General features: G+C 42.0%; 1 protein-coding gene and 1 long non-coding RNA gene across 2 annotated transcripts; one reads left to right on the top strand and one right to left on the bottom strand.

The window, feature by feature from the left end:
• The first annotated feature begins 13,778 nt into the window (after positions 1-13,778).
• On the top strand, positions 13,779-66,502 carry LOC124102621 (uncharacterized). Its single transcript, XR_009228171.1, has 7 exons — positions 13,779-14,226; positions 14,649-14,763; positions 21,646-21,731; positions 44,798-44,859; positions 60,746-60,927; positions 61,054-61,163; positions 65,077-66,502. It is a non-coding gene; the product is annotated as an uncharacterized LOC124102621 (long non-coding RNA).
• Positions 66,503-68,182: 1,680 nt separating this feature from the next.
• On the bottom strand, positions 68,183-111,481 carry Tmem154 (transmembrane protein 154). Its single transcript, XM_046458976.2, has 7 exons — positions 111,255-111,481; positions 92,269-92,523; positions 92,140-92,178; positions 86,300-86,327; positions 85,044-85,129; positions 82,991-83,048; positions 68,183-71,460 (listed from the first exon to the last, which is right to left on the bottom strand). Exons 1-7 carry the CDS (start codon positions 111,310-111,312, stop codon positions 71,445-71,447), a joined length of 540 nt encoding a protein of 179 aa, XP_046314932.1. The 5' UTR covers positions 111,313-111,481; the 3' UTR covers positions 68,183-71,444.
• Positions 111,482-112,114: the final 633 nt, after the last annotated feature.

Below are 112,114 nucleotides of genomic sequence, written 5' to 3'. Positions count from 1 at the left end.
TTCCAGTTGCTCCACATCCTCGCCAATGCTTGCTATGGATGCCTTTTTAACAGTATCCATTCTGTCAGATGCATAGTGATATCTCATTATAGTTTTAATTTGAATTTGAATTTTATGAAGTTGAATGAATTGACTTTCTTTCTTGTTATAATCCATGTTTTCTGGAGGGGTATTTGATAAACCTTAGCCAAATCCAGTGTCTAAGATATTCTCCTCTAAAAATTTTATACTTTCAGAGCTGGAGATGTTGCTCCATGGTAGAGCACTTGCTTAGCAGATGCAAGTCACTGGGTTTGATCGTGCGCACGTGTGTGTGTGTACACACACACACACACACACACATACACACTTTTGGCTTTTATGCATAGACCTATGATCAAATTTTAATTAATTTTTTATGATATGAGGTGAAGATCCAGATTAATTTTTACATTTAAGATGTATGCTTGTTCTAAATCAGATGCAAAGTAATAAGATTGTCTATAAAGAGAATTTCAATGGGGGGTAAAAAGCAAATAGGAAAAAGACTTGGTGATTGATTATAACCCAGACTTTCCAAGACAGTCCCAATTTTAATTTCCTGTCCTATTTTCCTTCCATTTTATACTATAAAAGCTCAAACATATAAAGAGTTAAAAATAACTTTCATAAACATCCATATACCTTCCCTCATATAGATTCAACTATTGTTAAAGTGTTTCCACATTGCTTTATTTACTTATTTGAACTATACCTATACCATTTGAAAATAAATTACAGAAACCATAATACTTTATCCCTAAATGCTTCAAACTATGATGTTAGAATATTTCTCCGCCATTCACATCTGCATACTAGATTTAGAAGAAGCCTATATCTTAAACACTAAAAACAATACCTTTTAAGTTTGTTTTTTTTTTTTTATATTAGAGATTGAACCGGTGGTGCTGAGATATATAGCCACATCACCAGCCCCTTTCATTTTCCATTTTGAGACACAGTCTCACTAAGTGACCAATACTGGCCTCAAATTTGCAGTCCTCCTGCCTCAGCCTCTCCAGTTGCTGGAATTCAACCATGCCCAGAACCTTTTAAGTTTTATACTACTTTCTAAGAAAGTACTTGAAAAGAACTTAAGAAAGCATTATAAAATGCACTTTAATTTAAAAACGAAAAGGAAAAAATTAAAAGATTTTCAGTGATCCCCACCTCCTTGCCTCCTGAATTAACCACAAAGGGAGATCACAAAAGGGTCTAAATCTCTTCTCAGTGCTTCTCCAGGTCCACCTTGTGCACAACCCATTTCTAGGTTGATGAGCCTTCACTGTTTGCAGACTTCAATCCTGCACTGCCAATGCCCTTCCAGAGCTGTGCTCTCTGCTTGAGGTGTTGAGATGCCTCCTTTGCACATGGGCTCCCTTCAACTATCTCAGATAGAGATTCCCATTTACTCTTTAAGGCTTCTTCTAGAAGCTTTGTTCATTACTTTCCCCCAGTTAGATGCATGGTCCCCCCTCCTCTTTACCCAACAGAACCTTGGCCTGAGGTTTATACTATTCCTGTTTTTTCTAGGACCGGGACCAGAGGAAGATGCAAACTTTAAGGGGGTATCTTGGTGTGGTGACAGTAAGCTTGTACCTGTAGTCTGAGCTACTCTGGCGGTTGAAGCAGAAAGATTGCTTAAGCCCAGGAGTTCAGGATAGCATGGGCAACATAGTGAGACCCTGTCACAAAAGAAAGTGGGAGTCTGGGCAGTACCTGACCCTCACCCATTAAATGTTGTTATGTCTCTAGTTGCTTTTCATCTAGATATTTCCTCACCTTCTAAAAATGTATCTTGCAGAATGTACCTTTTGAATAACTCCATTTTATAATTTTTTATAACATTTATTTGAATCAATGTTTTTTTAAAATCAAAATTAATGAAAACACATTGATGATCAAAATATCAAAATTTTAAATAAAGACAGAATTTTTCCCCCTTCTTTTTTCCTGAGACTAGGCTCCAATGTGGCTCCAGGAACTGCCTGAATGCAAGAACTCACTCATCCTATGTTCCTGCAGCACCTTGACTAGGCAAGTCTGTTCATTTGACCACAATTTTCTGCTCCTTCTACATATTACTTCTCTCACTAAAAGCTGCAAGGAAAACAGCAGCTGTGATTAATAAGACATCTAAGGATAGAAGACTTTGGAGGAAAAAAAAGTATTTAACAGGTTGTATTTAAAGAGAATAAGAATTGTCTTCAAGACAAAGAATTTCAGCTGCATCCTACATGTAAAAACAGACCACAAAGCGGGGGACTAGTATCTTAAATATTTCTCATGCTAAAACTGTGCTTTTTATATAAAAAATAATCATCCTGAATAATTGAAATCATCATGCCCCTTTTTATCCTTGGTGTAGAATTCTTTTGTCATAAACAGACGCATATTCTTGATACAAAATTTAATATATACAGTCCCTTTTCCACATTTTCTTATCTTTCAGTTATAGATTTCTTTCTGGTAGCTTGGATGAAAAGAATTGTCTGTTTGTGGGCGTTCACATTCTTTGTGATTTAATAACCATTTTGACAGTCCTCTTTTGTAGGCCTAAGACTTTAAAATATAATCTATGAAAGTATTCAGCAATGCGTAGGGACCTCAGTATTTCCATTGTGTTCGTGTATTAATCAGAGAATTAATTATTCATTTTATTTCTTCGGGCATCATGATATCATCATATGTAGTCTATGTTCTAAGCCAGTTTTGTTCTTATGACTGTAAATACATGTGTAGTACAGAAGGCCTCAGTTCTTTAAGGGGAAAAAAACAACCAAACCTGGAATAGCTTACATTTACATGTTTTAGTAGTATTGTTTCTAACTGTAAATATATTTATGTACTGCTTTATTTGTATAATTAAATGAAATATATTCTATTTTTTAATATTATTAAGTCTTATCAGAAGATAAACACAAGTAGAGTTCAGATGGTTTAAGAACTCCCTGTATAAAAGCTTAAATTCTTGCTCTTTATATGGGTAAATTATGCCCCACATTCACTGGAAACTTAAAATTGCCATTAACAATGTGGTGGAGAATCATCTCTTTAGCTCTATCTTAAGAGTGAACAATAATGGACAAGAAAAAGAAAGCATAAAACAAGAAACATTTTTAGATGAAATAAGAAGTCTTTAGAGCCTACAAACGACTACATTTCTGGCTGTGTGAATCCTGTGAAATCAGGTGCATGTGAGATACGTCATGCTTCTCTTAGGGGAAGAAGCCATCCAGCATCTTGAAGGATGTCTTTTATATTTATTTGCATTAACATTATTGGTGTTTCATAAATTGCCTTCTGAAAATTTAACTATAATTTTAGGTGTTTATTGTTGAAGATAGGCAAAAATGAATTGGTGTGTTAGTTATTTAGTAGGAAGCAAGATCTAGATATGCTCTTGGCTCAAAAAAAATTTAAAAAGTATAACAGAGACCACATTTGGGTCAGTTGCCTTCCTCATTTGTGTGTGTGTGTGTGTGCAGGTGCATGTGTGCTGGGGATGGAACCCAGGGCCTTGGGCATGGTACACATACATCCATAGCCAGTTGCCTTTCTCTTTCTTCTTTAAGTCTTATAGTCAAGAATTAGAACAGGATGTGCATTGTACACCAGGAGGCCTCATTCCTGTCACACTGAGAGAACAGGTTAGTCTAGAAAGTGACAACTCAGTGGTGGATACCATTGGCCTCCTCACAGTTGATTTTGTAAGGAGGTGATTTCCTCAGGGAAAAGGAAGACCTTCGACTTAAGAGGTACAGTGTTTGTTGTCTTAGGAAATCCATTGTTGCTGGATACTGAATATTGAAGCTTAGATCTTGGGGCTGGGGTTGTGGCTCAGTGATAGAGTACTTGCCTAGCCTGTGTGAGGCGGGTTCAATCCTCAGCACCACATTAAAGAAATAAATAAAGATATTGTGTCCATCTACAACTTAAAAAAATGTAAAGATTCACCTTTAAAAAATTAGCAGTCTTGCTTGTATTATCTACCCAGCACCTATCACTATGTGCTATGCCTGCTACATAGTAGTGTTTAATATGTATTGTTGATGAATTTTATAAGTCTATAGTTACAAAAATACTTGTAGAAAAATCATGTCATTAAGTGAAAGAAGCCAATTTAAAAAGAGTATATACGAGCCTAACTACATGACATCCTGGAAAGACAAAACTACAGACAGGAAAAGATCAATGGTTGCCATGCATTCAGCGGGAGAGAGGGAGGGTTCCTGCAGGATTTTTAAGGTAGTGAAATTATTCTGTACGATACTGTAGTAGTGGATATGTGTCATAATATGTTGTCAAAATCCATGGAAAGTACAACACTAAGATTGAACCCTATCATAACTATGATGATTTATTAGTAATAATGGATCAATATTTATTCATCAGTGAAACCCATGTACCCTGTATTGCACTAAACTGGGAGGGGAAGGGGCATATATATGGGAACTCTCTGTACTTTCTGATCATCCTTCTGTAAACCTAAACTGTTCTAAAAACATTAAAAAAAAAAAAGGTCTTTATTATGATTCTGCCTTCCATTTCAGGATAATATAAAAGGACCTATTAGAAACTAGGTGAATAAATGAATGTGATATCCAAGGAAATATTTTTTTCGCATCAGTTTTATTTTTGGATTGAGGATGTAGCTCAACGGTGCAGTGCCTTCTTGGCAAATGGGGTTCAATCCCCAGCACCACACCATCAAATAAACAAACAAATAAAAGCTATTAAGTGCCAACTAAAGGCCTAGTAGGCAACGTATAGTAAAGAAAGACATTCTAGAATGTCAAGCAGGAGGTACTTTATCTTTTGACCACAAAAGTCTTTAGGAAAGAAAATACCAGCCAAAGAAGAAAAAAGAATTCAGAGAGTATGACAATTAAGTAGGGATTTAAATAACATTGATTGGGACAAAAACAAAGGTCCATTCTTAGCTAAATGTGTGAAGACTGGGAAAGCATCTCAATAAAAATGCAGGTGAAATAGTCCATGTTTAATATAAATGGATATGAGAATTACCAACTCTTGAAGCAGTCAGAAAGCTATGCACGTCTGATTTTGTCATACAAGACATGCTAACAGCCCCTGGAGTTGTACAGAGGACAGCACCCTGGGTCCCCTCCAAATCTCTCTCTCTCTCTCTCTCACACACACACACACACCACACACGCAAACGCACACACTGTACTCTTTCTAAGGGCCTCTAGTTAAAGACAGTTGAAATGCAGCCATGGTAGGAAACTGGTAGGAAAGAAGGAGATGTCTCATCTGGTGCTTAAAGTAAAACAAAGCTAAACACAGGTTTACACAACCAGGACATCTTTTTCATCACCCAAAAGGCGGAGAGGTAGTTCTGCCCTTTCCTGCTTCCACACCTACTCCTCTGGCTGACCTTTTGTGACTTCCTTTAGTCTTCTAATCTGGTGTATATTTTAAGCTGTTTTTGTCTCTTCATCAATTGTAATGCATCAGGTGGTAAGGAAAGATGACAAAACAAAAGTAATATGATTTTCCTTAAATCCCACCTCACACAAGAAGAGTCAAAACTTGATTTAAGGGATTGGGAGCTATTCCTACTGGAGATTGATACACACACACACACACACACACACATGCATGCACACGCACACTCGCCCACCCACACACATACACACACGCTTTACAAGGTTCCAAGCATTGGGTAAAGCTTCTTAAAAAGTTGGTCTACAACAGAAGAGGTAATGTGCCGGGTGCAGTAGTGCACACCTATAATAGGAACAGCTCAGGAAGATGAGGCAGGTGGAGTTCAAAGCCAACCTCGGCAACTTCAGGAGACCCTGCCTCAAAATAAAAAACAAAAAGGCTGAAGATGTGGTTCAGTGGGTAAGTGCCCTGGGTTCAATCCCTGAAATGGGCGGTGGGGAGGAGATAATATGGAGGTTATGCTGTAGGGTCCAAAGGCTCAATTCTACTACTTACCAGCCAGTAAAGTCACACAGTGTGTTATTTACTTTTTCTAATAACAATATAAAGGTTGTGATTATCTGTCCTTCACAGCAGACAGGTATAGTGAATATTAGATGAAAGCAAAAGTAATGTAAAGTATCATCATTATCATCATGGTTGTTCCTTACCTCCCAGGAAAAGCACAGGCTGTCCAAGAGGTATCCAGGAAAGTGCCTAGATATTTTCAGGGTATAATCCAAGCTTCACTGTGACCTTGAAAAACTGGAAATATGTAGGTCTCTCTTCAATTTCAGCAGCCTGTCATTGCCAGGTCGTAACATATGGACATGCTAGTTACATACCACACAACTCCAGGGGTCACTGTTCTTGGAACTTGGGACCTACAGCCAAAAACTGAGGATTAGGAGGTAAAGATTTCACTTTTTATAATAATAAATAAATGGTTAAGTGAATCAGAGAGTTAACTAACAACTGTGTGGCACATAGTCCTCATATTTTCAAATAGATTTCATAAACATCTCATAAACAAAAGAAATTCCATTCCAAAGTTTTGGCTTGATCTTTTTTTTTCCAAGTGATAAAACATAGATGCAGATACTGATACTAAAAGTGAACAACAAAAAGTATAGGAATTTCAGTGACCCCACTGCCAAAAAAAAAAAATATTTACTTTGTAATATGACAATCATATTTTGCTACAAAGACAGTATTAAAAGTATATTAAGTTCTACCTTCATTTCTGAGATGAGCCACAACAGAAATGTCTCCTAAAATACAAATTCTAAATATTAGCTCTAAGAGAACAGAAAGTTTTTTCCTCATGCAAATAATTATAAAAAGAGAAACGGTGAACTGGAAATAGGAGAACATGATAGCAGAGGCTGATCTACTTGATAGCAAGGACCTCTGATCCTAGCACTTGAATATTTTCCAGAAGCTTCCTCGCATGAAGTGTATACAGTTCTAATCCTCAGTTTAAAAGAATTTTTCAAAACCTGGAGGTTATCCCAATCTTCCTCTGGAAGAAGGAACAAATGAAAATAAACATAGACGTTCCAAAGAAAAATAAGGTAGGGAGCTAGCTCGATCAGATACTAAAACATATTCTAAAGCAATACTAATTGAAACATGTGGCACTGGTATGTGAATCAAGTTGTCAGACTTTTCAATAGAACATAATACCCTGTGAGTGGATTCTAGTATGTATACAATACATGAGAAAAGTCATAGCCCAGAGGCTGGGTTGTAGAGCCAGATAGATTCTTAACATGCATAAAGCCCTGGGTTCCATCCCCAGCACTAAAAATAAATAACTAAATAAGTCATATCACAGATCAATTTGGAAGGAAAGGTCATTCCATAAATTATAGTAGAATGAATAGCCAGAAACTGTGGAGGGGGGATCAACTCATATTGTCACTTCACAGTATAAATTAAAAAATTAGAATATGAAGAAGAAGAAGAGGAGGAGGAGGAGGAGGAGGAGGAGGAGGAGGAGAAAGAAGAAGAAAAGACAAAAATCCAGATTTACTTTAGCTAAATGAAAACAGCATTAAATATTTTCAGAGCTTCTGGAAAAGTATGAATTTCTAAGGTTAGGAACAAGAGAAGAAATAAAAACTTAACAACATAGGAACAATGTAATTTTGAAAATTAAAAAAGCAAAGAGTAAACTAGGAAACAGTCACTTAAGAGAAGGGACTAATAACCCTTCAAAGTTCAAATAAATAGAAAAACATAGTAAGACCTCAGAGAGGCAAGAGCAAAGGTCCACACGGCATGCACACCAGAGCTACTACAATTAGTTTTAACCAAAAATTGTTTCCTGCAGTTGTGGTTTTAAAAAGCAAAAAATAAAACAAAGATACATAATCTTTACATATTAAAATGGCAAAATTAAGAAGCTATGATGAGATATGAAAAGTTGTGCTCAATTTGTGTACACTGAATTGAAATGCATCCTGCCATGTATAACTAATTAGAAATAATTTTTTAAAACTTCCTTTTTTATGATGATAACAAAGAGAGCACAGAGAAATGGATACACTTATGCACTTCTAGTGGCATTTCACATGTAAACAGCCTTTTAGAAATCAATAAATTTAACAAAATATATAAAGAAGAAAAACAGACATCTCATACCCTTTTACCCAAGTGGTCACTTTTCTGGAGATGAAGAGAATAAGGATATGGGAAAAGTCATTTGCACCAGGGAAGTCATAGAAAATAATTTATGAGTATAAAAGATTGGAAAGAACCAAATTATATAGCAACTGGGAATTGGTTCAGTAAAGCATAAAACTCACTAAATGGTCATTTGGAACAACAACAACAAAACCCAAACAAACAAACATAAAAACTTTGAATCATGGAAACATGATTATAGAATATCATATACCCCCCAAACCCTAAGCTAAATCAACCCCTAAAAAAGGACATAAATTGAATGTAGTATAAAATATACACACATATATACACATATGTATACACACATATGTGTACATACATATACATATATCGTTGTTGTTTTGTTATGTTTTATGAGTAGTACTGGAGATTGAATCCAGGGGCCATCTACCACTGAGTTATATCCCAAGACCTTTTTATTTTGAGACATCATCTTGCTAAATTGCCTAGGCAGGCCTTGAACTTGCAATCCTCCTACCTAGGCCTCCCAAGTAGCTGGATTACAGGTGTACACCAGCACACCCAGGCTAAATATTAAGTTCTACCTTCAATCTGTTATTTTAAGTGGTTTTCCTCCTCTGCACAGCATGCTTATATCTTGTTTTGGTAATAGTATCCCTTCCCTTTGAAGATTTTTTTCCCAATTTTGTGTGACCCTGATGATGGGACTTTAGGTCATGATAGCCCACAATCATCCCTACCAACAGGTGAGTAGGTGGCCCAGGTTGGACTTGGGTCACTGTAATATCACCCTGTGGATGTTAAATGGTCAAAGGAAGGATACATTTTCTATGTCTAACCCAGAGTTCTTTCCCAGAATTTTTGGAGATGGTCCTACTAAAAGCCCCACACACTTCTTGTTTACAAGAGCATTTCGAACACATGGTAAAGAATACTTAAATAGATTTCAGTGGCGATTAACTCCTTAGAATGTATGTCTATTACATGCAGAAATAATTTCTGTCCTATGTTTTTGGTGACCAGGGTACTCTTAAAAATCTAAGTCAGACAATAGCTTCACGTTGCCTTGAGATCAAGAGGTGATTCCCACTCTCTTTCCCTCCCCTACCCCGCCCTGGTTGGCTACTTCTCTGTTTCTCAAACAAAGCTCATTTCCATCCTGGGTCCTTGTACTTGTTGTCTGATGTGTGACAAATGCTCTAGCCCAGAGCGTCACCAGGGCTGCTGCTTCACATCTCAGATGAGCCCCCTATGAGACCTTCCCTGATATTCACTCTACATTACCCTGTTTTATAGACTTCCCATTATTTGTGTCTATCATAAATTATTTTACCTGCTGTTTCTTATCTGCTGTCTGTTGTAGAATGAGAGAAAAACTGAAAATAAAAACTTGTGTGTGCACTGAAATTACAACCAGGAAACCAAAAGCATCTGAGAAAAGATGAAAAGAAAAATGCATAGGTTTATAACACTGGGGAGATGAAGATTCATTATGTCTGAATTTCCTATGCCTTTTCTTGGTTTTCCAAGTTTTCTATAATATGTTTATACTGTTTGATTAATTAAGATACAGACTGGGAAAAAAAAAGTCATATGCTCTTCAGAATCCATTAAGCTTTCTGGCATCTTTGTGAATAATTTCCGTTAGCCTGATTTTCAGAAACTACAACTGCCACCCTCAGAAAATCTAAAAAGAAAAGGAGAATGAGGAAAGAAAGAAAAAGGGAAAAATGGAATACTTAATATCATGGGCCATTCTAGTGTCCTAGGATGAAGGAGGCAACGTGCATTGGGTCATTTGTTAAACCTGCCAAAGCATAAAACATAACCAAGGTGAGCTTCTATACATAAACATAAGTTCACATCAAGACACATCCAATATCTGATACAATAATAAAAGTTAGGATTATTTGGCTCAATGCCATCGCTGAGCACATTATGAAAACTGTCTGATTTAATCATTGCCTCCTGGTAGTAAAAAGGTCTACGGTCCAGAAATTCTACAAATTTCATTATTAAGTGGTATTTATGATTTTTTTAAAATTTGACTTTCTATGCTGTGGTTTGGATGTTTGTGTCCCTCCAAAATTCCTGTTGAAATTTAATTACCAAGGCAATGAGATTGAAGGGTGAGACCTTCAGGAGATGATTTGACCATGAGGGCTGCATCTTTCTGGATGGACTCAGTGCTTTATGAATATAGTTTTTATGCCTCCTGATGAAGAAGTAACAGGCACCATCTTGGAAGCAGAGAGCCCTCACGAGACACTGAATCTGACGTCTTGATCTTAGACTCCTTGTCCTCCAGAACTATGAGAAAACCCTTTCTGTTATATATAAATCATCCAGTTTATGGCATTTTGTTATAGCAGCAACAATGGACCAAGATGTTCCATGAAAATTTCCCAAAGCCTAAGGTGATCACGTCTTCAATTCCACAGTGACCTTCTTCCTGGAAATCACATTTCTTTTCCTTTCGAGTTGTCTCCTGACCCCATCATATACACAGAGCTTGGTACATCTGCCCTTTCAGAGGTCTCACAATCATCCTTGCTGGTTTGAGTTTCATCTCTTTTTCAATTCAACCTTCTAGTCTCTGCTTGATGGATAACTTTTTCCACAGTTACTGAGTGCCTGTGAGTACTAGATCCTCTGCAGAAACAAAGCAGTCTTTCCTCTTGGAACTTAGAGTGTACTAGGAGAAACAAGCAAAAACAAGTAAGCAAAATAAATACAATTTTGCCAAGTTTCAGAAGGAAACAAATAGGATTTCCTGTTAGAATGGTCAGAGAAGATCCCTTTGAAAAGTTAAGTAGAGATCTGAAGCAGGAAGAGGGCCAGTTTGGAACAGGACAACTTATATGGCTGGGGCATCATAAGCAGGAGGCTAAAATGGCATGAAATAAGATAAATGTGGTTGCAAGATGCCAGGTGGAATATGGCCTTACAGGTCCTGGCAAGGGGTCTGGCTTTTATTTAAGGTGTAATTTAAGTCAGAGTTTCTGGCACATGCCTGTAATCCCAGCCATGGGACGCTGAGGTAGGAAGATTGCAAATTTGAGGGCAGCTTGGCCATTTAACCAGACCATCACACAAATTTTAAATTTTTTTAAAACCTGGGGCTGTAGCTCAGAGGAACTGTGTCCCTAGGTTCAGTCTACAGTATTCACAGTATTCACTCCAAAGTATAATTTGAAACCATTGAAAAGTTTTCACCTGAAAATTGATATGTTTGATTTACTTTTATTTATGCTTTACTCTCTCCCTTTACTTACCAATTTTCAAAGGAATGAGTGGATTTCTTAGGATCCTTTATATGTAAATTTTATGATCAGTTTGTTGATATCCACAAAATAACTAGGTGGGATTTTGATTAGAATTACGATGAAACTATAGATCAATTTAGGAAAAATTGACAGCTTGACAGTGAGTCTTCCTATCTATGAATATGGACTCTCCACTTACGAATAATATCTTTGATTTCTTCTTTTCTTCTCCTTCTTCTTTTTTGAGAAGGGATCTTGCTCTGATGTCCAGGCTAGTCTCTGACTTGTGAGTTTAAGGGATCCTCTGACCTCAACCTCCTGAGTAGATGGAACTACAGACCCTTTCCACCAGACCTAAGTTATATCTTTGATTTCTTTCATTAGAGTTTTATAGTTTTCTTCATATAGATCTTGAATATGTCTGTCAAATATATGCCCGAGGGTTTTTGTCTGCGTGTTTTCATTTCTTGGTGCTAATATAGATGGCACTGCGTTTAAAGTTCAAGTTGATTGCTAACCAAACTTTGTACATTAACCTTGTATCCTGAAACCTTGCTACCATCACTAATGAGGTTTTTTAAACATATGATTCTTTGGCATTAATACCCTTCAAAGAATAATGCCTTTCAAAGCTTTTTATTTTAAAGGACACCATTATTAATGAATGGATTTAAACACTTTGATCGGTTTCAATCTTATGCAATTTTTAAATAACACTTCAATGACCCTTTCTTGGGCCAATAGGAGTCTCTGTAAGTTGCCTCCTGAGTCTTTTCGATATAACCTCAGTAATAATAAACTCCTTCACTGTTATCTGATATGACAAGATGTTCCAGGCTAATCATAATCACTTTATTCTCCAAGAAGCTCAGATTCCTTTTATTTAGAAGTCACAATTCTGGGCATTATTTTAAAACCATTCTTGTTGTTCTACAGAGAATGGAGTAAAAGAAAGCTGAGGAAAACCGGAGGAACTGGTTCAGAGACATGTAGCAGTCCAGGTGAGAGAAAGTGGCATCTGGACCTAGTTATTGACAAAGATCTGATGAGCTGATTTGAAATAGATTCTCAGAATGCAGTCAAAGAACTTGCTGTTGGATTACACATGGAGAATGGAAGGACATTGAAAGAAGGATTCAGGGACAATGTCTATATTTTGTGGGAGGACTGGTAGGGAATATCATTATCAGAATAATGAACATTCTGGAAAAGATTTAAAGTGGCATATTAAATCCCTGCTTCAAAACCCCAGGGGCCTAAATTTCATTTCAAAGATACTGATGGGGAGCAGGGGATGTAGTTCAGTGGTAGAGAAGATGTTTTGCATGAAGGAAGTCCCCCAAAAGTATAAACAATGTTTCCAAAAACTTCATAAACTTATAACTATGTATTCTGTATACTCCTCCAGTCATTGTTGACTATATCTACAATTTAACAGTTGCAAGCAATATGTTCAAATAGCTTGATGTTCTGTATTTTTTCCATGTAAACAATTTGAAACTTTGCCTTTAAAATATTCAATCATTGCCAGGAGCAGTGGCATAAATCTGTAATCCCAGTGTCTCCAGAGGCTGAAGCAGGAGAGTCACAAGGCCAAAGCCAGCCTCAGCAACTTAGCTAGGTTCTAAGCAATTTATGGAGTTGCCACTCAGGGGTAGAGCGCTTGCTTAGCATGTGTGAGGCACTGGGTTCAATTCTGAGCATGGCATATAAATAAATGAATAAAATAAAGCTCCATCAACATCTAAAAATTTTTTTTAAAAAAGGCAGAGGGAGGAGTGCTGGGGATGTAGCTCAGTGGTTGAGTGCTCCTGGGTTCAAACCCTGGTACAAAAAAAAAAAAAGAATAAATAAAAATAAACATATAAATAAATCATGCTGACATGTGATGATTTATCTAATCATTTTATTATTGGGGGTATTTGAGTTTTTCCCAATTTTTGATTGTTGTTTCTTAGTTAAGACTCAGTTGTAAGCAATGAAAAGTGTGATTGATTCTTTTTTTTTTTATTATTTTTTTTTAGTTGTAGTTGGACACAATACCTTCATTTTTATTTGGTTTTATTTTTATGTGGTGCTGAGGATCCAACCCAGTGCCTCGCACGTGCTAGGCGAGTGCTCTGCCGCTGAGCCACAACCCCAGCCCCCAAAAGTGTGATTAATTCTAAAGATAAAGGGGTATTCCATGGAGTCAAAGGGCAGAAAAGCAGGTGAGAGTCTAGAAAGAACCAGAAAACTGTCAGCCCGTTCATTTTCTGTGTTTCTTTTGGTGAGTCTCCTTCATTCTTTTTCTCTTACCCTCCTTACCTCTCCCTGTAGGGAAAGGGGGCTTCACAGTTTCCATACTCCAGCTTTTGTCAGATGCAGTTATTCCTGGTTACAAGTTGAGACCGGGGAGGTGGGACTGTCCCACACAGGTGTGGCTGCCAGGGCCCCGCCCCAGTGGATGGGAGGGGGGAGGGGTCTGGAGGAGAGGGGCTGGCTCCTGGGCCCGGCTGACCCCTGCAACCGGTTATTACAATTTGGATAATGCTGCTGTGAGCCAGTGTGTAGAGGTGACCTTTTAAAATTTGTTCTTATAGTAGGTTCTTCAAGGTAGACTTAATGGGTCTCAGAGTTGGACCAGTTTCATGATTTATTCCTCTGACAGTGTGTTGATTGTTGTTTCTTAGTTAAGACTCAGTTGTAAGCAATGAAAAGTGTGATTGACAGTGGCTAGGACCTGCTGAGGACACAAGAGGACACAGGGCGTTGGGAGACACCGGTCTGGCAACTCCCAAGGAGCTCTTCCTTATCGCCACGATATGCTTTTTTTACATCATCGCCTCCTCTACCCTCAGTAAGTGCTAGAATGAATATGCTCTCTTTAATATTTTTTGGATCTTCCCTAATATTTATTGAACAGAGAAAATGAGAGAACTAGCCAACCCAGCACTCATCACGTAGTATTTATCACGTTCTTAACGGAGGTTATGCAATTGCAAATTAATTTCTTGCCACAAATAAATACCCTACAGCCTCATCTTTCTTAGGGATCCCATTTTCCAACCCTTCTAAATGTTTTTACTGGCCTCTGCCACCCTCTCTAATTTCCCTCCTTAGATTGAGGTTCTAAATACTTCCTTTCCCTAATACAATACTAAGAAATACCCATTAGCATGAACTCTCCTCTAACTAAAAGATTTCTTTCAAGGATATTGATTACCTAAATACTTTTTTTCCCTTCTTCTTCACAGAATTACACTGTTCTTTCTCATTCAGATCCAGAATTTGAATCTACCTTTGAATTCCTTAATTCATGCCTTTGGGAACTGCACAGGAGTCAGTGCAAGATGGCAGAGGGTGGAGGAAGGACTAAATTTCCCCGTTGATACAGGTTAGTGGCACGGGAATAAGACCACACAAAAGGAAGAGGGAGAGGAAGGTATTAGCCAATAGAAAACTTGGAAATATCCACTTAGAAGAAATGACAGAGTGTAGCCTCTGAGCAGGCAAACTGGCTTCTGAAACTCAAGGTCCTGAATGGGCAAAGTAAGCATGAGGTCCAAGAGGGCCCAAGGAACAGAGAGAAACAGCCCAGCCCAAGGGACAGAAGGAGAAGCAGAGAGGTTTGATCCCATATTGAGAGAAGTATTTGGTTCCAAGCATTGGAGGAAGTGTTTGGCATGTGTTTTCAATACATTCTATTGCCAAAAAATTTCCCTTTTCTTCACTCCATTGCAGTGTCTTCATGTTGCTTTAATTAAAATTGTGTAATTCACAAAGGCACTGTCAGAACACGACTCTTGGTTGTAAGTCAGAGATCTCATCCTTCTGTCTAGTTTTTAAATACAAGCTCTGAGGGCTGGCATGGCCTGGTAGGTGTGTACTCATCCACAGCAAAATTGCATTCTGCAGGTGCCATGGCTGGGGCTGCAGCGCAGGCAGGGACAGTGTTGCCTGGAGGGTCCCACAGTTCCTAAAACTGTTCTTCCAGACATAAAGGAGGACAGAAGTTCTTTCCTGATATCATTCATTGTTTTACACACTCCAATCTAGTGTTAAGGATACAGAAGAAATGGTAGTTGCTTTCTGAGTTTGCAAGAGGAAATGCGAAAAGCAAATGAGTAGTTGGAGAATTGTCCTGACATTTACAGAATGAACGGGCGTTGATGTGTAATAGAGGGACTTGCAACTGTTAGAGGAATGTTCTTCCAATGCCTTGGAGGGAGGGTTGGGCATTTGTTTTACAGAATTTAAAGAATAGCAAAAGCTACTCTAGCAGTTCTGGGAGAATCACCGTGGACAAACATTATAGAAGGCAGGGAGAGGGCAGGTGTATAAGAATCAATGAAAAAAAAATGTGGCATATATACACAATGGAATATTACTCAGCAATAAAAGAGAATAAAATCATGGCATTTGCAGGTAAATGGATGGAGTTAGGGAAGATAATGCTAAGTGAAGTTAGCCAATCCCAAAAAAACAAATGCCAAATGTTTTCTTTGATATAAGGAGGCTGATTCATACTGGAATAGGGAGTAGGAGCTTGGGAGGAATAGACAAACTCTAGATAGGGCAGAGGGGTGGGAAGGGAAGGGAGGGGGCATGGGGTTAGAAATGATGGTGGAATGTGATAATCATTATTATCCAAAGCACAGGTATGAAGACACAAATTGGTGTGAATATACTGTGTATACAACCAGAGATATGAAAAACTGTGCTCTATATGTGAAACAAGAATTGTAATGTATTCCACTGTCATATATAAATTAAAAATAAGTAAATAATTTTTTAAAAAAGAATCAATGAGTAGCTGGGCCCAGAGACACACACTTGGAATCCCAGTGGCTGGGAGGCTGAGGCAGGAGGACCATGAGTTCAAAGCCAGCCTCAGCAATTTAGCGATGCCCTAAGCAACTCAGTGAGATTCTGTCTCAAAATAAAAAATAAAAATGGACTGGGTATATAGCTTAGTTGTTAAGCACCCCTGGGTTCAATCCCTGGTGTGTGCGTGTGTGTGTGTGTGTGTGTGTGTATACACAAAACAACCAAAAAACAGAATCAGAATCAATGAACAGCTGTCTTTCACGGAGCATTTAATTCAAAACAAGATAACCACCCATTGTGCTGTAAAACAGATATCTTTAACAAGATTCCCTTCCCTACCTCCTCCTTACCTATGCATTTTCAGACTGTTAGAAAGTAGGATTAAGAAACAAGGCAAAAACTCAGAATATGGTTTGATCCCATTTGTCAGTACCAAAGAAAGTACTGGCATGTGTTTTCAATACATTCTAATTACCCCAAAATGCCCTTTTCCTTCAACCTATCATGCTTTCCTTTGTGTTGCTTATTTAAAAGTTGTAAAATTCAAAAAGATTGGGGCTTGCTCCAATGTATATGGCCAAATTCCTCGTGTGGTTGGAGAACTGTATGTGCTCTGGTCTTTGTTAGTAACTACCCCGTGCCAAATACTTAATTCTTAGTAAATATGAAGTGGTGTATGTGCTTTTGTGTTCTTGGCTACAAATTATATGACCGGACATATTCTAAAATTTTGCACTTTTGGGCTAATGAGCTTTTTGTAATAATGAATTAAAACAGATTTATATTTGAATGCTTTCTTTGAAATACATGGAAAGGGATTCTAGGATTTTCTAAGCACTAAGGAAATGTGGTTCCACAATGAAATTGTGTCCAATGACAAACTGAAGAATGTTTTAACCATAAACTCCACAAGTGGAAAGAGAATTTTTTTCACTAGGCAAGTCTCAAAGGAGATATTTATTATTAACAATTTTAACAAAAATTATTCCAGGTAATGCAAGATAAACTGAATCCATCAAAATGAACACATTGAATGATAATGATAATTTAACTAGATGGGCTATAATTTTTCAAAACAGTGAACTTCAACTCATATTTAGTAGGGTTTCGTTTTGTTTTGTTTTACTATGTTACTGACCTAGTTTTAGACATGGAATTAACAAACCCCAGGTCCCTAGGAGAGTAAGAAGAAAAGTTACTTGCTTATATTCTGCAATTTATTACACTAATTTATGGTCCTTCAAGCCTGGGCAGGGGATGGGCCGTTCTTGTTTTATTGAAGAAACTTTTTGTCCTTTGTTGGGGTTGTTTCCAGCTATTTAACAATTGACTCTAATAGAATCTTATGAATAAAACTAATGAAAACATGAAGAAATGAACTCTAGAGACCAAACATACAGTAGCTTATTGTTCAGTCCCCAGAGAATAGAAATACCTTCTCTAACAAGGTACAATGGTGCAAACAGGAACTAACACTCGGGTTTCAATGCACAAGGCATTCGGGGTCAGGAAGAGGCCAGTGTTGCTGACCTTAATCAGGTCAGTATGATCACGCTCCTAAAACACCTAAGCCACAAGGTAAATGCCTTTCAACTCTTGGATGAGCTCATGTGATTATTCAAGTTGTTTCATGAGATAAACAAATTGCCAAAGCTAGTTCTTTGTCCTTAGACCCATCTCAATATATTTTTGGAAGGGACTACATGCAAGTAGTTTTCTCTTTCACTAAGGCCAATTCTTATTTGGCCTACTCTCTTGAATCTTGGGGCATATACTGGAAACTTGGAAACCTGAAAATGAAAAGTTGGTATACTTAAAATACCTAGTTTTTTTTTTCTTTTTATTTCTCTCACTTTCCCTCTCTCTTTTGTTACTATTTTTAAAAAATTTTTAGTGGTTGATGGATCTTTATTTTATTTATTTATATGTGGTGCTGAGAATTAAACCCAGTGCCTCCCACTTGCCAGGCAAGTGCTCTACCACTGAGCCACACCCCCAGCTCCTCATTACTATTTTTTTTTTTTTTTTTTTTTTGCTCTTAGGGTTAGACCTAGGGTCTATGCATGCTAAGCACACATTGTATCACTGAACTATATCCTCAGCCCACATAGATGGCTTTAAATTACAAAACTCTTTAATATATCAAGTCTTTTGTTATTGCTTTTTTTTAATATTTATTTTTTTTAGTTTTAGGTGGGCACAATATCTTTATTTTACATTTATGTGGTGCTGAGGATCAAACCCAGTGCCTCATGCATGGTAGGCAAGCACAATCCCAGCCCCCATCAAGTCTTTTACTAGAGTTTCAATCATAGAGAGACTCAGGGCAAATGACTTGAATTTCCTGGGTTTTAGTGTCCTCACAAAACAATATGAGGGTACATTGGAAGGCATGGAGCACACCTATAATCCCAGCAGTTCAGGAGGCTGAGACAGGAGGATGGTGAGTTCAAAGCCAGCCTCAGCAATGGCGAGGTGCTAAGCAACTAAATAAGACCCTTTCTCAAAAAAAAAAAAAAAAAATGGGGGGCGGGGGTGGTTAGGGATGTGGCTCAGTGATTGAGTTCCTCTGAGTTTAATCCTCAATACAAAAAAAAATTAAAAATGAGGGTACATGTAATTAGAGTTTATCTAAGTGTGTCACCCAGGCCATTGGTAGTATATGAAATGACTTTTGGTGGTTCATGGGTAGTTGTGCATGCTAAGCACACATTGTATCACTGACTGTAGCCCCAGCCCACATAGATGGCTTTAAATTACAAAACTCTTTAATACATCAAGTCTTTTGTTATTGTTTTTTTTTAATATCTATTTTTTAGTTTTAGGTGGACACAATATCTTTATTTTACATGTATGTGATGATTAAGTTCTATATTTACTGAGTCTATTAAACCTGTGATGTTTCTGAATACTACAGACTATCACTGCTTAGAAAATTGGGTATTTAGTTGTTGTTTTTTTTTTTAAATCAAATCCGCTTTTTTTTTCTTAATCAAGTAAATGACAGAAGCATGTAACAAAACAGTGATGTTATTGTTTTAATGAATAACACTTAGGAAATATCAGACGAAGGCTAGAGATGCAGCTCAGGGGTAGAGCACTTGCCTAACAGGCCAAAGTCCTAGGTTCAATCCACAGCACTGGAAAAAAGGAAAAGAAAGAAAACATTAGACTGATAATCCCTAAGGAATGTTCTAGCTCTAAATCTAAAATGTTTATAATATTTTAAGCCTTTCTTCCAAACTTCGCTCACATTAACCTCAGTAGAGAAGCCAAAATTAAATAAAGCAGATGAGGGCTAAACAGCAGAAGAGGAAAGGAGGAAAAGGAAAATGCTTGCATACGTCCTAGACTCCATAATCACTCAGGAATTAAAGCAGGGTTTGAAGTATGTCTTTTGATTTTGACACAGAATTTTCACACACTTGTCTAAGCAACTAAAAAGATTTTAAAAACCTCATTTTGAATTATAAATTCTGTATGTTCCAAAATATTTGTATTATGACTAACACCGGTGGGATTTTTTTGGAGGGGGGGTACTAGGGATTGACCTCTGGAGCACTTGGCCACTGAGCCACATCCCCAGCCCTATTTTGTGCTTTATTTAGAGACAGGGTCTCACTGAGTTGCTTAGCGCCTCGCTTTTGCTGAGGCTGGCTTCAAACTGGTGATGCTCCTGCCTCAGCCTCCCAAGCCCCTGGGATTACAGGCGTGCACCACTGCGCCCGGCAACGCTGGTGTTTTAAAAAGTTGCAAATTCTGTTCTGGTTGTCCTGTAGCTGCTTGTTGGAATGGTGACACAAAAGTGACAACAGTATACGTATTAATTTATTAACTGGGTGTCCAGCAATGGCTTTGCACTTTATAAATTTTATACTATATAATCCTCACAACAATCCAACAAATGATATATCATTTCCTCTATTTCCAGGTTAAGAAACGGCAATCCTTGGAGGGTCCTAACTTATTCTCTAACCCAAGGGCTCACAGTAGTCAATGATGAGCAATTTTTTGAAATATTTGTTTTAGTTGTTGATGGACTTTATTTTATTCATTTATTTATATGCGGTGCTGAGAATCGAACCCAGTGCTCACACCTGTGAAGCAAGCGCTCTACCAAGAGCCACAACCTCAGCCCCAGTGATGAGCATTTAAAAAAAAATGGCTACCCAGTTGAGTCTAATTTATAAGCACTGGCATTTTCTTTCTTTATTCCTTCCCTTTCTTTCTTTCTTTTTTATTTTTGTTCCTGGGGATTGAACTCAGGGGCACTCAACCACTGAGCCACATCCCCAGCCCTATTTTGTGCTTTATTAGAAACAGGGTGTCACTGAGTTGCCTAGCACCTCACCATTGCTGAGGCTGGCTTGGAACTCGCGATCCTCCTGTCTCAGCCTTCTGAGCCACTGGGATGACAGGTGAGCGCCACCTCACCCAGCTATACTTGCATTTTCCGTAACACAAGTTTTATGTAAGAGTTTTAAAGAAACATCCCCCCACCCTGCCCCCATCTCTATAGGAAAAGAAGAGGCCACTGGGCTTGACCAAAAAAACTTTTGGAAGAACTTTAATTCTTAAAGGGTAGGTCAGAGACTTAGGCTGAAATAGTGGGTCCAGGGTGGGTCAATTCAAAGAAATAAGCAGTTATTCTAGAATTCTGTATCCGTCTTCACAGTGGATGCCGCATCCGAGCGTCCCTGGATTGAGAATCTGTCTGCCTCTGCAGATAACCACTCCTGCCAGGGTGAGAGCCGGCACCATTCAGGACTGCAGTAGCTCTTCCTTCCCACAGCTTCTCTCTCTGCTTCCCCAGGAAGAGTCTCTTCTCACTGCCCTCTCCACCAACTGTTGCCTTCAAAGGAAAGTGACCACACCATTTATCAATGTGCAAAGCACTTCTTGACTTTTCCTCCCTGTGTTAGTCAGTTTTCTGTCACCACGACAAAATACCTGAGACAATCAACTCAAAAATAGAGAAAATTTTATTTTTATTCAAAGTTTTGGAGTTTTTAACCCATGGTTGCTTGGTGATGTTGCTTTGGGCCTGAAGTGGGAGAGTACATCATGGAGGGAGCATGTAGGAAGGCCATTCACCTCGTGCATCCATTAAGTAGTGAAAGGGCACACCCCGGTAACCTAACTCCGTCATCTAGTCCCACCACCTAAATGTCCCCCACCTCCCCATAGTGCCACAGGCTGGTGACCAGGCCTTTAACACATGAGCTTTGGGGAACATCTCAGATCTGAACTCCAGCACTCCTCTTTAATCATCAAGGAGTCTTCTTTGGAATCCCAAAAAGACCAGTTATCCATTTCCCTTTCCTCGAGAATTCTACCATCCAGAAACAAGGTGGAAAGATCTGAAGCTAGAAATTACATCTGCAAATATAATGATTAACCCTCTGAGAAAAGTTTTAGATAAATTGGCTTTTTTTTTTTTTCCAATCAGAGTAAAAGAAGTATTTATCAAGTGAGAATGTAAAACTGAAGACATTTATGGTGTTTGGAAAGCAGTCCCAGTCTGAGGATGCTAAGGTGAGAAGGAAGCTACCTCTACACATATGTTATTTATGACTTTGTAGCTTTATCTGTGCTGGTCAGCTTTCTGTTACTGTGACAAAATACCTGAGATGAAAAGTTAAAAGGAGGAAAGGTTTGTTTTGCTTCCTGGTTTCAGTCCATGGTCAGCTGGTTCTTGCTTTTGGGCCTGTGGTAAGGCAGAATATCATGGTGGAGAGCAGGTGGTGGAACAGAGCTGCTCATTTCATGGTGGTCAGGATGCAAAGAGATATTCAAAGGAAGGGGCTGATATTCCTTCCAGGGCTATGCCCCCAACGACTTAATTTCCCCCTACTAGGCCCCACCTCTTAAAGATTCTACCACCTCCCCACAGTGCCTTGGATGGGGAATAGGCCTTTAACACATGAACTTTTGGGGGACATTCCAGACTGATCCCGGAGCTTCACCTTAGGCAGGTGTTCTGCATTTTGGCCCCGTCCTTGCACAGCCTGCTGGGGAGCAGGTCTTAGATTTAGAAGGACCATACTGAGAGAAAAGTAGGGTATTGGATGTCCCTGGGGGAATTCCTTCCACTGAACTGATCTGGGTGTCACAGGGCCACTTAGTGCCTCTACCCAAATGCAGACCACCTCACCCTTTCTCCAAACTTACATATTCTACTTGAACCTTTTCTATTTCATTAAAAAAAATGCTGCAAGTACTCACACAATTTGTTTTGTGACCCACAAATGGGTCATGACCTACAGTTTGGAAATTACAGCCTTGTGGTGAGGATGCAGGACAAAGCCTTCTGGATACATTCTTTGTCTACAAATGACAACTTGTGGCTCCCTTGGAAAATTGCTTTCTGGGTGCCCTGACCTAGTCCTCTAGTCCCTCCTTTTGTCATGACTCTGACCTAGACTTCCCTGGCTAAGGACAGCTGCCTTTGTCCTTTGATGTTGTCATTAGGCCTCCAGCCCCAAACTCCACCCCAGGCTTCCCGTGCAGGGATTCCAGCCCTTGAAATGAGTGCGTGCCCTCACGGGAAGTGTAGCTTCAGAGCCTCATCAGATTGCTGTTTTAAGGATTCCAAGTTTCAATCCAACTTTGAAAATTCAGGATGTCTTTGGTACAGTTTATCTTAATGCCACACACAAGTGACTCCAAGTACTAACGTCAGAACGATCCATTACAAGATGGGTTGAGATTGAGAAATGACAAAATTACATTTTTGTAATCTTTTTTGACATCTGTTTTATTCTCTAAGATAAAGAAAAAGTCAGAGTTTTTATTCCAGGTTGTATTATTTATCTGTGGCTATTTGATTAGTCATGATCTCCTCTGCTGGTTCTAAGTTCAAGGAGATCAACACTGTTTATCTCAATCCCAGTACGCAGGACAATACTTGGTACATACTAGGTTTCAATAAATATTTGCTGAATGACTAAGTGAGTGTTCTTTTAAAAAAAGACTTTCTGTAAGATTTATTTTTTTCCCACCAAACTTTGAACTTTCTTTCATGTTTTATAAGCTAGAACACTGAATGCGAATTTGACACTGAATCTCATGACCCTACAGGTTTGGATTATCTCTAGGGTCCCAGTTGGGGTATTAACTCCCAAAACACATCAGCATCTACTTCAAGTGTGGCACTCTCATAATAATATCTGCCATCAATTGACACTGCATAATAACTCCAGGAGGTGAGAACTCTTATTATCTTTCATTTTATGGGAGAGGAAATTCAGGATTGGAAAGACTTGATCTAGGTCTTGCTAGACTATGTCACCTTTACTTTATACTAGTAGCTCTTTCATGAACATCTTGTCTAAATCAAAAATATGTTTCTTCTCTACATCCTTCTGAGAATCTTTTGTTCAAAAGCAGCATTGAGAAATGGTGTGGAAAAGGAGAATGAGTTTTTAAATCGACTTATTTTAAAAGGAAATGCGGATGTCATAATGGACAGGTTCCTTAAAGATGTTTATGCCCATTTTGAACATGACATTTAAAACTATGTCTTGTTTTAATGCAAGTAAATGACCATCCTTTCAAATAACATCACTCCTGGCTGATGTTAGATTATATTCTTTCAAACATAAGTGGATGTCACGGTAACTAAGAAGTAGCTGGTTCCAAAATAAAACAAATAATGAGAAAGGATAAGAAATAATAATTTCACTATAGAAAAAAAAATTTTAAAAAGGATTTGCCCTAAACAGCTTTTTAAAGTTGAAAAGAGGGAGATTTTGCTCATCTGCAATTCTAAGAATAGTTTTTATCTTGGAGCATGGAAAGGGATCTTGAAATTCGTTTGAATCTGAAAGCCCTGTGCCTCTTGTCAATATCCTCTCATTGAGTGGGGAGACTGTGCCTGAGGTGTTAGAGGGGCTCAGAGGAGGTGGTCTGAGTTTTCTAAATTCTGCAAGAGCCATGGCAATGTTTATTATTTTCTCTCAGAGTGATTTTCATTTCAAAAGGACATACAGCAGAGCAGTACAGACCCTGTAATTCAAATTAGAAATCAAAATAGGGCTGGGCTGGGCATGGTGGCACATGCCTGTAATCCCAGCAACTGGGGAGCCTGAGGCAGGAGAATCACAAGTTCAGAGCCAGCCTCAGCAATTTAGCGAGGCTCTGAGCAACTCAGTGAGACTCTGTTTCTAAATAAAATACATATTTTAATATATATATTAAAACAGCAGTGGCTCAGTGGTAGATGACATAGCACGCATGAGGCACTAGATTCAATCCTCAGCACCACATAAAAATAAAATAAAGATATTGTGCCCACCTATAAAATAAAAATAAAATATTTTTAAAAAGGGGAGAACTGGTGGTGTGGCACAGTGTTTAAGTACCCTGGTTTCAATCCCTGATACAAAAAAAAAAAAAAAAGACACATCTCGATATTGTTCTTTCTCTCCCAATTAATTATTGTAGTAAGCTCATTTAAGATTGCCCAGCAATGAACAGTGGTCACCTAAAGCATTTAATAAGTGCTTATTAAGTAGAAACTGATCTTAAGAGAGCCCTTCCTCCACGAGCACCGGGCTAAGGCTGCTCTTGCCAACACCAAGAGGCCAGTGTGGGTCCACTGTCGCCTGTCCACTTTCCATTTACGCCTTCTCTTCCTTCATCCAGGCCACCTCTGGTCTCTAGAAGGATTTGGTGGGCAGGATAGGGGGTGGGCAGAGGCATCGATACAGATGCTCTTCAACTGGCAATGAGGCCATGTTCCTGTAAACCTATCGTTAACTTGGAAAAGGTTTATGTAAAAACTGCCCATAATAACCTAGCCTCTCTGAGCCCCCAAGCATCGCTGTTCAGCGACAGTGTGCTGTGGAACATGGGTCGCTTCCCCTGGCAATCACGTAGCTTTAGCTCTCTGCCTCTGCCCAGCACCTGCACAGAGCATCAAAAAAGATCAAATTCAAAATTTCAAATATGATTTCTACTGAATGGGCACATGACTGTCCCACCATTCTAAAGTTGAAAATCATAAATAAGGGACTGTCTGTAATTCAATATCAAAGACTTAGCTGATAATATTAAGGTCACTCGCTGTCCCCTTAATGTCTTTCCCCAGCTAGTTCAGATGGGGCTTAGGCAGCTGCCTGGAGAAGCAAACCCACAGAATCAAGTTTCCTGTAAAGTCCAACAGGAAAATTAGTAGATAATGCTGTGGCCCTTGGATGGCCAACTCTGACACTTCTGTGAGGAAGCTGTTAGGGAGCAAGGTAAGGAACAGATTTTAGAGTTACTAGGAATGCTTATTTTACAACAGTAAGGAACAGTGGGAAAAGAATTATACAAGAGCCAGGTGTGGGGGTCCAAGCCTGTAATCCCAGCAGTTTGGGAAGCTGAGGCAGGAGGATTGCAAGTTCAAGGCCAGCTTCAGTAACTTAGGGAGGCCCAAAGCAACTTAGCAAGACCTGTTTCCAAATAAAAAATGTTAAAAAAGGGCTGGGGATGCAGTTCAGTAGTTAAGCACCCCTGGGTTCAATCCTCTGTACCCCACTACAAAAAAAAAAAAAAAGAATTACACAAGATAATGAGGGACCTGTTATTGTTCTTCCCTTGCTGATTCATCAGGTGACCTGAGGATGTTTATGGCCCATCTGCTCTGGGGATTTCTCATCTGCAAAAAAAAATGTACACCTGTTGAGCAGAAACTACAGAAACTTGAGTTCCTTTCTTTCCCTATCACGTGAAATAAAGTTTTTCCTTTCATTCATGTGTTAGTTTTCTATCACTATGACAAACTATCTGACAACTTATAAGACTGACCTTGGCTCATGGTTTCAGAGGTTTTGGTCCATGGGTGATTGGCTCTGCTGCTTTTGGTCCTGTAGTGAGGAAGAACAACATAGCAAGGAACATACCTTATAGCAGCTAGGTAGTAAAGAGAGGAAGAACAACATAGCAAGTTACCTACCTTATAGCAGCTAGGTAGTAAAGAGAGAAAGAAGATACTGGGGTCCCAGTAAACCTCAGTAACTTAATTTCCTTCAAATAGGCCCCATCTCTAAAGGTTCTACAATCTCTCAATAGGCAAGCAAGCATGGTCATTTTAAGCATGAGGACGTTTAAGATCCAAAGCATAACAATTCATTTTAGAAAAAAATAATAGTGCCATAATAAAAAATCACGATTTTTAAAAACCCATGCAAATATAAATCTAAAAAAAAAAAAACTCCTTCATTTTGCTTGCTACCTCCCACATGCACGGTTCAAATATAATTGCACTTATAGTGTACATAGATTTTGTGCAGAAATATTTAACAGTAAATAAATCCACCCACTAGTACAAAAACCTGTTCTTTGATCTGTTTACTGAAATTTACTATATATGTTGCCAAATCCTTTATCTTACAAGTTCTGCATGACTTATTTTCTTTCTTCCAGAAATAAAGGATCTTACAGGATATTAGACATTTTGCTTAACTTTGGGACTTTGAGACTTGTGCTTTCAGTGAGATTCATTTATTTATTTATTTTGTGGTGTTGGGGTTGAGCCCAGTCAGTGCCTTTTTCAAGTGCTCTACCACCAAACGACAGCCAAAGCGTCTCTCATGTTTTATTTTGAGACAGGGTCATACTGAATTGCTCAGGCTTGCCTCATGAGTAACTGGGATTAAAGGCACATACCACCATGCCTGGCAGTCAGGGGGATTTTACTTGTAAACTAAACTTTATACACAGTTGGACTAAACAGAACTTTTATTTTTATTTTTTTCTCACTACTGGGGATTGAACCCAGAGGTGCTTAATCACAAGCCACATCCTCAGCCCATTTAAAAATGTTTTATTTAGAAAGAGGGTCTCATTGAGTGGCTTATGGCCTCACTGCTGAGGCTGGCTTTGAACTCAAGATCCTCCTGCCTCAGCCTCTCAAACCGCTGGGATTACAGGCATGCCCCACTGTGCCTGGCCAAACAGAACTTTAAAACCAAGCTTCCATGTGGCTTTCCCTTCTAGCACTGCATTCAAGCTTCTCCTCTGGAAAGGAGGGAGCATCTCCACCTCCCGGGTACTGGTCAGCTGGCTCCTCCTGGCCCCTATTCTCCCAGTTCCCTTCCTGTTCTCAGCTGTTTCCTCTCTGGCTTGTTTGCTGGCCTCTCCTGCGCAGCACAGTTCTGACGTGCTGGACTTCTCCAGTGCTCTCATCTCTTCTTTCACATTATCCTCTGCCTACGGCCCTTCACCTGTTTTCGCGGGTTTGAATCCTTCTCCAGACCTCTCCTTGGAGCTCATAGACCAGCTACTCGCCTACTTGTCAAATGGCCTCCCTGGCAATTTCCCCTGTTCAGAAGTGAAGGTGCTGGTGGGAATTATCACAGAAGAGTCATTAGAGCAAGAACATCCTTAAAAATTCAGAGGAGTGCTCCTCTGCTGCTGTTTATGGGAAAAGAAAATGTCAATCGTGATGTTAGCCAAGGCTGCTCTTGGTCAATTAGCAGTAGCAGTAAAGAAGTCATTTGATGTGATCCAGTAAGTGACAAAAGGGTTTCATCATCATGCAACTGGTTCAGATTAGATGTTCAAACATCTGGGATTCTCAGGGTTTGGGATCATTCCTGGTTTATGAAGAGCACATTCAAAAACCACATCTAGCTTGAGGGCTGGGGGGGGGGGTAGCTCAGTGGTAGAGCACTCACCCAGCACATGCTAGGCCCTGGGCAGATACCAGCCTCCACCTCCAAAAAAAAAAAAAAAAAAAAAGATGAAAAGATGATATGGTTTGAATTCCTTCCATTTTTCCATTTTGTTAATTTGCTAGTCAGTTTTAAAATCATATAGTACAAATTAGTTATTAAATGTTTTAAATGTTTTGAAAGAAGAAGAGTGTTCAGCAAGTGACATTATAATATTCCTTTATTTTCTGTAAAAAAAAAAAAGTGTGCAACTTACCATGATGGCAGAGATAGAGGGGAGTATTTATTGTTTGAATTATCATTCATACATAGTGTTTGTATGTGTCTTTGCCCACAGCATTTAATTAGCATGTGTCAATCGGTCAAGGAAGAAATGGCTCAAATGTATAACCAGGGCAAAGGGGAGCTTGCCAGATCAGCAAGTCCTCCCAGAGCCTCTTGGATTTTCTTTCAAATGAAATAACTCTCTTAGGGCTGGGGGATGTGGCTCAAGCGGTAGCGCGCTCGCCTGGCATGCGTGCGGCCCGGGTTCGATCCTCAGCACCACATACAAAGATGTTGTGTCCGCCGAAAACTAAGAAATAAATATTAAAAAATTCTCTGTCTCTCTCTCTTAAAAAAAAAAAAAAACTCTCATAGCAGAAGTAGAGTGTGTGTGTGTGTGTGTGTGTGTGTGTGTGTACGTGCAAGCCCACACACTAGAGAGCAGCTTTGGGTTTGGTAAATTGAAATGTTACCCACCCACGAGAGCACAAATGCCCAAAGTAAGACTTGAAGCTGAATAAGTCCTCCATAGAAAAGGACTGAACAGGCCGGTTATGTGGCCTGTACTCCCAGCAGCTTGGGAGGCTGAGGCAGGAGGATCAGAGTTCAAAGCCAGCCTCGGCAGCGAAGCCCTAAGCAACTCATCAATACCCCATTTCTAAGTAAAATATTTTAAAAGTGCTGGGAATGTGGCTGGGTGGTTCAGTACCCCTGGGTTCAATCCCCACCCCTGTACCAAAAAAAAAAAAAAGGGTAGAGCGCATTGACCATGTATGAAGCTCTGGATTCAATTCAATTCCAATTCAATTCCAAATTTAACCTTTATTTTGGTTGCTGTTGTTTTTTATGTGGTGCTGAGGATCGAACACAGGGCCTCACCAATGCTAGGCAAGTGCTCTATCTCCAAGCCACAACCCCAGCCCGACACTGCAGATATTAAAAAAAAAAAAAAATTGAATAAATAGCAAAACCAGAGTGATGATATCAACCATGACTTTTTTGGAAGGATGGGAGGTGTTTTGTTTTTGTTTTGCAGGAGTACAAAAAACAGACATCATAAACCTCCCCTTGCCCTGTCTGAGAGCTTGCCAGGATCACTGGGCACAGAGCAGAGAATCAACTGAGAGAAAATTTCCTGGGTCACAGGTAGCGGCTGCAGGCACGGGCACCGTGGGTGTGGACAGAGGACCTGCTGGCCTCCTGAACCCACTCATACGGATCTGGCCCATGACAGAAAGGCAGTGGATGGAGCTTCTGTTCTTCAAGAGAGCACTTTGGGCAACTGCAGATGGAGAAAGAAAATTAATGAAAAGCCTTCATGCAAGGAAATAACCATTTTGATGACAGCAAGCACGGATGCAGAACAGCACGAGGCCTAGTGGGGGATTCTTAATGGAAACATCAAGGGAAAGCAAAGAAAATCCTGGGAGGCCCACACGAGCCCAGCGACCTCCGTGAAATTCAGTTAAGAATCACATTAAACCCTCAGCGAGGGGGATCAAAGGTTAATACCAGAGCTCCTCGTTTATTTTATAGGCGTAGCACATATAAATTTTGATTAAGTTAACTGTTTGGTTCACTAGTTTGTTAGTTGCCAACCCAACTCAGTCAGTCTCTACTAACTTGGGGGAAGGGGCTCTTTATAAGGAGCTAAAATTGCCTGGCACGGTGGCACACACCTGTAATCCCAGGGGACTGCATGGGAGGACTTGCCTCTTCATTCCAAAGGAGTGAGAACTGAGCCCAGAGTTAAGGGAACTAGATTTGAATTCATGATAACTGCTAGCAGCAGCTGGCTGAGTAACCCTGCTCAAGGGTCCTGTCCGTTCCCATCGCTTCCTAGCCTAGTTCTGCTGACAGTCGGCTCATTCTCACGCCTTCCCTGGCTTGGTTCCACCTGCTCCCACTCTCTCCAGCTCATCCACTCTTACCCTCTGCCTGGAGCAGCTCTATGAGGCTAGACCCATAAACTCACTAGAACTGGGACCTCTTTCCATGGAAGCCATTGTCAGCTTCAAACGATCTGAGACCTTGCTCTTCTTCTGTGTCCGATCCCACCTCCCGTATCTATGAAGTCCGCGATTCTTTCAAGGCTGAGAACAAATCCTGAGTCCACCAAGAAGCATCATCAGAGCCTCTTAGAACATTTCCTCTGCCCTGAGAGTCTTCTGTGCATAAGTCTCTCTTCCCTGCTCCTCCTGGGTGGTAGGTTCCTCAAAGGAGGGATCAAATCTGTCACAACCCCTAGCATTTTGCTTGTTGAATCTGTTGAGTCGCTTGAACAAAATTATTCTCACCAGGTTTCGATTAAACACATATTGCTGGGATAAGTGCCAAAGAATTTCTGTTTAGGTTGTTTAATATATAAATAACACATTCTAAGTATTTTTAAAGTCCCTCTTGAAATGTAATTCACATGCTATACAATTCACCATTGAAAGTCTACAATTCAGTGCTTTTAGTATATTCACAGGGTTGCACAACCGTCGCCATAACCATATTTAGAATAGTTTTGTCTTTTCAAGAGAAACCCTGTGCCTATTAACAATTGTCTACATTTCCACTTACCACCACCCCAAACCCAGCAGCCTCTGGCAACCACTAATTTACTTTCTGTCTTTACAAATTTGACTATTCTGGACACTTCATAGAAATGGAATCACATAATATATGGTCTTTTGTGATCTAGGTTTTATGTGGTTGAAACATCCTGAGATTTTTCTTTTTAAAAGTTTAGCTCCTTTAAATAAATCTCTGGCAAAATCCACTCTTGAAGGGAGAAGTCATCAATCAGGCAGAAGGAACATTGAGTGACCTTTTTAAGGGGATTTGTATTTTAAAGAGAATAACACAACCACCACACAAATAAATAACTCGCATTTAAGAGGAAGAAGCTTGGGGAGAATATAAAACGCATCATGGGAACAGCTGTCCCCTCTACAGGCTGACTCTTGCCTCTGAACTCTTGATTTTGCTACATGCACTGCTTGGAAGAATTATTGAGTTCTTGGAAAAGGCCAAAATTAACCGTGTACCGTGTCATTCATAGAATGAGGGAGAGTTTTTCAATAACTGTTAAAACAGTTTCTGAGAATTCTTCAAGTAACAAGTAGAAACCTTGATTACATTTCAAAGGTGAGCATGATTTTGTGTGTAGTAGTGGAAACTGAACCCAACAACACTCGACCACTGAGCTATATCCCCAGCTCTCTTCCTTTTTTATTTTGAGACTAAGTTGCCCAGGCTGGCCTTGAACTTGTCATCTTCCTGCCTCACCTCCTAAGTCACTAGGATTAGAAGTGCAAGTTACTGCCCTTGCCTAAGATGAACATTGTTTGATACTTAAACTGTCCTCCAGTTGGGGTGGATCTTGCTCTTGCTGGTGGCCTGCTGACAGTCGAAAAGAAGTTGCCATTGTTGGCACAAGCCCAGACCTGTTGGGGCTATTTCACTGAGATGTGGGCCTGGTTGGCACCGATTATGTGAGTTCCCAGGTCATTTACAGTGTTTTCTGAAAGTGTACCTGTTTCTGGACTCAGGTCTGGCAACTTACCACTTAAAAGCCAGTATACTTGGGAGAGAAGAATTGGAGGAGGGAGATCAGTTTTATTCAAGGGCCAGCAACCTGAGAAGATGAAGGGGCTATTGTTCTCGAAGCTTCATCTTCAGAAAGTCAGCCATGCAGCAGGCTCTTACAAGGAGGGAAGGAGGAGCAGGAAACAGTGGGTAAGAAGGCTCCATGCGGAGGGGGTCTTTTTCACCCAGAGCCTGTGTTTCCTTTTCTTCTTCTCTGGCTGAATCATCAAAATAGAACCAGTTCTGATAGTTTTGTTTTATTTTTATTTTATTTATTTATTTTTTGTACCAGGGATTGAACCCAGGGGCACTTAACTTCTGAGCCACATCCCCAGCCCTTTTTATTTTTTATTTTGAGACAGGGTCTCCCTAAATTGCTCAAGCCTTGCTAAATTGCTGAAGCTGGCTTTGAACTTTTAATCCTCCTGCCTCAGCCTCCCAAGCCGCTGGGATCACAGGAGTGCACCACCACGCCCGGTACTATAATTCTTTAAACAGACATATTTCTTAGTATAAATTAAACCCCGTTATGATTTACATGCTTTGTGTTAGTTGATGCACAGAAATAAAGAATAAGGAGGGGCATTGCATAATCTGAAGGTTACCAGATTACAGGGGTCCACAGTTAACATCTCAGTCATTTAGGTGCAGGCTTCTCTTTAGAATTTAGAATACGAGGGCTGGGGATGTGGCTCAAGCGGTAGCGCGCTTGCCTGGCATGCGTGCGGCCTGGGTTCGATCCTCGGCACCACATACAAACAAAGATGTTGTGTCTGCCGAAAACTAAAAAATAAATATTAAAAAAATTCTCTCTCTCACTCTCTCTTTAAAAAAAAAAAAAGAATTTAGACTCTGAGGAGTCACTCCCCAAAAGAGAGGCCACTGTTATTACCCTAGCTTTGACATTGATATTCTACATACCCATTTCTCCTGAGGACACCAAAGATGACATCATGTGAAAAGACACAGATATTATTTAGGTTCAAAAAAATGGATTGGATTAAAAAGTGACTGAGAAGACATACTCATATTTAAAAGTTTCAGGAATGCTCTACCCTTAGAGTCTCGTTTTTATATATACATAAGCGTGATGTACAATTTTTAAAAATCTGTGTCTGGGTCTGAAGGAGCATTTTCAAACTGATTATAGAGAAAAAAGCTTGTGTTCTAGTTTAATTAGCAGGTATCTCTTTCGTTCTTTGTGATACATAAAATAATGATATCTTTTACAATCGTAAGTCCTGCCTCCTAAACTCATCATATTCCCTGTGTGTTATCTCATTCTATATCCCTTGCAAGAAAAGGTGGAGAAATGGAGCTGAATTCTCAGAGATGCACACCAGGAGGGCTAGAAAAAAAAAAAAAACTAGCCTTGCTCAAGGAATTTGAGGGGTTATTTCTTATACATAGAACAACAAAAAGTTATGACAGAGACAAGTCAGCTGGAATACACAAGATTCTAGTGGGATTCAGCTTTGGGAGCTCTGGCAAGCAGCCTGGAGACAGCTCTATACGCTCCTGGAATCCTCCAGAGGACTGCAGAGCTCCATAAACTCTATGCTGACATCATCCCTGTCTGGGCGAAGACCTGCAGCCACCCAAGAATGGTCTTTCAGAATCCCTGATGAATTCATCACCATAAACCAGGTGGGAGAGGGGAACAGGCTCCTATCTCCTTTGCCCGGGAGTCCCTCCTCCCAGTCACCAATTAACTTTACAGTTACATCTGCCTTGCCTGCCAAGCTCTCCCATAAAGGAATTTATCACCTTCTGTTCTGCTTTTCTTCCCAAATGTGAATCAGAAACTCACAGTTTAAAAAGGCACTTTCAGCAAATCCATTTATGCTTCCAAGCACCTTTATACAGAACCAGGGACTCTTCTGCGTCTCTTTTGCTGGTTTTATTGATGATGCTCAACCCCACAGCTCACTGCTAACTTGCATCAATAGTAGTAAGAAACCCTTGTTTATGTGCTGATGACACTCTAAGCATTTCGTATCTTTTAATTTGCCTAATCCCTGTGACAACCTTTGACATGGGTATCGTTACTCCTTACTTGTGTTACAGATGAGGGAATCGAGGCACCAAATTAAGAAATGGGCCCAAAGTCACATAGCTCAGGGCAGGAGAGATGACAGTCCACCCTTGGAACCTCTACCGTGCTTGACCCTGAGGGAGAAAAATGATCAGAGCTTCCCTTTGCCCTTTTCTAAGTAAAGAATGTGCAAGTTAGCTAGTCCTGTGCTTTTCACACCTTTAAAATCCGTCTTACTTAGGACTGGGTGTATATAAAGTATCTAATCGGAGAAGCCTTGTTTGAAATGGGAACAAGGGCCTGTGGGCATTGACCCTAATTGGCCTTTCTCCTGACCCCTGAGGTAGCCTGGGGGCTTTTCCTGGAGTCCTAGGGGGCTTTTGGAAATCACAGCTGGAAAACCTGTACCTAAATGCCTCTTGTTATGGACGAGTTACCCAGGATCTCAGAAAGGCAGCTGGGTTCCCAAGACTGTGCGCCTGTCTGGGGGAGGATTCTGAATAGAGCCAGGCACTCTACCAGCTCCTGGCTCCCTGGCCTTGCCCCAGCACGCTGCCTCCGCATGTCAGTTAGCGCCTGCAACACTGAGCTTAATGAGGACAAACAAATGTGCTCATCGCATTGAGTTCAAGTGTGAATGATGTGATCATTCTGCCGCGGGCTGCAATCCTTCCTCTGGGAAGATCTGGGGCAGACGCTGCAGAGGGTTCTACAGGCTTCCAGGTGACAGTGGAAGGCTTTCGGGGGAAGCCCTCAGAATCTGAGCCACAGGGCAAGCTGTGCATGAATTAATCTCACTGAGCCTCATCTTCAAGAAAATGTCTTATCCACCTGTTATTATTATCTCCCGGGATATTATTTGAAAACCTGTCCTTCTAACCCAGGCTGGTAAGATAGGGGATCAAAAATCGAAAATCCAAACCACCTGAGAAATATTGAAGGGTTGGTAATCTCTCTCTCTCTCTCTCTCTCTCTCTCTCTCTCTCTCTCTCTCTCTCTTTCTGGGAATATAAATCCCTGACTTCTTCTGTATGGATCACTTTGTATTTGGAGAGTGCTCACAAAGCGTCATTGTTTTTTGAAAGCATTGCCGCTTGAAAACCAATCTGTGTCCCCTCCTTCGCAGTGGGCGCTATTAAGACCTTTTTTAAGGGCTCAAAACAGACGGATGGAATAAGTGGTTATAAAGTATAGTAACATACAATTACTGCTCTGTATTTTTAAGTTCATAAAGAAATTATTCTTCGATTGCAACACTTTCCTTTGTGTGAACTGAAATTTTACTACCTGACATGGTACCTTAACAATTTTTTTCTTAACTTTGGTCACATGCATTTAAAAAAAAAAAAAAATGGAGGCAGTCTTGCCTCTCTCTCTGGTCTTATCTGATGGTGTTTTGATAACTTTGATGGAGTGATACTTCTATGTAGGACTGAAGAAAAATGAAAGAATTAAGTTTTGGCCCAATACTGATTTGAAAAAAAATTCACCTTCCTCTGAATAGATGCATTATGTTTAGAGTCAAATGCAACCACAGTTTGGCCTCTCTGGGCATCTTCAGATATGTCTTGCCTTTGTCTTTTGTACACTTGACCAAGTTATTCAGGCTCACACTTAATTCCTCTCTAGAAACAATGCCATGCCAGTCATTAAGAAATATGAATTCTCTCTCACTCTGGCTGGAAATCAGAAAGCTCTCAGTCACAACTTGGAAAATCCTGGGGAAAATGAGCTGCTTATATATGAAAACACTATTAACAAAGGAGGAAAATCCTTCTGCTCTATGTTGAGGTGGTTATCTTCTTGGATCTCACCCAAATCATTTTTTTCCCCCTCAGTGCCAGGAATTGAACGCAGGGTCTCATACATGCATCCTAGGCAAGCACTCTTCCCCTAAGCTAGATTCGCAGCCCTCATCCAAATCATAGTGTCTGTAGTTTGGAGCAGAACTCTTTTTTATTTAAATTCTACTGTGTTAGTCATCTTTCTGTCACTGTGATGAGATACCTGAGATAATCAACTTAAAAGAGGAAAGGTTCATTTTGGCTTCTGGTTCCAGAGGTTTCAGTCCACAGTGCTCAGACCTGTGGTAGCATCACATCATGATAGGGACTGTATAGTGGAGGAGACCTCTTTTACCTCATGGTACCAGAGGCCCAAATATATACCCTTCGAGAGCATGTCTCTGGTCACCTAACTTCCTCCCAATAGGCCCCACCTCTTAAAAGTTCTATCAACTCCTCACAGCACCAAGCAAATAGCAAAGGATAGGGACCAAGCCTTTACACATGGTCTTTGGTGGAGACCAAACTATAGCAGTGACCAAGTATAAAACAAGAAAAATACGCCACCCTTTAGAAGGTATTCTATAGTATTCTAACAATAAATGTGGTTAGAATTGCCCAGTTTCTTCTGGTAATTTTTCTAATGCAATTACTCTGCAGTGAGGCATTCTCAATACACAGATGTCCTGTTCCCACCCAAGACCTGTGAGGTTAGAAGCTTCAGGGATGTGGCCCAAGCAGCATCTTGAAAAGAATTCCAGGGTTTTTTGTTTGTTTGTTTGTTTGTTTGCTGTACTTAGCCTAATCAGCTGAGAATGCCTCTTCTCAATGGTTCATTCTTTTACGCTATAATTTAAAAGAAACCTAAAAGCACTCTTGTATCTTTTAGTCATGATATGTTGACTTTTCTGATGCCAACATTAATTTCCCCAGTTAAAACATCACAACTGGAGAACACAGTCTGAAGGGTGAAGTGGACAACAAAGGATTCTTCAAGGAAAAGAGAATGAAGTTTGGGGACTTCAAGAATTCTGTTTGAAGGATTTACAGTCAGTGTGACTTAAAATCTCTTCCTATCTGTAAATTGTGTGAAATGACTGGTGTCAAGCCAGCAGGAGACAAGTGCCTCTGTGCCACCAGATACTGGCTTGGCCATTGTCACTAACAGGCAGTCTTATAGAGGTCCGGCACCTAGCAGACCTAGCCGGGCCTGTGGCCTGTGCAGGCAGTCTCTTTCCTGGAGAGGACCCCTGAAACCTTGGGGAAAACTGGACTAAATACCTGTGGTGGGGTGGGAAGGACAGCTTCCAAGCCAGGGCTCAGTTCCTTCTAGAAACACATTCCCCCACACACCTGGCATTGCTGATGAGAAAGGCCACTGCCCCAGAGGGTGAGGCGTGCAGGATGAGAGGTGGTTAAAAACGAGGCAGAAAAGAGAATCAAGATTATACCAAAGTCAGGCTACCATCTTGTACTTTTATATGTCTATGAAACCATTTTACACAAAGAGCATTCTCCCTTGGGTAAAACGACACCCTTGCAAAATGGCACAACATGAAATGAGGAGGAATCACAATAGGTTAAATGTGCTCTGAGCTATGGCTCTCTATGTGCAGACGCCCGTCGTGAGTAGCTTGTAAAATCAGCCACTGTGACCGTTCATGCATAGGCTCTGCTGATTTTACAAATACTTAGTAATGCAGCCGCCTCTCCAAGGGCAGGCTCCAGCCTGACGTTTGCACAGCCAGCAGAAATAATTTCTTGTGGGAGATAGAATTTCGTCGTTTAGCAATATTCCATCAAAGGAAGCTGCACCCTCAGCCACACACGCCGTCTACTTCTGGGGAGGTGCTTTGCTTCCCTTCAAATTAATAGGCAGCCAGCAGGTAAATCAATGCCTTTGTGCAGAATGGAGAGCAGACTCTGTAGATCTCTACACGGGGGCTATTTATCACCGGAGGTAGCCATGAAGTTTTTAAAAATAACATTTGTTGGTTTTTCTTGATCATCGAAGGAAATCATGTTCAATAAAGAAATGTTGAAAACTCAGAAGGAAAAAAATCTTATTCTAATCATTCAAAGATAACAGCTCTATTAATTTGTGTGCTTTTTGCCCTTCTTTTGCACAAATGATATTATACTATATATTCAGTTCGTCGTACTCTGCTTTCTGAATATCGTATTGTATATGCTGGACATTTTGTTACTTCTTTTTTGTGAATAGAAATGATGTTCCAATGAATATCCTTGTACGCGAGTTTTAGACTACATCTCTGATTATTATCCTAAGGCAGATTCCTGGAAGTGAGATTTCTAGATGTAAAGATGTAAATAAATGAACATCATGGCACTTAAAAAAAAAGACTTTCTGGGTTAATTGGGAAACACACTGCTGTGGTTTTTGGTTGTGTGCTGCTGTTTCTTGGTAAGGAAAAAACACTTGCCATCAGCTTTTCTTTTAACAGCACTTTTTTTTTTTTTTTTTTTTTGTACCAGACATTGAAGCCAAGGGCACTTATCCACTGAGCCACATGCCCAGCTTTTTTTGTATTTTATTTAGAGACAGGGTCTCACTGATTTGCTCACGATCTCTCTCTCGCTAAGTTGCTGAGGCTGGCTTTGAACCTGCAATCCTCCTGCCTCAGCCTCCTGAGTCACTGGGATTATAGGAATGCGTCATTATGCCTGGCTATATACCAGCATTTTTGACAGGAAGATTGTAGGTTCAAGGCTTCCTCTAGAGAGCAGATGATGGAATATAAGACTCACACCATCCAGGTTCCTTGCCTCTTTCAGATCTCTTCTTGTCTTCTCCACCGTGATGGTTAATCTTGGTGGGCAACATGGCGAGATTTTGAGATGCCTGGAAAATTGATAAAGCACACTTCCAGGTGAGTCTGTGAGGGTGCTTCCAGAGACAATTGGAGTGTGGGTCAACCAACGGGGTGGGGAAGACCTGCCCTAACTGTAGGCAGCGCTACCCAATAGGCTGGAGGCCCAGATGGAGCCAAACAGTGGAAGTGGGAGGATAGTAGGTGGACATACTGGTCTCTTCTTGAGCAGCTGTGTTTTTGTTGGTGCTGTTACCTTCAGACACCAGACTCCAGATTCTTTGGCCTTTGAATGAAGATTTGCACCGGCAATTATTCAGGAAGCTTCCAGGCCCTCAGCCTTGGACTCGAGCTGCATCATTGGTCCCTCCTGTTCTGAGGCATCCAGCTACTTAGGTTGAGCAACTACTGGCTTCTCAGCTCTCTATCCTGCAGATGGCCATTGTGGGACTATTCAGCCTCTGTGTGAACCGGATCTAATAAATCCCCTTTTATGTAAATATCAAGAGAGCTATATCTTCATTTTTATATATCTTATTAGCTATCTATCTGTCTATCTGATCTATGTATCTTCTATTTGTTCTGCTCCTCTGGAGAACCTTGACTAATCAGTCCACCCTGAATTGTTGCATCCTGGATGGCTGACCTTCAGAACTACATATGGAAACTCTCTTGCTTTCTAATTGGGTCATTCAATTAGAGACTCTGGTTGAGGAATAGACGTGAGGATGAAGGAACTGGGGTTGTAATCCTTCAGATTACTCCCTGAAGAATATGCTATAGGTTGGCTTCTTCCTTTGTCCCCCTTATCTGCATTTGTGTGTGGGGGGGGTGGTGGTAAAATATACACACCATCTACCATCTTAACCACTTTCAGGTGCATACTACAGTGATAAGTACAGTAACAATGTCATGAACAACCATCACTCCTATCACTTTCCAAAACTTTTGTCATCCCAGACAGAAGTCTGTATCCAATAAACCATCAAGGCCCATTATCCCTCCCTCCGTCTCCTAGCAACCTTTATTCTACTTTCCCTGTCTCTGAATTTGCCCATTCTGTGTGCCTCACAGGAAGAGAATCATACGGTAGTTCTTTTGTGCCTGTGGTATTTCACTTAGCGTAATGTTTTCAGGGTTCGTCCATGTTGTAGCATGTAGCAGAATTTCATTCATTTTAAGGCTGAATAATATTCTCTTGTGCACTACATTTTGTTAATCCCCTCATGTGCTGATGGACATGAGTGATGCATTGGTACCTAATGGCTATCTCCTTTTCTAAGGTCCTACGTCTCTGGTCAATTTTTCCATACAGCTACCCCCATTCCTTCCAGTGACCACTCCTTTTCCTGGACCCTACAGGCCTCAGTGGTAGTGGGTCTCGATTCTTGCTAACTTAGGGTACTGCACTCTCCCCTGTGGGTTTCCCTACACTCTACCCATGACTTTGTAACTTTTTTCTTTATTAATTTCTTCAGATTGCCCAATCTGACTTTCACCAAAAATTTTCTGTCAACTCTTCCACTGTAAACCCGAAACAACTAAAGGCCTCTCAATGGTCAATGCACCTGACAAGTAGATATGGACAAACATCTGGAACTTCAAAACAATACAGATGCCGAGGCCTCCATTCCACTTTAATTGACTCCAACTATTGAGTGCTAGGGACTGGAAAAATGTCCATTTGATCCAAAGTCTAACATGATTCCCTGGTATTAAGAGTTTCTTTTTCAACCCTGAACCAAGGTGTGATTCTATAGGTCTACTTTAAGAGTTTAGGCCAATATTTTGGAGCTGCAATTGAAGTGAAAGCATTTGAAAACTAATCACAGTTCATTCACATGTGCTTTCTAAATTCATATTGTTTTAAATTAAGGTTCTGAGAAATCGCCAAGCTTTTAGGAAGAACAGAGAATGATCATCACACCCAGAGACTGCCATCTAAACTGCTGACATCTTGCCCATTTTTCTCCAGGCACCGTTGTATGGTGCACTAATCTTCTTTAATGTTTAAGATTCTACTGCGGCAGTAAAAGGCTGAGGCTGAGAAGCTACCAGCATGCGACATTCAGACTTCTGAAAGTTGCTTAGCAAACACAACTTCTGGTGGTGTATTTCCTGAGGGATACAAATACAGCTGTCCTTAAGTATATTGTCAAAAGCCACGTTAGACATGCTATGATTGCATTTTCCAATCCCTAGCAAACAATAGCTGCAAATTTGAATGGTATTTAGAGATGAGTGGAAAGCTGAAAGGCAAGGTAAGAAAACAGGCTTTGTCGACCTGAATATTTTGCCAGAGGCAACTCTGAATTCAGAGGATTACATAAGTTGTTACAATATCCTTTGCTTATAACTCCATTTGTATTATCAACCCTGGGCGGGGAAGGTTTGGGGCAATTCTTTTCATTTCTCTGATCTTCAATTTTTTTCATCTTCAGAAAAAGAGAGAAAGAGACAGCCAGACAATTTTTTTTTTGCTATACTAAAAAAGCATCTCTGATCTCATCAAATTTACAATTCCTTGTTTCATGAGATCTATATTGCAAAAGAGAAAATGAGGTGCAGAGGGGTTTAAATGACAACTCCAAGTTCACACCGCTCCATTATGACAGAATTAAGCTTCAAATCCAGGCCTCCTGGTTCTTAGCTTAGTAAAAAGTCCAAAATGAAGACAGACGGAAGGTTAAGAGGAATTTAATTAGCAATAAAACAAAACAGCAGCAAGAGAGAGCTGGTAAGCAAGTAAGAATCTAAATACTAGACCTCGTCCATCACGGCAAGAGCATGGTCACCACATTCAATGCAACCAGCCAGCTGAGATTTCTTTTATATAAATTCCTTAATTTTATTAAAATCATTGGTAATATTATAGGTATAAACAGGTTCGAGGTTGCAGAAAATTGTGATCAAGTAATTGTTTTGTAAAATAACATCCATGAGGAAAACAGATCCACCTATACTGTTTCCCAAAATGGATTCCTTCATAGGGTCATGGTCTCATCAGCTTGGAAAACACTAGATGCTCTCTTCCCAAAGAGTCTGATGCATATTGACAGGATCCTAACAGGACAAGGCTCTGCAGTACCCTGCAGTTGAAGCACACACACACCAAACCAGGTGGTTTTATTTACTTGGAATCTCAAACTGATTTGTCCACAGAACTTTTTTCTTTTTCTTTTTTTTTCTTTTTGTGGATCACCCATAACCGTTCTACACATACTGACATTCTTTAGATTACAAATCAGAAAATAGAGAAAAAAGTAACTCCCCACTTGGAAATCCATTATATATGATACTTAAAAACTGCTGTTTGTTGGAGGTTCAGATTTACCTGGGTATGCTGGTTTTTGTTGTTGTTTTGCTAAATCGACTAACTTACTAACAGGACCAATGCCAAGTGAACCTCAATATTTCTGGAAATGGCATTAAAGCAGCAGGACCTGTCGTATCTCAGCAGTGGTGGCAACTTCCATGGCTGGTGCTGGTCCTCCAGGATCCAGAATCTGGTCATGAATTCCTAGGTGATAATCCCCTCTCCAAGAACTGGGTCCCTCTTTCTTGTAGGAGCTGGGAGTCAGTTGTGAATTCAAATCCTGTCTCCAACCTTTTCCAGATCAAGATAGTTATTCTCTCCACAGCTCTGTTGTGGTTTCAGAGGTCTCAGTCCACAGACTTGAGGTGAGGCTGAACATCATGGCAGGAGAGTGTGGCTGAGGGATGCAGCTCACATGGTGATCAGGAAGCAACACCAAGATTTTCCTAAAAATTACAAAAAAAAATGTGAGAACTCTCCAACTCAATATGAGCTAGACAGGGATTAAGGAGATAGAAAAATGACCAAAAGGCCCCTGTATGGTTCAGTGTTCCATACTGTTCCATCAACCGCCAGCAATAAGCCGTGGGGCTGTGTACAGCCCAGATTGCTTAAGGCCAGTTGTCAATTAGTCACAGGCCAAAAATTGTACCTTCTTGGAAGTTGATGAGTTTTTCCCCAACTTATCAATAAACCTCTTTTGTCCCCTCATCTATGAGATAAATTGGATCACTAAGTTTCCTTCCTGGAAACTCAAAAACTCAGTAGCCTTCATTTTTAAAATTTTATTTTTATTAGTGCATTTCAATTATACAGACTATGAGTTTCAATGCGCCTTCATCTTCTACGCATCTTCCTTGAATCTGCAGGAAGATGCCATATAATGACTAAACTACCTTCATAACAGCCTAACCTACGAGCTGTAGGCAAATTGAACTTTTAGTGTTTAATACTTCAATGTAATAACATTTGAGAATCTCTTATTTGCCTTTTGAAGAGCTTGACCCTAAAACACTATCATTGTCACAGTAGTAAGTTGCCATTTTAAACCAGCATGGGTAAGAAGATTAATTTATTTTCAGTACATACCACACAACTTGTGTTTACTAAACACTCAGAAGTAGGTTTCTACTCAGGGAAGAAACAAAACAAAACAAAACAAAATAGCCCTCTCCCGCTCATCAGATAGTGGTTTAAGAAAGCAAACTGCAGGTTTTCCCCAAAGCAAAGATCCTGCTTCCACTTCTGCTGGGCGTGCAGCCTTTGGCCAGGACTGATAGGTCACTGAGTTTGAAAACATTTTTGGACACACACACTGTTCCGCTTTGGAACCGGCAGAAACTGGAGGTTAGTGCCTCCAAAAGCCCTAATGTTTGGGACAGCTTGGACCAGACCAAATACAGCCAGTGGGCTGAGGACTGCTTCCTGGAAGCCAGGTGTTTGCTCTCCCTGTCGCTGTCACCGTCAGGCTCACTCTCTAAGTGTTTTGCGCTAATTGGAAAACACCTCGAGTCCACTGAGGCCAAAATGCCTTCACATGGCAACGAATCCATGAAACAGGATCCCACATTCCTTTGTAAATTCAGTTCCTTTTTTTTTTTCTTTTCACCTTTTCCAGGGACTGTTATTCTAACCATAGCAGTGAATAAAGGACTAAGAGGTACAGGTGAGCTTCTGTTGATCTTGGGGTGTAGATCAGTGGTAGAGTGCTTGCCTGGTGTGGACAAGGACTTGGGTTCCATCACTGGCATGTTTAAAAAAAAGCAAATTTTGACAAGTTATGTGGGGATGAAGCACCGATTCTCAGCACCACAGACTCTTGTTTGCTCCTGGACCTGCAGATCTTGGGGTGATGCCAGGTATTATCATGTGGGGCTTTGGGTGTGAGCCTGGGGTAAGACCAACTCCCTGTGGGTGAAAGGATGAATTTCCCCAGCATTCTGTGAGAGAAGAGGTTGGTCTTCAGGAGCAGCCAGAAGTGGGAGCTCAGCACAGGCAAACTCTTCTTCTCAGGCCTCCCCAGCCCTCAAACTAGAATTAAGACAATTTTTGTGCCCCTTTCCTCCAGGGGAGGGAATACAATGCCTCCATTGTGGCAGCAGCCCAGGAGCAAGGTGGCAAGCACATCCCAAGAGCCAGAGGATGCTGCAGCCTGTTGTTCCTCCCTGAGTTTTGTCCAGGCTTGCTTTCACAGCCTCAGCCCAGGTGTGATGGTACCCTGAGAAATTCAAGGTAGAGTCGTGTGGCCCCACCTGGTTCAGATGAATGATGGGGAGCTTCAACCTCAAGTGGGAGAGCTCCAAAGGGATGGTGGACATTGGGAAGCGCAGGACAGGACTCTGGCTGCCAGCCCTGGTGCCTGTCCCTCTGTTGTCCCCCTGGGAGGCAGTTTGCAGAGATGCATGGGATTCTCACGTCAGACTTGATGGGGTTATGCCTCCATCTTTTCTCCTATTGATTATTTTTTGGGTCAGGTACACAGCCTCTCTAGGCCTCGATTTGATTGTGAAAGATGGATAGAAATAGTAACAGGGTAATTGAGAGGATTCAATGAGTATTATGGTTTGGATAAGATCCATCCCCTAAAAACTCATGTATTGAAGCCCTGATCCCCAATGCAGTAATTTGGGGATGTAATTGGATCATGAGAACTTTGACCTCATTGGTAGATCAATGTACTGAATTCATATTTGATATCAGTATTGGGAGGTGTGGAAACAGTAGGAGGTGGGACCTACCTGGAGGAAGTGGGTTGGTTACTGGGGTGGGGGGGTGACAGGAAGGACATTCTTTATCCCCAGCCCCATCTTCCCTTTCTTTCTCTGCTTCCTGGCTAATGTGAGGAGCTGCTTTTCTTCATTAAGTCCTTCCACATCACGCTTTGTCTTGCCTCAGGCCCAAATTAATGGAGACAGCCAGCCATGAACTGAAACCTCTGAAAGGGTGAGCCAAAATAAATCATTCCTCCTCTAAGTTGTTTTTCTTGGGTATTTTGTCCTAGTTATGAAAATCTGGCTAACACAATGAATTTATTTGGTAACATGCAGATTCTATGAAGGTATCATCAGCTTTTATCTTAGGATCAAGGATGCTGGTAAATTCCTTTATAACAGTTTTTTTTTTTTTTTTTTTTAGGAACACTGTCACCTTCCCCACGTAGCAGCTGCATTAGGCCAGGCCAAAGAAGAGGAACAATGGTGTGTTAGTCAGTTTTCTACTACTGTAGCAAATAACTGAGATAAACGATTTATATGGGAAAAGGTCTATTTTGGCTCACATCTTCAGAGGTTCAGTTCATGGTTGGTTGTTGCTTGGGGTCTGGGGGGCACAGGGTATGACGACGGCAGGCACAGGTGGCCAAGGAGGGCTGTTCATCTCATGGCATCTGGGAATGAGAGAGACAGGAAGGGACTGAGGTTCCAATATCCCCCCAAGACTCTCAATGCCTTAGCTTTTTCTACTAAGCCCCACTTTCTAAGTGTTCCACCACCTCCCAAGAGTGCCACAGGCTGGGGCCAAGCCTTTGACACACGGACCTTTGAGGGACAGTTAAGATCCAAACTCTAGCAGATGGGAAGATCACAGAAAAGGAAGATGCAGCCACCACATAGCAATGGATATGAAATGGATAAAAAGGACACCCTCAACTGCCACCACCAGGGGAAATGTCATGACGTTCTTGTTTTGCCCAGTGGGAAAAAGAGTGGGGGTGGGCTTTCAGCTGGACCACAGTCTTCCCACTAATAGAGGAAAGACTGTGCCACAAAAGAAACCCAGAGGGTCAAGCACAAAGCCCCGAGGTTAGCAGGTCAAGCCTGTGGGCGCTGAGAATCGATCCCTACATTAACAACAATTAATAAGTAGCAGGAAATGTTGCGCAGGATATAGGAGGGACACACCTCGTTTTAGTAATATAAAGAATTTTAAGATCCATGAGGCATCCCAGCAAAGGCTGGCTTGGGGAAAGTACCCAGAGGGTGGGTGTAGCGGGTTGAATTATGGCTCTCCAAATATGTCCTGGACCTGCCTGAGGTACCTGTGGAGGTGACCTTACTTGGAAAAATGATATAATTCAGTTAATGGTGCAGACATAAGATTGTTCTGAATTGACCAACTGGGTGAGTTCTAAATCCAAAGACGAGTGTTCTTATAAGAAGAAAAGACACAGAGAGAAGGCCACGTGACGAAATTGGACCGACTGCTGTTATGTATCCACAAGCCAAAAAATGCCAAAGATTGCCAGCGCCCATTAGAAGTTAACAGAAGCACGGAATAGATTTTCTCCCTCAGGACTTCCAGAAGGAACCAATTCTGTGTACACATTGATTTAGGGCTTCCAGCCTCCAGAACTAGGAAAGAATCCATTTCTTCTGTTTTGTGCACCTCCAGGAATCTAATACCAGAGGAAACCACAGACCTTATATGTCATAAGAAGAGCCCAGCTGACAGCAAAACAGATGGCCCTTATGACTGAGGGTTTTGAGCAGTTCATTTGTGAGTCGTCACACCACATGTCCTTTAGAATCTGTGCTGAAGGTCACTGGTCACTGCTGTGAATATAGAAAGTTCCCAATCCATACGGAGAGTCGGTCTATTTGAATCCATTCCTATGATACCATCAAGGTGTCCTGAGTTAAAGAACCTTCTGGATACTGTTGCATGTAGCTGTATGGATGGCTGGATATACTATTAGGGTTTAGATCTGGAATGTTCCCCCCAAAAGCTAATTTGTTGCAAGCACTATCCCCAGTGCAGCATGATCAGAGATGGGGCTTTTAGGAAATGATCAGGGCTCTAACCTCATTAGTGGGTTAATCTATTTGGTGGATTAATAATTTGAATGGACTACCAGTGGTAAAGGTAGGCAGGTGGGGTGTAGATGGAGGGTATGTGTCACTTCAGACCATATCTTGTCCCTGGCTCCTCTCTGGCTCTCGCCTTCTCTCTCTCTCTCTCAATTTCCCAGGAGCCATGAGCTGAGCGGCTTTCCCCTGCGTTCCCTTCCCTCACGACGTTCTGTCTAACCTCAGGCCCAAAGCCATGGAGTTGGTCAACCATGGACTGAACCTATGAAATCATAAGCCCAAAATAAACTCTTCCTCCTCTAAATGATTCTTATCCCACATTTTAGTCACGGTGACAAAAAACGAACATGCGTCTCTTACTGACCCTGTGGGCACTGTGGGCAGGCCAGGCAAGGGGCCCACAGGACAGGCTGCTGCCTAGTGAGTGGATTGTTCCTGGCTGACTCCCTCCTACTTCCGGAAGCCCCTATTAATGGAAAGTTCCTGTATAAATGGGTCTCCAGGCATGACTTGCAGATTCTGTGTTGTGAAAAGGGAGTGCCTTGCCCTTGGGGCCATATTGTCCTTCATCATCCTGCTCTAAGCAAACACCCATCCCTCCTACCTAGCTACCTCACACCTGAGGAACTGCTTACCTCCACATTTGGAGAAGGCTGGGAAGTCGGCCATTATTAGGAGAGGGCCCCTGCAGTGAAGTTGGGGGGACCCCTGGATGGCAGGAATCCTGCTCTGTGCTTTGCTGTTCCCCGGGGGCTCACCAGATGCCCAGCCCTCAGTGAAGGTTCAGTGTGTACTTGTTGACCTCTGTCCTTGTCTCCACCTGCTAATTTCTGCAGGGTCCAACTCTAACTAACAAGGGGGTGGGGGTGTCCCTGCAGTGACATTAGAGCTTACACAGAACAGCTCTGGGACAAAGGCTAGAGCGAGGACTCGGGAGGCTTAAAACACTGGGTCCACATCTGCTGGAGCTGCCCTTTCCTCCCCAACCTGCTAAACCTCTGAAGGAGAATGACCCAGTCTTTGCAGGGCACAGCTGGCCACAGAGAGGAAAGGCCGAACACCCAGCCCAGGTCCTCTGTCCATTCAGATGGCCCACACTGCTCCTGCAGGCTGGCCGGAGGTCCAGGCTCCCGCTGTGAAGGATGGCCTGTGGCAACCAAGGATGACATTCCAAGCTACTTCATTTTCAAAAGGGCAAAAACAAATCAACAGCCCTTCCTTTTCATCTGGCAGGGCATTTTCTTCTCGCAGCGGCTCTTAGCAACGGCTCCATCCCTCCTGATTAGTGCTGCCATTAGAGAAATGATTCCTCAGCACAGTGAGTCATCTCAGCGCCTGACAACTGCAACCATTCCAGATGGCGAGAACATCAGTGACCATAATGGCCCTTCCTGTCAGTGCTCGCTGCAGATTGTTCTCGGAACTGCAGGGGACAGACGCGGGCTTGTAGCCTGTAGAGATTTACAAAGTAATGCCACTCACTCAGCAAGCCACACGTGGAAATCAGTCGCCCTTCTTTACAGTCACAACTGGCACGAGAAGCAGAGAAGGAAAAGATGAGTGCCACCCAGAGAATCGCCAAGTAAGAAATAAGAACCAGGTGCTCAGACTGTCCCCAGGACCCAGCTGTCAGCGGGAAAGCCCTTGGTGGGCTTCTTTCATGTTGTCACCTAGAGAGACTTGCAGGCCTCAGAGGAACAGAGAGGTGTCCAATACGTATGTCATTCAGTACAAAAAAAAAAGATAACTTCAGCTGCTCACGGAGATGCTGAAAAGGTCTGGTATCTTTGCATCTGGGATTTTCCAGGAAAGCTCTGCTAAGTTAAAGGAAAACAAAGCCAATTTGTAGGATTTGTGGAAATGACTTCAAGGAGCTGGTTAAATGAAGCCGTTTTCCCCCACCTGAGTATCTGGCTCCTTCAGAGGGCTGTACTAAGCACAGCTGAAATTTATTTTGCCAATTTTGAGGCTTACATTATAAAAAATAATCCTGGGTGAAATCTCATCATCATTATGGCAAAGTGAGGCGCTCATTTCACAATGGTTGTTTAAAGTTAATAGTAAATCAGCTGAGCAGCCACTAAAAAGATGATGTATTGGCTTAATTCCGTGTTGTTACAGAGAAACCATCTGAGTTAATACATACATGGAGATGTTGGCAGACGGCTCCTTTTGGTGATAATATTCATTTTTATGAATGGCTCATTTATTTTTTATATGTTTCTCTTTACCCCTGCCCTTATTTCTCGCCTCTGGGTCCCAGGACTCGAAGGTGGAAAGCGAAGGATAGTTTTGCATTTTAATGGAAAGAAGGAAAAGCCTGCTGCTTTGGACCTCACCAAAGAGGTGAAAAATAGAGAAGAAGGAACAACTCAGGGGCAGAAATGAGTTTCAGAGGTGCCAGTCAGCTGGTTGTTTACTGAGTCTACACCTTGTGTGTTGTCCTAGGTGCCTTTGTTTCAAATCCAGGCAGTGAATTATCTGCTCACCTCCTGCAGGAGGAAACTTTGTATGCACGGGACGTTTTATCCCTTTCATCTAATCAGCTGAAGAATAAGAGCATATTCACTTGAGGGAAAAAAAATTACATTTCAGGAAAATATGCCAGACTTTGTGTGTGTGTGTGTGTGTGTGTGTGTGTGATGGAATCCAGGGCTTTAAGTGTGCTGTGACACTCTATCTCTGTGCTACACCCCAGCGCTATAGAGCTTGTCAAAGGGTGGAGAGAAGCTGGCCACGGCTGGATTGCTCATTCCTCTTGCCATGGTATGTATGTTTGCAGTCAGGTCCCAAAGGGTGTGACTGCCACTGCTAAGCAGTCCCTGTATTTGCTCTGCCCACCGGGCCAAGGTTTCTGGCTGTCTACTGAGCAGTATGGCCGGGAGCCCACTCTTGTTCATCCCCAGTGCCCTTATTTCCCCAGGGCTATCTCCCCCTCCACACAGCCTTCCTTGAGAAGAAGATACAAATGGGATAACTGGGAAAGGGATCATGGAGATCTTTGGGGTCACAGGCCACAGCTGAGGGAGGTCTGAGGCCCTTCAAACATATGAGAGGCAGAGGAGCAAAGTGGAAGGAATTTCAGCTCCAGAGGTGAACTGCCCTGCCTGGGACCCTGGGTCTTCTGCCTGCTGGATGTGCCGCCCTCCGTGGGCTACTTAACTTCTTTACGCTTCAGTTTTGGGGAAATGAGTCCAATAAAAATACCCGCCTCGTCGTCTGATCATGAGGTTGAAATGGGTGCGTGTGGGGAAATCACCTAGAGCATTGCCTGGTGCTATGTGGTCTGAATGTTTGTTTCTCCCTAAAGTTCATGTTGAAACCTAATCACCAAGATGGTGGTATTGGAGGACAGCGGGGCCTCAGGAGGGCCCCTCCCTTAGGAATGGGATTCTGCTCATGCCAGTGGCAAACCCTGGTTTTGCCACGTGTTGCTGGTTTCGCGGGCACGCGGTGTGCCAGGGTTACGGAGTCTTGGAGGCTTGTGCTGAGATTCCAGAGGAGAGCCTGGGAGAGCAGGCAGAGGTTGGAGTCGCTGCAGGCAGCTCCTGACAGGGCCATGCGTGAAACTGAGAGTGAAGCCGACACTGGAGATGCCAGGAATGTGGAGCGCTGGCCCAGGGAAGCTGCTGGAAGCAAGTAGAGCCAGCCCAAGAGAGTAGCCGCAGACTGCAGCCAGCAGGGCTGTAGGCCTGGGGCTCCCCAGCCCTTTGGAGATCATCCCTAGCCACCGTGCGCCCCAGATGCTGCAGGATGGAGTGTTTGCTCTGCTGGGCTTCCATCTTACTCTGATCCGATTCTTCCTTACTCTTTTCCTATTCTAAGCTTTTGGAATGGGAATGTTTACCCGGGGCCATTGTCTCTTGGAAGTGTGTCACTTGTTCTATTCGTTTTCCAGAGGCTTAGAGCTGAGTTTCTCTTGAGTCTCAGAGGAGACGTTGGACTTGGACGTTTGAACAACAGCTGGGACTGTGGAGACTTTGGGGACTTCTGGAGATGGGCTGAATGCATTTTGCTTTTTGAGATGAAAATGGGCCTTTGGGGCAGGAGCAGAATGCTACAGTTTGGATCTGAAATGTCTCCCAGAGGCCCGCGTGTGAAAGGCTTGGTCCCCAACCTGCTGTGCTACTGGGAGGTGATAAAACCTTAAAGAAGGGGGGCCTAGGGGCTGGGGATGTGGTTCAGTGGAAAAGTGCTTCCCTGATATGTGTGAGGCCCTGGGAGGGATTCCTGGTACTACCAAAAAAAGAAAAAAAAGGAAAAGAGGTGGGGCCTACTGGGAGGAAGTTAGGTCACAGGTTTATAGTCTTGAAAGGGACTATCAAGACTTTGGTCCCTTCCTGTCTCTCTTTGCTTCCCAGCTAACATGAGACAAACAGGTCTCTTCTATAATGTATTCCTGCCATGATGTATTGTGCCCCTATAGGCCCAAACAATAGCCAAGTGACCATGAACTGAAACTGTGAGCCAAAATAAACCTTTCCTCCTTTTAAGTTGATTACCACAGGTATTTTGTCACAGTGCCCTTATAAAAGAGACCCCTGAGAATTAGTTGTCTCCTTCCACCATACAAGGAGAAAGAAAGAAGGTATCATTTAAGACACAAATTAAGTTTTACCTACTGATATTATTTCAATGTCCTGTACTCAAGCAGTCCCCAATTAACACTAAAAAAAAATGCATGACTGTACCCATCACCCTACACTTTGTTTGAAACTGAAAAGGGCTCCTCTTCCAGGGTTCAAAGTTAACCATGACTCCACTTATGGTGGTATCACATCGAGTCTTTGGGGATTTCCTTGGCATTGTGCAGGGGTGCTCCAAGAGCCCAGTGGGTCATAGCAGACTCCACCACTAGAAGACTCGCACTTTAAATGGATAAGACACTCACTCATAGGGAGCAGTTAGATAATACACAAGGCAGCCTCTGATCAGGTTCCTAGTATGCGGCTGAGAAGGGATTGCATAGAGCTCAAGGAGAGAGGTCATGCAAACAGTTCAACTCTGCTAATCGCCACGGTACTTGCCCTTGAACCTCTTTTCTTGAGGATAATAGGGTTCTTTCTTATTTCTTGAACTTCTCCTCCTTGTCCTCCTCATTCTTGTCCTTTTTCTAGAATGTACATGTTCTACAAGAAGATACAGAATATTGGAGCTGGATCCTCAGACTCCCGGTTGAGAATTACCTGGGGTTACTCATCAAAAGTGCTGATTCTTCAGCAGAAACCCAGGTGACTAAATCAGCCTCTGAGAAGGTGACCTGGACTTCTTAAGAAGTTGCTTTTTTTTTAAAGTCATCTTTTTTAAGAAGCTGCTCCAATACTTTCCATGTGTACTTTTAGCATGAGGATTATTGACTTGGAAAGAATTTAATCCAGTCTCCTTATTGTACAGAGGGGAAAGCTAAAGCCCCAGAGAAATGAAGCCGCTTTCCCCCAGTCACCCAGCTGGTTCGTGGCAGAAGCCTAACCCTGCAGGAGTGCTCTCACCGCAGAGGACTTCAGGCTTTCTGGATGTGAAACCTTCACACCGGCCAATACTGGGTTCCGTTTCCTGTCCAGCTGGCGGATAGTCCAGGCTACACCAATTGGGGACTTATTGCCATATTTTACAACAGGCATAAATCCCACATTTCCAAATAAAACCAGAATCCAGTTTATACCCAATGAAAATAAATTAATTTTAATGAGGACCTCACTTATAGTGTTTACAGAGTTTTGCAGGTTTCATCTGGTAATTTAAGACTGTTTTACTTTGAGTGTTGGTATTGAAGGAATGAAGTATTTTTTTAAGACAATACGGAAAAGACCATAAATATAACTATTTCCTAGCTTTAAAAATTCCACAAAAAAAGACTAATTACAACATGAAACCAGTTACAGAGGCAAAGACTAGACAATAATAGATAAATGGGAACATGCCAGACGTAGAGGAGGAAGGGGGGAGATGCAGATAGAGTACAGTTATCTGTGTTTTCCCTCAAATTTTGATGTCTTTTAAAGTGGCATCAGCATTAGTCACCAAGGTGCCCGTACTCGAAGGCCAGAGCCTATGGCTACTGTCTACTTTAGACTGTCCCTCAGTGGTAAGCTCCCTGCCATGAATGGGAGAGGAGTTTGATGCCCAGAATGTAGAAGAGTGAGATAAGGGATGTATGAGGACACGTGAAGGTGAGAGGAGGAAATGAAATCCAGGAGGAAGCCTGCGTCTAGCTATCCTTCATGGGACTGGTGTGCTTAGAAGAGGATCAAATGTCTGGAAGGAGCGTGGTGTGGTTTGGCAGGAAGGCCACGATGAGTCCAAGGAAGTGCAGTTGCTTGGAGGGTAAATGTGGAGAGCTAGAGTAATGGGTTATAAAGGGACACTAGTGCCTATCTATCCTGTTTTGTAGCTGCTACCAAGTGTGTTTGGATGTGGAATGTCTCCCAAAGGCTCATGGGTTGAAAGATTGGTCACCAGATGGTGATGCCTCTTGGAGGTAGAGGAACTTTAAGGAGGGAGGGCCTGGTTGAAAGAGGTGGGTCATTGGGAGTGGGCCTTGAAGGGTATACTGTGTCCCTGATCCCTCTTCCCTCCCTCCCCCCCCCCCAGCTGCCACAATGAGAAATGTCATGCTATGTATGTGCTGCTCTCCATAGTCTTCTGCCTCACCATAGGCCTGTCAGAATTGGGCAAAGCGACAGTGGATTGAAATCTCTGACACCATGAGCCAAAATAAACCTTTCCTCCTTTACATTGATTTTTCTCAGGCATTTTATCACAGTGATAGTACGTCAACTAACTAGACAAGCAAACAGCAAAACCATCTAAGATGGTCAGTTTCCTGTTCTAATTTCATTCATTCATGTCTCGTATGTTCCCTGATTCAATTGTTTCAGAACTATCTGTTGCTTTCTAAAAATGATAATCATATGACCTCTATTTATGGTCTGTGAACATACTCCACCACTACTCCATGACTCAGTGACTGAGGCACATAGAAGCTGTGTGTCCCTGCCCAAGGACACATAGCTGGGACTCAAACCCTGCTCCATTCCAGACTGTCCTTTGAGTCACTGGAGTGCTCCATAGAGTCAGCCCGTGTTCAGGCATGTTCAGGGGGACAGGCTACAAATCCTCCCCACAGTCTTTTCCATCACTTCATCAAGGTGATGTGAGTCTGGCTTGGGAGGTGACGTCAGCCCAGTCTCTTTGTTTCTATGAGTCAAGTCTCTGTAACAGGAAAAAGGCAAGTGATTGCTGGGATTGCTGGCTGCTCTGAAATGCCTCCTGTCCCTGGATCTGACCATTCTTCCTACCTGGGGGAATCTTTATGTACTTATTTTTTCATGGTAACATGCTGACTTTTTGTCTATTCCACAAGTTTCTTTTTCTTTTTAAAATGTGTTGTTTTTAGATATACACTAGAGTAAAGTGTCTGTTGACACATAATACATACCCGGAGTAGAGCTTACTCTAATCAGGACCCCGTTCTTGTGTTTGTGATGGACTTTCACTGGTTGTGTATTCACACATGAGCATGGGAAAGTGATGTCCAATCCATTCTCCTCTCTCTCTCCCATTCCCCTCCCCTCTCCCTTCCCTTTCTCCTTTGTCTAATCCAGTGACCTTTTATTCTTCCCTCCCAGGGGGAAGTAGAATAAACCATTGCCCATGTGATAGCCATTATTTAAAAAAAAATTTTTTTAGTTGTTGATGGACTTGATTCTTATGTGGTGCTGAGGATGGAACACAGTGCCTCATGCATGCTAGGCGAGGGCTCTACCACTGAGCCACAACCCCAGCACCTGATAGCCATTATTTTTTACCAGCAGAATCTCTGAGTTTGTTCAGGGTAGCAATGGACCCTCCTAAAGGATGCATTTTTCAGTTTTCCTTGAAGTAAGATGCACCCCTTTTCTAAGTTTTGGTCAGTGCACTATCAGGCCTTTAGGCAAGTCTATTTCACATTTCCCGTCTTCCTTCCTGCTGCCAGCAATATAGATTTGATGACTAGACCTCTGGCAGCCATCTTGGGCCAAATAAGACTTTGAGGATAGAATCTACATACTGAGAATGATAGTGTAGAGACAGGATGGTTCTCAGATCACCATGGAGCCACCCTGCCAGCCCTTGACTTTCTTTTCCATAAGACAGAAATAAATACTTTCATATTTAAGTCTATTCTTTGGGGCTTCTTTTTTTTTTTTTTTCTCTATATGCAGACAAACTAATTCTTACTGATGTACCTTCAAACTCTTTCCCTTTCTTTGGCTGTACCATTTCCCTTAAATTATGGTATTAATTATACTATGGTCTGCCTGACAAATTGATGACCTGCTGGCACTTCCAAATCAAAATGTGCAATGCTGCATTCATAAGCATCCCTGGAAAATGGTGTGTCCTGTGTTTGTTGTTGCTGTAAATGGCGACACCACTTTTCTTGTCACTAGAGATCAGAAATCTCATATTATCTTTCTATCTCTTATTCAATCAGTTCCCAAACTCTAGGGGTTCTCCATTCATCGATCTAGCATTTGGAGAGTGTATTATCTCCAGAGAGGACTGCGGCTGGAGGTTCAAGGGTAAGCCAAGTAGATATTTATCTGTTCTCATGAAGCTTACAATCAAGACAGGCGTTCATTAAGTAATCACACAAACCAACATAAAATTGCAACTGTGCCAAGCACTGCAAAGAGAGCGCTGAGAACGTATAAGGGGGGGTCAAGGAGGACTTCAACTGAGCTGTCACAGGGAGGATGAATGAGACCCAGTGTGACCAAGAGTCAGGGTGTGGGATGGCGGCTGTCATTTTAGGAAACAGCATGTGAGAAGGAAAAAGAAGGACGGGGCAGCATGTTTCCAGGAGTTAAGGAGGCTCTTGGCCGAAGCACCAGGAGCCACAAGAGATCCGGGAGGCAAAGGAAGGATCCAGATCATGTCAATGATTTTGAGTTTCATTTTAAGAGAAGTGGTGTCGCGAGCATCCACGGCTGTGTGTGTGAGCTATGCGCATCGTAGCCAAATGAGGGCTCAGGTCTGGCACTGCGCTCTGACTGGGCTGTGGGACAAAGGAGTGCTTTTCCTCTGGCTCTGCCTGTGATCCCACACAGCACCTGAGATGGGTGTGACTTGTCACGATGTCGATCAATCCGCTGACACAGGACATCACCAAGCAAGACTCCGCCCTTGAAACCTTATCCCCTGCCTTATTTGGTGAAGAACATTCTATCCAAACTCCTTCGTTGGTCCCCCTATAAAAATAAAGAGATTCCGGGTGCGCGCTCTCTTTTCCAGCAGTGGAAGCTGACCTTCAAGGTCACAGAGCAGTCCTGTCCTCCATGTGAAAATCACTTCTGTGGCCTGCGTTTTCCCCTGCTTCTTAGCCTAATGCTGCAGCCAGCTCTTCTGAACCCAGCTCACCTCGTCAGCGCGGGTTGCTGGCCAGACAGTGGGGGGGTATTCCAAGGGGGCTCAGTGGTAAAGAGAGGAGGGCGGTGGCCGATCATCTCTGCGGTGCCCTTCCTATTTCTCCTCCCCTCTTCTCTTGGTTCCCTCTGCCGTGGCCTCTGTCCCTGGTTGGTGACTTCTCTTTCTGAAACTCACTCTCCAAGTACTGAGGATCCTTCTTCCAAATCCCACTGCTGATCAATTTGTTCCCATTCCCAAAGGCTTTCAAGAACCTCCATTTCCTCCTAATTGAAATCCACCTTCCTGAGCCAGAGTTCAAGGCCCCCACAGTGTGGCCCTGGAAGCCCATGGGACCCTCACCAGACCCCAGCCACTCTCCCTCGCCTGCATGCTTCAGCCAAACTGTGCCACCTATGCCGGCCTAGGTCTTTCCTTGTGCTCTTCCTAGGACTGGAATACCATTTTCTTAATTGACCGTTTGTCCATGGAGACCCCCTCTGCAAACCAAATTGCCCTCCCCCCACTAGAGTCATTCTTCCTCCTGTGTGTCACTGAACAGTCTCTGTGCTCCCCAGCGGGGAGCCTGTCTCTTCCTGATCTCCCCGGCTGGGGCTGTAGCTCAGTGGTGGAGCACTTGCCTAGCATGCGTGATGCCCTGGGTTTGATTCTTAGCACCATATAAAAAATAAATAAAGTTATTATGCCCACGTATAAATAATAAAAATATTTTTAAAAAGAAGACTGATCACCCAAAATAGCTTCTTGACAAAAAGATCCTGGCTTCCTTTCAGCACCCAACTATTCCTCTCCTTAGAACCAGGGACTCAATCAAGGTCAACTAAAGCAAATGAATGATACTCAGATAAGTTGGTGAGTAGCACCCCTGGTCACATTGTATAATTTTTGTTTTTTGAACTGAGGATTGAATCCAGGGACGCTTAACCACTGAGCCACATCCCCAGCCCATTTTATTTTTTATTTTGAGACAGGATCTCACTAAGTTGCTCAGGGCCTGGCTAAATTGCTGAGGCTGGCCTTGAACTTGCAGTCCTCCTGCCCTCAGCCTCCTGAACCACTTACATAATTCTTTCATAGTCGATGGATGTCAGTGGTACACTGAAGGTGACCTGGGTAACATACAAGCTAATTTTGGACATAAACTACTTCAGTTCAAATCCCAGCTCTACCAGTGCCCGTGAACAAGTTACCTCATCTCTCTGTGCCTCAGTTTCTCTGTCTGCACAATGGAGATGACAAGGTGCGTGTAACTTGAGTTAGTTTACAGAAAGCACGTTGAAAAGTGCCTGTCCTAGAGTGAGTACTGACTAAAGGTCTTCGTCATCATCACAGGGTTCCTGTCACTGTGTAAGAATGCCACTGTGACTCAGTCTCTTACTGGGCGGTGCCTGGGGCTGGACTTCTGGGCAGCATGATCTCTGCACAGTGTTCAGTGGAGGAGCTTCCCATCAGCTCTAACAAATGAACTTGTGTCCTTCTTAGTCCACCAGCTTCCTGTGTGTGCTGTGTAAACCAGTGAACTGTGAACTCTGTAGGTGCAGAGACCATAATGATGACAACTGGCACTATGTAATCCTTACGCTTGGCATTTACTGTTCAGAGTATTCATAGAGATTGACTCATGAAGTTTTTTTAAAAAAATGTTACAAGGGAACTAGAGCACAGAGAGGTGAGGCAACCTGCCCAGAGGTATACAGCAACCTTTGAACTCAAATCCAGCTCCAGCCCCTATGAACATTTTTTCTTTTTCTATGCTATTTCTCCTCCTCTCCATATCTCTGACATCTGATACAGATCAGGCACTTGGTTAATGTTTGCTGAGTGATGAATCCCAGTGGCATCTTTAGGATGGCCTACTAGTACTTCCTTTGTCCAGAACTTTTTTTCCCCCCACAATGTGTTTTTTGACACAATATCTTTATTTTATTTATTCATTTATTTTTATGTGGTGCTGAGGATGGAACCCAGTGCCTCACACTCGCTAGGCAAGCGCTCTACCCACTGAGCTACAATCCCAGCCCCGTCCAGGACCTCTGATTGGCTTCCTTGCCCACTGATCCATCTCACCCTCTAATAGCAACTGGTCAACTGTTTCCAGTCTTTTCAGGAAACGCTGTGTGTGTGTGCCCCCACCCCTCCTTTAGGAAACACCCCCTGTTACACCCAGCTGTGCCCCCCAGCCAGCTCTCTTCTTACTTTCCCTTCCTTAGAAAGAGATAGTCAGAGACACCGGCGCACTTGGCTGGTGGAATTAAAAATTGATTTAAAAAATTTTAACGGGACTTTATTTTCCAAAACTTTTTTACTCTGAAAGATGTACATACATGTTAATTGTAGAGATTTGGCAACTGTAGAAGTGCACCAGGAAAAGAACTAAATGTAAAGCATATTTTTGCTCCCTATTTAAAATATTCTTTCGTGTTAAATGAACCTTACAATTAAAAAAAAATGAAAGGAAATCAAAGGATTAGACATTATGTGTTATGGGGAGAGAAAATATTTCCAATTCTCCCTTGCCTCCATCCACCTTCTCAGAGTGTTGACGACTGCCTTAACCACCTTCTCTCCTGTTCAAAATGTGGAATTGGGCCTCAGTTAAATACAGAGGCACAGAAGCTTCCCCGATTCTCCCATAGTTCCTGAAAGAAAAAGAGCCTACTACATCCAACGCAGCCTGGGTTACAAGAATGCAGGAAGAAAAAAACACACATTCCATACTATGAAGCAAATCTTCAAAGGTTTCCTATACTCCCTTTCAGAATCATTTCTTTTTCCTAAAAAAAAAAAAAAAAAGTCCTGGTCACATACATGTAAATATATTTATTTGGTTTTGCAAATAAATTTCAAAAGCATGTATGCCAGAAGAGCATTAGACCTAAAATCAGGATTTTTCTGTTTTGGTTCTTAATATTTCTGTCTGGGTTAATTAAAGTGTATGTACTCTCTTCCTTAAAAAAAAAATTACAAATGCAATAGATATATACTGTAGAACATTTGGAAAATATTAAAAATATACAGAGAACCAGGCACTGTGGCACACGCCTGTAGTCCCAGTGGCTCAGGAAGCTGAGGCAATAGGATCACAAGTTCCTGTACCAAAAAAAAAAAAAAAAACAAAGAGAAGGAAATGAAAAGCATCAGTAAATCTACCATGCAGAGTACCTGGCCCATTCTCAAATTCTCACTCTCTGGATGTGGATGAATGGGAAGGAAAGGAGAAACATTTGTAGTGATGGGGACCTCTGTGCTTGGCTGGTCCCCAATGCCAGACATCTGGTCATGACATTCTGATTCCCTTTAGAGACAATTCCCCCCACAACCAACCACCCAACCACCTAGCCTTCTAGCTACCCACTCAGCCACCCACACTTCATGAGGAAAATGTCCCTCATAGTCAGTTGAATAGTCATTTCCCAGGGCTAGGCATTGTCTTAGTGCATTTTCTGTTGCTAAAATAAACTACCTGAAACTGGGTAATTTATAAAGAAAAAGGCTTTATTCTCTTCACAGTTCTGGAGGTCAGGTAGTCCAAAAACATGGTGCCAACATCTGCTTGGCTTCTGGTGATAGCCTCATGCTACTTGCAGCATGGTAGAAATGTGAGCACATGCAAAAGAAGTGAAACATGAGTGACAGGTTTGCTTTCCAACACCTCACTCTCAGGTTAGAGTTAGATCTAGTCCCGCTTGAACAGAAACTCACTCATGTGAGAAAGGCATTAATCCATTCATGAGGGCTCCACCCCCAAGACGCACACACCTCCTAACATTGCTGCATTGAAGAATTAAGCCCCAGTATGAGTTTTGGTGGGGACAAACCATAGCAGGCATGAAACCCAGGTAGTCTAATCGATTTCCTCCCAGGGAACTTTTATCCAATGGATCCAGGGAGAAGGCAGGTCCCTTCTACTCTAGTGATAAAGATGGAAAGCTCCCTGCATCTGCTAGATGCTGCCGTAGTTACAGCCATGTAGAGAAAGTCAGTCTCACATTATGAAGAAAAAACAAAACAAACAAACAAACAAAAAAAACTGGAGAATCCCTTACTGTGTTTGAGTCTCTGGTCTGGTTGTTCCTTGTTGCAGTTGTGCTGGGTTCTGGCTGGAACCAGCCACTTTTAGCCTTTCCCAATTTGGTTACATGAACACATAAGTTTCCTTTTGATCAGTACTAGTTTGAGTTGGACATTTTCTCACTGAAACCAAAAGTTGTTTTGTTTTTTTTAAAATATCTTTATTTTATATTTATGTGGTGCTGAGGATTGAACCCAGGGCCTTGCACATGCTAGGTGAGCACTCCACCACTGAGCCACAACCCCAGCTCCACCCCCCAAAGTTTTATTTAAACCAAGCACCCAGCTTACATGGAAGGAAGAGAAAGTTAGGAAGTGTATTTTTTAGGAAATAAATTTTCTCAAAGGAAAGTGTTGGGCCTTTGGATATGGCCAAAGGTATAGGAGGCAACCCCCCTTACCTCAGGGGACCCAGTTATCTCCCATCCCTTGCAAAGCCCTGGTAGGAGTCAGGAGGGTGCCTTGCTGCTGTGGAAGCATTGGTCCCAACAAAGGGTCTGTTATCTACCTGTCTTTCTGGAACTGGGTGGCCCAACAAACATGGAGGGTGGCCTACTTTGGCAAGGAGAAGACACTAGATAAAGTGTCTTCCACCTTTCCACTCTTAGGCGGGGCTGACCACTGTTCCCAGTGCATCCAGCCACCAGCTAAGGCGACTCCAGATAGCTCAGCTCCAGGGAAACCCCCCTTTCCAGTCTGCCTCTGTCTAACTCTTGCCTTTAATTTCTGTCCCACAGCTTAACCCCTCTCCTGCCCTCTTGGCTTTAACAACGAATCTTACTTTTTCCTCTTTTGTCAGAGAACCTCCTAAGAACTCTCATCCTTCCACCCTGGCTCTCCCTGCTCCACTTAGAACATAAATCCTGACCCTTATTCATTTAGCTGCTTCTCCACAATACTCCACTCCAGCTGCCTGAAGGCAGAGGTTTGGACAGTGCCAGCAAAGACGGGGGACAGAGGTCCGTTTGGAATGGAGCCGTGGTGAGTTATTGTGATAGTCACCTTCCCAATTTGTGCAGATTGTATCTTCCCGTCACCATAAAAACATACCTGAGAAATCAACTTAGAGAAAAGACTTACTTTGTCTCACTGTTTTGGAACTTTTAGGGCCTGACCTATTGGCCCCGCTGCTTTGGGCCTGTGGCGAGGCAGTAGGTCATGGTGGGAGCACTTGGCCGAGTGGAACTGTTCATCTCACGCCCAGGAGGCAAAAGCAGGTAAGGAGAGGCCGGGGTCCCATCATTCAGATCTAGTGGACATCCTCAATGTCCCAAGACCTTCCTGCCTGGCCCCGCCTCCTAGAGGTCCTGCCACCTCCCAATAGCATCTCCCAGGGGACCAGATCTTTAATACATGGGCCCTTAGGGGCAGTCAAGAACCAAGTTATGAGGGTAAAAAGCAGTCAGTTGTCACTTATAACACTCTGGAGGTATTTCTGTGTAGGTTCCACAGAGGTAAGATGTGGGCTCCTGGTTACTACCCCACCCCACCAGCTGGCTTGGTGGCCTTCATCTTACATTCAGTGATGGCTGGGGAACATCTGAGGGACGATTTATGGTGTTTTTTAAATTTTACTCATCTTTCTTCTTCCCCAGACAAGAAACAATCCTTGTCTTGTGCTTGTATCATCACTTTAAATGGATTCTTTTCTTTTCTTTTCTCTTCTTTATACTGGGGATTGAACCCAGGGGCACTTAACCACTGAGCCACATCCCCAGCCTTTTTTTTCAATGTTATGGTTTATATATGGTGTCCCCCAAAAGCTCATGAGTGAGACAATGTAAGAAGACTTGGGAGAGACATGACTGGGCTCTAGCACTAACCTAATCAGTGAATCAACCCTTGATGGGATTAACAGTGCTGGCTGCAGGCAGGTGGGGTGTGGCTGGAGGAGTGGTTCAGTGGGGAATGGCTATCAGGTATATATTCTGTATAGGAGGAGAGTGGAGTCTCTCTCTGCTTACTGATCACCATATGAGCTGCTTCTCTCTGCCACATTCTTACGCCATGATGTTCTGCCTCACCTCAAGCCTCAAGGAACAGAGCTTACAGTCTATGGATTGAGACCCTGAAACCGTGAGCCCCTAAATAAACTTCTCCCCCTCTATAGTTGTACTGGTCGGGTCTTTTGGTCAACAGCAATGAAAGAGCTGACTAAAACAGTATACATATTTAAATTAGAGACAGGGTCTCACTGAGTTGCCTAGGGCCTCGCTAAATTGCTGAGGCTAACTTTGAATTCGTGATCCTCCTGTCTCAGCCTCCCAGGCTGCTAAGATTCTCTTTTTTAAAAATACACCTGTATTTATTTTCTCTGTGGACCCTTCATAGGGCAAAAAAAGAGGAGCCCAGACCTGAGATAGAAAGAGCTGCTTCCAGACTTTTAATGACCTTCAGGCTCCTTCCCTAACACTCCTTTACTTTCCAAAGCGGGGCCGCTGTATATCCACCTTCTCTTGCTTGTTAGTTCAATTACGATCATTCTCTGCCTCCTTCCAAATTGTATTTGAGGTGGCTAAAAATAAAACACACACACAATGAGATAAAGAATGGTATCTAGATCCCTTAGATAGAAGATGAGGAAAATGCAATTAAACCAGGACACTTGGAAGAAAGTTGTGATAGAAAATGTTTGGTTTCTGCAGTCAACAACAGTAATAACTGATTAAGTATTTAGGTAACAGTGACTCTTTGCACTTTTTTTTTTTTAGAGAGAGAGAGAATTTTTTAATATTTATTTTTAGTTTTTGATGGACACAACATTTTTGTTTGTATGTGGTGCTGAGGATCGAACCCTGGCCGCACGCATGCCAGGCGAGCGCGCTACCGCTTGAGCCACATCTCCAGCCCCGACTCTTTGCACTTTAAATGGTCCATATTTCCACTGTGATTGAGCACCCACTAATGTGAAACATTTCAAGGAACAGAGAGGAGTGAAGACCCTACCCTTTCGGTGCTCACGAAGTCCCCTGCTCCCATTTGAACCTCATGTACAAAGAGTGCTCATAAATTCCTGTGTGTTTGATCCACCTCATTCTGTGCCAAAGTTCATGGCTCATGTATTTGGTAAAACTAGTTCTACTGCTTAGCATGTATTATTGGACCAGGGAAGTATGTCCAAGCCAAAGACAGCCACACAGGCATTGGACTCAGGAACCCAGTGGACATCTCAGGTTACTTGATAAGAGATTGCCTAATATGTTTCCTTCATCTTCATGAAGATACACCAATTTTGTCAGATCATCTTTTCTAAAGTTGCCTGCAACAACTCCCTGTGGACCTTCACATTCCTCCCATTGACTGGAGGGCTGTATGCCCTCTTCCCTTTGAACCTGGGTAGGACTTGGTAACTCCCTCAAACAACAAAGTATGGCAGAGCAGTGTTATAGGACTTCTAAGTCTTCTTCCTTGTACTTGGAAGTACAAGCTCTTGGAAACGGGCTCCAATACTCTGAAGATGCCCCAGACTCCGTGGGGAGAGGATCATATGGTAGGAACCAAAGCCTCTGGCCCACAGACCTGGCTGGGCTCCTATCTGACAACCAGCACATGACGCAGCCATCTGATAGTGCAACCCCAGCCTGAGTGGAGCTGCAGGCTGAAGGAATGTGGAGGAGAATACCCCATTCCCACTCAACCCCACCCAAACCGCAGATTCATGAGCAAAATAACTGACTTTCGTGGTTTTCAGCTTCAAAGTTTTGAGGTGGTTTGTTAGACGGCAACAGATGGCTGACACGTCAATCCCGTGGCATCTTTCGTCTTGGGAAGTACAAATGCCAGTGCAAACTGGATGCTGTGGTGCACGCCTATAATCTCAGAGGTTAGGAAGGCTGAGGCAGGAGGATGGCAGGTTCAAAGCCAGCCTCAGCAATTTAGTGAGGCTGTAAGAAACTTAGGTGCTGTCTCTCTATAAAAAAAAAGCAGGGGGTGGGGCTGGGGATGTGGCTCAGTGGTTAAGTGCCCCTGAGTTCAATCCTTGGTACCAAAAAAAAAAAAAAAAAAGGTTGGGTTCATCCAGAAATGGGCCACCTGAGCTCAGGCCAAACCTCAGCTTCTCCTTGTCTCCACAAGTCCTATGTTCATCCCAGGCTCGGGAATTCTGAGAGCCAAAATGACTGCGGCTATGAAAGAGGTGCTATTTCATACTACTTTAAATGCTTGAAAATTCTAGCGCTGAACACCTGCTCCTGAGAGCATCTTGGCGTGCCTTGCTGTTGCACTCTTAAAGAGGACAACTCATATCCTCTTTTCTCTGCTCTAGAAATAGGGGATTTTATTTTATTTTTTAAATATTTATTTTTAAGATGGACACCATATCTTTATTTATTTTATTTTATGTGGTGCTGAGGATCAAACTCAGTGCCTCACATGTGCAAGGCAAGCACTCTACCGCTGAGCTATAACCCCAGCCCCGGATTTTATTTTTTTCCTCCAATCCCCAAAACCCTCCCTGTACCTAGATCCATAAACTAAGATGATTGTTTTCCCCCCCCCCCTTATTACTGTGACTCCAAATCCTGGGGTTTTTTGACCAGGGAATGAACGCAGGGGCACTTAACCACTGAGCCACATCCCCAGCCCTTTTGTGTATTTTACTTAGAGACAGGGTCTCACTGAGTTGCTTAGAGTCTCCCTAAAGTGCTGAGGCTGGCTTTGAACTCGTGATTCTCCTGCCTCAGCCTCCTGAGCTGCTGGGATTGCAGGCCTGCACCGCCACATCTGGCAAGCCCTGGCTTTTTTCATAGTGTGATCTACCATTTCTTCTGGGCTTGGGGTTCTACCCTCACTGCCATCTTGCAGCCTCTGTTACTTCTTATCTCAGGCTGTGCCTGTTCCCAGGCCTTCTTGACAAGACCAACCCTTAAACGGTTTCCTACAGCTGATTGTTGAGGAGGCAGTGCAGCCCAATGGTAAGCAGCAGGCGCCTCCCAGTTGGAGAAGCAAGGAACAAGTTCATGCGTTCTCTAAACCTACCTTATAAATATAATTAGGATTCAGATGAGATGGTCTCCGTTGGCCAGGATTGCTATCTCATCAGACACCTGCTTTGTGAAACAAGCAGAACCCCCATCGTTGGACATGATAATGCACCAACCTAGAGACCCTCTGTTCCCTGTTGCCTTGCAGATACGGTGGCCAATGACATGTGGACAGAATTGTTTCACTGGGTTGGAAGAAAATCTCCCTCGAAGCAGCTGACCTCGTTGGGAGGCTCCTCCTTGGGCTCCTCCTTCCCCTTCCTGTGAATATCATGCTGGAGTGACAACTACCACTTGGATCATGCGGTGACCCTGAGGACAGAAGCCCTATGCTAATGCAAGTGGGGGATGATTAGAAGGATCCTAGGTCCTAGACGACCACAGAACTACCTTGTGATCAGCTCACCTTAGTACTTTTTCATGTTTGAGAAATGTTACTTCAAAAAACTTTATTTTTTGTCTCTAGGATGGGAGGCTGAATTTAATTCCTAATTGAGACATATGATAAATGCTAGTCAAGGGCTGGGGCCGTGGCTCAGTGGTAGAGTGCTCGCCTAGCATGCGTGAGCACTTGGATCCTCAGCACCACATAAAAATAAAATTTAAAAAAAGATATTGTGCCCACCTATAACTAAAAAATAAATAAAAATAAAAAATAAATGCTAGTCAAGATGATTGTTCTCTCTTGGCATCTTTTCTCTTGGGGACTGTCTGCTCTTGGGGTCCAGCCATCTCCAGGCTGATGTGTCCCACCAGTTAGTTCTGGTTAAAATAAGAAGGAAACACGCTGCGCGGTAGATTCTAGGGGTATGTTGAAGCCATAACTGATAAGGCTTTTCTTTAGTTGGGGACTATAGAAGGAATCTTCTTGCCCAATATTTGTCAGTAGGCTGGCTGGTCTCTGTGACCTGAGAGAATGTGTCCTACTCAAGGACATCTCCACCTTAACTACATGCCATGAATCTGCCACTCAGCCTTGCTCTGTTATGATGCTGAGTTGTAGAAGATGAAGTTAGAATGAAAAGCACAAAGAAAAGTTAGTGGTTAGGAAAAAGAGAAGCTTTCATCTCTAAGATTTGGTTGTTATTTTTATTTAATTTTATTTTTTGATATTGGAGATTGAACCCAGGGGTGCTTAACCACTGAGTCACATCCTCAGCCCTTTGTAATATTTTATTTAGGGATAGGGTCTCGCTGAGTTGCTTAGGGCCTCACTAAGTTGCTGAAGCTGGCTTTCAATTTGTAATCCTCCTACCTTGGCCTCCAGAGCCGCTGGGATTATAGGTGTGCGCCACCACACCCGGCTGATTTTGTCATTCTTACTGAAAATATTTTTTAAAACCACATTCCTATAAACAATTACAATTTCAATCTTCCATTTAATAAAATGTTTTGTAAGGAAAATAAAGAGAAGAAGAAGAATATCTAGAAATGCAGGAAATTCACTTAATTTTTAGGCTAGAAAATTTTGTATGAAGCAAGTTCAATTCTATACAAATTTTTTGAATTGGTATTGTTTCGTTTACTTAAAAAGGGATATGGATCAAAACAGTGCAATTATAAATGTATCAATTCTTTTTATAATCACAGAAATTAAATTAAAAATTTTTTCCTTTGGAAAGATGCATAATTCACCCCTTTTTTCTTAGTAAACAAATAGTCAGCAAGTATCTTACCTTCAAATAAACTTTTGTTCTGAATATTGGTATTCATCAATTACAATGAAATGAATGTAGGAGATATTCTTTCCTCCTATCTTATAGAGCTTTTTCAATTAAATTTAGAAATGGCTTTTAAATTACCATTGCTGAGTGAACAATTTAACATATTAATGTGTATATGATTATTTATTTTGATTTAATCAGTCTTGATATTTGTAAAAATCAGTTCCAATTGTGACCATGGGACAATTCTTGTATGTGGTTCACAGGCTAGAATTTATACATTGCTAGGATTAAGCTAAGGAGCTAATATTACATCTGTTGATCTAACTGACCCTCTGAAGAAATACTTTATTGCTTATAAGATGAAAGAGAAAAGCACAGTATTTTTAAACATTATTTTGTTAATCTTAAATGCAAGACATATGTGTATTAAATTCTTTTTTTCTCTCTCTCTCTCTACCAGGGATTCAACCCAGCAGTGGTCACCACTGAGCAACATCCCCAGCCCAGTTTTTATTTTTTATTTAGAGACAGGATCTCACTAAGTTGCTTACAGCCTCACTAAATTGAGGAGGCTGGCTTTGAACTTGAAACCCTCCTGCCTCAGCCTCCGGAGCCGTCAAGTGTGGGCCACCATGTGTATTAAATTCTTACTGATCTACAGGATCTTTCTCAACTTGTTGAATATTTATAAATCCTGTTCTTCTGACACCTGTCATTATTAAACATGTTCCTGCTACTATTTATAATTTTAGGGGTTTCATCTAAGTCAGAGTAATACAGCGATTACTGTTAACTGATTTTTACACTGAAAAGATGTTGCTTACTGTTCATAATAGAAGCATATCATTCATTCATTAAGTCTTTCAACACAGACAAAAGAAATTCCCTTTGTGAAGAATATGCTTTTTGCAAAAGTCACTTATTGATAAGACCAAAATACAATGATGATGATGCCATGTGAATTGAGAAATACACTTATCCGAGCCCTCTGCACCAACTGAAGTCCATCCATAAATAAGCAAAAAGCCTTTGATCATCTTAAACAGGTCAACACTGTACAACGCGGACATTAAAATCATGTTATCTTAAGCACTTTGGTTTAGGAATTGACCTTCTTAAAATATCATTTCAAAAAGAGCTCAAAGCATGTTTGGAGTTCATAAAAAGCCTAATTATGTGAATTGCTATCTCAGGAGCACGACATGGTATTTAGAAAAGAAAATAAGACAAAAAAAAAAAAAAAAAGCAAAAAGAAATACCAGGTGCCTACAAACAACAATCCCCAAGAGGGCTAGAAGGAAAACCTAATTTTGATAGCAGACAAGACGGTATCAAGGCAATGCCAAAGTGTACATCAAAATGCAAAAACAAAAACGAGGCAGGCAATTGGTGGTTTCGGTTATGCAGTTACGAATAACCAATTAGATGGTCCTCACTAATACACAGGAACTCTTGTGGTCATTGTAGGTCACAGAAACGTGGCCATAAGAGAAGCTGCTTTGGACTATGTGTTGTAGCTGTTAAAAGGAAACCCCAGAATTCATGGTGAGTGACTTCTGATTATGAAAAAGTCAAGTATTAACTGAATTCAGTATAAATTTTTTATTTGTTCTTTTTAATTCTACATGACAGTAGGGTAGATTTTGACATATCATACACACATGGAGCATATTTGTAAAATATGCTTCATTTTTGTGGTTGTACATGATGTGGAATTCACTGGTCGTGTATCCTATACTAACTTAGGAAAGTTAGGTCCAGTTCACTCCACCGTCTTTGCCATTCCCATCCCCCTGAATTCAGTACAAAATTTTGATGTTTTCCCCACAATGAGAATTTCAGGGCTGAGGGTGCGGCTCAGTTGTAGAGCATCTGCCTATTATCAAGTGCAAGGCCCTGGGTTCAATCTCCAGCACTGGAGGGAAAAATTAGAGAATTTCAGCAGTGATTTTCCAGTGGGAAACCATGTCTTATCACTCCAGTAAATTCAGAATATGCACTAATATGCACAAAAGATGAAATTAACATCTATTCAACATAGACCTTTTTCAGAGCTGATCTAAATTGATGGTTCATACAATCAAAATAAAGGAATAAACAGACACAATTTTCTTAAAGCACCCACTTATGTTGACATAATTTCCGTTGTTAGAGCTGTGGAAGTCGGAAGAGGCCTCTGCTACCTCTGCTATATCAAGGGTGCATATGGGTACCAAAGTCCTTCCCAGGGGGAGGAATCAGAGTATTGGGACAGGAGTCATATATAGATTTTTTACATATTTATGAAAACAAGTTTCCTGAGGAGTTCAATTAGGCAATGTTGTTAGCATAGTTTGCACAAAATGACCCAAAAATGCTGTAAAACTTACATATCTTTAAAATATTTTAAAGTCAGACTTTGTTCTTATTGGCTATCCAATTAGAGCAAATTAATGACTTTTTTTTTTAACAAGCAATAATCTGAAACATAAAATTAAGTTTGGGGTTAAGAGCAATTCTTGGAATTGTTAAGGATATACATTGATTGAATAGTAATAAAGAGATGCAGGGTGCTAGGATTAATGGCTTGAATACTTTACCAGAAGAACCTCTTTTTAAAAAGTGCCTCACACACTGTGCAATTATAGAGGTCAGTACATTTCTCAGATATACACTCAATTACATGTTGCTGAAGTTTGTATCTTCTGGAATCTGAAGTTATTTAAAATGCCAAATTTTGAGAAGTGTTTTTATCATCTCATAAGATTTTGCTTCATCCAAGTGAGATTCCAGGATCCATTATACTTCTCAGAACTTCTCAGTTCATTATTTGATAGGGTTCAATCAAGGTTAGAGGACTGAGTGCCCAGCAAAGATCTTAGATGCCTAAAGAGAGCAAAAAGCAAATTGAATCTCTTCTAAGAATCCAACTGTTCATGAGAAACAAACTTGAAGTAACAACGCTAAGCAGAAAATAGACAAGTTGTGTGATGATCTGGAAAACAGCAATGTTGGCATAAATATCTGAGAATCACCATGGACCATAAGTTGATTATGAGTATGCAAAACAGCAACGAAAACAAAAAGTCACATAGGATGTGCTAATGAGAGGATGACAGACAAATCTATTAAGTTATAACCCACAAAGACTGTCTTTTATCAAGGCACTGCATGGTCCCAGGACACATGACTTCAGTGCTCAAACAAACCAGACACTGGTGCCTCATTGTATAGAGACCTCGCTGGCTTGGAACCCTGCCTTTAAAATTATCTGCATAGGGTTGGACAAGTGGTGCACACCTGTATTCCCAGGGGTTCAGGAGGCTGAGGCAGGAGAATCATGAGTTCAAAGCCAGCCTCAGCAACTAAGCAAGGCCCTGAGCAACTCAGCAAGACCCTGTCTCTAAATAAAATATAAAAAAGGGCTGGGGATGTGGCTCAGTGTTTAAGCGCCCTGGGTTCTATCCCTGGTACCAAAAGTAAAAATAAAAATCTGCATAGCTCTAAAGGCAAGAAATTTGTTAAAGGAACCCTAAAAGTCAGGTGTGGAGGAGTTTCACTTTGCATTAAGGCAGCCTTTCAAACACAGACCCCAAATTAAGCAGCAAAAGTTTGGTTACCCTCAAATCTCCTTTCAGTTTACACGCTGTTAGCAAAATAAATAAAGTTTTCATTCTTGGTTTCTTTCCTGGAATAAAATATCAAATGTCCTAGGAGAGCTGAGGCCTCTCAATTTGCTAGATTGCTTTTCAGAGGTCAGAATGAGAACACTAAGGATTAGATGGAGATGATTTTAATGTGATGAGGGAATGGCCAATGAACCCTTCTCCATTTTCCACCATTGCTTTCAGTAACAGGTTGTCCATAAATACCGCGTAGAATGTCATCTCTGATGGACTGATAGTGACCTCGTGGAGAACTGTGTTGGGGACAGGAGGTTGGTCCCAGCTCAGCAGGAAAGCAGGCTGTGCGCGATGAGTAACACCAGCCTCAGGTACAACTATTTCCTGTTCCTAATCTGTTTGTTTCAAATAACCTCAACGATCCTGGAGAAGAAGAAGGGTGACAGATGTCCCCACCTGCACATATTCCCTGCCCATAGATCACAGATAAGGGAGAGAGCTTTAGTAGAGGTGATTTTAGCTGAGAAGGAAAGTGCGGGTTTGGTTCTTTCTCTGGAGATTCTGAGAAGTTCCCAAGGGTCATTTGGATGTGGCCAAGTCAAGTCTACAAGTCACCTGACGACACCTCATCAGGACCATGGACTCTCTCACTGCATCTTCTTGGCAGGTAGAAATGTGCTTTCCAACCCTTGGGACGGTGGAGACATTGAAGCGCTTGCTTGCTTTGTTTGATGTCTTTTCCATGACATAAGTGTCCTTGAGGACAGTTCCTGTTGAACGCCATTGACCTATCAGAGGACTTGAATAACAGAGGACACTATCCAAAGTGGTTAGGTAATAAGGTGACTCAGAAGGAAACTAGAGATAAAGCAGCTTCCTGATGAAAACCCTGAGGGATGAAGCTGACAGGTGAGGAGGACCTAGCGAGGGTGGCCAGAGCGAGGGCAGCTGCAAGCCGGCTGCCAGGAGGGGTGCCTACCCATCAGAAGCCAAGGTGTCACAGGACTCCTCCAGCCTAGGAGCAGGGCTGGACAGCAGCCAGGCCTTTCCCAGCGCCTCTCAATCGTTCTTTCTTCCAAGTCCAGGTGTTGCCATCGTCAAAGGAGTGGGTGGTAGAAGGAACAGCAGAAGGTTCTGCATCTACATAGATGTGAAATTTATTTAAGTTCATCTTCCTCCTCGGTGGGCAGGACAGACGGGCTCCCTCAGTGGCCACTCCTCTTGGACAACATCAGCACCTTTCAGGTTTAGGATTCATTGTCACTGTTAAAATGAAACAAAATAAAACAGAACTGTAGTATATTTTTAAGAAGCAATGCGAAGATGCAGAAGTAACTAGAGAGCATTAACACCAGGCATGGTGGTGCACACCTGTAATCCCAGCGGCTTGGGAGGCAGAGGCAGGAGGATCGTGAGTTCAAAGCCAGCCTCAGCAACTTAGCAAGGCCCTAAGCAACTAAGACCCTATTTCAAAATAAAATACAAAAAAAGGTTGGGGACGTGGCTCAGTGGTTAAGCACCCTTGAGTTAAACCCCCAGTACCAAAACAAAACAAAACAAAAAACACTGACATTCAGGTAGCCAACATTGTCCAGCTTACAATTTCTGAAACAAAGGTCAGTTTGAATTTTGTATTTGATCCCTGAGGAGGAAATCCATGAATGCCAAGAAATAATCCCAGCTCTCGTTCTAATATCCCTCCCCAGCACTTACGCAGAGAGAACCAGATGGAGTCGGGGTTCCCCCCTTTAATTAAATCTAATCCTATTTTCTATGACTAGATGCCAAAATAGCATTTTTTTTTCTCTTTAAATTCCATGTGTTGTTTTCCCTCAAGAGTTTGTGGCCCTGGCAGGTTTTCAATAGCCCGTTTTGTTCACACCCACAGAGGATCTGGAGGTGCCCATTCAGCATCATTTAGAATTCAGTCATCGGGCATCTTAGGGTGTGAGTAGACATAAATTATAGAGTTGGTATTTGAACCTGACGGTGTTATTGGCTAATCTGTGCTTTTGTTTCGAACTTGACTATCTCTGCCAAATATCTGGCTTCTCAGCTTTTTCCCAGCGGGTTCCCAGGGGGACTGCACCTCCACACAAGTCTCCTAGAAAGCAAATTGCAGTAGCTTCCTCCCCACTTTTTTTTTTTTTTTAGTTTTGTACCCCTTCACTCAAATTCTAGCATGTCTCTATTTGAAGTCAACTCTGTCTCCAAGAAAGTACTTGAGAAATAATTATCAACAGAGCTGGTGTCTCCCGAGCTCACAGGTGTGTTTGGCCTGCAATGGATGATATTGTTCCGACTCCCACTTCAGTGATCTCAGTAAAACACAGAGTGGTAGCTAGGCATGGTGACACAGCTGTGGTCTCAGGTACTCAGGATGCTCGTTGGAGCCAAGGAGTTCAACGCCAGTCTAGGCAACATAATGAGAGACCCCATCACCAATTTAAAAAAAAAAAAAGTTTCCAAAAAGGACTTTAAAACAACCAGATCAATTGATGAATTTGATCCTCAGCACCCTTCTCCACCCGAAAACAAATTGTTGTTTTTCTTTTTAATCTGAAGACCAACCCTTTCTTATTTTCTTTACATCTTATTTTATTTACTGTGGTTTTCAAAGTACAGTAAGTCACTCTGAACAACTCTTCAATAGAGAAAGGAGGTTTCATTTCTTGGAAACTGGGTGGTAGCAGGATAGTATTTCTAAGATTCAGGAGTGCATCACTGCAGAGCAGAAGTTCCTGAATTCTGGGGCCTTATCTTGACATTTCAGCCACTCTAAGCAGAGTTTAGTACAAAGCTGGAGAGCAACTGGTAAAGCCATCTTTTGTCCACATCTCTGATCTCTGTCCAGCTGTTACGATCAAAGTGATTTTTTAATTTAATTATTATAAAACCAGTCCATATTCATTGTTGAAAAATAGAAAATACAAGAAGCAAAATAAAAATACCAACCATGTCATGATAGCTAATACTTGGTATTTATTCTTCCAAACGGTGATAATATATGTAACAGATATATGTATATACGTATATACATAGTCCTTTCGGGTACAAAGTTAGGATCATGTTATTCATGTTGTTCTGTAATCTGCTTTTCCTACTCTCATTCACATAAAATATCTTTGCTTGCTAATCCAACACCTGGGGCTAGGGGTATATGGCTCAGTGGTAAAGTGCTTATCTAGCATGTGCAAAGCCCTGGTCTTGACCACCAACATCACATTCCATAGTCCTACAACATCCACCCTCACCCCAATCTTTTTTTGACATTTCCTTAGTGTTAAATTTTTAGGCCATTTTCAATTTTTATTGAAACTACACTCCCAAACACACCTTTTTTAATATTTATTTTTAAATTGTAGGTACAATAAAATTGTACAATACCCTTATTTTATTTTTATGTGGTGCTGAGGATCAAACCCAATGCCTCGTGCATGCTAGGCAAGCGCTCTACCTCTGAGCCACAACTCCAGCCCCCCAAATACACTTCTAATTATTGTCTTTGCATAAATCTCTAGGAGAGGAACTGCAGGTCAAGGTATGTGCAGTATTTAAGATTTTCATGGCCTTTGTCAGGTTATCTTCCTTCCCTAGAAATTGTGTAAAATTTATACTCTCCCAGCACTTCTTTTTAGGGAAATGTCCTTTGCCCACATCCTCTCCAACCCTAGATATTATTATTTTCATTTTTTTTAAGTCTAATAAGTGAAATTGGTACTATATCTTCCTTTTCATTACTTTCATTTACTATTTTATTACTAAGAACAATAAATATGTTTTCCATTAGTTGGTAATTTCAATTTCTTTTGCTCACTTGCTTATTAATAGTCTTTGCTCATATTTAAAATAGGACGATTATCTTTTTATTGGTTTGGGTATTAAGAATAATAATTTTTGTTCTTACAGACTGCAAAAAGTTTATATTTTGTTCTTATTTTATTTACTGTGGTTTTCAAAGTACAGAAATTTTGAGTCTTTAATGCAGATAAATCTATTCTTTCCTAAGATAGCTTTCGACTTACCTGTCATTCTTTCAAACTAATCCCATCCTTTAAGTTATATAAAATTGACCTATTTTTTTTCTGGATTTTTTTTCTCTTTTTAACATTTACACTTATCTGTAATTTTAGCATAACATGTAAGGTACAGTTCTAAGTTTTCCCCCAAGGTTAGCCATCTCCAGACTATTTATTGTATAATCCACTCACCGTGAAATGTTATCTTTATGATATATTAAGTGTTTACATATACTGCTTCTGAATTTTCTATTCTATTTCATTAATAATTCTGATTTGGTTCCAGGTAGACACTGTCTTAATTATTGCCATGCTCCTGACGAACCTCCCTGACACTTCCTACTCCATCTCACGATTGTTCTTTTTTCCTTCTTTTTAGAATCATCTGGCTACTTGTGGGCAGGTATTCTTCTAGATAGGTGCACTGGGATTTTTAAGAGATGAGTTGAATTTAAAATGATAATTTTCACATTGTTGTCTTTCATTCAGGAACACAGTATGCCTCTCCATTCATTCAAATTTCTTATGTTCCCCCAGTAAAAATTTAAGGGCTGGGGGTGAAGCTCAGGGGCAGAACATGTGCTTAGCTTGCACAAGGCCCAGGGTTCCATCAGCAGCATAAATAAATAAATAAATACTTAATTTTTTTTTTATATTACCCCATGCATTCTGTTACTGTTGTTGTTATCTCTGAGTGGTTCATAAAGTGTGTGGCTTTCGTGATAGTATTAACGTTGGAATGTGCTAATAGGTGGCTTTTTTTAGCATAATGAGAACACAGGGTCAGATGGCCATGAGATCAGTCACATCGTGCTGTGTGACTTACCCTTAGTTTTCTTGTTTCATCTCATCTGAAAAATAAAACAAGACAAAACCTAATAATACCATGCACCCCATAGTGTTGTTAGGATGAATAATGAGGGGTGGGGCGTGGCTGAGTGGTACAGCACTTGTTCAGCACAATCGAAGGCCCTGGGTTCAACCCTCGGCACCACACACACATGCGCAGAGAATAAATGAGGAAATGCCGACCTGACACCCAGCCACATGAACTTGTGCTGGTTATTCTTATTTTTCATGTCTTACACTAGTAAATGTTTGTGGGTAAAGCATTAGCTTATCAAAGGCCTTAAGAAACCATCTTCCAAAACATGCTTTAAATATCTAAGGAGAAGCACTTCCTGTGACACTGCTGTTTACTAGGGTGCTTACTGCTGCAGCTCTGTGGACCATGATCAGAGGGACACTGCCCCAAATGGGTACAGGTTGCTTCATCATGGGACATCAGGTCACTCCCAGAGTGTAGCAACTCTCTCTGGTGGTAGGTACAATGGCCATCATCAGGATTGCTAGTGAGCATCAGCCTGGAATCTGGCCCAGCACCTGAGCCTGGAGACATTCTCTCTCATTCTCTCTCTCTCTCTCTCTCTCTCTCTCTCTCTCTCCCTTTTATTTAGTTAGAGGTGTTCCCCTGCTGTCTTTGTGGTTATTTATCGTCATTTTTAACGCCAGCAGATTCTAGAGTTCCCTGTTAAAAATATCTTGGCGAACCGCCACACAATTGCAACAAATAAAATAAGCCATCCTACTTAAAACCCATGGGATTTGCCTCAGTGCTAATGCAGAATGGTTTTAGCAACTTATCTATGACAGTGACATTAATGAGTAATTTGTGTAAGAGTGTTATATAGATATTTTAGGAACATGGAACACCTTTTCCAAAAGCCTATACAGTAATAGGCTGACAAACTGTAATAACAAATTGAGTTGATTAGAAAGTATTGCCGTGTTATCTTTAGGAAGACATTAAACTGGCAAGCTACCAGTTAAACGAGATCCAACTCAAATACCTTGAGTCATAACTGCTCCTTTGTGGCAGTCAGGATCAGATAAGTCATCTTTTTTCTCCTGACCAGTCTATCTTGTAACAGTCCTTCTTTATGACCACAGCTAATGTACCCCATCTCCAAAGACGCCAATAAGCCTCCACTAAACCTTTCTCCTGCTATGAGGCTAACTCCGATTTTGTAGAGTGCACAGTTCACTTTGGCACAAAGTCACATAACAATTAGATCAGGCTCCCTTTCTCATCATCACTATAATGTCCCTTCTCTTTCCCGCAAGAGGCCTGGCTAGGGGCAGTTAGAGATTGTGCTTCTGGCTACCCTTGGAGCCAGGGTTAGAATCAGTCTAGGACACAGAGATCATGTCCACAGCATAGACATAATCTGGGCTGCTATTCAAGCAATGCTGTGGTTTTCAAACTTTAGTACAACCTCCCTCACCCCCCCACCTACCCCACCCCACCCCACATATTTGTACATATGCCCCGCCCCTCAACCCACAGGATAATAAACTGTTACTTTGTATCTCTCACAACACCAAGCTCAGATTTGATGAGGGAAACTTGTTGGCACTTAATACTTGTTGAAATATACTTTTAAATAATTTTTGAGGGACTAAGGAAGGAAAGAGGAAAGAAACTCATTAAAAAATATAAAAAAACAAAAAAACAAAACCAAAAAAACTGGAAGTGCCCTAGAAGATTTACTTGAACAGACAGGCCAATTTTTTTTTTTTTTTTTTTTTGCACAAAACTGCTGTTTTCTCACAATCAGTGGCTAAGTTTCGTTAATGACTACACCCCATGGTGGACATGTCACTCACCAAATACTGTCATGTGTTCCTCTCAAGGTGGCTGGCTTTATTGCTGCTAAGTGTTCTTTTTCTTTAAATCTAGAATTTATCTTTTGATTAATGTAATCCCTTTAATTTTAATTAAGAAAAGAATGAAAATTCCGTTTTAAAAGAAATTCTTCTTTAGATCCAGCTTTATGACAAACTTATATGTGAACATGAACAAGTAACTCAACCCCTTGGAGTTCCAGATTTACTCAGATGATTTCTTTTTTTTTTTTTTTTTTTTTTTTGGTAGGGGATTGAACTCAGGGGTGCTTAACCACTCAACCACATCCCCACCCCTTTTTTGTATTTTATGTAGAGACAGGGTCTCACTGAGTTGCTTAGTGCCTCACTAAGTTGCTGAGATTGGCTTTGAACTTTCGATCCTCTTGTCTTAGTCTCCCAAGCCACCAGGATTATAGATGTGCACCACCACACCTGGCTTCTGATGATTTCATTTTTAACTGGTTGTCTTGGCACAATGAAGACAGTGTCAGGCACGTATTACCCAGGCCAACCTTGAACTTATGGGCTCAAATGATCCTCTTTTCTCAGCCTCCAAAGCAGCAGAGGTTACAGACTTGCACTACTACACCTGGCTTGATCAACAAATATCTTTTGAAAAACTATACAATTGTACTGTTTCAAAAATATACAAAGAGAAGAAATTCACAAATTCTCTATTCAACTAACCTGGACTCTTTCTAAAAATGTGTGTGTGTATGTGTGTGTGTGTGTGTGGCGCTGGGGATTGAACCCAGGGCCTCATGCATGTGAGGCAAGCACTCTATCAACTAAGCTATATATAGCCCTCCAATTTTTTTTTATTAATGAATATTTCATTGTTGAGAGCTTTGGCTTTGGGAATAGGGGGTTATAACCTTGTTTTCTTCTAGAAGTTTAAACAATGAAATATGTTCTTTTCTAAACACTTTAGGTGTCAAACTGTGACTATAGAAATTTAAGAGAGGGGCTGGGGATGTGGCTCAAGTGGTAGCGCGCTTGCCTGGCATGCGTGCGGCCCGGGTTCGATCCTCAGCACCACATACAAACAAAGATGTTGTGTCCGCCGATAACTAAAAAAAAAATAAATATTAAAAAAAAAATTCTCTCTCTCTCTCCCCTCTCTCACTCTCTCTTTTAAAAAAAGAAAGAAATTTAAGAGAACAAAAATTTTTGTTCTAGTTTAAACTTCAACATTGGATGCTTTTTAATTTTTTTATTTGTTCTTTTTAGATATACATGAAGGTAGAGTGTATTTTGACATATTCTACATACGTGAAATATAATTTAGGATCCCATTCTTGTGGTTGTACATGATGTGGAGTTACACTGGTCGTGTATTCATATATGAACAGAGGAAAGTTACGTCTGATTCATTCTACTGTCTTTCCTATTTCCATTCCCTCTCCCTTCCCTTCATTCCCCTTTGTCCCTGAGAAATACTGAAGTTAGCTGGGCATGGTGGTCCACGCTTATAATCCCAGCTATAATCCCAGCTATTCTGGAGGCTGAGGAAGGAGGATCATCACAAGTTCAAAGCCAACCTCAGCAACTTAGGCCCTAAGCAACATAGCAAGGCCCTGTCTCTAAATAAAATATAAAAAGGGATTGGGATGTGGCTCAGTGGTTAAATGCTCCTGGGTTCAATCCCAATACCAATAAATAAATAAATATTGAAGTGACCCATTTTTATAATGCCATTGAATTTAGAAACATGAATAACAGAATAAACAGAATTTTTATTATATAAGAACAGGAATACTGTTAGGTCCTTTCTCTGACTCAGTTCATTTCTTAGGTAACAAGATGTAGGCCTGGGTTATAGAAAACACTATATAAGAGGCTGGGGTTGTGGCTCAGTGGTAGAGTGCTTGCCTAGCATGTGGTTCCATCCAGGGTTTGATCCTTAGCACCACATTAAAAAATATAAATAAACAAAATAAAGGTATGTGTCCACCTACAACTAAAAAAATTTTTAAATGCTATGTAAATGTCTTACTGTTTTTTGTTATTACTGTGCTTTCAAAATTATAAACCCACTTTAATGCACCCAAATCTAATTCTTTCCCTAATCTTCAACATTGTTGCTCAAGTAAAAACCATCACTATGATCAAGAGATAGGCAAGGAAAGAAAATGGGCTCTTGGATAATATTTGTGATTTTTTTTTTTGTCTGTGGTTTTTCATCTAAAGGTGCAGTGACAGAAAAAAACGAAACTTTCAGAAAACTAACTAGAAATACCTCAGAGGAAAAAAAGAGGCTGGCTAGGCCATAAGATCATGATAAAAGGTACTCTACCTTTCCTGTTTGTACCACCATTTGGAAGCATTTGGGAAGGTGTTGTGAGGGTGGGGTAAGCCAATGAGGGAGTGTGTTTTCTATAACGAATTCTAGCAAGCAATCATAATATCAATGGAATAGTTCTGGTTTTTGTTATTGTTAGCAGTGCTTTAAAAAGTCAGCAATGAAATCCTCTTCAATTGTAGGGCTGACCTCTGCCATTGACCTCCTCTGACCTCTATGAACACCACTGACACTAGTCCTTTGTACAATGTAAGGTACAGACCAGGGGAAAATGCTAAGGTGGTAAATGAGAATACAGAATTTCCTCCCTACCCTACAACTCCTTTATTGTGTTTTTCTTTAAAAAAAAAAACAAACATGAAAACCTTAGTATAAATTTCCCATAGTATTGTGTACATATCTGGTCCTTATTAAAACTCCTGTGTTAGGGCTGGGGGTGTAGCTGAGTGACAGAGCTCTTGCCTGGTGTGCATCAGGCCTTGGGTTCCATCCCTAGGACTGGAAGAAAAAAAATCCTATGTTAATTTGGGATTCCATAGCTTAATAAAAAGTTCATCCAATGACAACAAGGGCTGGCCAATGGATAATGGGGAAAGTTCTGAAAGATCTGAGATTATGAGTCCTAACAAAAAAGAAGGGTTAAAGTCTGTACGCAGTGTGGCATAGTAGGTATTGGATGCCCATCAGAGCCATTCCTTTTCCCAGAAGCACAGGGGAGTGCAAGTGTAGCAGAGGTCCTAGGTCAGGGGGGTCTTTGGAGCATCATGGAAGGCTGAACCCTGTAAATGGATTCCAGAGGTCTTCATTTGTTAGGTAAATTTCCACTAAATACAATCTTTATTGACTGTTACCCACTTTCTGAAGCATTAAATTCACCTGTACACTGCTTAATGAAGAGGCAGGATGATTCAGAGAGGTAAATGCCAGCAGGGGACTTTGGGTGACGATGATGTGTCAGCGTAGGCTTATTGATTATAACAAATGCATCACGCATCACATTGGTGGGGGAATGTTGCTAACAGGGCGTTTGCATGTGGGAGGGCAAAGGATGGATGGGAATTCTCTGTACTTTCTGCTCCATTTTGCTATGAACCTAAAACAGCTCTAAAAATATTTAAATAAAAACAGCCAACAGGGGAGGAGAACTACTGCTATGGCATAAAAAGAATTTGTTTCATTTGCATGGTTCTTTAAAACTTACATAGTTGGCCAAGTATGGTGGCACATATCTGTAATCTCAGCGGCTGCAGAGGCAGAGGCAGGAGGATTGTGAGTTCAAAGCCAGCTTCAGCAATTTAGTGAGGCCCTAAGCAACTCAGTGAGACCCTGTCTCTAAACAAGATGTTAAAAAGGGCTGGGGATGTTGCTCAGTAGTTAAGGCCCCTGAGTTCAATCCCCGGTACCAAAACCAAAAACAAACCACCTTACATAATTGTTTCAGTCTCTCACATGATGCTATGAAACTAGAAGAACAGGTGTCTATATTTCCATTTTTTCAAGATGAGGAGATGGACGCTCAAGAGCTAATGAAACTTGACTTGGTGTAAAGAACAAATGAACATAAAAGTCAGGTCTTAAAAACCAGGCCTCTCATTCAAAGTCCAGTGACCACCGTGCTTTTCACCCAGATCTCTGATGATCCACGAGCTTTAGAGGAAAAACTCAAATCTTATTCCTGTTTCATATTGGATAGTCAAAGTAAAGGTTTTATTGATTATCAATGTAAGCAAGACATTGGAAGAAAGAAATGTAAGTAAAATTATGACAGAAAAGAAAGATTATCCAAACTATATGGCGCTAATACCTATCCAGAGCTCTAGACATGGATAGACTTTGCTTTACGATATCATAGACCCCTTTCAGTAATCAGAAAGTGACTGCAGCCCAGAGCCCTGGGACTTGGCTGCTCCTCGTTCTAGAAATGCTGGTACCGGTTTCACAGACAGGGAAAGAGGGGAAGGCCTCACAGCTGTCCTGTGTAGTCCATCCCATGAAAAATAATAATTTCACATAAAGCAGTTCTCCAAACAAGTTAAGGCTTTTTGCCTTACAGGCAGAAATGAACAACCGTTCATTTCAGAGAACAAAATTCTCAGTATTCCAAAGAGCTGATTTTTAAGAAGCTTTCAGCACCACAGAATTCGGTAAGGCTAAGCTGCTTCCATGCTGCCAATAATGTGAAAGAACAAGAGGCAGGTATGTAAAAACCACTGACATTTCACATCATTAGAGAGTACACATCAGTGATGCTATATATAATAAGATATTTACGGAGTTTGGGTGTTGATCTGAGCCCTATACCAGGCATGTGTAGTGGCTCGTTTTTTAGATAAGCTAAAAATATCCCTTTGTAATGTCCTTTGTCATACTCCCTGTGGCGTTATTTTTTTCCCCTTTCTTTCATCTGTTAGTCCCTAGCCTGGAATTTCATTTAAATGAGATAGAATCTTTTTTTGAACCAGCAATGAATCTTAACACAGAAACACCCAGAGAGCTAACCCTGACTTAAATCTACAATAAGAGGTAGACTTTGGTATCAAAGCTGAGGTTTACCAGAATAAGATTATGTTGGTGTGATGTGGAGAGAGAGAGGTGGGATAGTGAATTTTAGGTAACGTTCAGAAAAAAGATCCCAAGGACAAACATCGGACTGCCCCATTAGACTGTCTAGTAAACAGCCTTTGTTCGCAATGCTCTGCCTTCCAGGATGGCCCAGGGACCTGTGACTGTGCTCTGGAAGCATTTACCACGACCTGCACAAGACCGCTTATGATGATGGATGGCAAGGAGGAGGGTGGTATTTATCCAGCATGAAAGCTTTACTCTGTGTCTTCCAACAGAAATGTAGCATTCCCACTGCAGGCTCAAGTTCTCTGCCTTCTGATCATCCACAGATCATCCCTGCCAACAACCTGGTGCCCCTGGAGAGCTCAGCAAAGCTCGCTCACCAAGCCCCCAACTTGCTAAATAATGAATCCTATTTCCTTTTGAGTCCTCCCCACTTCCTGACCAGACAATCCTCTAATCAAAAACACCCAAACAGGGTCATTTCTGTCCTCGTAGAGGATAATATAATTTCAACAAGATCATAGAGTGCTAATAAATTACACCCAAACCCCAATGCACTAAAATTTTCTATCAAGCAGAGCCACCTAGTGGTAGAACGGAATGTATATTTAAAATTTTCCATTTAATTTCTCTCCTGTCATAAGCCAGTCCAGGTGGATTGGATTTTTTTAATTTTTTTTAAGTGCTCCTTTTATTCATTCTTATTTACAGTTACCTGCTTTGAGAATGCCATCTCCATCTGTTGTCCTTACCAAACAGCTATCTATGCAAGGTAAACAACCCTAGAGTTATAATCAGAAATTTTTATGACTAAAACAGAAGCCTCTCTGGAAGAAAATATCAATATTAATTTATTTCTAAAGGTAAAGAGTCATTAGGATGTTTATTTTGTATTTTTCCAAAACAAAATCCACTTCTTTTCTCCATATACATATGACTCCATGTAAATTGCCATAATAAAATTGAGAAGTGCTGCTGGGGTTGTGGCTCAGCGGTAGAGTGCTTGCCTAGCATGTGCGAGGCCCTGGGTTCGATCCTCAGCACCACATAAAAATAAATAAATGAAATAAAGGTGTTGTGTCCCACTACAACTAAAAAGCAAATATTTTTTTAAAAAATTGATAAGTGCAGCCAAGGTGAAGAAAAAGTGCTCCTCTGTGGTTTCTAGTCCCCTTCCTGCCATAAGCATATGACCTGTGGTAGAAATTAGAAGTACCTTGGGTTGTGGTTTGATTCCTTTTCTTCTTTTAAAGTAGGTAAACATTCATAGTCGGCTAGAACAGAACAAAAGCAAACTCATTGTTAGTCATCGAAATTCTATTTTCTATCCCCAAAACTGACACACTTGAGCACAGAAATTGCCTTGATCTGTGTGGTTACCTGTGCAAAAATGATCTCACTCTAGGGAGTTTAGAGGTTAAAAGATTAATGGTGACAAGGCTCCTGAAATGAAAAAAGCACTAATAACGCAGATTCGAGACTTGAGCTTGCCTCTGCCCCTATTGGAAAGGGCGTAATTCATCACTGCTTGGTTTTCATTCCCCGTGGAACCTCTGTGTTGTTCTAAAAGCCAGAATCTGCATCCTTCAGGCTAGACACTGGGATAAAATGGCTGCACCCAGGTCCTGATGAGCATGCAGAATGATTTCAGTCAGACCTCACAGCGAGAAGAGCAGGTGAGGTGAGGAATGGCCACCTTCTTAGAATCAGCCAAATCCTCTTCTATTACACCACCCTTGTTTTTAAGAGAGAAAAAAAAAAAAAAAGAATTCCCCTGGATATACCCCCTTATGTCTCAAAATAACTCTCCACTTTCATTGGCAAATTGATGTCTTTTGGCAGTTTTCTGGTTTTAATGAATGTGAAAGAATTATTATTTGTATTTCACAAAGTCTCAGGTGCGAAAGGAAATAGAACAAAATATTGACAGAGATTGTCATTGGTACTGGAATCCTCCTTTCCACTTTGTTTTTTTTTTTTTTTTTTTGCATTTTCCAAATTCTACTATGTGTGCATACTATAAACAGGAACAATAATATGTAACCACTTTAAGGACAAGGTCAGTGACCTACATCCATCTTCAAATGCTTTATGGGGCCCTTTGTCCCTCAGTATGAAAAATTGTTGGAAATTATACAAGTTATCGAGTGCTTCTAATCTTTTGGAAAGCTCATCTAATTTTAATAACAAATTTCTGGATTTGAGAAAATTCCATTGTAGGGTATTAAATCTGACAGACCCAGGGCGTTTTTCTTAAAGATAAGTTAAAAATACAAATTATATGATATCATAAATAGTGAATTTCATCTGAGCAATTACATCTGAGCATTAAAATAATTTATTGATTTTTAGAGAAAAAATATTGATCATCATTTTAAGACCAATTATTGACTTAATGGGAAGTAAGGAACATATAGTACTCTTACTGCCAGATATCAATTGGAAGTTGTTATATTTTATATTACTACCTATGTAAAAAAAATTAATATTTTTTAGTTATAGTTGGGCACAATACCTTTATTTTTATTTGTTTATTTTTATGTGGTGCTGAGGGTCAAACCCAGCACCTCGCAAGTGCTAGGCGAGCGCTCTTCGGCTAAGCCACAACCCAGCCCCTCTATGTAGAAATTTTTGCAGTGATGGAAGTATCCTAGATTCAGCCTAATACGTAGCCCCCTGGTTACTGATCACTCAAAATGTGATTACTAAAACTAATTTTATTTGATCAATTTGAATAGTCATACATGGCTACCATTTATTGTATTGGACAGCATAGATCTCTGTAAAGTACATTTGATAGAGTTACTCTCATATACAAATCAAAATTATAGATTTCTAAATTCTATTATCCATAAGAAAATGCCAGATGCTTTTCCAGGATAATTTGGTCTCAGATTTCCTTGCTTGGAAAAAAAGACATGGAGCCTGGGGGTGTATCTCAGTGGTAGAGAACTTGTGTAGCATGTGCAAGGCCCTGGTTCCATTCTCAGCACCCCAAAACAGAAAAGGAAAAAAAAAAGAGATGGTTTTCTGCTTGAAAGAGGTCATTTCAACAACTTGTATGCAAATAAAAACAAGTTGCAATAATCCATGTAATAATTATACTGGATATTTAAGGATCTATCAGACCTAAGTTATTATCTACATGCATTAGATAGATAGTAGTATTTGGGCTCTGTCACACTCCAGAATTGATTCAAGTATTTATTTAAAGTTATTGCATCCTTCTATTACTAGAAAAGAAAGCAAAGCTTTTGGTTTCCACCTACCATTTCTATTCATGTTGTTCATCCATTTATCCAGTTCTTCCATCTCTATTTCCATGACAGATGGTGTGTCTTCCTCAAAAATAGGACTAGAGAGAGAGACAGCAAAAGGATTATTGTGGGGTGGCGGGGAGGGTCGTGTGTTGCATTTCATTCTGAGAGTCTAGAACGACAATTCTGATGAAATTGGACTTGATTCAGTGTCTGCCACTCCAGGTTAGCCTGGGGTGACCCTGCTCAAGAGTATTGAGCTCTAACCGGAAGAAATGCGAAACAAACTCACTTCTATCCCTGATCCCAAACGGGAAGGCCCACAGGCCCAGGGAGTGGGCTAGAAAGGGAACCCGGGGGTCTGAAGGTCTGCAGGCCTCCTCAGACCGCGTTTAGTATTTCAACCTTGCTTCATTTCACTTCTCCTTCCTTGGGGTCTTGGATCAGTGCCCCAGATCAAGAGACCACGGTCAAGGGGCAACTTTTATCACCTCTTCCTTCAATTCCCAGGCTTTCCTAACTAGGAGAAATGGAGCTGTTACTTTCAGAAATCCAACTGTCCAGGCTCCCCGGGGCCAGAGCGCATGGCTAAGGTGCAGAAACCCCAAGTGGGTGCAGATGGAGTAGCGGAAGGAAGGACTACCGCCCCAACCACCGCGGAGGCGTGGAACTGGGGAGAGGAAGTGAAGCTACTGGAGGGGTGGGGGAGTCGCCCTAGAACTCGGGTCAGAGTGTCACCTCTGCCTCCCTCCCTCCCTCCCTCCCTCCCCTCCCCCCCATCCTCTTCCCCTTCCCCCTCCTTCTCCCCTCCTCTCCCGCCCTGTCCTTGCTGGTCCCTGCGCAGCGCCAACTTTCTGCTTCTAAGGGCCTCCTTCCGCAACACCAGCTCTAGTATCTTTCCGGGTGATAAATTTGTTAATCAGAATCGATTAACCGACGTCCTTGACATACATCCAGGGTCAGAATATTGAACCACTATGCATTCGACATTGGTAGAAGTCAGAAAAAGAGTCTTTTTCTGAGCAGATGACAATGAAATACAGCAGCTCCCACCCGGTCTTCCGCAGAGACTGCTCAGGGTAAGATCTGGGGACGCGGGCGCACCCCGCCTTGCGCCGCTAGGGGCCGTCCCGGTCCCCGGGGGCCCGGGAAGTAGGAGAACCCTGCAAGGGCATCGGAGCCCAGGAAAAGGCCGAGGGCTCTCATGTCCCCTCCCTAGCTGTTCTCATCCAGGAGCGAGTTGGTTGGAGGAGGTGGGGAGGACTCACACTTTCAAGTTTTCACTTCCCAGTTCATCTAAAAGGGAATAAATATAAAGGTCAAGTTAGTTTTGTCCACCAGCATCAACAGCTGAAGTCTCCTTTACAAAGCAATCCAAAAAAATTTTTAAGTAAATTACGTTTTTAAAAAAATATTTCTTCGATGTTGTGGACCCTTATTTTATTCATATATAAATGCGGTGCTGAGAATCGAACCCAGTGCCTGACACATGCTAGGCAAGCGCTCTACCACTGAGCCCAAACCTAACTCCAGTAAATTCCATTTTTAAAGGAGCAATAATTAACTTCCAGGTTGAACAAGTGCAGATTGCCATATTGACATGAAGCCTAATGGGTATGAAATCTGTTTTCTTTTGGGTAAGGATGCTCCCCGAGCTCACTTCAGATCAGAGGTATCTTGTATCTTTTTTATATCCACATGAAGAGGAAAACAGTGGTAAAGGAAAGAAAGATAGGGTTCAGCTCCAGAGCTTGCTCCTTGACCACCCTCAATAAAATGTCCCAGTTCAAAACTCCAGGGCTTTATCTCCCATGGCACACATGCTGAACACTGCGCCACTGTCCTCTGTCCTGAAGCAGGATGTGGGTCACTCCATCAAAGGCTCCTCCTGAAACTGCGCTTTTACCCCAGCTCTTTCAATGACTGGATCTAAGTTCTGAGCTTCAGTAACCTGCCCTCAGGGAGGCTGCTCCACCTCTATTTGAGAAGGACACATCTTCCTGAGGCTCAGCACCCTGCTTGCTTCCTCCATCGAGTTGGTCACAATTTCTCATCCACCCATCTGCTTGGCTCTGTTTTGCCTGTCTCTCTCACTAGCCCACAGCTCCCCCAGGACAGAGATCATGTCTGTCCTGTTCACATCATCCCCAGCTCCTGTCCTGCTAACACAGTACCTGGCAAATGCCTAGTAAATATTTATTGAATCAATGAATAGTCTTAATCTTGATTGTTCATCCCTGAGGTTAAATTCACATCCAATCTGTTGGATGGCATTATCATGATAGACATCCAGCCCACCTGCTTTTGCTGCTGCTGATTGGGATAAAAGTCAGGGAAACAGTTTACAAAACGTCTATAATGAACATCAGATTCCAGATGAACATGTGGCAAGAACCACAGCCTGATGTCTGGGCCCAGGCTCTGTTTTGTTTGGCAGGGAGACCAGAGAAATGAAGCAACAATGTCAAATGGATGGATAGTGGATAGCACCACCGTGTTTTTATGAAGTGAGAACGATCAGAAAGAAAGCCACTCTGTAGAGGTCCACCCAATAGTCAGATGTTCCTGATCTTGGCAGTCAGAGGCCTGCTTTTATCTGGCCTACAGAAGTGCAGGTCCCAGCGAGGCAACACAACCAGCAGGCACCTGGAACAGACCTCCTGGCAGCCATGCACTGGGGTGGTTTCCTGCAGTTGGCAAGCATGAACGGCACTGCCAATCCAGGAAAGCCGGATGCACATTTAAGTTTCATGCCATGACTGCCTGCTTTGGAGGGGCTGTTATATCCTCCTGCTCCCCAGTAGGAATCTGAAGCTTCCTGCAGGTACCTGACTCCTCAAAAAATAACTTGAAACTGGGGAAAGGAAACTATCTGCATCTTACATGTTTTTATATATTCATCTCTATTCTAAAATTTACCGGCTTGTTCCTTAAGGGATTTTACTATAAATAAAGCCCCTAGGCGATTGATTCTCCTGATGGGGAACCCTTAAAAATCACCCTATTTTGTCCCTCCTTCTCTCCTCCTCTCCCTCTTTGCCTACCTGCTTAATAACTGCCCCCCCCCCAATAATTTCTCAGAGAGCATGTGTCTCTACAGCCCCACTGTTGTGGGCAATGGATTTATCTTTGTAATCCGGGTTCCCTGCAGGCTTGGAGGTGAGCAAAAGCTAGCTTGCATGCAGATGATGGAAAAGTTAAAAAACCCATTACCAAAGTGCTCCAGATGCACCAAATGCGAAGCTCCTATAATCAGTATTAAAAGAGAGCAAAAAGCCTTTTGTGGCCTCGTCTTCCCTGCTCCATGGCCATTACCCCTGCCCCAGCCGCCATGGCAACAGAAAAACATCTGGGAGAGTAAAACATTAAACCAGGAGGGAGACCAATTACTTGTCCTCAGCAATCAGGCCCTGCCCGCTCCACTCCACCTGGCCTACAGCTCTTTATTAATAGCCACCTATTCCCTTTGCAACCCAGAGGCAAATGCAGCTTTTAGCAGCCCCCCTTCCTCTCCCCCCTGGATTCCATTTTCCCCTTAGAGTCCTTCCATTTCATATCCTCCTCCCCACCTTGTCCTCCTCCCTCACTTCCTGCATCACAACCACTTGGCCTGACAATACCCCACTCCTAGCTCTCCTCCTCTGTGAATGGGATGGTGGGATAATTTGGGTGTGGGCTGGGGACACAGGAGCTGCAAGAGACTCTGGCTTCCTTGTCTTATTTCCAAGCTGAGCAGTAAGCAAGTCTCTTTCCTGAGAGATTTACTGAGCAGGGCAGAACATCATGTAGCTGCTGTGGGTTCAAAGTGACAGTTTCCTGCCAGCTGCATCTCTTTCAAGACATCTACCCCCTCCCCCTGCCCCAAACACACACTCACAGCAAAGTACTTAATAAATGTTAAGTGGTAACAACTGCAAATGTAATGCCTGGAAGCCTAGGAAGAGGGGTCGCAAAACAACAGGTTACTATGCAATATTTCCTTTTTCCCCCCGGACATGAAAAGACAGGCTCAAAGGGAAAAAAAGGTAATTTAGGGGGTTTAGCTCAGTGGTAAAGCATTTGTCTAGCATGCTGAGGCCCTGGGTTCAATCCCCAGCACCACATAAAAAATAAAGAACAGAGGAGGGTGTTGTGGCTCAGTGATAGAGCACTTGTCTAGCACGGGTGAGGCACTGGATTCCATCCTCAGCATCATGTAAAAATAAATAAATAAAATAAAGGTATTAAAAAAAAGGCCACAAGAAAATTTTAAACAGTAATCTTGGACTAGCTCAGTGACAGAGCGTGTGCTTAGCCTGCTCAAAGTCAGCACTGAAACAAAACCAAGGGTATTTCCAATCAGATGAAGTATCCATTCTGAAAGGGTTGGTCACGTCCTCCCCAGGTGTCACCAGACCAGGGTCTATCATGTGAGGAAAGAACCAGTGTGCCTCTGCCTACTTTCTGAAGGGACATCAAGTGTCCAGGTGCCCAGGCCTGCAACTGAGCACTCCTTTGGAACTAACCAAGCAAAATGCTGGTCTCTTTGATTGAGTTAGACAGTTTTGTTTTTCCTGAAAAAAAAAATTAGTTATTTAAATATTCTTTTGTCTTAGACTTGTATTATAATGTTAAATAGAAATGGGTGGAGGAAGTGGTTGCTAACCATTTATCATTCTGTTCAGAAGAGATATTTATGTTTATATTAAAGGTGTGGCTAGTGAGTGAAAGAAAAAAAATCAAAAAGTTACCTTTATCAAAAAATTTTATGAGAAGCAGTTGGTCTGAATTTCTAAGTTTTCTATATTGTGTTTTCCTACAGTGAGAATATTTCAACTAAAAACGTGGTGCTGATTTGTAGTAGGGATAATGTGCCAATTTGCTTTTGCCTCTGAGTGTAGGTATTTTTCAAAAAATATTCTGACATCCTGTCATCAACTCATTCATTCAACATATACTGAGCAGATAATATGTGTGGGTACCATATAATAAGTGATAATAATAACATGTGAACATTTACTTAGAACTTACGTCAGGCACTTTTACCTAAGTACTACATAGATACGCAGATAGATAGATGATAGAGGGAAATAGTTGCATCCCTTCATTTAATTACAATTCTATGTGGTAAGTATTGAATTTGCCCATTTTATGGATGAGGACACTGAGAGAGATTACAGAGCTGGTCTTGCAAAAGCCAACCAAGGAGTGTGGTTCTACAATCTGTGCTCTCAACCGCAGTGCCACACTGTCAAACAGGAATAAGACAACTTCTTGGCTCTTTTGGACTTTAAATAGAACACAATGTAGCAGGAAAGAAAGATAAAAACACACAAAAAAAGGTCACTTGCTTATGATGACAACATGAGTATTGTGGACAGTAAGTGTGAACAAAGTGCTATGACAACCCAGAAGTGGTGATGCATTTTGCCTGGGGAATGTCTCTGTAAGAGCTTTAGCCCTGGGTACTGCAGAATGGGGTGGCCGTTTGCCAAGCAGACAAGAAGGAAATTCCAGACAGAAGGCAGAGGGCCGTCTATCCGTGGTCCCCGGAAGTCAAGCTGTGATCTGGCAACAGCAAAAACTTCAAGTATGGCTACAGGGTGGGAGGCCTGGGCCCTGACGGAGGATGAGGCCAGTTCTTGTGTGTAAATAGCCCTTGAACGGACAGACTTGCACAGTGCAGTTCAGTGAAAATCACTTTCTGAATCTAAAGCCTACAAACGTGACCCTTTGACTAGACACCTACCCTGTGCCCCTCCTCGGAGTCCATTAATTTAGCGGGCTGTGGGGCTATGGTTTGGGGCAGGAAGTTCTTACTTTGCCTGAGGTTAAACAATGGGATCCAGGTCTGTGTCCACGTAGTCCCTGTTATTCTACTCCTGGAGGCTGAGAGGCAGGGGGATGGCTTAAGCCTGCAAGTTTGAGGCCAACCTGGATAACGGGAGGCCTATCTCAAAAAAAGAAGTGGGGTCCAGCCAGCTCTGCTGCCTCTTGCCTTATCTTTAGCTTCTGCAGAAATCCCACTTGACCACTGTTATTAGGCCACCCTGTAATTTCAAGGGGTGAAGAAACTTGTATTTCCTGCTTCTAGGTGTCTATTTTATGAGCCATGAAGGGAAATGCACTTTGGGGCTTCTCCCCCAGCTCACATTGCCTCATCTGCTAGCTTTGGAAATAGCTGTTATAGTTTCTGCTGAGAGCTAAGAGCTGCCCCCGTGCAGGGACCGTGGGGGAAGCATTCAGGCCAAGGTCATGACCTCAAAGCCCCAGGTGCCCTGTTACTGGGCCAGAGGGACACAGAACAAGTTTTGCATATGACTCTGTATGTTATCAGGAAACCTCTTATTCCTTGAGTAATTTCCAGAATGACTTTTAAAAGCTTAACTTAAGATCTGGGAAAGTAGCTCGTGGTAAAGCACTTGTAGATATGTTTCCCAGAATCAGAAAAAGAAAAAAGGAGAAGAAAAAAGCTTCAATTTAAAAAAATGAGTCAGCATCATTTTTACCAGCACAAGACAAAAGTACCCCAATCTCCTTGCAAAAGTTTCAGTGGGAACAAGAACACTGCTTCCCCGGTCCTTTTGTGGTAAAGACCCCAAGGTCTCCAGCCTCCATCCCTAGCCCTAAATTGACCCACTGCCTCACCTCCTGACCCTCTTCCCACCTGGTGGGAAACATCACACTGGCCTCTTGGCCAAGACTATACACCATCTGCACTGGATACCAAAATGGCAGTGCTATGTTTTAAATTTCAAGGTAGACTGAAAACATGTCCTTAAAAGAAAAACAAAAAGGACATGGCATTATTAACTGCTTAAAAATGCCATTGAAATGTATCACTTATCACATAGTGGTTTGTTCTTTTTTTGGTTGGGGGTACCAGGGATTGAACTCAGGGGCACTCGACCACTGAGCCATATCCCCAGCCCTATTTTGTATTTTACTTAGGGTCTCACTGAGTTACTTAGTGCCTCACTGTTGTTGAAGCTGGCTTTGAACTCGCAACCCTCCTGCCTCAGCCTCCCCAGCCGCTGGGATTACAGGTGCTTTTGTTGCTTAATTTTGAAACATCTCACTTCCTTCTACCCCATCCCAAACCCTAAATGGATGTCAGGAGAATACTCACATGTCTGTAAAGCACTTTGAGATCCTTGGCTAGAAGGCTCTGAGTAAAAGAAAAAATGAGACTGTTTTATTGAGTCCTCATTAACCTGTAAAGCAATTTCCTGAAAATAAGGATACACCAAATATTTACCTTGTTTAGTTCTCTTTCTTCTACAGTACCTCACAAGGAGTGCCACTAATAAAAGTAGGAGGACCGAGGAAATCAATGGGATCAACACCATTAATATAAACTCTAACTGATCTGTGTCCTCATCGATGTGGGTAGAATTCGTATTTTCAGATACTATTTCTGTGGCTGTTGTAATCAACACACTTGAGGTGGTCTCTTCAGCTGTGGCTTCGTTTTCTGGGAATGTAGATGTATCTTCTGATTCGTCACCATTACCTGTGGGGACATGCACAAAACTGAGATTGCCATGGAGACAAAGCTGGTATGTTATGGTTTCAATGATTTTTAAATTTATCCTAGATACATTTGGTGATAAACTTGATCCACTGCACTTGGCCTTCCAGTTCATGGTGATACCGTGTATTGATTTAACATAAATGGAGCTTGAGCTGTGAGTATATTGAACATGGAATCAGTGCCCAGAGATACACCTTCCATAAATGCAGGCAGTTTAGCTTTGACCAGACACTTTGGATACACTTCAGCCAAGGGTGTTGGAAGGTTTGTCCTGTCAAGGATAATTTCCCAAGCCAAGTGGTGTGACATTCCAGGTGATCGCCTATAGGGTATCATGATATTTTAATAAAATTTCTGAACAAATCTAAATGTATACATACCAAAAATTCAGTGCACGCCATCTAACCCATTTAGATGTCAAGAAATGGGGCTGGGGACACGGCTCAGCCATAAAGCATTTGCCTAGCAAACTCTAAGGCCCTGGGTTAGATCTCCAGTACCGCCAAAAATAATTAAATGTAAACAGGTGTAAAGGAATTCACTCTGTGTCCTAATTTTTAATAAAAGGTACTTATCAATAGGAAAGGATGTTGGTCTTTGGAGTGATGACTTAGGTTTCAACATTAGGCCTTCCATTCTGCAAAGTACCAAGTCTGCCCGTGACAAATCCTTCTGGACTCTAAATAAAAAGTATGCTGCATATCTCATTTGTAAAGTAAGATTCTCCAGGGGAAGTTCCCTTGGAGAATAAGAAAACTCCACCAATACTTAAAGTTATTCAATAAAGTGCATCTGTGTAGCTTTCCTTACTGACAAGGTACAAGCAAGTTTATTCTGTTTGAACCCTGGGTAGTACTGCTAGCCCAGCCTGTGGCAGGTCACAAAGATAGTGTACGTGGAATTTCTCTGCAAGGTGAAAGGTGAGATGCAAATGGAGAAGTTGGCTGCTTTAAGTCACACTCTACAGTACAAGTTAGACCATGACTCCACTGAATGACGGACCCAGACACAGCAGAGACAATTCAATATGTTAGCCTTGTGATTCAGGTTAAAACAATAACAATATTTGTTTGATAACTATTATGAAAGGAGTGTTTGTGTGCACCCCCACCCCATTCATATATTAGCCTTAAGGCTTAATCCCCAATATGATGATGTCCCCAATATGATGGTGTCAAGTGGGGGCATTTAGGAAGTAGTTAAGTTTAATGAGGTCATGAGGGTGAGGCTCCCCAAATGGGATTAGTGCCCTTATAGAAGAGGAAGAAGAGACCTTAGCCCTCATTCTGCCTGTTCTCCCTTTGCCCTATGAGGATTCAGCAACAGGGCAGGCAGGAAGAGGGTTCTCACCAGACCCTGAATCTGCCAGTACCTTGATTTTTAACTTCTCAGTTTCCAGAACTGTTTAAGCCACCCAGGCTGTGGTATTTTGTTATGGCAGGTGAACTAAGACAGTCACAGTTAATTATTTTGGATTTATAGATAAACATTTCAGTCTCCCACTTTCATGTCCCAGTAGGAAGAACCAATCAAAAAACAAATAAACTGTTAGCTTTCCCTACTGTCAAGGTAATAAAACAAAGAAAAAGAAAAATAGAGTGTGAAGTTAAAAGCTTCAGTTCTGTTCTGGGTCCTCTGAGATCCAATCTTTACCCCTCCAAGTGTGATCTTGGGCAACTTTCGTAATCTTTTGGTCCCAGTATGTATCATTCAGTGACAAACTGCAGAATATAACTTGATTCTGATTGAGAGTTTTGGGTGGCATTTACCAAAGTGATTATCAAATGGATTCCCTGATCCTGTGGGAAACGGAATTCCCTGTGGCATATTTATATATGCACATAGCATGATTTTTAAAGAATTCTTTCAGTGTTTCCTTCCCTTTCCCATGTCTCCACTCTGCCTCTCAATCTCCTCCTGCTTCTACTCTACTGATGTCCCCTATATCTTTATGATATCCAATCTTCTCCTCCTTTCCTTCAGTTTGCTCTAGCTTCCACATATGAGAGAAAACATTCAACCCTTGATTTTCTGTGTCTGGCTTATTTCCCTTAGCATGATGTTCTCCATTTCTATCCATTTACCAGCAAATGCCATAATTTTATTCTTTTTGGGGGCTGAGTAAAACTCCATTTTGCACACACACACACACACACACACCATTTCTTAATGCTTTCATCTATTGACAGGCATCTGGTTGATTCCCTTCACACTATATTTTTCCTTGAATCGGGGAGGAAAGGAATGCTTGCAAATCATGAAGTTTGGCAATAAGGTGGAGAGCGAGAGAGGGAGCCTAGGAGGTAGCTTTCTGGCACTAGGGCAACATGAGCACAAGATTTCCAGAACCTCAGCTTTGCCAGGGCTCTTGCTGAGGCTCTCACCCCAGATGCACTGCAAACAAAGCTTCCCAGAATGATAAGATCTTTTCTGTACCTCTCCAAGGGAGACACATGACGCTCCCAGTGGAACACTCAGCCCTCTTTGAGTCCCCACTTGACCTATAGCCACAGGAAAAGAGAAAATAGGGAAGAAAATAAGTTAGCAGGAATAATGAGGACATTTCAACAATTGGAAATGAAAGAGAAATGGAAAGAAGTGCCCCTGATGGTCCTGGGTTGGGTACATGTGTTTTCCAGCATGGGACCATGGTGGTCACAGGTGGCCCTTCATGGAATTGTGTAAGGGAGCCAGAGGTCCTCTCCATAATGCACATCCTCACGTATGTTTTCTACATGAAGCACCCCTTGCGCTCTGAGATTATTTTCTAGTGAATTTTTCCTTTTCTTTTCTTTTTGAGATGGGGTCTCACTATGTTGCCCAGGCCATCAAACACCTCCTGAGCAGCTAGAGCTACACGCCCCACTTCTAGTGTCTATTTAAATAAATAAGAATCAGTGGTTCATACCAATCTCTCCCATACCCTAATTTTATTTTTATTTTTCTTACAAGTGTTAATTTCCAGGAATTCCTATAACAACCTCCTTCACAGTTCTCCCTGCCCCATCAACCTGAACTCTGTGATAGTCTCAAAATAATGAATAACAGTACCTGGCATTGATTGATTGCTTACTTCGTGATAGGTACTTAGGATAAAGGTGTGTTGGTTGATTTGATCTTCACAACTTTATTGTCCACCTCGAATGTGGTGCCAAGAGTCAAATGAGGGCTCTGGTCATAGCTCTGTCACTTAGTTGTAGGAATTTGGAAAAATTCTTTAATCCCTTAATGACTTAATGCTCTGTTCGGTACAACAACAACAACAAAAATATCACCTCTTGGGTCCCCAGTTTCCTTCTAGTCCTATATCTCTGTTGATTCCAAAACATTTATCTTGTTTTTTGTTGTTTTTTTTTTAAAGTGAGAGAGAGAGAGAATTTTTTAATATTTATTTTTCAGTTTTCGCAGACACAACATCTTTGTTTGTACGTGGTGCTGAGGATCGAACCCAGGCCGCGCACATGCCAGGCGAGCGCGCTACCGCTTGAGCCACATCCCCAGCCCAACCTTGTTTTTAATCCAAAATTTTGGACATGTAATATACCCATGGTACTAAGATCAAAAAGTAAGTTTCTCTATCATCCTTTTTCCCCAAGTCCCTTGGTTTCCTTCCCCAGAGATAATTGCTCTTTCTGCTGCCTTCCAGAGAAACCCTATCACACTAGTAAGTATGTATTTCCTGTTTTCTTTTCTTTTCTTTTTTTTTTTTTAACACAAATGGTAGCAAAATTTATATACTGTCCTGAATCTTACTTTTTTCTCTTCCAATTTCATCTTGAAATTATTTCATGAGCGTATACAGAGAGCTTTCTTTGCCCCCTCCCCACTGTTTGGAATTATTTTTTGATGGAAATCTAGATTGTTCTTTTTGTATTTCCAAACCTGCTACAATATCACTGTGGTTCCTTCCGTTTGCACAAGGGCAAGTACAGGGTACCTCAGAAGGGGGAGGCAGGCTGGGCACAGCATCACACTACCCTCTATAGTCTGACCTCAAGGCTTCTCCAAGACAACTCTCCCCCAGTGCTCACTCAGGGAACTGGCAGGATTCAGCCAGGGAAAGGCCAGATGTCCAAGGATCTATGAGGTCAGAGGAAAGTGGAAACCACTAGGGATCAGCCCTAAGAGTCATAGACAGGGGAGTCGGAAAAGGGTCAGGGGGAGTGTCGCAGAATGAAATTAGTAACCAGGAGTGGGTGGGTCAGCAAAGCGCCAGAGGTGAGATTTAGGAAAGAAATCAGAAGTAGATGAAAGAGCCAGGGGTCACACCAGTGAACATGAGTGGAACAAACAGACAGCAGCTCAGGAGACTTTCTCCTGAAGTATTGTAGCTGTTCTCCCGTGACCAGCAGGGTCACAGCAACTTTTAACCCTGAAACCACCATGCAGCCTCCCATAGCCCTTGGGGCTCCAGCCTTTTCTAATAAACATTTGCCAAGGCCCATTTAGTCCATGGTGACTTCCTGTGGGAGGCTCCTTCTGCTTCCTGGGTACAAGGCTTCTTCCAGCCCTGTGGAGGAAAGCAGGATTCCTCTAGTGATGCGTCCTGTGGGAGTTGCAGGGAGATTTCTTGTGTTGATCCAGGGCCCCTTGGACACAGCCATGTTATCACTGAAGGGAGATAAGATCTGAATTCAGAAGAGCTGGGCTTGAGACCTGCTGTCAATCTCTAGCTGGGAGACCAGGGAAGAATCCTTTCCCTTCTAGAACCTTCCATTCCTTAAAAGACCCAAAAGTAAGCCTTCTGATCTGCCTCTCCCACAATGTTAGCGTAAAAGCAAAAGAAATAATAAATGTTAAGCAAGAATTCTCCGTTGAACTACATCCCAGACCATGTAATAATGAATGTGAAGATGCTTCCAAAGTCTTAAAGGGGCACGCACAGGCCAGGTGCTGGTCAATTTGTTATTTTTGTGTCTTACTCTTTTTCTTTCCCCATCTCTGTACGTGTCTATTTCAGTTGTTCCCCGGAAGGTTCATCTGCCTGGTACTACTTCCTTATTTTATGTTTGAATCTTCTTATCTAAATTTGGATGTATTTCAGGGCACAAGGGGTGGGGCCTGGGGTGAAACTGGTGACACTGCTAGAGAGAGAGAGAGAGAGAGAGAGAGAGAGAGAGAGAGAGAGAGAGAGAAAGAGAGAGACTGAGGGTGAAGGGAGGGACTTTAGCAAACACAAGTGCAGGAGAGAAGAAGAAACCCAAACACAGCCCTTGAAAAGCAGAAAGACCTTGCAAAGCTTGGCATTCGTGCCCCTGAACCCTGCATGTGACCCACCTACCAAGTCAGGTGTGAGGGCTCAAGGCTGGTGGCCCTAAAGGTGCAAGTACAACACATTGTCTCTCTTTTGGGTGGCCCACTCCTGGTTATCTCAAGTGACCTCAACACAAACTCTCCCAGGATTATTATTAGCATTACTAAGAGGTAATGGAAATGGTCATGTGGCCTTGCATGCAACCTTCAATACCTCCCCAGACTGTAAATCCTAAAGTCCCCGATAATAAAGACTGCATGGTGTGCAAGGCATTTACAAATGCTTATTTACAATATTCATGCAAACACATCTGGGTCTCATACATCTGGTGAGGACCCCTGAGGCCCAGGGGCTCCAGCAGCCCAGCCACACAGAGCCCCCTTATCACTGATCTGAGCATCACCACTGCGTGGAAATGACTTTGCTTCTTTGTGACGCAAACAGGCTCACGTCTCTCTTTTTTTTTTTTTTTTTAAGTGGAAATGTGTAACCAAGGTCGTTATTTTGTTTTGTTTCGTTTTTTGACATCTGGTTTTATGTTTCATTTTTGGGCTTGTACTTTTTGGTGCCGAAACCTAGAAATGAAAACTATTTGTTTGTTTGGGGGGGTGCTGGGGATGAAACCCAGGGCCTCACACATGCTACCACAGAGCTACACCCCCAGTTATTCTAATTTTTAAAATTAGACAGAGTGTTATATACTAATGGCCGGACTGTCAGGCTGCTAATGCAACATGAAATTAAGCCAAGGTGAGAGAATATTACTAAACAGGATGTCAGGATGAATGTCGAACCTCAATCAGATACCCCATCTTTCATTTGTTAATTATATGGACTCTGTACACAAATTATGGAAACACGTATAATTTAGATGGTGAAATGAAACAGATTATGGCAGGTGTTAATTGTTCTCTCCTGCTCTGTGGAACAACGGACCATATATGTATTTCAGGAGGCTCAGGAACCAAATCCAAGAAGTCTGCCTACTCTTCCTTCTCCCCAGTAACATTTTGGAAACTGGCTTTGATGTGGTCAGGACAAAACAGGAACAAATGGCCTTACCAGACTCACCAGGCACCCGCCTGTCGAGGGAGCATTGTTTGACAGACAAGGTAGAAGGGTGACACCTCTGGGACACCCTTGCTCATGGACCACAGATGGCACGCAGAAGTGCTCTGCTCTTTCTCTAGACCACCTGGCTTCAAAACAGCACTAACCTATCATTTGCTGTTTGAAGTCACCTCCATCATGGACTTCTCTCTGTTCGTCTCCTCCACTATCCTGGACTCTGTCCCGAGCATCTGGAACCCAGCCTACCGAGTTCAATCAGATCCCCATCTTTCATTTCAGTAGTCCTTCAGGTCACAGCTGTTTGTGGAGTGAATGACTGAAGGAAATGTGGAAGGGGGAGGCGGGTCAGGTAACATTGTTATCACTCCTCTCACCCTATAATCAAGAATCTGAGCCAGGTGCTGTGGCGCACACCTGTAATCCCAGGGGCTCAGGAGGCTGAGGTGGAAGGATCTTGAGTTCAAAGCCACCCTCAGCAACTTAGGGAGGCCCTAAGCAACTCAGCAAGACCTTGTCTCTAAATAAAATAAATTTTAAAAAAAAGGGCCGGTGATGTGGCTCAGTGTTTAGTGTCCCTGGGTTCAATTTCTGGTACCTAAGTAAATAAATAAAAGAATCCGATACCCTCCTCACCTGATAACTTCCTTCCAGGAAATACAGGCCCTCCCCGCCACAAAAAAAAAAAAAAAAAAAAAATCCTGGGGAATTAAAGAAATTGCTTAATGCAAAATTATGAGTCCCTAGTGATGAGATGTCATGTTTAGAGTTCCTTAGTGGGGGGAACGGGGCATTTCACAGGCCTGCCCACACGTGAAGCTCAGGCCACTTGATCCCCCCTGGGAGCAGGACTTGGAAGTGAAGGGGCTGCTGTTTTCACTGGAAGCCCAGTGCTCTATGTATGTGACAGGTTTTGATAAGGGAAAATAATGACCTAATTTGTTTGTCCTGACATATTTCCTTGAAGAAGAAATGGTCAGAAAAATGGCCAGAGGAAAGCAGTGAAGGTTAATAGCCAACGTCAGGCACCGAGAGGGAGCTTAGGCCCTTTCTCTATAGCCATCAGACACCTACAGGTGACATTGCCTTATGACAAAAGAACATTTAAAAAGGTTTCTTTTTTGCTCATTTTGAGGAGGGTTCTCTGGAAAAGCACCTTCATGCAGCAGTGGGTTCTGGGGATTTACCTGTGATGCTTTATATTACATATTTTTTATCTCCATGTGTTGAAAAGCTCCCTATAATTGCAATTCACATGTTCTGGCCTTGCACAGTGGCACATGTCTGTCATCCCAGTGCTCAGGAGGCTGAGGCAGGAGGATCAGGAGTTCAAAGCCAGCCTCAGCAACTTAGTGAGGCTAAATAAAATACAAAAAGGTCTGGGGATGTGGCTTAGTATTTAAACATCCCTGGGTTCAATCCCTGGTACCAAAAAAAGAAAGAAAAAAAAAAGTAGCCTAAGAGGAGATAAAGAGAATATTAGATCAGTCAGCAAAGACCTGCCCAGGTCCCTTAGGTTGGCTGGCTTCTGATCCTGCTTAACCTTTAAGGAGAATCAGTCCTGCCCTTCCACCTGGACAGGAGAACAGGCCTCCAGTGCTCTGAAGTTCACTGCTGCTGCTTGAGCTACTGCCCTTGCGCTGTTCTCACTCTGTCAACCTCTTCTTTGTATTTATGAATTCCCTCTAACGATTCTGCTCATTGAGTTTTTATTGTGATTCTTACGCTAATAGATTCTTTAATCTACTTTTATTTATTTTTCTTTAATCTACTTTAACCTATTTTTTTCAGTGATAGTTTCTTTGCTTGTTATTTTGAATTGTTGATCTAGAACTCAATCTAAATATTTGTCTAATTCATATATACCCAGCTACATGATCAATATGTCTATAGTCAGTAGGTCTATGATCTTATTCATGGATAAATAGAGAGATGATCTTTGCTTGAGAAAAGATAATCATAATCCTAAATGGAGTTACTAAATTAAATACAAGATGTTCAGTTAAATTTGAATATCAGACAAGCAATGAGTGATTTTTAGTGTAAGTATGTCTCATGCATTACCTGTGTGGGTCCCAGAGGTGTACTGACTTGCATGGGATATACTTATACTACAGAAAAGCATTGTTTATCTGTAACTCACGGAACACGTATCTAGTTACCCTGTATCTTACTTGCTACATCTGGTAATCTTACTCAGAAAACAACTCAATAAACAAGCTTGATCTTCAGAAAGGAATAAATTCATTTTTAAATTAACGAACTTAGTGTTGTTGGTGACAAAGACAACATCATGTCAGCCAACCTTAGCAGTCACTGGATTCCTTTTTCTGGAAATGACAATGGAGTGGGGAAGTAGGAAATTCAAATTCTATGAAATGTAGAAAAATTTCAAAATGACCAGATGAATTGGTTTTACTTTAAGGAAAAGAAACAGAACAAAGATAACAGTCAGGCCCCCATTCTAGGAGCGAACTCTTGTTTATATTCAACTTCTTCCATTAGCTCAGGAAACGTTTCTGTGCTGAACTCACCAACGAAGGAAGATTGTCTCATTTGTTTTCTGTTACATACATTTTATTTCTTTTTCAAGCTTTTAAATCAACTTTGACTGGCTTGAAAACTAGTGTCTATGGAACTTGGAGTCCCTTTGTTTCCCTTCAACAATTCTCCCCAAATGCACGTAAATTTCTGTCCCTTCTGCAAGTTATCCTGCCGTTGAATGCATATTTCTGGGTCTTCCATATTTTGAGAAGAAGGTGTGTAAGGACGCTTTCTCTGAAGCTACATAGTATTTTTCTACAGAAAAGTGGAGGGAAGGATAATTGTTTTCATTTAAAGAGACAGAAGTGAACCACCTTTAATTCAGACATTGAAATATTTGGGGGCTGGGATTGTGGCTCAGTCAGTGGTAGAGCACTTGCCTTGCCGGTGTGAGGTACCGGGTTTGACCCTCAGTACCACATAAAAATAAATAAATAAAGGTATGTGTCCATCTGCAACTAAAAAATATTTAAAAAATAAAAAAATCTGGAATTAGTTCACATCTCGAAATGAAATTATAAAAGTGGATTAAGTAAATATCACATTGATTCAGGTATTACTATAATTTGATTTCATTATTTCAACAAATATAATCTTGTCTTGAAGATCAGATGAATTTCATGTCATTTGTTTATTGTGCCAGTCAGTCACCACACTTGTGTGGGGACCAATGGCATACCAGCATTATTCTAAATCCTGAGACAGAGGGGTGAATGGGACCAGGCCCCTAGCTCCCAGGGAAATGACTAAGTCAGGACGATGGCATGTAAATCAATAAATATAACACAGACTAATAAACGCCATAATATTTATGTGCACGGAGCATCATGAGGGTGTGGAAGAGAACCTGCTGCATCTGGGGCTGGGATTCAGGAAGTCATCACAGAGGTGTGGACCACTGAACTGGATCTCAGGGGTGCATCAAGCAAAGATGACAGAGACGAGTGCTGCAGCTGGGGACCCAGCACATAAAAAGGCCCAGGGGCCTGACGGCCTGGTATGTTCAAGCTGTCACATCGTAGGGCACATAATGGGACGTGGCCATGGTTAAGAGAGACAGGAACTCAGAGGGTGGTCATGATGCCAAGGGGTTTGGAATCTGTCCTAAGAAAATAAAAAACCCTAAAGGGATAAGTACAGGAGGAAAAGGATGTCATTGGTCCTACAGCAAGATCGCCCTGGAAGTTTGTGAAATGGAGGTGAGATTGGCGGCAAAGACGTGGGTTAAGAAGTCAGCCTAGGTGAAGGTAAGGAGGGTCTAAAGGAGGGGGAGCAGAGAATGAACTCTGTGTTGGACACGCTCGGCTTCAGAGTCCTGTGATAGAGCCAAGGAGAGCTGGGGACTGGAGGTGATGATTTGGGACCTGTCAGCCCAAGTGTGAGATTAAAGCCATGAAAGTGGATAGAAGGGCCCAGGAATAGCAGAAGGAATGAGAAAGAAAAGAGGAACATGAAATGAGCAGCTGAAGAAAATCCTTCACAGCCCCAAGCTGAAAAGGAGCAACCAGAGTCCTCAGAGGAGACCTAGGAGAAAATGACACATCGGGTCCAAGGAAGAGGAGAATGACAATAATTGATATGGCAATAATCTGGTCAATGCACAGGGAAACACAGAAAAGGACAGAAATGGCTCCTTCCGGTGTAGCTGTCAGGAGGCATCATGCCCCAGATGGAGCAATCTGGGTGCTGCACCTGAGGCAGGAACCACATTGCAATGGATTTAGAGATGGATAGAGCCAGGCATGGAGGTGCACTCCTGTAATCCCAGTAGCTCTAGAGGCTGAGGCAAGAGGATTGCAAGTTCAAAGTCAGCCTTGACAATTTAGTGAGGCCCTAAGCAATTCAGTGAGACTCTGTCTCTAAATACAAACAAGTAGAAAGGACTAGGCATATGGCTCAGTGATTAAGCACCCCTGGATTGAGTCCCCAGTACAAAATAACACACACACACACACACACACACACAACAATTAGCAGGGGACCCACCACCTAAATATCATAAGTTTTCCATATTGATTAGAGTAGCAATGGCAAACTTTTTCTTAAAGGGCCAGAGAGTAAACATTTCAGATTTTGTGGGTCAAAAAGCAAAATACAAGCCAGGATGCAAGTATTTATTTATAGAACTATAAAATTATAACCATTTACAAATGTAAAGAATATGCATGACTTTAGGTAGAACAAGAAAAAAACAGAAGCTGGCTGGGTTTGGCTACTGGGTCTTAGATGGCTAAAGCTTGGACTACAACCTTTTTTTCTGAAAGGATTTCAAGTTCAAAGCCAGCCTCAGCAACTTAGTGAGGCCCTAAGGAAATTAGCAAGACCTTGTCTCAAAATTTAAAAATATATAAAAAGGCCTGGGGATGTGGCTCAGTGGTTAAGCACACTGGGTTCAATCCCTGGTACAAAGCAAAACAAAACAAAACAAAAATCCTTTTAAAATAAATATAACTATTCTGTGCATAATAATCTCTTTAAAAGGTATTTTTTGAGGTAAGGGTCTTGCTATATTGCCCAAGCTGGTCTCACACTCCTGGGCTTTAAGTGATCCTCCAGCCTCAGCCTCCTAAGCATCTGGGACCACAGGTGTGTGCTGTCATTTCCTGCTTGTGTATAATTATTTTCCATCGACTTTTTTGTCAACATTGTTTTTGAGACTGATCCATCTTGATACATGTGGCTCTAGTTCATCAATTTTACCTGCTCTTAGACCAAAGTGGGGCAGGGCGGGGGGATAAAAGGGGGATGGAGGAGGGATGGGAAAAGGGAAGAATAGTGGCATGAAAATCTCACCAAAATTTCCTGTTACATATATGAATATACCACAGGGAATCTCACCTCATGTATATCCACAAGGCACTGATAGAAAACAACAACTAAAAAACGCTAAATAAATAGAAGATCAGGGCTGGGGATGTGGCTCAAGTGGTAGCGCGCTCACTTGGCATGCGTGCGGCCCGGGTTCGATCCTCAGCACCACATACAAACAAAGATGTTGTGTCCGCCGAAAACTAAAAAATAAATATTAAAAGTTCTCTCTCTCTCTCTCTTTAAAAAAAATAGAAGATCAGTAGAACAGAGGGAAGGGAACAGGGAAGGAAGGAGGGATGGAAAAGGGAAAGTACAGGGGCCTGACTTAGAGCAAATTGTATTCCCTGCTTGTATAATTATGTAAATGAGTGCTGATGCTACCTATGACTTTTTAAATGAATAAAAAAACTCTTATAAGAGTAATTGCATAGACTATATAAATTCCAAAATTTGATTTTTGTTTCCATTTTACAGATGGGAAAACTTGGATTTGAAATAGTTGAAATTATGCCCAGGGTCACTGATGTGTTCCTGATCCCATGTTGAATCTTTTCCAGAAAGAAGAGAGAAGATCACATCAATAACACTCAGGGTGCTATTTTTTCATTTTGTTCAATGTATCTAGAAGTCTTTTTTAACCATAAATACATGCATGATTTTTATATAATACCCCAAATCATGACATATGGATGAGCATATTGCACAGTGGTGTGCATGTGCTACGTGCTGTTTTGTGAAAATATATATCTCAACTGCCAAAAAAAAAAAAAAAAATCTTTTTTACCTGCTTTGGTGTCTCATTCTATAAGTGTACAAAGTCTTATTTTTCCTCCTTCTGTGAATGGACATTTAGGTTGCTTTCTCTCCCTGCCCCCAGTTTTTACAAATGATGCTATAATCAACGTTCTTGGCCATGTCTCTTTGCTGTACATTTTTGAGTGATCCAGGAGTCAATTCTTGGAATTGTGGAGTAAAACTGTTTTGGGGTCACTAGATATTTCTAAATTATGCTCCAAAATAGTTGTATAGAAAGATTTCCTTTTTCAGTAATCTGATATACTTGAGACCCTGAAACTTCTCCCAGTGTGCTACACCTAGAAACATTACTTGAAATATAAGAAGTGACCTTTTAAATGCATAAAGAAATCACAAGAAAGCCAGGAAATGGCCCAGAAAATGGGGGGTGGATGGAGAAAGAAATAAGAAGAAGTTTGTAGAGGAAATGAAAAGCCATATCGCCTAGTGGGGATTTCCCAAAATAAAGATTTGGGCCGCCAGGGGCCTAAGAGATCACATAATGCTTTTGGGAAGTTCCTATTCATCCACCAGGTGAAAAGCTAAAGTTAAAATCCCAGGTCATGTGTCTTATTTTTAAAGCTGCTACAATGGCCTTGGCAAAGGTCAAAGTTAGGGGAGGTGATCTTGCCACCTGTGGAAACCACCCTGGGCCCTCTGTGACCATTTCTTTTATTTTCTTTCTCCTTCCCTTCTCAGAGCTGGGATGGAACCCAGGGCCTCATGCCTGCTGGGCCAGCTCTCTCCCACTGAGCTATGACCTTGACCCACTCTGATTTTCCCTATTCTGCTGGCTCCTTGTCATTGGCAATGGCTCCAGTCTCCTTGGTCCCACCTCTGGTTGCTGGGTTGGCTCTATTGCCGGGTCTAGTTCTGCTCACACTCATGCTGAGGCTCTGGTACCTCCTCATGCAACCCTTGGAGGCTGATCCCTGATGAACTTCCCCCTTCCCAGTCCCGCTCTTGGCTGCGGTTAAGCCTAAGCTTCAGTCATGAGCTCTCCTCAAGCCTGGCACGTCCCTGTCACCACTTCTCCCAAATCCTCGTTCACGATGGCAAGACAGGAGTTCTACTAGATAAGAATTGGAGCTGAGAGCACTTGACAATAGCTCAGTGGTGGGATCAGAGGGCTTGGGGTTCAAGGAGATAAGATGAGCCATCTTCTGTGAGCCAGGTTTTACCCTCGGTGCTCCCAAAGATTCCATGAGTGCATGTGAACAGAGACAACAAGGAGCAAGGTTAGGTCTACACACACTGCAGAGGAAAGTCATCAAAGTGCCAGGCGCGGTGGTGCACACTTTAATCCCAGAAGCTCGGGAGGCTGAGAGAGGAGGATCACGAATTCAAAGCCAGCCTCAGCAAAAGCGAGGTATTAAACAACTCAGTGAGACCCTGTCTCTAAATAAAATACCAAATAGGGCTGGGATGTGGCTCAGTGGTCAAGCACCCCCTGGGTTCAATCCTTAGTATAAAAAAAAAAAAAAGAAAGTCATCAATGAGATGACAAGAGCTTAAAATACAAATATTTTTTTAAAAAAGGAATAAATAACCAAGGTTAAAAAACAAAGCTGAACTTTATTTTTTAAAAGGATAGACTTTCTAGAAATGCAAAATAGGATCATCAACATCCAAAGGCCAATGGATGGGTTAAGCAGCAGGATTGCACTGAATCACCCCCCACCCCCTCCACCCCGGCCCGCAGTTCCTGTTTCTCCACACCTTTGCCAACATTTGAGGGTGATGCAAATGATACACAGGCAGGCGAGTTGCAGGTTGCGTACAGAACTGAGCTCATCCATCCAACAGGGCACCTCTTCTCTGTTCCTGGGATTCAGAATTGTAGACACAGGAGGACTTTAAACCTCACTCCCTCTCTGTCTCTGTGTTTTTCCTGTGATTTTTATTGTTATTATTCGTATTATTCTGTCTTGGTTTTTGACAGGTTGTTTCAACGTTCTGTGTGGTTTCTTTCGTCTTTGTCCCTGAGTGCACTTGGTCCTTGGGGTCAGTTCCCACAGTAGCTCTGCTTGACATAGCCACTCTCTCTCTCCCAGGTCCCCACCCCCTGAAGCCTCTTACCTAGTGGCTTTGGCAATCTGCTTTTCCTGCTTCTGGTCTTCCCTAAACTAATCCCCAGATTCTCTGATTGCTCACTCTGCACTATTTGGGCTCCTCCCTTCCCGGTTGGCTGCTCAAGGTTTAACCCAGCGTTCACCATCCTTTTCCCTGTCAATCAGTCCCCAACCCAATGCAAACAAACGGAACCCTATTATTAAAATGCCGTAACTGTGAAACTGGGCCAACAGCTAGGTGATACATCTATAGCAAGGGAGGTACCAGAGCCATGGTTTCCCAAATCCACTAGACATCAAGCCTGGCAGAACAGGAAAACCCCAAGGTAGTATGGTATGTGGCTAGAGCAGGGATTTCTGAGGAAAAATTTTACTTAGGTCCACTACTTAGCTGTGTGATCTTGGGCAAGTCACTTAGCCTCTCCGTGCTTCTACTTTCTCCTATGTAAAACAGGGATAACAGAGTCCACCTTACAAGGTTGTTTGAGAATTAAATGAGTTAGTTTATGTAGCGTTTAGAACAGCATCTGACATATAACAAGCACTGTAATGTTACCTATCAGTCTTATTAACTCTTGAAATTGGGACTGTCTCAGGAAATAGCAGATGGCAGTCCTAATCATTGACATGAGATATCAGATTCTACAGTGAAAGAAAGTGCAGCTTCAGTTATGCGGCTGGTATGTTCTTCTACTTTTCTCTCCTTCTCAAGGTTCATGCAGTAATTGTATGGATCTTACTCTTCTGAAACAGAACAGAGAATCTTCCAGTCCTTCCCGTGTTTGCCTCTGGCCATCAGAACAGTCACCGACACCTTGTTTCTGCCTCGTGCTCTTTAGCTCTCCTTTCTGTAACCGCCTCTGCTTGTGGCAGCTAATAAGTCCCATGTGTTTGGTGTCTGGGAAGTTCCTTTAGTTTGCTGACCATGTGAAGCTGACATGGACAGGGCACAGCATAAAGAACAGAGATAGGAGTGCCTCCCCCCACTGCACGGCAGAGTGTGGCTCTGAGCTTGAACTTCCTGAGGATCCTTCACTGGCCAAGACGTGATGGCCCAGAGCTTTTTAAACCATGATCATCCATTTGGTCAAAATCCCAGAAAAGCTGTTTCCTTATTTGTCTTCTGGTGAGTTCCAAGTAGATTATTTCACTTGGGATAGCACTCAATTCCTGCATCGGGCTGTCTGTCCACTCAAAGAGAAGAGATATTGACTCAAAGGTCTCATGCTGGTCTCATGCAACTGCAGTGTCATATAATGTGGCCTGTTTGTTGTTAACAAATGCTGAACTTGGGATATATCTCAAAATACAGATGCAAGGTGAGACTCTGGCTGGTCAGCAGATTGGATTCTTCTACCAAACATCCCCAGATGACTTCTTGTGACACTTATAAACTGACTCATATCCTGAAGTCTCAGGCACCATTAGCTCTCAAGCATATACACTAATTAATTTTAAAATTAAGCCTTAGTTTGGAATAGCCTTTCCTTTGATTAATGTCAAAATAATAAGCTTTTATTAAGCAGCTTTTTCAAGTAGGCGTTTTTTGCATTTTTCACACACGAGGCATCCGGGCAGGGCCAGTTAGCATATTCAATTATGTGGCCGATCCCTGCGGTCTACTGAAATGCAGACTTCTTCTATTCCAACACTACCTGTTTTCAAGAACTCATCAGTTTTCAGTGATCTGCTTCATATCCAGTCTACAGATGATGCTAGCATTTATCAGCGATTATTGAGTTCCTAATTTATGCCAAGCTCTTGTAGGACTTAGGACAGCCAAAAATAAATTAAAGGGTCTGAAGGAACAGCTCAGTGGTGGGGCACAAGCTTAGCACAGGAGAGGCCTTGGATTTGATGCCCAGCACCAAGTTATAACAATAACAATAATAATAATTTTTAAAAACATGAACTAAAGAGGATTTTCCTTGAAGGTGCTCCCCATCTGGTGGAAGGAGATATGGATATGTATACAATTAGGGTTCCAAGCAACTATCTGTATTAACAAAAGTTCAGGACCATGGAAATGTGACAGGGGATAAACCAGAGTTCCAGGGCAGGGACTCTGAACAGAGACATCGAGAAGGAAGTCATAGCCGGACCTGTAATCCTGAAGGCTCTGGAGGCTGGGGCAGGAGGATCCCAAGTTCAAAGCCAGCCTCAGCAACTAAGGGAGGCCCCATCTCAATGTCTCAAAATAAAAAGGGCTGGGGATGGGGCTCAGTAGTTAGGAGCCCCTGGGTTCAATTCCTGGTACAAAAAAAAAAAAAGTCATATTTAATCTGAGCCTTTTAAAGTTATAGAGTAATTGTGCTCCTCTTTTAGCATCTCCTGAACTACAGACACCTCCATTCAATCATTTTTAAGAGCTCAAGAAAATACTCAGGCATAGCCAAGCACAGTGGCTCATGCCTGTAATCTCAGAGGCTTGGGAAGCTGAGGCAGGAAGATCACGAGTTCAAAGCTAGCCTCAGCAAAAAGTGAAGTGCTAAACAACTCATTGAGACCCTGTCTCAAAATAAAAAGGGCTGGGGATGTGATGTGGCTCAGTGATTGAGCACCCCTGGGTTCAATTTCTGGTACTACTACTACTACTACTACTAATAATAATAATAATAATAATAATGGAAAATACTCAGGCAAGGCTAAATATTACTCTCAGGGGAGCATTGAGAGGCACATAAATATGCAGAGGTGGCATGGCTAAGTTCTGCTCCTCTAAGCACTGAGCAACAGCCTCCTAGGAACTGGTCCAGAGGTCTCAGCAGCAGAGAGAGTGATTGGTCTCTGGAGGAAGTGAAAAGAACGCTGGGGTAGAAGTCAGAAGCATTGACTGGTAGCGGGACTTAGTCATCTCACCTTCTGTCACTTGGTTGCTCTCTATCCCCCCAGTATGGCTTGATCTTGCTACTAGTGATCAGCCTCATACCCTTTCGAGGGATGATTTAGTGTTCAGCAACAATTATTGAGTTCCTTATTTAGGCTGAACCCTTACAGAGTTTGGGGAAGTCAAAGATGAACTAAAGAGGGTTTCCCCTTTAGTTCACTCCTAGAGGTGCCCAGAGCTCCTTCATGTTCCCCTGCAGCCTCAAAATCTCGTGTGTAAAACAACACCTTAATCCCAAACTCATTTCGAGCCACTTAAGCCAGTCCCAACCAAACATCCTTCCAGTGGACACACTGAGCCTTTGCTTGCAGCCTTTCGCCTCAAATGTCTGGGGACACACCTGGAGAGCACCCAGTTGTGGGGCTGGGAAGGAGGGGTGCTGACAGCTAGCCTCAAAGTCAGTGGCTGATGTCTGGTCCTATTTAAAGAACTATAGCTTGAGAACTTCCCTTCTGCTTCAAACACTGCTGTACTCTAGCAGCAGTCGGTATCCATTGACAGAAACCCTGGGGCAGCCAGCTTATGTACCAAGGGCGGGTCAACAGAACCTTAAGAAGCAATGGAGACTGATCTTGCTTGCCTGTTGTAGCAACTGTCAAGAGTACATCAATAGCTACTTTTAGCATAACATATTGAGATTTAATATTTTATCTTTTCCAATTCTTTTACTTGGCTGCGATCATTACTTTTTCAAACAAACCATCATTAGTAACCATCAATGCAAGAAAATATCCCCGGAAGTAACAAGATCAAAGAAAAGCAGATGAAAGAACTTTCTCCATGTGTTAGAGAGTGGGTACATGATAAGTCCTCAGATAATTTCCTGTTTACATTTTTTTTCCAACTTTTGGTATGCTTTCCAGTAATAAATTTCCATAGCCCAGTTTTTCCAAGAGCGTTTGGAACCTGCAGACCTCTCAGCCCACGCTACTAAAAGCGAATTCACTTTTCCTGGGTTGCAGCCGACTGAAACGTTCTTTTCCACGAACTGCCAAAAAGTTTATGGTTTTCTTAATATGCCCATTAAAGTCGGTCAATTATAGGGACCCACCCATCTCGCAAGAGGCTTGGATCCAGTGAGGACTGGGGCGCGGTTTGACGGCTGCAGTGACAGCGAAGTCCACCCTCCACCCCCAGCCCCGCGCGGGACAGTTAATTTTCTCCACTTTGGTAACAGAAAGGATTAGATTTTCTGGGCGTGACCCACCCCTGCAGAGTCCAGTAGCTGCCGGCACCCACAAGCCCTTCCGATCCTCCTTCCCCGCTGGAGGTCGCTTACCCGGGAGGACGGGGACGAGTCCCAGAGCGAAGACCAGGGCAGCGCGGGGAGCGGTCATGTCAGCGAGCCTCGGTGCGGTCAGGATGCGGCGCTGCGCCCCGACCTCCCTCCAGCGCGCACATTTCCTGTTTCCTGCTTGTTTGGGTCGGTGCTCACTTGAAGGAGAGGTGTTTGCCTGTTTTTTAGGAAGTGATGTAACTGCAGGAGCCTGTCCGACCAGCAAGGATTGCAAAAGAGAAGTTGCTCACCCAGCACTGATTCAGTGAGCACCCCTCCCGGGCCCTTCGAGTCCCAGTTTTCAACTTTTGAAAATGCCCCCTTGGAAACAGTGTCCTGTGGCTTAGATGTCCTTCAGGATCTGGGACTGGGGGACCTGGACCACATGCGTTCTGGGTTTGTGATTTTTCCATATCCCGCCTGGGAGTCTTTGGGACTGCCTAGAACCTAGGACAGCTCTGTCCAGTGAAACTGTGCTGGTGGAAATGCAAACCCGGAGCTGTCCAGGTCAGTAGTCACCAGCCGCACTGCGCTGGCTACTGAGTGCTTGAAATGAGCCTAGTGCAAACTGAATTTTTTTATTTAATTTATTTAACTTTTTCTAGTTATAGATGGACGGCATGGCTTTATTTTGTTTATTTGTATGTGGTGCTGAGGGTCGAACCCAGTGCCTCACACATGCTAGGCAAGTGCTCTACCACTGAGCTACAGCCCCAGCACTATTTTACTTATTTTTAAATTAATTTAAACAACTCAATGGTTTCCATGTTGGAGAGCATAGGCCCAGAGGACAGGGACCATTTCACCATTAGAAAACTGCCACACAGATTCTCTACCCAGCTCATCTCCCTCCTCTGTTCTCA

The sequence above is a fragment of the Marmota monax genome, unplaced genomic scaffold, assembly GCF_021218885.2.
Source record: "Marmota monax isolate L192 unplaced genomic scaffold, Marmota_monax_Labrador192_F-V1.1 WCK01_AAM20220418_F8-fsc00002, whole genome shotgun sequence".
Lineage (NCBI taxonomy): Eukaryota > Metazoa > Chordata > Mammalia > Rodentia > Sciuridae > Marmota > Marmota monax.
Note: the sequence above shows the minus strand (reverse complement) of the source record. Positions and strands in the feature narration are given on the sequence as shown.

Bases quoted from the DNA above. Each gene is read 5' to 3' on its own strand.
- Tmem154 (XM_046458976.2), bottom strand. From the start codon at position 111,312: ATGACCGCTCCCCGCGCTGCCCTGGTCTTCGCTCTGGGACTCGTCCCC. The intron at 85,130-86,299 runs GTGAGTCCTCCC...CTCTCTCTCTAG, and splicing joins GGAAGTGAAAACTTGAAAGT to TCCTATTTTTGAGGAAGACA. The intron at 83,049-85,043 runs GTAGGTGGAAAC...GTTCTGTTCTAG, and splicing joins GAACAACATGAATAGAAATG to CCGACTATGAATGTTTACCT.